This window comes from Zootoca vivipara, chromosome 11 (genome assembly GCF_965207765.1).
Source record: "Zootoca vivipara chromosome 11, rZooViv2.hap1.1, whole genome shotgun sequence".
NCBI lineage: Eukaryota > Metazoa > Chordata > Lepidosauria > Squamata > Lacertidae > Zootoca > Zootoca vivipara.
In genome coordinates, this window is record NC_142594.1 from 13,868,124 (window position 1) to 14,012,302 (window position 144,179).

At 45.7% G+C, this 144,179-nt stretch overlaps 2 protein-coding genes across 9 annotated transcripts; one reads left to right on the forward strand and one right to left on the reverse strand.

Moving 5' to 3' along the window:
- Positions 1–4,428: 4,428 nt before the first annotated feature.
- Positions 4,429–28,124, forward strand: GASK1A (golgi associated kinase 1A). The gene is made up of 5 exons (XM_035129483.3): positions 4,429–4,908; positions 17,979–19,391; positions 24,916–25,038; positions 26,676–26,779; positions 27,722–28,124. The coding sequence occupies exons 1-5, from the start codon at positions 4,906–4,908 to the stop codon at positions 27,930–27,932; spliced, it is 1,854 nt and encodes a 617-aa protein (XP_034985374.1). The 5' UTR covers positions 4,429–4,905; the 3' UTR covers positions 27,933–28,124.
- A 4,287-nt stretch (positions 28,125–32,411) lies between these two features.
- POMGNT2 (protein O-linked mannose N-acetylglucosaminyltransferase 2 (beta 1,4-)) lies at positions 32,412–50,642 on the reverse strand. 8 transcript variants are annotated; one of them, XM_088653840.1, is made up of 4 exons: positions 50,156–50,424; positions 42,600–42,723; positions 39,620–39,711; positions 35,377–37,674 (listed from the first exon to the last, which is right to left on the reverse strand). In XM_088653840.1, the coding sequence occupies exon 4, from the start codon at positions 37,582–37,584 to the stop codon at positions 35,848–35,850; it is 1,737 nt and encodes a 578-aa protein (XP_088509966.1). In that variant the 5' UTR covers positions 37,585–37,674; positions 39,620–39,711; positions 42,600–42,723; positions 50,156–50,424; the 3' UTR covers positions 35,377–35,847. The 8 variants fall into 8 exon arrangements, 7 of the variants coding, with proteins under 7 accessions (XP_088509966.1, XP_088509964.1, XP_088509965.1 ...); XR_015946327.1 differs by lacking the exons at positions 35,377–37,674; positions 39,620–39,711 and adding an exon at positions 32,412–33,385 and having other exon boundaries at positions 50,156–50,642; XM_088653838.1 differs by lacking the exon at positions 39,620–39,711 and having other exon boundaries at positions 42,604–42,723; positions 50,156–50,437.
- Positions 50,643–144,179: the final 93,537 nt, after the last annotated feature.

A 144,179-nucleotide genomic window follows, 5' to 3' on the forward strand; every position in this document is an offset into this window, starting at 1 on the left:
TTACGTATCATACATTCCTGCATATTTCACTATAGGCATTCAAGCACATGCCTGCCCAAATTTTGGTGAGAAGCCATTGGTCACCCACCACTGTCTGCCTACACAAATCTAGACTGTGGCCGCACACTTATGGAATGTGCCATTCTTATGTCATACAATGGATCAGTCCTGTGGATAGACGACTGAAGTGTAGGCCAGCGCTTTCTTCCTTTGCATAACATCCTAGAATTTTCCAGTTGAGATGGGACCCCAAGGGATATCTAGCCCAACCCTCTGCCAACACAGTTACAGTTTTGTGTGATTGTGCTTCCTTCCGGTGGAAGCGTGGCTTTTCTTTTCTTTCCCATCGTGCTCATTCGGCACATTGCTTTGCAAAGGTACCGTCTCCCTGGATACAAATACATTTCCTGTCCCCCTTTTCCTGGTTAATTCATACACTAGTGGCCAAAATTGTTGAAACCTTTTGGAAAAAGTATTTCTGAGGTTGGATGGCTCATGACACCACTTTTTTATTTTTATTTTTGGAGTAATACCATAAAATTATATATCAATGGAAAGGTAATTGAATGAGGAATGTAATGCAACACAGTTTGTTCAACTATCTGTAGTGCTTTTTTTTTCTTTCTAAAAAAATGTTTAGGGGTACTTTCATTTTGACTCAAGAAAATTTGAAATAGTTCAAATTGGGGAAAATAAATACAGCAAGTGGACAAAAGTACAAAGATTCACAAAATGTTTAGGGGTATGTGTACCCCTGCGTACCACCAGAAAAAAGCGCTGATTATCTGTATTCTATCAAAAGTTATAGACAAATAACCAGAAAAAGGAAGCACAACTTGCTTAGGTTGATATGCAGTAGCTTACCTTCATTTGAATGTAGCCAATGAGCATGAGATTTCCACAATTCTTGCTACTAGTGTACACTTTGTCCTGGTAGAGGGCAGAAATTCAGGGGTGCATGAACCCACATCGATTTCTCCCTGATTCCTTAATGCTGTAAAGCAAAACGAACAAATAAATAACCAGCGTGCCCTCAACTTGCTGCCCCACTGATTACAACTGACCCTCATTGATTAAACGATTAATGCTTCACATCATTAAACTGGCTAAAGCTCACAGTCCGTGGCGAGGAGAATAATGGAACGGGCGCAGAAATGAAATAGGCAGCTCTGTTTTCTGTCTTTCTTTGGCACACCTGGAAAGGCGGCCGAGGCCTGAGACCTTGGGGAGGTGAGGCGGGCAAAGCCAGCCTGTTTTCTGGGACAAGACTGATGCGCCGTATTGTATCGAGGACAGGAGCAAGGATGGGAGGAAGGAACAAGAGTGCTTTCAGCTTGACTCGCCCAGTTGCACCTCTTTGTCCAGGCCTCCCCAAACTGTGGCCCTCCAGATGTTTTGGCCTACAACTCCCATGATCCCTAGCTAACAGGACCAGTGGCCGGGGAAGATGGGAATTGTAGTCCAAAACATCTGGAGGGCCGAAGTTTGGGGATGCCTGTGTTTGTCCATCCTGCCTGACCATCAAGGGACCGATGGGATTCGTGGCGGACAGGAGGGAGCTGTTTAGTGTAAGAACAGCCCAACATTTCCTCTTTAAAAAAATTCATTTTCACTTTTAAAAGTTATCATCATGCATAAATCATAATCATTTTACAAATAGAATTCTCAGAATCCCTGAACTTCCCTCCACCCTTCCATGGTTTCCATAGTTATTCTTTTCAAACTGCATCATATCGTAGTCTCCATATTTTCTTAAAACTCAGTTCTCACCATAGTTCTCGCTTCATTGCAAGTGGTTTTTTAAAATCATGCCAATGTTTTCAATTGTTTACAGTGTTCTTTTAAGTAACTTATAAAATTTTCCCTTTCTTTATTAAATTTATTGTCCTCTTGATCTCCAATTTCCCCGGTCATTTTCACCAATTCGACATAGTCCATCATCTTTATCAGCCATTCTTCTTTTGTAGGTAGTTTGTCCTCCTTCCATCTTTGGGCAAATAGCATCTGCACAGCTGTTGTAGCATACATAAACAGTCCCATCTGATCCTTGGGTATTTCTGAACCTAAAATTCCTAGTAAGAAAGCTTCCGTTTTTTCCACAAAAGTAATTCTAAACATATTTTCAACTCTTTATAAATCATTTCCCAATATACTTTTGTTTTCTAGCACGTCCACCACATGTGGACAACATATATCTGTAGCAGTTCTATACATTTTTGCTAATTTAGTAGGAGTTCGGTACCAGCGACACATCATTTTCATATAATTTTCTTTCAACATACAATAGGTTGTAAATTTTAGATCTTCCCTCCATAGTTTTTCCAATGGTGCCAATTGTATATTATATCCATTATCCCTTGCCCATTGTATCATTACTGATTTCAAACCGCCCAACATTTCCAGTTCCCAGTTTGCATATCGGTGTGCCTAATTTCTACCAGGGGGGTTGGCATGTTTGCAGCAACAGTTTCCAGGGAACATTGACACTGAAAAAATCTGTTGCCAGAAAAGATTTAGGACATGAGAGCTATCCCCAAGAAGCAATGTTACTTTGTATTTGCGAGCTGGACCATACAGAAGGCGGATCGCCGAAGAATTGATGCTTTTGAATTATGGTGATGGAGGAGACTCTTGAGAGTCCCATGGACTGCAAGAAGATCAAACCTATCCATTCTGAAGGAAATCAGCCCTGAGTGCTCACTGGAAGGACAGATCCCGAAGCTGAGGCTCCAATACTTTGGCCACCTCATGAGAAGAGAAGAATCCCTGGAAAAGACCCTGATGTTGGGAAAGATTGAGGGCACAAGGAGAAGGGGACGACAGAGGACGAGATGGTTGGACAGTGTTCTCGAAGCTACCAACATGAGTTTGACAAGTGGAAGACAAGAGTGCCTGGTGTGCTCTGGTCCATGGGGTCACGAAGAGTCGGACACGACTAAACGATGACAAATACTTTGAGGGATGGGATCCCTCTTAAGACTGTGGGTCGATTTTGTTGTGAATTTTATCAACGAAACCTACTCATAGCCTTAAATAAAGGGAAAACACTGCTCCTACAAAATAATGTTACGTGCCACCCCAATTTCTGTGTTGTGGGAGAGTACAGGGGTCCAAGGCAGGATTGGAAATGAGGCACGGCATAGACTGTAGTGTCTTTATTATATATGGTTTATTTACACATATACACCACCTGAGCTGGAGGGGCTTCCAGCATTACACTCCAAGAGGGTCCAGCTTCTCCCACGGCCACAGTCCCGGGTTCAAATTGTCAACCCACACAGTGCTCTGACCCCACTTTCCCAAGTCTGCTAGCCCTTGTAAACTGACCCCTCCCAGCTCAGATCAGGAACACTGAGATCCTAGACACATCTCACCTAACTAACACAGAACTTGGTTGAATTCGAACCCTTTCCCGGATCCCAGAATTTAGGGGAGCCTTGAACCCCCACCCCTCCCAAGCTTATAGCAATAATAAAGATAATAGGAATAATTATGACGAGGGTGAAAACGAACAGAAGCTCGCTAGCGGCAGCTGTAAGAAATCGTGGGCTTGCGGGTGTACAAATATTATATGCTTGCATAGCAACCTGAAATGCTGGGAGGCACAACAGAAATAATGAACTGGACAGGGACGTGGGTGGCACTGTGGGTTAAACCACAGAGCCTAGGGATTGCCAATCAGAAGGTCAGCGGTTCGAATCCCTGCGACGGGGTGAGCTCCCGTTGCTCGGCCCTTGCCCACCTAGCAGTTCGAAAGCACATCAAAGTGCAAGTAGATAAATAGGTACTGCTCCAGCTGGAAGGTAAACGGCATTTCCGTGCACTGCTCTGGTTTGCCAGAAGCAGCTTAGTCATGCTGGTCACATGACCCGGAAGCTGTACGCCGGCTCCCTCGGCCAGTAAAGCGAGATGAGCGCCGCAACCCCAGAGCCATCTGCGACTGGACCTAATGGTCAGGGGTCCCTTTATTAGACACGGCAACTGGAAAACAAAACAAAACAAACAAAGAAACAAACGATACTGCGCATAAGATAACTGCACAATGAGATAACTGTTGATCTCCTTGCTTCTTAGCACCCACCCAAGTCATCTGGGGGCAATGCCACCAACGCTGGGAACCGCTGCTTTGACCACTGCGCCATACTGCCTCCCTCCTCGACCCTCTTCTGCGTTCTGTCCAACCTAGTATTCATTGGCTAACTGTTTGGCCACAAACAACTCAGTGTACTTCTCTACTCTGCGCAAGAGGAGCACCTGGCCGGCTTCCCCCTAGGACTAAGGCTCGCGGCTCAGGCTTTTAGTGTTTCAAGAGAAATCCGAGAAGGCTTTTATTGTGAAAAGAGCTTCTGCAATGTGAGCAGGCCTTCCCCCTTCCTCTGATCCCCCTCCCACAAGTCTGCCAGTCCTGGCACACTTTGAACACTCAGCAACTAAGTTGGCTGGCTGCTCAGCCAGCATTTCGTCCTATGGCTCAGAACCATCTTTTCCCTATTTGCACAGGGTCCCCCTGAACACGTCTACGAGCCACAGCAGCACCTGGAAAGTTTAGCAAGAGATTCACAGGCTGCATTTTTTGAAAATCCAACTCCCTCCTCTTTTTTCTTTCTTTCTTTTTTTTGGTTGAAAGAGGAGTAAGAGGCTCAGCCTGCAAACCAAACTCTCCCAACAAAGTGTGGCGGCTGGGAAAGCACCTTGAAGTAACTGCAAGAGAGAGCGAGAAATGAAGAGAGACCACAGATATTGACGGCTGATGCTCTGGGCTCTTGGGAAGTTCAACATATGGGGTCCTCCAGCTGAGTGATGAGAAATTAATGGGCAAACAAAAGAGGCAACCGAGCCCGGGGTCTTCTGCCGGAGGTAAAGACAGGAGGTGGGAGTCAAAGGAAGGAAACCGTCCATCTGAGCATGGTAAGAGTTTTGTTTCTAGAAGTGCAGTCCTAGGAAGTCCATGGTGTTCAGTGTTGCTTACTCCCAAATACAGTCATACCTCGGTTGAAGTACGCGTTGGTTTGAGTACTTTCAGTTTAAGTACTCCGTGGACCCATCTGTTGTTGTTTAGTCGTTTAGTCGTTTCCGACTCTTCGTGACCCCATGGACCAGAGCACGCCAGGCACTCCTGTCTTGCACTGCCTCCCGCAGTTTGGTCAAACTCATGTTCGTAGTTTCGATAACACTGTCCAACCATCTCATCCTCTGTCGTCCCCTTCTCCCTGTGCCCTCAATCTTTCCCAACATCAGGGTCTTTTCCAGGGTGTCTTCTCTTCTCATGAGGTGGCCAAAGTATTGGAGCCTCAGCTTCAGGATCTGTCCTTCCAGTGAGCACTCGGGGCTGATTTCCTTCAGAATGGATAAGTTTGATCTTCTTGCAGTCCATGGGACTCTCAAGAGTCTCCTCCAGCACCATAATTCAAAAGCATCAATTCATTGGCGATCAGCCTTCTTTATGGTCCAGCTCTCACTTCCATACATCACTACTAGGAAAACCATAGCTTTAACTATACGGACCTTTGTTGGTAAGGTGATGTCTCTGCTTTTTAAGATGTTGTCTAGGTTTGTCATCTAAATCACTTTCCATTAATTTCAATGGGAAAGTTCGCTTCAGGTTAAGTACGCTTCAGGTTAAGTACAGACTTCCGGAACCAATTGTGTACTTAAACCGAGGTACCACTCTACAGTGGTACCTCAGTTTAAGAACAGTCCTGTTTACGAATGATTTGGTTTACAAACTCTGTAGTGTCCCGCTTTGCAAACTTTACCTCGGTCTAAGAACGGAATCCGAACGGTGGAAGGGCACCGGCGGCAGGAGGCCTCATTAGGGAAAGTGCGCCCCAGTTGAATAACGTTTTCTGTTTAAGAACGGACATTTGGAAAGGATTAAGTTCGTAAACTGAGGTACCACTGAACAGGATTTAGGGCCAGCTCAAGGAATTTTGCTGCCTGAGGCAAAGGAGGAACCTGCTACCCCAGGCCATAGAGAGAATTCCACCATCCTGGCAGAGGAATCTTACTGACAATGGGATGGTATACCTGAGGCAGGGCCGTCTTAAGCGCCCCTGGCGCCGTGGTGCGACGGATCCCTCCGGCGCCCCCCCGCCCCGTTTCCCAGCGCGGTGGGCGGGCGCAGCGCGGCTGCCACAGGCGCTGCTGTGCGGCGGGTGGGCCGGCACAGCACAGTTGCCGTGGGGGCAGCTGCGCGGCGGACCGGCCGGCCAGCGCCGTGGTGCCCTGCGCCACCCAGCCTGGCCATAGGGCCGGCCCTGACCTGAGGGCAACAGGGAAATCGGGAGGAATGGAGGGCTGTTGCCATTCGCTCAGTGTCTGTCACCTGAGGCAGCCCCCCCCCGACTCTGTCCGACAGCAGGGCTGGCCCCAATAGAGCTGTAGCTTCAGTCTACAAAATGCCTTCACGCGAGAGAAATCCTTTCCACTTTTACGAGCTCAGGCAGCATTCATGGTATGCCCACTCTTGTTTTTTTCTCCCAACAACCCTGCGAGGTAGGCTAGTCTGAGAAATGGACTGTCCCAAGGCTGGTCAGTGTGCTCCAGGAGTGAGCTGGGTTTTGAACCCGCCCAAGACTTGCTCTCTGCCAACACAGGAAGCAAGACTGTGCCTTTTCCAAGATTCTGCCCATGTGCAAATATTTCCACCCTTTTTCAGTGATTTTCAGTGTCGAGTGCTGCAATGCAAGCATCGGTTAACCATCCTTCTCCCTTCCACAAAACTTCATAAAGTTGATTTACTTTTAAGGAAAGATGGAAGTCTCCTTCAGAGAGAGTATTTGTGACTATTTCCTTAAGCCAACTGACGTTCTTGGCATTACTATGTGAGCTAGTTCCAGTATAGCTTCTAGGAATCCTCGTCCAGGAAGTCAATCAGAGAGCCAATTCTTTCCCTCCACACCTACTGGCCAGGATCTCAACTTTCCAAGTAATCCTCAGCACAACACAGGGTGGCACTCGCGGCAAGGATCCCTACCGATTCCCGACTCTAGGTGTTAGCAAGACAGCGAAAAGGGAATTGTTTTAGCAGTAGAGGCTCTTGGAGGACAAGAATGCTGAGCCTGCCCCCCCTCCCCTTTTGTCTGAGAGAGCTGTAGTGGTTTCAAAAATATGTGCAAGGTTGCACATTTGAGCACAGATGCAGACATGCCGCCTGCATATTAAAGGGAGCCTGGCACTCTTGGATGGAGCTGGCCCAGAGTTGTCAATTGTGTGATGGATGGCTCTTTCTCCTTTAAAAATAATAATAATTTTTTTATTTGATTTAACAAGCGTAGAGTTACCTATAACAATACCAAATAAATATCCACATTTAGAGATTTCTCTGAATCTCTAGACTTCCCCCATCTCCTCCATGGGTCTTATTGCCAACATTTTCAACTGCATATTATTTCATAATCCGTATTTTTTATCTATTCATGTTGCCCATAGTATTTGTTACATTACAAGTGTTATTAAAATCCTGCTGATGTTTTCATCTGCTTACAGTGGTCTCTTAAATATATTATCAGATTTCCCCATTATTTCTTAAAGTTTTTGTCCCCTTGGTTCCTGAGCTTTCTGGTCAGTTTTGCCATTTCAGCATAGTCCATCAGCTCGGTTTGCCATTCCTCTTTGGTCGGGACTTTGTCTTCTTTCCATCTCTGGGCTCAAAGCATCCGTGCAGCTGTTGTTGCATATATAAAAAGTATTTTCTGCTCCTTTGGGGTGCTGGTACCTACAATTCCTAATAAAAAAGCTTCTGGTTATTTTAAACATTCCCCCCCCATTTCATTATATATCATTTCCCAGAATGCTTTTATTACCTTACACAACCACCACATATGATGAAAGGTGCCTTCTTTTTCTTTTCATTTCCAGCAGGTAGTTGTACTTGTCTTACACATTTTTGCTAACTTACTATGAGCCAAATACGAATGGTACATCCTTTTCATATAGTTTTCTTTCAGCGTGCAACATGCCGACTTTCTCCGTTGCTTAAAGAAGCAACTAACCAGTGTGGTGTAGTGGTTAAGAGTGGTAGACTCCTAATCTGGGGAACCGGGTTCGCATCTCCGCTCCTCCACATACAGCTGCTGGGTGACCTTGGGCTAGTCACACTTCTCTGAAGTCTCTCAGCCTCACTCACCTCACAGAGTGTTTGTTGTGGGGGAGGAAGGGAAAGGAGATTGTTAGCCGCTTTAAGACTCCTTCGGGTAGTGATTAAGCGGGATATCAAATCCAAACTCTTCTTCTTCTTCTTCTTCTTCTTCTTCTTCTTCTTCTTCTTCTTCTTCTTCTTCTTCTTCTTCTTCTTCTTCTTCTTCTTCTAACCTAAGTCTTTTCAGGCAAACCTGCACCACACCTATTTAGGCAGCTGGATGTGCTATTTTGGCACATCTGATCTTTGTAGTACAGTATATGTGCGCAGTCATTCATTCATTCATTCATTGTGTATTTGGGTCAGCCACCCACCCATTGGGCCACATGGCTGGCAAGACCCACTGCTGAGTGGGGTAGGACTTACCTTGCTCATTCTTGTGGCATTGTGGGTGTTACCCAGAAAGTGGGGTGCCTCTCCTTCTATCTCTATGATGTCCCCCTAACCATGAGCCATTCGTTTCCCATAGGATGGTGCTCGTCTTCACTCCTTGTTGTTCGGTCAGCGGCAGAAAAATCTTGGCTGCTCAAAATATTCTGTTACAATTACGATTGCCCACAGTCTCAAATGATAGGGCTGGTTCTGCTCATGCTTTGTGCCTGCGGCCGAAAAAACCCTGCTGATGTCATGCGGAAATGGCGGCAGCAGAGATCTCTAGTCTGCCTGTGGACTCGGGCCTTTCTCTCATGTTTCCGCAGCGGCAGCGACTCCCAATTCAGTTCACTTCAAGAAACTGGCAAACCCACAACCCACTTTTTAACCTCTTGAGTGTCCGGAAAAGTGGGCTTGTTGACTCATGGGAGCAAGCCAAGCCAGGCCAGGAACTGGGTCAGGGATGACCTTGGAGGAAACCTGCGTTTGCGTAGACTTTGGGATCGTGGCCAATGTACACAGCCACATTGGAGAGGTGACTCTCCTTTTCATGAGTGGTGATTTGGGGTATATGTGTGTTGGCTTTTTGCTGTTATTTTCTCTCGACGGCAGCAGCAATGGGGTATCAGAACAAGTGGAAATTATTTTCCTTTTTTTTTAAGGGGGGAAGTCTCCTTTAAAGATGATGATTTATTATAGTTGCTTCCCCCCCCTTTCATTTTTGTGCAAAAAGTAAACTCCAAGCGACTTGCAGGGATCCCCACTCTTAATTCCACTCCTTTCATCTGGCGTATCTCGGAATCTAAAGAATGCACATTATGCATTCCTTGGGGGAAAGAAAATGGAGACCATATCTGCTGACTTGCATGCCTTCGAGGGAACACGATGCTGTCCCCTGTGAGGAACAAACTAGCACACTGCAAATCTTGAAGAAACTGAATATCTGTGTTTTGCGGTTTTGTATGCGGTGTGAAAATAAGAGGTTTCTCTTAAATATGTAAAGCATTTTTTTTCCTTCAGAAAAACAAATGACAAAGTACGACTTTGCAAAATCTTAGGAGGCACACGACAGCTTTTGAAGCCGTTTGGAGTCAGAGCTGGTAATCCCATTAAGAAAGAAAAATATAAAACAAGACTGTGGTTCCTTCCGTGCGGGATCTTCGGCCTAGAATTGTTCCGACTTCATTCAGCCTCTGCTGATGGAGAATCCAGACAAGATGATTGCCAGCTCATTGCATTCTGACTTCTTTCTCAAGGCCTAATTCATGGCAACGCCCCCCAAAAGAAAAGCAACTACAGTGTCAGTCTGGGTGCAAATAACTGTGGACTGTTTTCTGGGCTACCGTGCTTTTAAAGAACAGCTTCCTTCTCTGGAAGGAATGGTTGCCTCTGCTTCTCCCACCCTCTCTCCCACCCCACATTTGCTTTTCTCTTTCCTTAGCTAAGTAGCGTAATTGTGCCAACATTTGACAAGGGACAACTTGGAGCCAGTGGCATAGTGTGGGTTGCCAATGTCCGGGGCCATGGAAGTGGGGAAAGGGATGGAAGGACCTATACACATTCAACTGCCTAGTGGCAGTTCTTCTTCTCCTCCGTGCTGAATTCCTAGAATCTCACCAAAGTCTTTTTTGTATCTTCTCACAAAGGCACAAGCTTTCATTGGTTCTACACACCTCTGTTTTTTACTTTTATAAGCAAAGGAAATTCCTTCAGGGAATTCCCATCTGACGGGCACCAGATCTCTGAGGCACCGGGTAAGGTCTTTCCCATCGCCTCCCACCTCAGGATCAGCAACAGATTAGAAGCAGTCCTCATTTAAAGGCAAATTTACACTTTCTGAATCAATACACAAAGCAAAACTTGGCCACTCTTCAAAAATCACACTTCCCCAAGTTTTGCAATGCTGTTTTCCAGACAAGCAATGTGTATATAGCACTTGGGAAGACAGGCAAACTAATGCCAGTGTACTGGAAGAAGCAAAGATCACCAGTGTCGAAGCAATGATTCTTCAACTTCAACTTCGTTGGACTGGTCATGTTGTGCGGATGCCTGATGATCGTCTTCCAAAGCAACTACTCCGAACTTAAAAATGGAAAGCGTAACGCTGGTGGTCAACAAAAGAGGTTTAAAGACTCTCTCAAGGCAAATCTTAAAAAATGTAGTATAAACACCGACAACTGTGAAACACTGGTCTGCAAGTGCTCCAGTTGAAGAATAGCCTTTTCCAAAGGTGTCGTGGGCTTTGAAGATGCTCAAACTCAGGACAAAAGGGAGAAATGTGCTAAGAGGAAGGCACGCTTGGCAAACCCTCACCGTGGTCAACTCCTACCTGGAAACCAATGTCCCCACTGTGGAAGGACGTGTGGATCCAGAATTGGCCTCCACAGTCACTTATGGACTCACTGTTAAGACCATGTTCATGGAAGACAATTTTACTCGGCTACAAGTGATCGCCAAAGAAGAAGAATATAGTATGGTAAAATGGGCTTCAGGATGCATAAATTAGTGAAAACAGCATGCAACCCCCCCACCCCCCCCACAAAAACCACTTTCTGTCCAAATTGCATGCAAACATGTATATGAGGGGAGATTTGTGCTGAAGTGCTGGTGAATTTTCACGAAGTCTTAAAAAGAACACCCTGCAAATTGATGTGGAAATGTGTGGAACTGGACCTAAGTCTGGGGAAACCAGCAACTGAGAGAAACTGATATTGATGGATTTGCCCATCTCCTGCTTCAACCGGATCCTTTTAAGTGGAGATGCCAGGAACTGAAACTGCAAGCAACACATGCAGCGCTATGCTCCCTTTCCAAGGGATGTTCCAAACTTCCGGGGTGTGTGTGTGTGTTGTTGTCCCACCTCTCTTGTATTCACGCCAGCAATCAAAACCATATGTATGGGTTTGGCACAGGGCTGAATTTCACCCATAAAATAAAAACATCTCTCTCCTTTGTCAGTGTGGAGTTGATGCAGGCAGGCGTTTTAGAGGGGAAATGTTTAGCATGTGCTTGCAGAACAAGACAGTTGTGGGTTGTTTTCCCCCCCCCCACAATCTCCACACCATCTTCTTCACAACCGCTAAGCCGCTTTAGCCTTTTGATATTGGGTGCCAGAATCAACACAAGGCATTTACTTCTAAGATATAATCTTTCATTTGTGAAAGGGGAGAAAGAACAGCGGATTGCATTTTGTTGAGGGTGGTCGGCCTAGAGAAGAAGGGATTCAAGCCAAAACTCACCAAAGCCAGAGGATACAAACCAGAAAGCAGTATTTTTGTGCTTGGAAACTGCAAACTGTTTTCTTTCTTTTTATTTTCTTTTTTAAAAAAATATTTTTATTAAAGATTTTCTTGGTTTACAAAATTACATGCCTTGTCCTTTTTTTCTGGTTGCACAGTACAGTCGTACCTTGGAAGTTGAATGGAATCTGTTCTGAAAGTTCGTTCGACTTCTAAAACGTTTGGAAACCAAAGCCCGGCTTCCGATTGGCTGCAGGAAGCTCCTGCAGCAAGCCCCGTCAGGCATTCAGCTTCCAAAAATAGTCCACAAACTGGAACAGTCACTTCTGGGTTTGCAGCATTTGGGAGCCAAAATGTTCGAGAACTAAGCTGTTTGAAAACCAAGGTACGACTGTATTTCTTACAAATCAGTTACATTTGTTGTGAGACCTTGGTGTTGAGTACAGTATAAGGTTGGGGAGCTGGAGTCTGTAGCATAAAGCAGCAGGCTGGAAACATTTGCTCCTAGTAGATCTGCTAAAGCAGGGGTCAGCAGCAACCTTTTCCAGCCGTGGGCCATGTGGTGGGCTGGACTATATTTTGAAGGAAAAAAAAGAACAAATTCCTATGCCCCACAAATAACCCAGAGCTGCATTTTAAATAAAAGCACACATTCTATGCTGATTCCCGGACCGTCCGTGGGCCGGATTGAGAAGGCGATTGGGCCGCATCCGGCCCACGGGCCTTAGGTTGACTACGCCTGTGCTAAAGCATAGTTGTTCCAGCAATTTGGGGTGACCATGTGCCTTACTTTACAGAGGACAGACTTCTGTTTGAAGGCATCCTCTGTTGGAAGGGATGTCTGCTCTGAGATTGAAAAACCCACCTCATGAGAAGAGAAGACTCCCTGGAAAAGACCCTGATGTTGGGAAAGATGGAGGGCACAAGGAGAAGGGGACGACAGAGTGAAGGGAGAGATTTGCCAATAATGTTATTGAGCTAGATCTGATCCTATAGTTTGCATTGCCTGCATTGTATAATTCTGAGTGTATGGCTTAGCCCCCTCCCCCCCCCATATTCCGTGGATGCTCTCAGTGCCTCTGTACCAAAGTAGGCCGAAGTGTAATGAAAACATTCGACAGCTAGCTACCAAGGCCGGATGACTGTCTAGTCTGATGCTAGCAGTCTGACGCACAGAGCAGGCAAGATAGATAGGAACTCAAGCCCCCACTCAAGGCTGCTTGAGGATGCTACCGGGGTAAGCATGAGTCAGCATGTGTTTATGAGAAGAACCGGACACAGGAAGATCCTTATATGTATTTGTAACTTATGACCCCCTTGTGTGCGCACATTTACAGAGGAGGGGGAAAGGAGCCCAAGAAGTGTATAAGAATCTTTGCAAATTTGTGTTTCTTTACTCTTGTCGTGAAATATGGATCACCAAGAGTCTCTCTAATTAGAGATTAAAGTCTTCCTCTGGATTCAACCCTCGGTGTCGTTATTGGCTGTCCCTGTCCCTGCCTGGGCGCAACTTAAGGATCCTTATGAGCTAATAAGGCTACAAGAGGATGAGATGGTTGGACAGTGTTCTCGAAGCTACGAATAGGAGTTTGACCAAACTGCGGGAGGCAGTGGAAGACAGGAGTGCCTGGCGTGCTAAGAGTCAGACACGACTAAACGACTAAACAACAACAACAACAAAAGATAAAAGATTAGAAAAAAAACTGTAAGAAGGGAGACCAGAAGCCTTGATGTTGCCCACCAATAGTCAACACCTGGACAGTAACCTACTCTGCATAAATAAGTAAGTCTGCACCCTCTTTTAAAATTTATTTAAAGTGATGCATTTCCCCCCCCCCCCCCGGCAAAGCATTAAGTGGCCACCCTACAGTAAATTTCTTTGCTGTACTTTTCTGCATTTGCAGCCTATATGAAAACACACACACACACACACACAAGGAATAATATATTTATTTATTTATTTATTTATTTTATTCCATCGTCATGGCATTTAACCAGGACAGGGAGCGATCTTGTCAATCACTGTCTTTGGAAGGGGGAGAGAGAGAGAGAGAGAGAGGTGCTGGAATACATCAAGAAGAGGATGTTCGCTGCCTCTGAAGAGATCGGAGCAGGAGCCGACAAGGAAATTAATAGCAGATTTCTGGCATCTCCTCGCAATTTATGTTGGTTCTGTTTTTCGCGATGCGAGACCAAGCTTGCAGCAAAGGTCCTGGAGAGAATGTATTATAATAATAAGGAAGGGACTTTGAGGAGCAAGAGGTACAGATGGAGAAAAGGCCTCATTTGGAGTTTGTTCAGGTACCATAGCGTTGCTGGATTCAGAGTCCCCCAATGTGGACACTTTGCTTTAATTTTATTCAGGTTTGATGCAGAGACTTCTGTCATGTCCCTTTGCTCAGCTATTATATTGCTTAGGGGTTATTTTCGGGGCAGGAAATTCTATCCAGTCTTTCAGCCAGGAGGCTGGGGAGCCCACAAGAAGCTTTGCGATGCGCAAGAACGAGGCTGGGAGTTTGCTCGCTTGCGAAGGCTCAGTTCCTGGAGCCTAGCCGTGCTGGTGTCTGCTTAAAGGTGTTATAGGAAAATCTTTGGGCTCACTTGGATTTCCAAACAAAGACACCAGACAAGAATATCGGAGCAAAACAGCAGCCTGTAGGCCTGATCTTTATTCAAAAGACTATTGCAACAGGACTTCCACCCACCAGATGGAAGAAGCAGGAAGAATCCCTGAACAAAAGGATGCTCTTACTTTTATAAGTTTTCCCTTGTACCTACAACACCCTTAGTGAAGCATCATGGATACATCATAGATATGTCACAAACAGGGAGGGGTTTTTTCCTGGCAGAAACCGGCTAATCAGGTTTGCCCCATCTATCCCTTGCCCTCTACCTCACACCCATTGAAATGTAGGTGGGTTCCCATGAGGCAGCAAGAACCTATATTGAACTACCTAACTCGGAAACAGGGGCAAAGCAGCTGCTTTTATACATTCCTGAAGGCCTGGGTCACTCCCACTCCCAACGTGATTCGCTGTCTAAACTTCCAAGCTGCGAATCACAACTCAGAGTCTAAGGGCCAATGGCAGAGGCCCAAATCCTGAAATGCTCTGTGATTGGACATCATGTATCGAATCAGAACACAGGAGCTCAGAATCCTTAGTCTAGTCCAGACTCAAGCTCAGGCAAACACAGAGCACTGAATACATAACAACACCCATCAAGTGATACAATGGAAATACATTGTAGAGGTTTTGTAGAGAAGGCTGATCTTTCAGCAGATTTGTGAAGGCTCAAACAAATGAATATTAAAAAGGGAATATTAAAAAGGGAAAGTATGGATACAGGTATATACAGTATATGAATAAAGAACATAATTGTGCAATATAAGAAGGGCTGGAAAGCACTATGGGGTGGGTGGTGGTGGTGATTGTAGGGGTAGAAATTATTGGGGAGGAACAAATTGTTTTTTGTTCTTTCTTTTGGGTATTTGATTCTTTTCATGTATATTAATTAATATGTATTTATTATTTATTATTCATTGATTTTTTATTTTTTTATTTTTGTATCTTTGTAATTATGAAATTCAAATTAAAAAATTAAATTAAAGAAAAGAAAGGAAAGTACTAAGTACATTTTCTCCAATAAGTAAAACACTTTCCATAAATTCAACCAAAGCTAATGTGAGATTAAACAATGCTCGTCATTATTTTTTTAAAAAAGTGATACAATGGAAATATTTACAAATTCCTGGTTTCCCCTGTCAGGTAATCAAACTTCTTTGTCCTGACCGAGAGCACAAGCCATTCTTGGATGGTCTCAGATGTGCTCATTAGCATGATAAACTACTCTGGAAACACAAGCTGGTATGAATTACAGGTCCCCTCCAAGTGTCCCTCTTTTCCATGGACCATCCCAGAATTACAGAAGCTGTGCCGGTTTCTGATTTGATCCTGGAATGTCCCTGTTTCCTCCCCTCCCCTTGTGGAGAACAATTAAAAGTGGTGCAAAAACTGAAAATACAATTCCTGAAATACAATTCCTGCCCCAAACGGAGGAACTGGTGAAGTCGGAGTCCAAAGCCCTTCCTATTATTTTGAAGGGAAAAGTCACCAATCCGCTTTAAATTCTTTAGTCGCAATGCTTCGGCAGCCAGCTATTTCTTAGGAAATGCATGTATTCCTTTACTGTAAATGGAGCCTCACGCTGTCTACTGAGAAGCAAGTCCCACTGTATTCAATGGACCATACTCCCAGGTAACTGGGTAAAGATTGTGCAGGCTTACACTGCGATCCTAAGCAGTTTTACTCAGAACTAAGTCCCACTGAGTTCAATAGAATTTACTCTCTGGTATGTTCCTGATCCTTCTCAGTGTTACCATTATTATTATTATTATTAACACGGGTGTCGCTGTGGTCTGAACCACTGAGCCTCTTGGGCTTGCTGATCAGAAGGTCAGCGGTTTGAATCCCTGCGATGGGGTACGCTCCCGTTGCTCTGTCCCAGCTCCTGCCAACTAGCAGTTCGAAAGCACACCAGTGCAAGTAGATAAGTAGGTACCGCTGCGGCGGGAAGGTAAATGGCGTTTCCATGCGCTCTGGTTTCCATCACAGTGCAACCCCATAGTCGCCTTTGACTGGACTTAACCGTCCAGGGGTCCTTTACCTTTTTACCTATTATTATTATTATTATTATTATTATTATTATTATTATTATTATTTTCATCAGAGAAAAGTTGGAGGATACATCGCTACACTTGTACAGAAATATGAAGCGGGAATCATTCTCCTTAGATTCCTGCTTCCATCTATTCACCTAAGTAATCACAATGTTACAAGATAACACAGTCAGGGTTCAGTGGTTTAGAACACAGCGCCACCTGTGTCCTTATGCTCAGTATATATATGACATCACAAGATGCTATGCTACAGCATTAACCCTTTGCATAGTATTTTAGATGCACCTACCCCGCAAGAAGATAGGGGGCAGCAGAAGGGGAGGGGGAAAGCATGGTAAAAAAAAGTCGACAAGAATAAGAGAAAAGATGAAATTGTGTTATGACTGTATATGTTAAAAATGTTGAAACTTAATAAAAGATAGCTGGAAAAAAGATAGTAAGTTACATTCACCACTCTGCCCACTTTTGCCTTTGTGACAAATCCTTCTTTTTCTTTCTTTTTCTAAAATTTTATTTATACTTTTCAGATATATACATTTCATTGTCTTTACAGTCATTTTGACATTTTAAAACTTGACTTCCTTCCCCCTCTTTCTGCGGTTCCTTAAATTTATTTTTAATATCTTCTGCATATCCAAATAAACTTAACTTATTTTTTTATCTTCTTTAAATATATACTCTTATGTAGCTGCAGGTTATTACAGTAATTCTGCCAGTGTTTTTATCTGCTTACAATTTGTCCATAAATATTTAATAAACCATTTCCATTCTTTTATAAAAAGCTTGTTCTCTTGATTTCTGATTCTTCTGGTAAGTTTCACCATTTTTGCATATTCCATAAGCTTTTGTATCCAGTCTTCCTTTGCTGGGACTTCTTCTTTTCAATTTTGGGCAAGTAACATTCTTGCTGCTGTAGTTGCATGCATGAATAAATTTCTATACAATTTAGGTAGTTCTATACCTATAATTCCCAAGAGAAAAACTTCTGGGTTTTTTTAACAAACATTATTTTAAACATCCTTTTCATTTCATTATATATCATTTCCCAGGAACCTTACTACAAGACCAACACATATGATAAAAAGACCCTTCTTTCTCATTACATTTCCAGCACTTATTTGATTTAGTTTTATACATTTTTGCCAATTTACTCAATGTTAGATACCATTGATATATCATTTTCATATACAGTCATATCTTGGAAGTTGAACAGAATCTGTTCCGGAAGTCCGTTTGACTTCCAAAACCTTCAGAAACCAAAGTGCGGCTTCTGATTGGCTACAGGAAGCTCCTGCAGCCAATCAGAAGCTGAGGAAGCTGCATCGGGCATTCCAAAGAACATTCACAAACCGGAACACTCACTTCCGGGTTTGCTGCGTTCGGAAGCCAAAACGTCTGAGTACCAAGGCATTCAGGATCTGAGGCATGACTGTAATTTTATCTTAGACCGTACCATGCTGTAAATTTTATATCTCTCTTCCGCAATCGTTCCCATGCTTCCATGTCTATATTACAAAAAATCCCTCTTTTTCTTATTCAAATTCCACAGGCCCAGAGAACATGGTATCGAATGAGGCTAAAGAAATCTCCTGTGACTGGTTTCTGCTTCTTGCTCGCCTTGTCTGTGGTGGCTCTTACTAGTTTCTCGTCGACATCCCTGAACAGCTACAAGAAGTCCGATTTTCGATACCTGCCTGGGAATGAGCCTCGAGGGAAAGCTGCCCGTCCCAAGCGTTTGTGGGCACCCTCCACTGCCCCCATTGCCTGGCAGGCTTGGCGTCAAAGCCGCTGGGAATGGCCCAGCCATCAGGGAAGACAAACTCTGCCAAACCCCAGCTCAGCCCGCAAGCAGAAGAGCCAGGCTGGGCGAAATCTTAGGGGTTTAAAATCAAAGGGGCAGGTTAAGAAACACAACATCGCAGCAAAAATCTCCGAATGCAGCAGAGAACTCCGGCTCCAAGCCTATCCCTCTATGACTGACCATAAAAATGTGAGACAGTTTGATGTCCCTTTTGCCAGCAAAGATCTGAGCTCCTCTCTTGGCGCTAAGAAAGTGGTGGGTCGGAAACCGCAGAGGGAGTTGGCTCCGTCCTCTCATCCTTTCCGAGATGCAGAGTTTGGAGCGCCTTTATATCTCAAGAGTGCATCCACAGGCCAGCGAACTTCTTCACAGGAACAATGTAACTCAGATGCGCAGGCAGCTGGAGCCGAACATCAACGCTCAGGTATAATCAAAGCCATCACCTCAGGCAGAAAGTCGTTCCGCAGCACGACAGGCATTGGGGGACCGATGGAAAACTCTCAGAACCCAGAACCATCTCCGTTTTGGGCCAGAGACACGGAGGAGCTGCAGAAATCACAGTGGTGCAAGGAGCCCCAACCCAACGGCTTTTCTGGAAGACGAGAGAGCAGTCTGAGGTTGGGCGAGAATGCCCTACCGTGGTTTACCCTGGACGATGTGGAGAAGATGAAACTCCTTGCCAATGGCACAGTTGTGAGCAAACATCGAATCCCTGCCCACGGGCAAATACTCCAGGTCGTCCTTTCGCCCAGCCAAGATGGCATTCCCCATGATGCCAAAAGACTCTGTTCCAATGGGCTGTGTGGGGTAATCAAAAGGCCCACCGACCTCTATGAGGTTCTGGCTTTCCACTTGGACAGAGTCTTGGGGCTACACCGGAGCCTGCCTGCAGTGGCCAGGAAGTTCAGCAGTCCCCTGTTACCTTACAAATACACCGACGGTGCCGCCAGACCCATCGTATGGTGGGCCCCTGACATACAACATCTGAATGATCCCGGGAACGACCAGAACTCTTTTGCTCTAGGGTGGAAGCAGTACCAGGAGCTGCTGAGGCAACGGTGTGGCATGGAAGATTCCAGAACATCTCTTGGGAAGGGACAATGTTTGACCGTCCTGCATTCGGAATGGGCCAAACTGGCCCTCTTTGACTTTCTCTTGCAGGTAAACCTTGTGGTGGAGCAAACTTCCTTCTTTCCTTCCTTCCTTCCTTTTCCTGAACAGTGCAGCTGCCAACAGGGCCAGTGCGTCCATTTAGGCCAACTAGGCAGTTGCCTAGGGCGTGAAATGGAGGGGGCGCTGGCCAGCCTGCCCCGCAAAAACCCCGCGCCACCGCCGCCCTCCCACAGCGCGCGCTCGCACTCCTCCCGCCTATGGAGGGGACGTTGTGAGCTCCTCAGCGGCTGCAGCGAGTGAGCGGTGGCGGCGGCAGCGCCCGTAGCTGAAGCCTTCAGCTATGGGCACTGCTGCTGCTGCCTCTGCTGCCTCCGCCACTCGCTCGCTGCAGCCACTGAGGAGCTCACAGCGTCCCCTCCATAGGCGGGAGGAGCGCGAGCCAAAAGGAGAGCTCAGCGCCCTCCCGCCTATGGAGGGGACGCTGTGAGCTCCTCAGTGGCTGTAGCGAGCGAACGGCGGCAGCGCCCGTAGCTCGCTCGCTGCACTTTTGGCTTGCGCTCCTCCCGCCTATGGAGGGGACGCAGGGGGCGTCAGCGGCGTTGTGCGTGCGTCATGACGCATGTGCCCGGGGGGGCGCCAGAAGGTGATTTTGCCTAGGGCGCATAAGCCCTAGCACCGGCCCTGGCTGCCAAGTCATGATAAGAGGCCGAATTGTGCTCCTTATGAGTACAGCCATAAATTCATTCACATGTTTTGAAAACTCCGTTTTAGAGTTCATTTTAAGCCTTGGAATATCACATGTCAATTCTCTACGAGAACACTTCTTGATGCTTCCATACAAACGCTCCAAATCACTTAAAATTTGCGCTGCATGGTCTTTAGAATCAATTTGCGACAAATGAACATCTTTAAGTCCGCCAAAATTGCTTTGGCTTGGCTTGGCTGTTTTGCTCACAAATTTATTGACAGCTGCACAAATTATGATAGCTAGGAAGTGGAAGGGACAAGCAGAATATAAAATGGTAGAATGGTATAAAGAGGTGTGGAATATAGCTATTAATGATAAATTAACACGTGACATTAAGATAAGATGGGGAATAAGATGAGAAGATATGGAGGGTGTTTGTAGAATTTGTACTGTTAAAACGGACAGGGGTCAAACCATCACAAGAGGTGTTTAAATTTTGGGAAGTTGGATAGTTACAATGGAGTGGTCTTGGTGGTGGGTTGCACATTTTTATTCTTATTTATTTATGATTATTACTTCGTAAAAAAAAATGAAAGAAGAATCAATGGCCTGGCTTAGTATAAGGCACCTTCTGCTGTTCCTATGCCATGCTGGGCCGAGATTTTGATTTAAGTGCACTGACCTGTAGAGATTTGCTCATGCAGAGAACCAAGCCACATTCTCTTGATGGCTTGTGTTCCTAATAACTCTTTGCAGAGCCGTTTAGAAATCCCACCAAGATGAGAGAGCTTTTCCATTATTAAATGTGAGCACAAGACTTTCCCATAATCTTATTATTTGCCGCTCTCTTAATATATGGCTCCTTCACATGTTTTCCCAAAGACCAGCTGCGCTCGTTGGAAATCCATCCTAAACTGCACAGAGAGAGACTATTACTGTTGGTTGTGGTTTTGAATTTTTTTTTTAACACCTTGAGTCGCTGATATAATTCCAATTGCTCTGTGAACAGCTCTCCACAGGAATAAGGGTTCCTTGCCAAGAAAAATCTCCTGGAGAGAGAGAGAGAGAGAGAGAGAGAGAGAGAGAGAGAGAGAGAGAGAGAGAGAGAGAGAGAGAGAGAGAGAGAGAGAGAGAGAGAGAGTGCTGTGGGTGATTTTTTTAAAAAAACGACAACAAAGCAGATGCTATTTTCAGGACTTGATTTGAAATACCTGGCAGTTCTCACAGCCCCAGTTTCCATATGAGATTGTGCTACAGGTAGCACAGGTGCACACACGCTTCGACAAACCTATCCTCCAAAAACTGCAGCACAAAAAACACCAATAGACTTATTTTTCATTTGCGCCCCCAAATTATCCCTTTCTGCTTTTCTCTGTAGCTTTGTGGCTGGGGAAAGGGGTGCGAGGTTTCGAGCTGAAAAGCAGACAGAAGGGAAAGAGCAGGGCTGCCTTAAGGGTATCCAGCAGTGTGGTGGAAAATTCCTCCGACACCCCCCCCCCGCTTGCTATGCACCGTTGGAACGGCAGCTAGCAAGCCTGCTGTTGCGAGGGGCGTGGCGGGAACAGCGCACGGCGGAGAATACAGTCAACCGCCCCCTGCAAGTGCGGAGGAGAGGCAGTGGCAGAGCTAGGCTGCTTCAGCAGCAGCGCCTCGCTCACCGCCTTGAACATGAGGAATGCGCGGGGCTGCTGGGGCTCCCCAGCAGATGGGGAGGCGCCCTGGCGCACCACGCCACTAAGCCAAATGGAAAGGACGGCCCTGGGAAAGTGTTAAGTATCTCCCCATGACTTCCAACCAGCAGCAGCATAACACTAGGAATGCTTTTAAATGCAACTTCTATGTTGACATCTAGTTTGGACCCCAAACCCCATTGAACCTGTCAAGTTTTGTTGAAGTAAACAGGGATAGCCAGGCTATCTGGGCAGTTAATATGCAGCAATTGGGGTTTGGCATCATTGCAAAATTTCTTTGCTTCTTCCAGGTACAAACTTTTTTTTTTTTTTTTTGCTCGGTGTGTGTATTTTAATACTTATTTTGGCAGGTACTAAGGGTTGTAGAGATAAAGAGTTGCGTGAAGTGTGGAATGCAAGGGAGAACAAGGTTTTATTCTTTGAAGAAGAAGAAAAACCTTACAGAGGCATTGCAAAAGAGATTGGCCACAAGCATAGATTTACACTCGTGGTTTTTAATGTTAAGGAATGGTTTTGATAACATACAGGTGAAACTCGGAAAATTAGAATATCACCGAAAAGTGCATTTATTTCAGTAACGCAACTTAAAAGGTGAAACCAATATATGAGATAGATGCATGACATGCAAAGCAAGATATGTCAAGCCTTTATTTGTTGTAATTATTTGTCGTTAGGCGGGTCAATTATAAATGTAATGTAATTGATTAATTAATGAAATGTAATAGCAATGTTTATTTTTGTATTATTGAAACTATTTGTTTTATTACTGTGCATTTGCAAAAAAATAAAATAAAAATAAAAATAAAAAGTTGCTTTACTGAAATAAATGCACTTTTTGACAATATTCTAATTTTCCGAGTTTCACCTGTATATGGACACATGACATCCTATTTTTAATGTTCACAATGTGTTATTAAAATATGACACTAGAGGACGCTGCTGAGCAACCAGCAACAGGGAGACAGCGTTTAGACAGGGGGGAAGCTAAGGTAAAAAATGCATAAGGAATTGGGAATATGTTTGAAAGTACTTTCTCCCAAAAAACCCAGAGTCCTTTATGTTGGGGATAATTCAGGCTGAAATTCCCAGGTGTCAGCTTCCTATGTTCCCGATAGAGCCATAAAATACACATTACCTTCGCCTGCTCCCCGCCCTGTCCAAACTTAAGAACAATATACTGTACAGATCCATGGAGGGATGGATGCAAGAGCGTTAATTTCAATGCCACCAACTGTGTAATGGTGGCTCTCGGATAATTTTTGGAAGGTGTCAGTATTTCCCTTGGCAACCCCAGAATGCGAGAAATCTGAACCATCATTAAACGGCTGCCAACTCTCACACTTTCAGATGTTCCGCTAACGTGCCATCTGCTGAAATGGCGAGACTTATCGGTACAGTGAAAAAGAGAACAAACGGTGCTTTCTCATGTTACGAAATCGCCCCAGAAACCAACGCCTCATTTAAACTGCACAGGTTGGAGCATGCGGTTCAAACCATGCTCGAGGCGACTTGCAACATGAAGCAAATGCAGAACTGCCCCATCGCAACAGGACTCACAAACAATAAATGAAGCATTTTTTATTAAAAAAATACGCAACCAAACGGAACCGTTTCTGCACGAGTCGCAGCAAAATCTGAAATAAAGATGGAGAAAACCGAGAGCAACGACAGCAACAACCCTCACCGAAGGGTGCCAACTTGAGTAAAATATTGGGGGGTGGTAGGAAAGCCCAGCCCAGCCCAGCCCAATCGCAAGATGTGGTACCCACCCACTCTTTGAATGGCAATGCCCATCAACTTGTGTGGGGGGGGAGCCCCCTGAAATACTTTATTGGGGGCCAAAGGGACCTCAGCCCCTAGGAGTTGGCTCCTGACCCCCACTTCACGTAACCCACAAAACAACCCCCCCACCCCCAAGAGTCTTTTCATCAGCTTCCGTTTTTGTAGTTGGAGTCAGTCAGAGACTCCAGATGAGGTCTTCCAGCACTCACAGCCAAGATGGTCTGGCCTATTCAGCAGCCTCCAACCTTACCAGACAATTGCTTTTTCAGAATGGGTGGTGGCCGAGCCCCCTCAATTCCTACTGGTATTTCTAAGCTGGGCAACGCTTCTTCCTTGCCATCAAGGTTTGAACTCAGCTGGGTTGCAAGGGGGGGGGTGGAGTTGCTTAGTAACCCTGACTTGAATTCAGCGGGGTGGGGAGGAAGAACCGGGAGCTCGCTCCAATGCACTCCTGAGTTTTCCTTGGCATCGGAAGCTTGGCATTTGATGCCTTTTTCTGTTGCTTTGCAGGGTGACTGAAATACGTGGCCCATTTCACAAAGCACAGGCTTCAGTGTGTCCTCCCTGCACTTACTTTTAGCCAACATCTCCCATCATATATGACACCAGGCCTGGGAAAGGTGGATGCGCTATGCTCTAAACAGCCTGGTAGGCCAACCTCTCACGGTCTGGCGTGCCCTCAAGAGGTGCCCGTCGCCAGGGTCGTAGCGTGGGTTGCCGGCTCCAGGCAAGTGTTGCGCTTCCCTGGTGGACTGGGCAATGTCCAGTCCTTTCGTCGGCCAGCATCTAATCAAGGGAGTCTCTCCTTGCAAACTAGCCCCAACCTGGGAGCAGAGATAAGGCGGAGAAAAGCAAAGCCAGGAGGGCTGCTGTGTCGCCTTGGCCCCCTGTCCTTGCAGCAAGGAGCTCTGGGCAACGCATGTGGCTCCAGCAATGCTTTCTCGCTTTCTTCTTCTTCCTCCCTCCCTCCTCGGTGGGCGGCAGAAGCGCCCTCCCTCTCGGCCAGCCCAAGGTCGGGTTGTGCGTGGGCATCCCTTCTCAGGCCACGAGGAGGAGGTGCCCCCGTCCCAGCCCCAAAGGCCCGTCCCATTCGCTGCTTGCCTCCCTGTGGCTCCGACCTCAATTGGGAGGCAGTACTGAGAAGGCCCTCTGCCTGGTTCCCATCGACATTCTTGTTTAATAGATGGGGCTGAAAGTGTGATTAACTGGGCAGTTACGATTGATGGGGAATTTGGCTGCAGAGCATAGGTTACTCTGCAGTCCACTAGACCACACAGTCTCCAAGGACAAACAACCTAGAGATTGTCTGCCAGCCACCAGCAAATATTTGTCTTCCGTACAAGGAAAGGTCTCTGTCCGACATTACAGATACAGAATTCTAACGCCTCTGAACCCTCCGCATCTCCCGCAGGTCCACGACCGCCTGGATCGATATTGCTGTGGCTTTCAGCCAGATCCTTCTGAGCCCTGTGTTCAGGAAATGCTCCACGAGAAGTGCCAAAACCCTGCCGAGCTGGTCTTGGTTCATATCTTGGTATGCCACTTCACTGTGAATTGAGTTTGTTTCTCTTCTAACACGTTTTTAATATATAAAAATATTTTTATTCATATTTAGCTCTGACAGTTAACGTCACAAATAAATCATGATCATATACACATAGGATTCTCTGAATCCCTGGACTTCCCTCCACCCCTCCATGGTTTCCAGTGTTATTCTTTTCCAACTGCATCATATAATGTTCTCCATATTTTCTTAACACTCAATTCTCAACATAGTTCTCGTTACATTGCAAGTGTTTTTTTTAAATCCTGCCAATGTTTTTAATTGTTTACAGTGTTCTTTTAAAATATATATAAAAATAAAAAAAAAGTCCAGTAGCACCTTAGAGGCCAACTAAGTTTGTTCTTGGTATAAGCTTTTGTGTGCATGCACACTTCTTCAGATAAGAAAGCTTATACCTAGAACAAACTTCATTGGTCTCTAAGGTGCTATATATATATTGACTGTGTCAGACCAACACGGTTACCTACCTGAATCTAGTGTTCTTTTAAGTAACTTATACATTTTCACCATTCTTTATTAAATTTATTATCCTCTTGATCTCTGATCTTCCTGGCCATTTTTGCCATTTTGCCATAGTCCATCATCTTCACCAGCTATTCTTCTCTTGTAGGTATTTTATCTTCCTTCCATCTTTGGGGCAATAACATCCTCACAGCTGTTGTAGTGTACATAAACAGTCTTTTCTGTTCCTTTGGTGTTTTTGGACCTAGAATTCCTAATAGAAAAGCTTCTGGTTTTTCCACAAAAGTTATTTTAAACATTTTTTTCCAATTACAGGTAGGTAGCCGTGTTGGTCTGAGTCAAAGCAAAAAATAAAAAAAAATCCTTCAGTAGCACCTTAAAGACCAACTAAGTTTTTATTTTGGTATTCTGAGGAAGTGTGCATGCACATGAAAGCTCATACCAAAATAAAAGCTTAGTTGGTCTTTAAGGTGCTACTGAAGGAATTTTTTATATTTTTTTCCCAACTCATTGTAAATCATTTCCCAATATGCTTTTGTCATCTTCAACGTCCACCACATGTGGTAGAGTGTGCCTTCCTTCTCTTTACACTTCCAACATATATTTGTAGCAGTTCTATACATTTTTGCTAGTCTAGTAGGAGCCAGTTACCAATGTTACATCATTTTCATATAATTTTCTTTCAATGTGCAGCATGCTGTGAATTTTAAATCCTCCCTCCATAATTTCTCCCATGATGAAAGTTGTATATTATGTCCACAATCCTTTGCCCTTTTTAACACTACTGAGTTTCTGTTCTAACACTTGGTGATTTGTGGACTAGCCTGGCGATGCATTATTGCTTCTTACTAAAACTTCTCCCCTGGCCCTAAATGTCAAAGTAAACATTTTGGATTAAAGAAAATAGGAATGAAAGAAGATGAAGTACGAAGTCTCTTGGGGGAAGCGGGAGACTTCTGCGGCTACGGACCACTTTGCATTTAGTAATGTAAGCATAATTGCTTTGTGGAGGATATTACTGCACACATAAAAATGGCCATAAAGCACCGAGCTGTAGGGCAAACATGCCAACATTTCCCAAAATGTTCTGTAACAGACTGTTCACATTCATGCACCCGTGTCCTCAGTTGATTCTTCTTTTCCAGATCCGGAGGAGCAAGCCTTCACACTTAGTATTTATTGACAACGCAGGCAGACTGCACCACCCAGACACAAAACTGAACTTCAGGCTGCTGCAAGGCATAGACGGGTAAGATGGGCATTGGCAAATATTACCTGTGGGCTGTATAAGCTCAATAACACTTCCTCCCCACGGTACCCAAAATATTGATGATACAACTAGGACAGCCTGTTCCTTTTGAGGAGGAGATGGTTTAGCAAATATCCTTTCCTATCTAATAAATAATAATAATCTGAAGGTCAGAAATGAGAAACAAGTTGCTTTAATGTTTATAGATGCAGAAAAGGTATTTGATAATATTTCATGGGCCTTTATGAAGAAAATGATAGAAATGATGAATTTTGGAGAGGTTTTTGGTAAAGTTATTGAGGCAATTTATTCAGCACAACAAGCTATGCTGATTGTGAACAATGGGATCACGGAAAAATGTAAAATAATGAAGGGGACAAGGCAAGGGTGTCTCCTGTCATCATTATTATTTATATTAGTATTAGAGACCCTGGCAAAAAAAGATACAAGCAGATGATACAATAAAAGGAATAATGGTAGGAAATAAAGCATATAAATTAAAAGCTTTTGCAGATGACCTTGTGATTATGGTAGAAGATCCTAAGAACAGTTTACCAAAAGTGTTGGAGAGGATCCAGGAATTTGGACAGATAGCAGGTATCAAATTAAATAAAAATAAAACTAAGTTCTTGGTGGAAAATATGACAAAACAACATAAAAAGGATCTACAACAAGTTTCCGACTTGTGTCTATATAAAAAAGTTAAATACTTGGGGGTATGGCTAACAGCTAAGAATATTAACGTATTTAAAGATAATTATATAAATATCTAGAAATAAAAAAAAAGAAATTTAGAGATTTGGATGAAATTAATCCTTCGATAAATATTGGGCGGAAAATAAATAGATCCCAGGGAGCAGATTGGATTGCTTCGTATGCTGCCTTCATGCACATATGGGATTCTGTCTATAAAAAACACAACTTTCAATTTTTTTTGGTCAGGTTTCCTGAGACAGCTGTGACTGTGCTCAAGTCAGGATGCTTGCAAAACCTGCTTTTGCAATCTCTGTATCTCGATGAGGAATTCTGGGGAAACCAGGGGGGACGTGAAGGAATGAAGCATTGGCTCCAAACCATCGACAGGAGAGGACAGATTCTGCTTCGGTATATTCAGGAGCACAACTTAACCGTCACAAAAGAACCCTCGCTTTAGTCTTTCTTGACAAGGGTGACACGCTCACCTGCAACAAAAAGGAGTCTTCGAGCTTTGTCTGTGAAAATACCTCTGTGCCCAGATCTGCCAGCAGACACACAGGCCTTTGACTGGCTATGTAACTTCTGTCATATGTGAATTCTGAAAATAAAGCTACGGTAAATTTTTTTTTATAAAAAATGTGTGACAAAATGGGTCTGTTGTATTTAGATTTGAGGAATCATCCCACATCACCTTTTCTGTTTTATAGTGTATGGTTCTTGCACATACAGTCATACCTCGGGTTACGGCCGCTTCAGGTTGCGTTTTTTCATGTTAAGAATGTGGCAAACCCGGAAGTGTCTACTTCCGGGTTTCACCACGTGCGCATGCGCAGAAGCACTCTAGTTACGGACTTTTCGGGGTGTGAATGGCACCCCGAAACGGATTGAGTCCGTAACCAGAGGTACCACTGTACCACTGCTAAATTGTTTGTGGAAAGGCCAATCTCTGGACCCGATGCCAACCCAGTTGTGCCTTCTGACATGCAATGAGATGAAGATGAATATTGCCATCCCTATGAGATCCACCTAGTAGGGTCAGTGGGTATCACACGAGCATCAGAAGACGCATTTGCACCTTGCTAGATGGGTGTGAAACAGACAGAATTACAGGCAATGTGGCACATTTCATAGAATCATAGAATTGTAGAGTTGGAAGGGACCCAAGGGTCATCTAGTCCAACCCCCTCCAATGCAGGAATCTGGGCTAAAGCATCCATGGCAGATGGTCATCCAACCTCTGTTTAAAAACCTCCAAAGAGAGGGAGTCCACCACCTCTCGTGGGAGATTGTTCCACTGCCGATCAGCTCTTCCTGTCAGAAAGTTTTTCCGAATGTTTAGTCGGAATCCCCTTTCTTGCAACTTGAAGCCATTGGCCATTGTTGCTCTCTAAGGGACAGGGCCCATGCTGCAGCTCTGCAGATGGTTGCCTTAACCCACCTGAAGCTTCAGGGAACTGCAAGGAGCAACATGGAAAGCCTTGCCCTGGGTTTGCTCCCCCTTGGAGTTGGGATGAAGAAAAGGAGCGAGGATAAAAAAAAGGAAAGGAAAGAAGTGAGAGGCACATGCATGCAGCAGGAGAGCAGAAACAGGGGAAACTGTGTCCTATATTGAATCAATACAGGACATAGTGTTTTACATTGAAATAAGGGACAATCCTGTATTATAAAAAAGGTAAACGGCAAAGGACTCCTGGACGGTTAAGCCCAGTCAAAGGCAACTATGGGGTTCAGGCCGAGGGAGCCGGCATTTGTCCACAGACAGCTTTCCGGGTCATGGGGCCAGCAGGACTAAACTGCTTTTGGAGCAACAGGACACCATGACGGAAACCAGAGCACATGGAAGCGCCGTTTCTCTCCCCGCTCCATCGGTATCTACTTGCGCTGGCGTTGCTTTCCAACTGCAATGGGAGCTCACTCCATCACAGGTATTCGAACCGCCGACCTTCTGATCGGCAAGCCCAAGAGGTTCAGTGGTTTAGACCACAGCGCCACCTGCGTCCCTAATCCAACAGGTCGATCGCGATCTACTGGTAGATCGCCGCGAGGTTTTGGTAGATCGCGGTTGATCTCTGGTTCCCTTTCCTTAGCTTCGCTAAAACGGACTCCTTCCCCACCCCCTCGCTCCGCCCCCAATTGTTGTTTGATCTCTGGGACAACGGAGCTTTCTCTGTGCTGTTTTCATCCATAGCGATCTTTATGTGAGTGACTTTACCCCTTCGTCCCTTGCCTTTAACCCTCCCAAAAATGCTTTTTTAAACCCCCCAAAAGGTTTTTTTCCCTCCCTAAAAAACAACTTTGAGTTGAACCCCCCCAAAATGGGGGTAGACCACTGCCAGTTTTTAATTCTGAAAGTAGGTCGCAGTCTCTTGAGAGTTGGCCACCCCTGATGTTATATAGGACAGGTGGCAACCCTAACCTAAACATTACCATATGCAAACTCATTACCAGCAAGCGTTTGCACAACTGGTAAAATCTTTCTAGAAATTCCATTTCTTTCACAATCACATGGCTAGTGGAGCATTGTTAAAAGGGGGGGGGTGCGGAAAGGCTGGATTTTAGAGATGCCTAAGTAGCGACAGTAAAAATGGACTTGGCAACTCAAACTGATCTGCTTTGGTCACTCTGTTCTGCGCTTGAACCCTCTCTCTTTCTGTGCTCCTGGGTGTAGCAAATCACATTGGCATCCGGTCAACTCAAACACCATCTCCTCTGTCTGCCATCTCCGGATTGAAAGAGTAGGCGAGGACAACTTTGAAAAGCCCCAATTTTTTGGGATTGCATCTTTTTGTAGTATAATGTTTTTATTACGTTTTCCAAACGTGTTCCTGCCTTTTTGTCGGGCTGCAGCCAGTTGCCATGGAGATGATTAAGATGACTTATCAGGGGAGGCAGGCGGAAGAACCCGTCACAAAATAAATATCCTATTTTCATGTAAATCATCTCTGGTCATGATAATGAGACAGGGGAGAAGGTGAGAAAGGGAGAACTTGACGCCGTCAACACTGTCATTGCTGCGGCAAATGACAGCCAACGTTCACCATTAAGGTGTTGACGTTCCATTAAAAGTCTGAAGGCTATTCAGGCGGTGGGTGAATATTATCTCCCCAGCATCAATACCCTATTAAAGGAAAGGTGATTAAAGCTCTGCCCAAGGCATGATGGATAACAGCAGCAACCTGGGGAAAGAAAGACATAACGTCTTACAAGGACAGGAAGAAACACCATGGACAGAATAATTGCCACACACAGGAACAACAATGATATCGTTTTGAGTTCCTCACTTGCAGTTTTATAAATCATTAAATGTGTCAACACGAATAAAAGCTATTAATATTGCAGTTTTTGTATAGGGGATTATTACGATGACCGGAATGTAATGGAATTTAATAGGATTTTGGAACGCAGAAATAAAGAAAATAATCAAATCTAGCACATGGTGGCCCCCACTTTATCTAAATGATATAATTCCGTATTTGAACGATTGGTATTGATATTTGTATTATTAATTGGTATTGTTATAACGAGGCTATCATTGGACTGTAATGGAAAACTAATAAAAATTATTATTTAAAAAGGTATTTAAAAAAAATGCCAAAAAAAGGAGAGGGAAAGCCAAACCAATTTACCTAGTCATTCTGAGTTCTTTTAACATTTGCTCAACTGCTTCAATTTCTCCGTGAGGGAATTTGACCCTTTGAGAGCAACATCACATTCAAATGACTTCAGGCAAAAGAAAGAATAAATTGATTCCGGTTTCCCTTCATGCTAGCCTCCCGAGTGTTCATTCAAGCAGAAAAGAAGCTATACAGTCTGGAAGGAAATATTAGTTATTCATTAAAGGGTACTTTATGAGTCAAATCATTAAAGGGCCTGGGAAGTTAAAGGGTGAATCATTGACCCCCATCCAACTATTACTGTATAAACTTAACTCATATCTACATATGCACTCGTAGAAATATCTACCCAGAAGTAAGTTCGACACTGAGTTTAATGGGATATACTCCCAGGGAGAGGCGTATAGAATTGAAGCCTTAAATGGCAAGGTACTGGAAATAATGTACCACACCACAATATTTGAGCATCATATTTCCTAATTCTAAGTGTCAAAAAAAGAAGGTTATTTCTGTATGCCACTACTGCAGCCTGTGTTTTGTTAGCCCCAAAATGGAAAATGATTGAGGTCCCAACTAAAGAAGAATGGCAACTTAAACTGATGGGATATGCACAGCTTGTGTACCTAACATCTAGAATAAGACAAGCATGTTCAACAGGTAGATCGTGATCTACCAGTAGATCACTGGACGTCTGTGGTAGATCACTGGCTCGCTCCAAAGAAGCTCAACAACTTTGGCTCCGCTAAAAAAACTCAACAATTTTTCCCTGCCCTCCTAAAAAACGGGGCTTTCCTCCTCCCTAAGAAAGCTCAGCAACTTTGACCTGAACCCCCCAAAATGGGCCTTCCTCCTCCCTAAAAAAAAGCTTAACAACTTACCCCCCCAAAAGGGGGTAGATCACTGCCAGTTTTTAACTCAATGAGTAGATCACAGACTATTGGGAGTTGGCCACCCCTGCCATATGTGGTGGGATTGTAAAAATGTAAAGGGAAATGATATATAATGAATTGAAGAAAATGTTGAAAATGACATTTGTTAAACAACCAGAAGCCTTCCTGTTAGGTATTTTAGGGCAAGATCTGCCGAAAGAGAAGAGGACATTATTTATGTATGCTACTACGACGGCGAGAATTCTGATAGCACAAAAGTGGAAGACTGGAGAAATTCCAACCAAACAACAATGGCAAGAGAAATTGATGAATTATGCAGAACTGGCAAAATTGACGGATAGACTTTGAGAAAAGGAGAACAGTGACTTGAAAAAAGAGTGGGAACCATTTATAATATATTTGCAGAAAAAAAGAAGACTAATGACTTGATGGCAGGATTTAAATATACACATCTTTATTAGCAAATAACATTTAAAGCAACAAGGAAATGATATAGTGGATTTTTAAGAAACAGCAGTATGTAATAAGGGGGAAACAAACCAGAAGTGGAAGCTGGGGGAAGCCCGGGAGGGAAGGGAAGAGGTCATGTAATATAAATGTTATTGATATGAGATGTATGTAATGATAGAAAAAGAAAAGTGAATAAAAATGTAATTAAAAACAAAACAAAACATTTTTTAAATGGTCTTTTCTCATTTATTATCTCATACAGTGGTACCTCGGTTTTCGAACGTAATCCATTCTGGAAGACCGTTTGAGTTCCGAAACATTTGAAAACCCTAAAACTCAAAATGGAAATCTCAATACGGAAAACTCCATACAGAAGCTGCGTTTCCGGTTTGACTTCCGAGGCATGTTCGAAAACTGAAGCATTTACTTCCGGGTTTATGGTGTTTGAGTTCCAAAACGTTCATCAATGGAGATGTTCGAAAACCGAAGTATCACTGTATATATTTTTTAAACCGCAGGTTTTTACAATAATCCTGCCAGTGTCTAGATCTGTTTACAGCCTGTTTGCAAATACTCAACGAACCACTTCCATTCCTTTCTAAAAAGTTTGTCGTCTTGATTTCTTATTCTTCCGGTAAGTTTTGCAAACGTGAGACCCATCCTGTCCGTCTAAGAGCGAGTCAAAGATCCCGAAACTTGCAACGGAAAGAAGCAATGGCCCACGGGGGTCTCATCGGATCTCATTAATCCCAATATAAATATATGGCTTGAAGCAGTTGACAGATGCTAATGGATAAATGAAAGCCCAAAGGGTGTCATTATTTTCCAGCGAACCTTCTCCTTGCGGAGGCTTGCCGATTTGATGGCAACTAAAATCAATTTGCACAGATTCCTCTCCGTCAAGCCGTTACGATGACTGCAGAATGGGCGGCCCAATAAATGGCTCGGCATCACATCTGAAAAATGAGGGTGTGCACATGAGCGGCCCAGCTAATGCACATTCACGTTTGCACAATTGCCGTGCGCACACTTCCATGATGTTACTTAAAACAGTTTATCGCTGAGGCAAAAGGTTTCCTGAGCTTTTCAACAGTAAACCTGGATCTGGGAAGCTGGAAAATGCTGTTTCCACCAAACAGCTGGAAAATGATGAAGGGTGCGCCCCACAAAGAGGAAATGTGCACATGAATGCTTAACCTTCCCCAAACCCATTCCCCCTCCAGACACTTTAAAAATGATCATTAAGCAATAATCCTGGGAACTGTGGTTTGCTGAGGGCTGTTAGGGCAGCTAGACTGGTGACTGGGAGTGGCCATGACCATAGGACCAGGTGCGCAGCCTGGGAGTCATTTTGGACTCACAGCTGTCCATGGAGGCGCAAGTCAGTTCTGTGTCTAGGGCAGCTGTCTACCAGCTCCATCTGGTACTCCGGCTGAGAGCCTACCTGCCCGTGGACTGTCTCGCCAGAGTGGTGCATGCTCTAGCTATCTCCCGCTTGGACTACTGCAATGCCCTCTACGTGGGGCTACCTTTGAAGGTGACCCGGAAACTACAACTAATCCAGAATGTGGCAGCTAGACTGGTGACTGGGAATGGCTGCCAAGACCACATAACACTGGTCCTGAAAAACCTTCATTGGCTCCCAGTATGTTTCCAAGCACAATTTTTGGTCCTGACCTTTAAAGCCCTAAACGGCCTCGGTCCTGTATACCTGAAGGAGCGTCTCCACCCCCATCGTTCAGCCCGGACACTGAGGTCCAGCTCTGAGGGCCTTCTGGTGGTTCTCTCCCTGTGAGAAGTGAGGTTACAGGGAACCAGGCAGAGGGCCTTCTCGGTCGTGGCACCCGCTCTGTGTATTACTAAACGCACCCTGAAAATAATATGCTGAATTCCAAGTCTGCTTGTTGTCCCTTTTGTTTGTCATTGTATTGGGGGGGGCGGGTATCAAAAAAGGGAATCAGGTTACTCTCAGCCACTCCAACTTACAGCACTGAAATTGACCTTGGAACGCTGATGCCTGCTTATCCTTTTCACTCAATTTCAAACAATATTTCTCATAATTCAACAATTATCTGAGCACCAAACGGCATGGCATGTTGCTATCAATTGAACGTAAATCTGATTTTGAGCACTTTTATAAATCTCCTAGTCAAAACTGGAAAGTGGTACATATCACAATACTTGTGTACATGGGATGCAGGTGGCGCTGTGGTCTAAACCACCCAGCCTCTTGGGCTTGCCGATCAGAAGGTTGGCGGTTTGAATCCGCTCAGCGGGATGAGCTCCCATTGCTCTGTCAGTTGGAAAGTGCGCCAGTACAAGTAGATAAATAGGTACTGCTGCAGCGGGAAGGTAAACGGTGTTTCCGTGCACTCTGGCTTCCGTCAAGGAGTCCTGTTGCGCCAGAAGCGGTTTAGTCCTGCTGGCCACATGACCCAGAAAGCTGTCTGTGGACAAACGCCAGCTCCCTCAGCCTGAAAGCGAGATGAGCGCCCCAACCCCATAGTCACCCTCGATTGGACTTAACTGTCCATAGGTCCTTTACCTTTACATACCTTTGCTTGTGTACATGCTCGTCCTCTGTGATGACTTTTCCTGCCTTTTAAAATCACAGTTTTAACATTTAAACAGTTTTTTATTTCAACAAAAAGGACAGGCAGTTAGATGATACAAGGTGCGAAATCGAATGGTTAAACCAATCATAATACACAGTGCTTTTTTCTGGGGGGACGTAGGGGTACACATACCCCTAAACATTTTGTGAATCTAAGTTTGGCCTCATTGAGGGGCAGTATTTCAATATGAGTAGGAAAATGAGAGTACCCCTAAACATTTTTCCAGAAAAAAAGCACTGATAATTCAAATCAAAACACACGCGAGCTTTATCATATAATAACCCTCCAGAAAATTTCAAGCATAAATATCAAAGAAAGAGAAATTGCCTGGGTAGGTTTTCAACCATTTAATGAAGAACTCTGGTACCAAATATTTTGCTTTGGGATACAGATATTTGGGGGGGGGGAGCATAAAAATAAACAGTGGAGAATACGAAAGAGATTGCCCAGCCAGAGACGTCATTAAATCCCGGTAGAAAGCTGAGCTTGAAATATCCACTACACAAAAGAGAGATTTTGAAAGTTACTGTGAAGGTACAATGGCTGCTTTCTGTTCCGATTTCATTTTTGTCACCTCCTTGCCTGTAGGCTTCTTTCAAGGACCAAGAGAGCTCAGCCAGCGACGGAAAATAATGCCACGCAGAGAATACTCACGGAACACCATAAAATGGAGACTGAGGCACTAGCATGGTCTTCAAAGTCCTGGTCAACCCCATGAGAAATGAGAGGTCGACGGGACCAGACTGCTTTATTTGAAAGCCCCTTGGTGGAATCAAATCCCCCCACCCTAAACTGGCTGGCGATTACGTGCTGCACAACAGCACATCTGCAAAGGGTCCGAGGAGATTCTTGTTGAAAATGCAACGGATCCAGACCAGGTAGTTTGCGAAGGGCTTGATGTTGTCGGAAAAGGTGTGGTTCTGATGGGACAAGATAAAAGGCATGTACGTGTTCTCCCCTTGCTCCTGTATCCACACTTCGTATTTCACTTCCCTGACCTTCAGGTACTTCAGGTTCCAAGGGATCTGCCAGGACACAGAGAGTTTCGCTTCGCTGGTGCCCTGGACGGAGGTTTGGCACTTGGCATCTCTGACTTTGCCCGGGTAGAGGCCGCTCGTCCCCTTCTGCCTCTTGGGCCCAGGCTTCGTTTTCACCGTTTGCCTGATCGCCTGGATCAGGGAAGCGACGTTGACTTTTGTGTCCTGGTAGATGCGGAAAAGCCACTCAGGGTTGCGGCAGCAGAGGTGGCGCGGAACTTCGCCGCTTTTCACAATACGGTCTTGCTCCGCCTTGTCCAAGTGGGCAATTCCTCCTTGATCCCAAGGCCGGTCCGGATAAGTCACCGTGTTCTCCTTCTCGGTGTTCGTCCAGGCAATGTACTGGAGGTCCATGCCAGGGAGAGTAGACAGTGTTTTGTAAGGGGTGTAATGCTCAGGGTTGATGGCATAAGGGAAGAGTTCCACAACAGTGGCTCCTCTGGGCAGGAAGAGGGACATCGCCAGCTGCGCTCCGTGCATGCTGACCAGCATAGATGCATTGCTGATCAGGCGCACGATATCTGAAAAAGTGTGGTCTTCTATGGAAACGGTGATGGTTTTCATCTGGAATTCCTGGGCCAGTGCCAGAATAAGTTCTGCCTCATTGACAATTAGCCTGTTGATGGTCCGGCTGAAAACGACAATATATTCTTCGCCGGGCATCCCTTCCGAGCTCACGTTCAGCTTCTCCGCCATGAATTTGGTGAACTGTCGGATCTCGTTCCCGGAGACCAGGATGTTAGCCTTGGGCCCCTGGGGCTGGACGAACCCATACTGGTACCACGTGGTGATTTTGGACAGGCCCACGTACGACTTGGTAAAGCAAAGGAGCCGCCCCAGAGTCTTCAGCTGCTCTTTCAAAAGCGGTTGCTTCGTGCTCAGCAGCTTGTACAGCTCAAAGTGCAGGCCTTCGCCCCAGCCTTCCATGAAAAACAACCGGGCATCCAGGTCCAAATCTGGGAACTGCTGCATGGTGTAGAAGATCGGGAGGAGATCGTCGTGGAAAACATGCATCAGGTTGTCCGGGTTGAATCGATTCACAATCAGGGCCACGTCGGGGACAAACACCGGCTTGGGCATGTATTTGAGCGATGCGGAAGGCAGTTCCACGAAGTTGAAATACTGTGTGTTGTGGTCGTCCACCGAGGAGAGATCAAGGAGGGCAGGCTGGAATCTTCTGGAGCCCAGGTTGGGGAGCATGACCGAAGAGTTGCTGTGGAAGAAGATGAACTCCTCCGCCTCCGTGGAGTAGCAGAGGGATTCGAAACGGCAGATCCGGTCCGTGTGCATTCTCCCAGTGCACACCATCCTGGTGCCATCTTGGACCAAGGCTTGAAGAGCAGCATGGTAGTCGATGCGGACCTGAGAGAGCTCCTGCGTCTGGCGAGTGAGGACCAGCTCCTCTTCCAACACGAAGGCGTGATCTCGCAGCTTGATGTATTTCCACAGCACGGCTGCGAGGAGAGACACCAGCAAGGCATTAAACACAGCTGCTATGTTCATTCTGGATGCAAACCCTAGCAGGGGGGCAGGTGGCAAAGACAGAGGAAGAGGGAGGCATCCTGAGTCCTCTTTAACATTGTGGAACGAGGTCTAAAATAAGAAGGAGAGACAGAAACCCGGAGGAAAATTAATTATCATCTTGGTAATGTTCCTGTAAAGTTTCTTTTTTATATATATAAAAAGTAAGTTCAAACATTTTTCAGCTTTCATGCAAAGAGGAAGACATGCTGATAAAATTCAAAAATACTTTTCGAAGCAGCTGCACCAAACAGATTCCTCTCTAATTTTAGCAGTGCAAAAATGCGCGTCTCGCCGCAGACGGAGGCACAGATGGTACCAAATGGCTACCAAATAGAAAATGGTTTGCTCAACTATGCCTTATAAAAATTCATTGCTGGAGGAGTGTATGGGGAGGAAAATAAAGTACAATCGTACTTTGGATCCCAAACACCTTGGTACTTGGACATTTTGGCTCCCGAACGCCGCAAACCTGGAAGTGGCTGTTCCGGTTTGCGAACATTCTTTGGAACCTGAATGTCTGACGGGGCTTCCGTGGCTTCTGATTGGCTGCAGGAGCTTCCTGAAGCCAATCAGAAGCCGTGTTTGGTTTCTGAACATTTTGGAAGTCGAACGGACTTCTGGAACGGATTCCGTTCAACTTCCAAGGTACGACTGTATACAATGTTGTTCCTCTGGCTCAGACCGGGCAGGACTTTTGGATGTAATACCGGTAGAAATGTTCTCATCAGCGAGGAGAACAACAACCTAAAAAAAACCCAAATAGCAGCTTGTCCAGAAAGGCTGGGCAAGGATGGCAACAAGAGGGAAATGGTCAAGAGCCTTTCCATGGCAATATATAGGCATTGAATCCATCGACATAAAGCTCCGAGGGCCAAGTTAAACTCTGGTGTGGAGGGGGCGGGAATCAAAACTTTTTAAAAAGTTATCCCAACCCAGTCATGATTACATTATTACATGACATGAACATTATTCCTCAACCTACAGTACAAGCTTAGAAGACATTTGAAGGCAGCCCTGTTTAGGGAAGTTTTTAATGTTTTATGTTGCTTTAAATATTCTGTTGGGAGCCGCCCAGTGTGGCTGGGAAAACCATGCCAGATGGGCGGGGTATAAATAAGAATAATGATGATATGTTGTTGTTGTTGTTGTTGTTGTTAGATGGTGGAGAAAAAGAGATGTGTTCATTTAAATACTGCACGGCCCATCTCTTGACCAAAAGAAGGGAAAACAATGAGTCTGAAGGGTAGTCTTTTTATAAAAGCAGAATGAGCAACTGAGTATCTGTATGTGTAACCAGCACACCTAATAAAGCATGACTGCAATTAACACTCACCAAGCAAACTTAATAATTTCAAGAAACTGCCACCTCTTTTTACTATGCAGAAGTGTCGTCAAGGGCAGATTAAGGGTTCAGGACATGTAGGAATGCACACCTGAGCCCACTTTAGCGAAGAAAAAGTAAGAAAGTGAAACCCCACCCCCACTAAGATGGAGGAAGGCATACCCTCCAACATTTCTCCGATGAAAATAGGGACGCCAATAATAATAATAATAATAATAATAATAATAATAATAATGTTACTGTTTATACCCCAACCATCTGACTGAGTGGCCTCAGCCACTCTGGGCAGCTTCCAACATATATAAAAACATAATAAAACATTAAACATTTAAAAAACCTCCCTCTACAGGGCTGCCTTCAGATGTCTTCTAAAGGTTGTATACTGTATTGGCTTGAATATAAGCCAAAATTCACCAAATTCCGACCATGAATTAAACTGCGGCTTAAATTTGCGACCTTACAAAAATGGGCTTTTACGATATCGCTGCTGAAACAGACATACGGTAAAACGGAACAGGTGAGAGTGCCTGCAGAATTTTAAGGGAGCGGCTTGTATTCGGGTGCGGCTTATATTTGGGCCAATACGGTAGTTATCTTCTTAGCTCGGGGGCTCACATAACTCCATACCCGCCAACATTACTCCAACGAAAATAGGGACGCCCTATTCCATACCCTCCAACATTGCTCTGATGAAAATAGGGACGTCCTAGGGAAAAGCGGGACATTCGGGAATCAAATCAGAACCGGTACATCCAAGACTGACCCTGGAAAAGAGCGATACTTATAAGGTCTGCACTGAGTTAAGCACTAACGCTTCCTACAAACGCTTCCTCTTACCGGGAGCTAGATGATACACAGGGACATCAAATCAGAAACTGGGACGGCTTCTGTAAATCCCTGGAAAATAGGGACACTTGGAGGGTCTGGGTAGGAGGAAACCCTGAAGAAGCTTTCTTGCAAGGAAACAAGCTCTGTAGCTTTCCTGCCCACTCTCTGCCTTCTGCCAAAGTCCTGTAACAGCTGCAAGAGCAGGCGTTTTGTGTTTCATTTGCAAACCCAAAGTGCCGTCTCTCGACTCCTCCTGCAGAGGCAGTCTGAGCATGCTCCAGCCGTCAAGTTAGCGGTTTCCTATTGCTCCAGCTGGCTCACCTCAATTTACCAGCCGCCCTGTGGTCAGCCTTCCACTCGGGATTATCTGCTGCCGTTCCTGAAAATCCACAAATGACCCTGAAGGAGCGTCTCCACCCCCCATCGTTCAGCCCGGACACTGAGGTCCAGCACTGAGGGCCTTCTGGCGGTTCCCTCACTGCGAGAAGCCAAGTTGCAGGGAACCAGGCAGAGGGCCTTCTCGGTGGTGGCGCCCGCCCTGTGGAATGCTCTCCCATCAGATGTCAAAGAGGAAAACAGCTACCAGATTTTTAGAAGACATCTGAAGGCAGCCCTGTTTAGGGAGGCTTTTAATGTTTAATAGATTATTTTATTTCGTTTTTCTGTTGGAAGCCGCCCAGAGTGGCTGGGGAAACCCAGCCAGATGGGCGGGGTATAAATAATAAATTATTATTATTATTATTATCCACATCATTGAGACCTGGTGCCATTTGGTAAAGCTCAAGTGTTTGCCTGGGAGGCAGACAGGAAGCCTGTTGTGCTTTTAAGGCAATTAAACATCCAAAGAAGAGGCCAAGCATACAGTATACATACATGAAGAAGACTGGGGGAGAAAAATAATTTTCAACCACGAGGAAAAGAGAAGGCAGCTGAATTACCTCCCCCCCCCCCCGGTTCCTATCAAACTAGTCCTACTTATGATGGTTGGGGATACGGTTCAGTGCCGACAAACTACCGTACATTTTCTCCAAGCATGCTATATCTAAGCGATAGGCTATTTCTTGGCAGAAAATCCATTTTCCTAGGCTGCAATCTCCTGTACGGTTTAGGAGTGAGCTATTTTGATTCCACACAAGAGTAGCAGAAGATAGCAGCTTTAGACGGGAGATTAGGAAGAAAACCGAAAAATGCACCTCATCGATTCATTGGACTAGTTGAGTGTTTTCCAAACTTGAGTCTCTGGCTGTTTTTTGGGACTACAACTCCCATCATTCCTAGGTACCAGGACCAGTGGTCAGGGATGGTGGGAGTTGTAGTCCAAAAAAGCACCCAGAGCATCACTGGGTGTTCAGTTCTTACTGGTGGCAAGTGAACAGGCATGATGGTGCCGATGGAAAGCAGCTAAGCACAACATGCGCGAATGCTTCAGCACAAAATCAAATCCTGATTTTAAGTGGAACCCACAGATACACAGCATTTAAAACTCTGAGCATAGTATCTTGATTGGTGATTGAGTGGAATAGGGAGGGCAGGAATAGAGCATGGCCACATATTTCACAGCAGCAAAATACACCCGGGGGCAAGGCAGGGGCGTCGCAATGGGGGGCGATGCGCCCCAGGTTCCACTCTGGGGGGGGTGCCACTTGGCGCCCCACCCCCGCGACTCCCAAGCCGAGCCTCCAGTCTCCCAGCAAAAAGTCCGCTCGGCGCACACCAGGGGGGTGGGGGTGGCAAGTGGAATTCCCCGCCGCCGCGCCGAGCGGGCTTTCTACCTGAAGCTGGAGGCACGTGGCTTTGGAGTCACTGGGGGGTGCGGCAATACCCCGCTACGTAACACGCATACGCAGCATCGCACTGTGCATGCGTGTTATGTAGCAACACATGCATCGTTACGTAGCGATGCCGCGCGCCCCCCAGGTGCACGGCAATTTGCCGTCCTGGGTGTCGGAGCGGCTTGCTACGCCACTGGGGCAAGGAATTCTTGAATTGGTGAACTCACACGCACAAAATATGTGGAGGGAACATTCTTTCATATGTGGTGGACCTGTAAAAGGGTAAAAGAGTACTGGGAAATGATCCATAATGAATAGGAAAAAATGTTTTAAAATACTCCCCCCCCCAAAAAAAACAGAGTCCTTTCTGCTGGGGATAATTCAGACTGAAATTCCCAGGTGTCAAAAAAGGTTATTTATGTATGCTACTACTGCGGCCTGTGTTTTGTTAGCCCAAAAATGGAAAACGAGCAAGGTCCCAACTAAAGAAGAATGGCAACTTAAGTTGACAGAACATGCACAACTCGCAGACTTAACATATAGAATAAGAGAACAAGAAGAACATAGGTTTAAAGAAGATTGGAAAACATTTATTGAATGTATGGGAAATAACTGAAAACGTTGGCAGCATTAAGATAAAGTCAACAGTGTAAACAAGTTTGGATGGATGCAATAAAGGAATACTGAATGATATAGTTTTTGTAAAATATGCAGGGATTTATTATACGCAAAAAGGAACCATGGAAAGAGAAGAAGGGAAATCTTTGATAACTTACAGATGCAAAATGAGTATTTTAAATTGTAAAACAGAAAACTTAATAAAAATTATATATATATATAAAAAAACAAAACAAAACCCTCCATTACTCGCATTTTGAATGACAGAGTCCTAGGAAGTCAGGGCCACATGAATTTTTCTGAATGCTTTGGTTGTCTCCAGTAAAAACTTTCCTCCCACATGAAGGTAGGAGCTTCTTATGTATATAAGATCTCCCAGAACAGGAAACCATGCCATGCAATGAAATCCTAAACATTCATAGATTTGAACATACCTACCAGCACCTGAAGATTCAAAGCAAGTTGATTTTCTGATTCCTCTTCAGGGCTTGAATATCCAGGCCGGACGTCATACTCCTTGACGTTTGCAGCTGTAAAAAAATCACCGGCTGGACTGTGCTGAAAAACAAACCAAGGGAGATAAATCAGACACTCGCAATATCTGCATTTTTTTTCAATCACATTGCTAAACTGTATGCCAAAAGCCCATGTCACAGCATTTTGCAATAATGCTAGAGTCCTTTAGCGGCTGCTTTATTTTTTTATCAGTAACGGACTCGCGGCAGACCGATGGCGAGTGCAATGTGTAATGAAATGCGGTGCAGCAAAAATTAGTATACAGCGAGGCACATTGGGGCAAAATATATTCTGTACCGCAGCTTCTGATGGGGACTGAGCCGGCGGTGACTTAACAGGAAAGAGCTCTTGGGATCATAGTGGATTGCGCCAGAAAATGTCAACCCGGCAGCTGTGAGAAAGGTGAATTCCATGTTTGGGATAGCCAGGAAAGGGATCCAAAATAAAATGGCCACTCTCGTGATGCCTAGGGTGAATAATTTTGTCTGTTTCTAAACCTGGGGAGGAGGTAAGTGGCCATAAATTTCTAACATCTCACATTTGCAGTCTGTGCAGCAAAGCACCTCCCATCTTTTAAAAGATGCAGTCGCTCTGTAAGAAAGCACCAGGGATGATTTATTTATTAGATGGACCATTAATGAGCTCGACTCACCATTTCTGGAACACGCTGCATTTCAAAGCGCAAACTTTTCCTCTGTATGTACCTGCTTGCAAGTGGCAGTAAGGCTCTCACAATTGCTCACTCACTCAGGGACCCTTATATCAACAGGGGGTGATCAGAAGGCAAGGCAACCATGAGCTAAGCTACCAGGCTGCTGCATAACTCCTACGCTACCATATAAATATCCATTCATTATATTCATTTCACCCTTCTCCCCAAAGGAGTCCAGGATGGCAAACACAAAAAAGGAACGAAACAATACAGCTAAAATTAAAACATACTGTACTGAGACCCCACCTGCCTGCAGACTGTCTCGCCAGAGTGGTGCATGCTCTAGTTATCTCCCGCTTGGACTACTGCAATGCGCTCTACGTGGGGCTACCTTTGAAGGTGACTCGGAAACTACAACTCATCCAGAATACGGCAGCTAGACTGGTGACTGGGAGCGGCCGCTGAGACCACATAACACCGGTCTTGAAAGATCTACATTGGCTCCCAGTATGTTTCCGAGCACAGTTCAAAGTGTTGGTGCTGACCTTTAAAGCCCTAAATGGCCTCGGTCCAGTATACCTGAAGGAGCGTCTCCACCTCCATCATTCTGCTCAGACACTGAGGTCCAGCACCGAGGGCCTTCTGGCAGTTCCCTCGTTGCGAGAAGCCAAGTTGCAGGGAACTAGGCAGAGGGCCTTCTCGGTGGTGGCGCCTGCCCTGTGGAACGCCCTCCCAACAGATGTCAAAAAGGAAAACAACTACCAGACTTTTAGAAGACATCTGAAGGCAGCCCTGTTCAGGGAGGCTTTTAATGTTTAATAGATTATTGTGTTTTATTCTTCTGTTGGAAGCCTCCCAGAGTGGCTGGGGAGACCCGGCCAGATGGGTGGGGTATAAATAATAAATTATTATTATTATTATTATTATTATTATTATTAATTTTCTGAAAGCCATCAAGAACACGGCACGGGACAAAGTTGGCTAGGCTGTGGCAAAATCTGCAAAATTGCCCCCCGTCTGTCTTGCTTGATGCCGTTAGGGGTATACAAAGGGCATCACTTCCAATTCCACCCAGTAGGCATCATACACAGTGCTGTTTCTGTTCCACTGCAGCCTTCTGCCAATAGCTATGTTCTTTGTCTTGCTGTCTGCTGTTGTCATGACATTACTCCAGTCCATTCACTTCAACGCAAGGAGAGCGCAGTACAGATGCGTCGGGAAGCGGAATCAATTGCATTATCGCTTGTTCGACTGAAAGCAACAGCGGCAGCAAATAGCAATCTTGAGCATCGACTGACTTCCATTTGAGACATAGGATGAATAAGCAAAACAAACAGCCAGCAACTTCCTCTCCTGTTTTCGTCAGACTTCTCCGGCATCCTTGGATGTCCTAGATGTGGCCTGGGAATCGTTTGGCCAAAAAGGACGTAGACCTATTGCAAATTGCAAGACCTAAGGCAGGGGCAGGCGACCTAAAGCCCAGGGGCCAGATGCGGCCCAATCGCCTTTTCAATCCGGCCCGTGGACAGTCTGAGAATCAGCATGCTTTTACATGAGTAGAATGTGTCCTTTTATTTAAAATGCATCTCTGGGTTATTTGTGGGGCATAGGAATTCGTTCATTTCCCCCCAAAAAATATAGTCCGGTCCCACACAAGGTCTGAGGGACAGTGGACCAGCCCCCTGCTGAAAAAGTTTGCTGACTCCTGCCCTAAGGCACTTCAAGTATCTGTTACACCGTATCCCTTACAACTCACCAGGAATGCCATGTATTTTTCATAACTGACTGATGCTGTATTTCAAACCAGAGACGTAAGGTGTTTGGGGTTGTTTTCACACCAACAGAAGCAAATCCACATTAGGTACCAAGACATCCTTTGAAGTAACTGCATTTAGTACCTGCATTCAGGGCAGAGCTGCAGTGCGGTGGATACATACGAAGTTGGATCCACATTTGGGCTGCTCCTTCACATCAGATAGCCACAACGTTAAGTCTCTGGTTAGCATGTTGTGCTAAGCTTTGGCTCGGTGTGTTGTCCAAACCCAAATTTGTGGCTTAGCTCTCGTAGACAAACCACAAGCCATAACCCATAGGGCAGACCTTGGTCACAGCTCATAGTTCATCTGCAAAGAGCTAAACCATGGGCCCAGGTTCAGAGGAAACACTAAGGCAAACCATGGTTTTTTAGATCAACGCAGAAGCAGAAAGAATGGGGAGGAGCCACATGGTTGCACATTCTCTCCTAAACCATGGCTTGGCTTGGCATGGCATGGCATAAAAGCAACTTCAATGGGGAGTATGTGCAATGTATTGTACATTAATTGGAGAAACACGAATACCTGCTTAATTCTCCCACTGAAGACACAAAAAGAAAAGACTCAGATGTGCTAATGTTCTTCTAAGCAGAATCAATTGTGTGACGATTATGGGTTACTCAAACAGCGCTATGCTGTCAGATTTTGAACACCCGTTTCAAAAACAAAGATAGATGTGCCTGGCCAAAAAAGTAACTCCCTATTTTTTTATTAATAACCCATAGCCCTCGGGACCGCAATGTGAACTTCAGTATTCAAAGCTGTAGGACTACTATGCATTTTTGCCCGGGTTAAGACGAGATCAGCTGTCACCAACAATCTACTTCCCCGGTGAAATATTATGCAACAGAGAGAGAGAGAGAGAGAGAGAGAGAGAGAGAGAGAGAGAGAGAGAGAGAGAGAGAGAGAGCGAGAGAGAGAGAGAGCAAAGGGAAAGATGTTTGTAAGGATCTTTTGAAAGGGAGAGTCAAAATATTTGCAAAGCATGATGAACAGAACAGAGAACGAGAGCACTCCGGGAGAGTGGTTTGGGAAAAGTCTCAAAGGCTAAACAGAGAGGTCTGTACTTGGTCCCTGGGCCTGAGGTTCCTCACCCCTACAGCAGAGGATGGAAGGGGAGAGCTTGGGGATTCAGCAATCTCATGCTTCCACTCCACCACCCAAAACAAAAATCTGGCACAAGAAGATTGGTCTTCTTCATTCTGCCTGCACATAGCGGAAAGCTCTAGACTGAAACTGTTCAGCAGTATCTGAAACAGGCACCCCATCTCCAAATACCCCGAAGAAAATGCCAATCACGCAAGCAACCATTTTGACCTCTCAGACATCTCTTGTGGTGGCCTAGTTTGCATGGCACACCAAGTCAAACCATGGTTTAGCATGAATGTGCAGGAAGGCTCCCGGAGATCCCTTTGCTCCTCCTTGGTCGTTCTGCTGCCGCACCATGTAAGCTAAACCATAAAGCCAGGTTTAGATGACTTGCTAGGACAAACCATGGCTTAGCTCAGCAGCAGAATGATTTCAAGAGGAGCAAAGAAGCCACAATCTTCTCTCCAGGAGCTCACGTGTTCACGCTAAGCTATGGTTTGGCTTCAAACAACATGGAAACCATGTTTCCAGACAACAATTGTGGTTCCCAACTTTTCCCCACATGTACCACTGCTATAGCAATTGTACTCAATGCTGTCATATAATTTCTACTGCTTCTTTTCTTCCTTATGTTGCTTTTTCTCGTATCCATAGAACGAAAAAATGCCAGATGAAATAATAAAATAAAATGAAAACAAAAATAAAACAATACAATTAAAAACAAGTCTGATATTTAATGTATGACGCACAGGGATCAGTGGTGGTCTATGGACCACAGTTTGGGAACCACTGTGCTATACAAGTGTTTTCTAAGCTTTGGTCTGCAGGTGTTGTTGGACTACAACTCCCATCATCCCTAGCTAGCAGGATCAGTGGTTAGGGATGATGGGAACTGTAGTTCAAAAACAGTGGGAGCCCCCAGTTTGGAAACACAGTGCTGTACTGTTGAGGTACAACTCTTCCTAAGCAGCCCAAAGTAACACAGGATAATAAACACACTTCACAGCAACATTATGAAATATTTTCTTATCTCTCACCAGCTTTTTGCTCCCTTTATTGTTCATGGCTTTCTGACCTTGGCTGGTGAAGAGAAATCAATAAAATCAATGTTAACATCTGTTGTTTAGGCTACTGCATATGATAATTAATTCTTCTTCTTTTAAAGCAGTTATTTGTATTGGGGATATTCCCCCCACCCAGTTGAGTATTTTACAGTGCATCCATATGCATGTTTATTCAGAAATAAGTCCCATGGATTTCAGAGGGGCTTACTCCCAGGTAAGTGAGATTGAAGGCTTGTGAAGGGTAACTAGACAGAGGGAGGTCTGTAAAATATAGAGGAGCAATCCATTGCCCCCCAGATAACTTACTGTACCCAGATATACCCCCACAATAAATTAGAAAAGGTGAGTGAGCCCTCTGCCTCTATCCTGGTCATGAGACACACAAGAAGAAGCCCGGGGGGCCTTGACCTTAATCACATCTCACAATGTCGTCCAAGGTTGTGATGTACGCTTTGAAAAGAATAGCTTTAGAGTACAATAGCTCTGGCATAGCTTACTTCTGAAAAAGCGCTTGGAAACAAATGTGAATCTTTGGGCCCTTGCAGACTGGTGTTTTACTTGTGGGTAGGGCTGGTTTTCAACTGATATATCACAATGTCTGAAATAAGGATGGAGCTATGAAGAGGCCTTGGCCAGCTTCACAGTCCCGTCCCCCCCAATTGTGTGTGTGTGTGTGTGTGTGTGTGTGTGTGTTTTTCCATAACGCACAGACATCATGATTCGCAATACTGTATAATGCCAGATCAAAAATTATGAAACCAACATTGTGGTATGGACTTCAAACCAGTTTTGGATGGTATGTCGATCAAAGCACAGAGCGAGCATTCAGAGCATCATAGGCTGCAGGGATGTTGCACGACAAAGTCATAAAGGGCGCTGTCCTATGTACACTTAATGCAGCGGGACTTACTTCTGCGTAGAAGCACAGAAGAGTGTGCTTTAAGTGACGAATACCCACGTATACCTTCAGAGCCGTCTTTCTCATACGGCGTAGTGGTTCCTTGCGCCAGGGCGCAGGCCTCTCGGGGGAGCAGGCCACTCAGCGAGTGGGGGAGCTGCGTGGCTTTGCCGGCGGTCTCCCCTTTCCCTGCACGCCCACCAGATGCTCCCCGTCAAACATATGGCTGGCGGGCGCGCAGCTTCCCTCCCAAACCTCTGCGGGGACTGCTCTCCCGCAGCGGCATGGGGAGAGCTGTGCATGCACACACACCCATGGCTGGCAGTGCGCAGCTTCCCCCCCACTATCCGCGGTAATTTAGGGGTGCTGAGCGGATATTTGCACCCCGGCGCCACATCTGCTAAAGACGGCGCTGCATACCTTATATAAGTCTATCTGAGTTGTATGGAGACGCGCCACAATTATGAATGGCAGCACATAGGAACCCCACGATCAGGCACAAATACTACACCCAAACATAGGCACATGCCCATCTTTGCCAGTCTATGGGCTTTGGACGTTCAGAGGACGCAATGGGTTGGGGTTTTTTAAGAGGAGGAAAACCCAAGAAGCAGTGCTCCCTAATGGCTCGCTACAGGGCATATAACTCTTAAGTAGATACTTGGTATAGTTGAACTCCTATTTGCTCCTTGTGTCCTCCACTTGTAAAATACGACAAAAGATTTAAAGACCTTATCCCCCCCCCTCCCCGAAAGGACAGGAGTTTACACTCAAGTCAAATTTCAGATCCAACGAAGTACGGAAGGAATGCCGCGGGGGATAAGAGATCCACACTAATATTCCTTCCCCGGTTCACAAGCAGCACTGGGTTGCTAACATTTCCTAAATGTCATAAAGCACCATTAAAAACTATCTATCCATCGTTGGCAGCATTAAGGTAAATTCAACAGGGTAAATAAGTTTTGATTAATGTAATAACGGAATACCAAATGGTTTGGTTTGTGTTAAAATAGGCAGGGATATGTGGTATGCCAAATGAACCATGAAAAGAGAAGAAGGGAAGTCACTGATATTTTAGGGATGTTTAAATGAGTATTCAAAATTGTGAAACAGAAAATTTTATACAATTTATAAAAAATAAAGATTAAATAAAAATCTACCTACCTACCCAGTGCTTTTTTTCTTAAAAAATGTTTAAGGGGTACTCTCATTTTCCTACTCATATTGAAATATAAGGCCAAACTTAGATTCACAAAATGTTTAGGGGTATACGTACCCCTGCGTGCCCCCAGAAAAAAAGCACTCTATCTTTCTATCTATCTATCCAGTGCTTTCCCCCCTTTAAAATGTTTAGGGGTGCTCTCATTTTCACTCAAGAAAATTACAATTTTATAGCTCAAATTGGGAAAAATGAATACAGTAAATGGAGAAAAGTACAAAGATTCACAAAATGATTAGAGGTATGTGTACCACTTCGTCCCGCCCCGCCCCCCCCAAAAGCACTGTCTGCCCATCCATCCATCTACCACGGCGAAATAAAGCCCTTATCATTCATCAGCCATCTAAAACTTACCCCGATCCCGCACTTGGCCTGATCAACTGGGCATTTCTCCGCTTCGTGTGCGTACTAAGAGCCTGCGCCGGAGCATCTCTAGCACCAAAATCTCACGCACACAAACACACACAAGCACGCGAAATAAATGAATAAATCGGAATATTCTGCCCTCAAATCAGGATCTTGCAGTCAGAACGCCATCGAAACAACGGAGGGTGTCTAACAGGAGCGGGGGAGGATTTCTCTGCGCGTTCTATGGAACGTCCAGAGATGATCAACGTTCCATTCTGGAACTCCGGCGCGCGGGTGGGCATTGATCCTGCAAATCATCCATTTGCAGCCTCTGCCACCCCCCCCCAAATGCCCTGCAGCCCCCTCTACCGGCCAGGTGCCAAACCTCACCCCCTGCCGACGCTGCTGCTGCCGCTGCTTTTCCTTCCTAGGACACTGCAGCAGTTCTTGCGGCGGCGGCGGCTTCTCCTTCTCTCTCTCCCGATTCGGGAGCGCGATGCCGGCTGAGCAATCCGCCTTGGCACCGAATTAGCCCCCCGGCGCCGAGCAGGAGCGACGGGACGGTTCGCGCGAAGGAGGGAGGAGCGGAAACTTGGAAAGGGAGAGAAAGAAGGAGGGAAGGGTGGAAGGAGGGAGGGAAGGGAGGGGAGCAGGAGCCTCTAGCCCCGCCCTTTTCTGTGATAGACAGGCCGCTCCTCCCTTGATCATCGCTGGGGGAGGGGACCTGGGGAGGCGGGCCGTGGGCCGCCCTTTCTCTCTTTAATGCGGGGGGGGGGGGTATTTCGGGAGGGAGGAAGCTGGGAAAAGGCTGAATCATTAAAGCCAGTTGGCTTCTTCTAAGGAAGGGAGTGCGGGGGGGGGGATCTGTTTGCAAGAGGGAATCCTGTAGAGCGCGTGCACAAGGCAGAGAGTGGGTCACACATTGCATGGGGTCCACACGTCTCTTTCTTCCCGGAGTAATGCATGACGCAAGCAGACTTGAGCCAGAACGTCTGGCTTCAGTCGCAGGTTCTTAAACTCAGGGTCGTGGGTTCGAGTTCCGCGTTGGGGGGAAAAACAAACCCTGCATTGTTGGACTGGATAACCCCTTGGGGTCCCTTCCATGTCTACAATTCAAGGATTTTATGAAACCCCCACCTTCACCAGGAAGTTCTGTGTGTGACCACTTTAGAGGGATGTTAGGATGTGGGGTGGAGAGAGAGGTCTAACACAAAGAGGATATAAGATGCACTTTTAAAGACACGGGAGAGATCCAGGCCTAGTTGTGAAGCTGTAATAACAGATGCTTTTGCACAGAACTCAAGGTGAGTTTGTTATCCCAGGAAACATGCATCTGAAGGCTGTGGGTATGAGTCTTTGAGCAGAAGTAAGGGTCCGGAGATGGGACGCGGATGGTGCTGTGGTCTAAACCACAGAGCCTAGGGCTTGCCGATCCGGCAGTTCGAATCCCTGTGATGGGGTGAGCTCCCGTTGCTCGGTCCCAGCTCCTGCCAACCAACCTAGCAGTTCGAAAACACGTCAAGTGCAAGTACTGTAGATAAATAGGTACTGCTCCGGAGGGAAGGTAAACGGTGTTTCCGTGCGCTGCTCTGGTTCGCCAGAAGCAGCTTAGTCATGCTGGCCACATGACCCAGAAGCTGTACGCCGGCTCCCACAGCCAGTAAAGCTAGATGAGCATCGCAACCCCAGAGTCGTCTGTGACTGGACCTAACAGTCAGGGGTACCTTTACCTTTAAGGGTGCGGAGAGCCTGTTTATGTCGACTCGTTATCAAACGCCTCATAGTTGGTATATCGTTTAAAATAATATAAAGTTGAATTCTGGACATAACATTTTTCGGAAGCTGAATGTGCTCCATTTTGAGTGTTATGCTTCTGTTTTGAGTGTTACACTGACAATGCTACCATTCAGTGGATTTGTAACTGGCTGACTGACCGAACCCAAAGGGTGCTCATCAATGGCTCCTCCTCATCCTGGAGAGTAGTGACTAGTGGGGTGCCGCAGTGTTCTGTCTTGGGCCCAGTCTTATTCAACATCTTTATCAATCACTTGGATGATGGGCTTGAGAGCATCCTGAGCAAGTTTGCAGATGACACCAAATTGGGAGGGGTGGCTAATACTCCAGAGCAGTGTTTCTCAACCTTTTTTGGGCCACGGCACACTTGTTCCGTCAAAAAAATCACGCGGCACACCACCATTAAAAGACAGGGCAAATCCTGGGGGTTGGGAATGGGTGGGGGACTGAGGAATAGGGAGGATGAGGTTGGTGTACTTGCTGAGAGAGCCCTCGAGCACCGCCTCCGTCGTCCTGCCTGCCGCCAGCCCCCCGCTCCCTCCTGGGCTGGCCGCGGCTGAGCTGGGGCTGCTGCTGCTGCCGCTGCCGCCGCCTCCCTCCGGCCTCCCCGCTGGTGTAGCCGCCGCCGCCGCCGCTGTTCCTTGGCAGCCCGAGAGCCCTCCCTGGCTGGCGGAGGAGGATGGCGAGGAGCCCGCCGAGGTGGGGCGGCTGCTGCTGCGGCTGCGGCTGTTACTGCCGCCGCTGGACGGGGCTGCTGCTGCTCCAGAGTCCCCGCCGCCCTGCGCCGCTGCCTTCTCCATTGAGCGCGCGGGGAGAGCGCGAGGAGGCGGCCTCAGCCATGAAGCGCTGCCTCGCTCAGGGAGCGAGCGCGAGGAGATGACGGAGGAACACCCTTCGCGCCCTCGCGCCCTCCAGACTGACCCGGCCGGTTTCCTTTCCGGCGGGTCAGCGCTGCCTATTGGCCGCAAATCACCCTTCTCGTTGCCTCACGTTGCGGCACAGCAGCCACTGTCTCGCGGCACAGTAGTGTGCCGCGGAACAGTGGTTGAGAAACGCTGCCCCAGAGGACAGAATCACATTTCAAAATGACCTTAACAGATTAGACAACTGGGCCAAAGCAAACAAGATGAATTTTAACAAGGAGAAATGTAAAGTACTACACTTGGGCAAAAAAATAATAATGAAAGGCACAAATACAGGATGGGAGACACCTGGCTTGAGAGCAGTACATGTGAAAAGGATCTAGGAGTCCTGGTAGACCACAAACTTGACATGAGTCAACAGTGTGATGCAGCAGCTAAAAAAGCCAATGCAATTCTGGGCTGCATCAATAGGAGTATAGCGTCTAGATCAAGGGAAGTAATAGTACCACTGTATTCTGCTCTGGTCAGACCTCACCTGGAGTACTGTGTCCAGTTCTGGGCACCACAGTTCAAGAAGGATACTGACAAGCTGGAACGTGTCCAGAGGAGGGCAACCAAAATGGTCAAAGGCTTGGAAACAATGCCTTATGAGGAACGGCTTAGGGAGCTGGGTATGTTTAGCCTGGAGAAGAGAAGGTTAAGGGGTGATATGATAGCCATGTTCAAATATATAAAAGGATGTCATATAGAGGAAGGGTGAAAGGTTGTTTTCTGCTGCTCCAGAGAAGCAGACACGGAGCAATGGATTCAAACTACAAGAAAGAAGATTCCACCTAAACATTAGGAAGAACTTCCTGACAGTAAGAGTTGTTCGACAATGGAATTTGCTGCCAAGAAGTGTGGTGGAGTCTCCTTCTTTGGAGGTCTTTAAGCAGAGGCTTGACAGGCATATGTCAAGAGTGCTTTGAAGGTGTTTCCTGCTTGGCAGGGGGTTGGACTGGATGGCCCTTTTGGTCTCTTCCAACTCTATGATTCTATGATTTGAGTGCCATGCTTCCATTTTGAATGTTGTTTCCGATTTGAGTGCCACACTTCCGTTTTGAGTGTTACACTGAGGTCTGTCTGTTTTTGCTATTTATTTTGCGTTTTTGTTTTTGCGGCTCTTTTTTCATTTGTTTTTGTGACTGTGTGGAACCCAGTTCAGCTACTGATTGATTGATTGTGTGACTGCAGCACATTGTTTATTGCTTTCATTTTATGGAACAACAGTCTCGTTACATAGTAAAATTCATATTAAATTCCTGTTTTAGGGGTTGTTTTTAAAAGTCTGGAACGGGTTAATCCATTTTGCATTACTTTCTATGGGAAAGCTCGCCTTGGTTTTGGAACGCTTTGGTTTGGGAAGGGACTTCTGGAACGGATTAAGTTTGAGAACCAAGGTACCACTGTAAGAAAGATGACCAAAGTTTTCCCCTGGTCACGCCAGGGAGATTCTCTCCCAAGCCACAGGCTCCTTTGGTCTGTGCCCGACCTGACAGTACTGGGAACAGGCCCCATTCGGACCATCTCCAAATCCCTCTGTCCTGATGTTCAGATTTCATCTGGCAAATCTTGTGAGTCAACATCAGTCTGATAGCAAGGAGGAATTTTGCACATCATCATTTAATCGAAGAGAACTCCGCCTGCTGCTCCATAACGGTATAAGAATAAGAATCAGAGAGGGCTTGCGACGTCGTCTCATATTAGCTGGTGTTTGTCTGCATAATGAGATCGTCCCAAGGTGATACGATTGTTAAGCATCCTTCCAGCAAATTAATGTCAGGTTTTAACTGCTGAAGTCTTTGGCCCTGATCAGTTGATGTGCATCTGGGGAAAACTAAGTTTTTAATAGCTGTGCATTACTCCCCTGCCCCCACCCGACTGCACATCACAGGTGCTTTGATAGAATATATTCATGTCGGGATCTAAGCTAATACAGACTAAGGCTGGAAGCCCCCCAAGTGAAATCGCCCTCCTGCATCGACAGGCTAATGCTGGGTGGATTTTTGTGAAAGGTCTGATAATTAGCAAAGCCCATTGTTCTAACCATTTCCGCAGGGGGGGGGCTGTGTCTCTATGTTAGCACATTGCATCAAAAACTCACAGTCTTCCGTGTTAGTCTTTGAAGTGCAACAAGACATTTCCTCTCCCCCTCCTGCAATAATCAAACAGCTCTAGGTTTCATCAGACAATTGCTTTTAAGGATTTCTCATGAGCAATAAACTGACAGCAGTCCTTCACCGTTACATAACCCTAGAGCAGGCATCCCCAAACTGCAGCCCTCCAGATGTTTTGGCCTACAACTCCCATGATCCTTAGCTAACAGGACCAGTGGCTGGGGAAGATGGGAATTGTAGTCCAAAACATATGGAGGGCCGAAGTTTGGGGATGCCTGCCCTAGAGAAATAGAGGGCGGTATATCCGTGTTGCCTCCCACCCCCCAGATTGGCACTGACAAGGTACCGGTACCTAGGCCAGAGACAAGGAATGTGTGGCCCTTAAACTCCAGTTCCTATCATTGGCCAGCATGCCCTATGGTCAGAGATGATTAGGGTTACAGTCCAACAACATGTTGCAGCATTTTGAAATTCAGATCTTAAAAGTGACCATTAAATCACTTTTGAAACAACAGCACTCTTCAAATATCTCAAGGGCTGTCCCATGGAAGATGGAGCAAGCTTGTTTTCTCCTGCTCTGGAGGGCAGGAAGATTCGAACCAATGGCTTCAAGTTGCAAGAAAGGGGATTCTGACTAAACATCAGGAAGAGCTTTCTGACAGTAAGGTAAAGGTAAAGGACACCTGGACAGTTCAGTCAAAGGCAACTATGGAGTTGCGGCTCTCATCTCGCTTTCAGGCCGAGTGAGTCAGCGTTTGTCCACAGACAGCTTTCCAGGTCATGTGGCCAGCATGACTAAACTGCTTCTGGCACAATGGAACACTGTTTACCTTCCCACTGCAGTGGTACCTATTTATCTACTTGCACTGGTGTGCTTTCAAACTGCTAGGTTGGCAGGAGCTGGTACCGAGCAACGGGAGCTCACCCCGTCGTGGGGATTCAAACTGCCCACCTTCTGATTGGCAAGCCCAAGAGGCTCAGTGGTTTAGACCACAACATCACCCACGTCCCTGACAGTAAGATCTGTTGGACAGTGGTATGGACTCCTTCAGGAGTCGGGAGTTTCCCAGGAGTGTGTTTGGGGTTGTTGAGCTCCAATATTCTTTTTCCACCCTATGATTTAAAAATATGTGTGTATATATTATTTGGTTTTACAAATTATTATTTCCATTCATAATCAAAAACAGAAACAAATAGGCAAAGATTCGCCTGAATCTTTTGACTTCCCTCCACCCCTCCATGGGTTCCGTTGCTAATCCCTTTCCCATGCATATTTTAAGTCTCTCCAATTTTTCTTTCCCCAAAGTGTCCATAGTTCTTGTTACATTACAAGTGTTATTACAGTCCTGCTAATGAGTTCAATTGTTTACAGTGGTCTCCCAAATACACTATAAATTCCCCCCATTCTTTATTAAATTTTTGATCTTCCGGTCATTTTCGCCACCTCTGCAAACTCCATCAGTTTGGTCTGCCATTCTTCTCTGGTAGGGACTTCCATCTCTAGGGTAGAAGCATCCCCGCGGCTGTCGTTGAGCTCCAGTATTCAGTGGGGCACTTAAATGATGTGCAGAGTCAGGCCATCCCTATTTGTGGGTTAATTTCAGGACCGTCTAAAGTAGGCATCCCCAAACTGCGGCCCTCCTGATGTTTTGGCCTACAATTCCCATGATCCCTAGCTAAGAGGACCAGTGGTCAGGGATGATGGGAATTGTAGTCCAAAACATCTGGAGGGCCGAAGTTTGGGGATGCCTCGTCTAAAGGGGCAGCTGAGGCATAGGGCCAAGGAGAACTGGAGGAATTTGAGTACGGCACTCGCCTCGAGCTCATTTTGCCAAAGGGACAGATGGTAGAAATCCAAAACAAAAATCCAAACAAAGCCATATAAACATCACCATTTGAGGACTTCAAGATCTGGGAGCAATGGCAATGAATAATAGAACAATGGTATTTGTTATTTGTTACTGTTATGTATAATATATGTTTGTATGTATAATATGTGTTTGTATGTAATGTGTTTGCTTTAAAAAAATTAAATAATAAAGATATATACTAAGGAAAAAAAGACAATGAATAATCTCCTCTTGTTGACATTAATTCCCCCCTTAGCCAGACCAGAGATGATGGATTTGAATAGGCACATGATGCTAATGTAGCCTCGTTGTCAGGATTAGTCCTCGTCTCCTCCTTACAGCACAGTCTGTAACTGACACAAACGCTGCCGATAATTTATGTAGCGACCAGATTTTCACACTTTTCTGATTCCGCACAGTTGCTCATGTTTCAAAAGCCACTCTGGCAAGCCAGCTACTCTGCTTAGCTCATCTGTTACTATCTATCGCAGGATTACGAGCATTTTAGGAGCAGTCTGTTAGTCTCTTCAGCGCCTTCCTAGATGATTGACATTACAGCAACAACCTCCTTTTCCTCCCCCCCCCTTGTTACGGAAAAATAAATAAAATAAAATTTAATGCAGTCTCTCGAGAAAAAGAATGAATAAACATAGCATTGAAATCATTGCATCGTTTTGCATGATCTTAAGACTTGAACGGTCAATGTAAGGCTCTCCGCAGACATGTTTGCAAAATTGGTGGGAGAAATTTGCTACCTACATCCCTTAAATAAAAACAAAAACAAAAACAGGTTTCATCAAAGGTGTCTCTCCTTATAACACTTTCTGCGAGCCTTCGAAGTCCAGTTAGTTGCTCTGAAATAGCCACGTCCCAGATATTGTCGAGCCATGTCTCAAGGGGTAGCTCAGTCTGGGATTTCCAAAATCCTTATTCTTTTGGGTTACAGAATTATCCTTTAAAAAATAAAAGGTGGCATTACATCAGTATACATCTCTATCTGCTCAGGAGATGTATACTGTGATCTTTGTGGTCTTTTCTGTGAACAGCCCTGAGACCTCTGTGTATAGGTATAGAAATTCAATAAATAAAATGAAATAAAATAGAGTAGCAGATAGTGGAACTATCTTCTGAGCAGGCATGCATAGGCTCACACTGTAAATGTATTATTTTGAATCATGGGAAGTGTAGTTAGTTTACCCTCTGCAAACAGCTACAATTCCCAGCACCTTTAACAAACTACAATTCCCAGGAATCTTGGACAGGTGCATGCTTTAAATAAACAGTATGTTTGGAGTTTCCTTTCCAGGTCCTTTCAGCTTCTGTCCAATATTATTCCAGTGACTAATAACCTACAGATAAAAGGATTAAGAGTTTTCTTAATACACTTGTACCTTGGATCCAAAACGCCTTGCGAGTCGAACGTTTTGGCTCCTGAAAGCCACAAACCCGGAGTGACTGTTCTTGTTTTGCGAACATTCTTTGGAACCCAAATGTCCGACGCGGCTTCTGCAGCATCCGATTGGCTGCAGGAGCTTCCTGCAGCCAATCAGAAGCCACGCCTTGGTTTCTGAACGTTTTGGAAGTAGAACGGACTTCTGGAACAGATTCCGTTCGACTTCCAAGGTACATAAAAAGCTGCTCACATTAAAAAGAAAACGTATTGTCTCCCTTGGTTTCCATGCAAGAACTGTATGTACTGCTTAGCATTTTTTATTCCTTAACCGTGTTTTTCTTTTTAAAAATAATAAAAATAGGAAGACATACCTATGATATTGTCATAATGAGGAAGGCAGACGGCGTGAAACACTCTTTAAAGTACCAGCTGAGACTATTTTTATTTTTCATCGAAAATATCCATAGCACCCCACTGAGCACAACAATTTCTCTCTGATTTCTACATGCACAGTAAATAAGCCGCTTTAAAAGGGCATACCTCAAGCAGAATCCAAGAAAATCTGTGCTTCCCGAGACGTATGGATCTATGAAGAGAAGATGTTTCTTTTCCCTGCTCATTTCTTCCAGATGCAAGTATGAAAAGGAGAACTCAAAGCAGATCAACTTTGAAGAGGAGCGACCATATATATCAGGGATGTCCAACAACAGGACATGGTTGTTGTCTTTTTAAAATCATTTTTTATTGAATTTTCCATTTTAACAATCCAATCAAATATTCCACATTATACATATTCATATCAAATAGTCCAAATATTCTGCCAAATTATACTTTTGGTAGGACTCCCCATGCTTCAAAACTTTGGAGAGCTCTAATCAACATCGTAATCAAGCTGCATTTCATATCTTCCAATAGTTCTTATTTCTCTGTCTCTTTCTGTTATCATCCTTCTTCATTCACAGCCTCTGAGTTTTCCCCACAAGCGAGTTAAGACAAACAATAATGTGCTTCTGTGTGGATTTTATATCTTTGGTTCCCCAATTAGTTCACAGTATCTCATCACATGCTGGTATTCTGCCAAATCGTTCCAAGGGTCTTTTCACAACAAGCAGATGCTCCTGTCTAACGCCATCTCACACCGATGAATCTAGGCGTCCGCTCAATAATTTTCCAAACCTGTTGCAACAATATAGTTTTTCCAGGGGGGGGGATTTACCACATTAGACTGGAGGTACAAATATTAAAGCATATTAAGTGTTCCCCCCCATAACTTTCACTTTTGCAACTCGGTTGGTTTCCAAGATGGTGAATTTCCAATTTCAGCTGCGTCATTGTTAATAAGATATGATTTCTGTCAATCCGTCGAGGAGTTTTTATCCCAAGTCCAGCAATTAAGAGAGATCTGTATCTGACTATGATTAGCGAAATAGGGAAGCCTTTGATCCTAATTCCAAGCGAGCCGCAAATCAAAGTCTTAATTATGTTGTATTTTCATTTCCGCACAGTATATACTTTTAAAGCCATAATATTTCAATGGATGTCAAAAATTCCCTTCTCACTTGCTATAGATATTAAAACGGATCTTCTGATGGGGTTTTGTTAGATAGATATCAAGGCATGGTAATAATAATAATAATAATAATAATAATAATAATAATAATAATGATAAGTCTCACCTCACCATCGGTTCTGTTCACATACCAGTCTGTCTTTGATGTTCCAGTAATCTTTCCTCAACTGTCTTCCTCAGTGGCTGGGCTGTTTAGCAGATTAAATCCTCCCTCCTTTCGTCCGAAGCATGTCCAAAACTTAAATCTAATTGTTCATCTTAAGTAATGGAACTTGATGCGCTGGGGGGGGGGTGGCGGCATCCAGGAGTGTGACCATCTCGGGTGCTTTCCATCTAGTGCTCCCCAACCCCTCCTTCGTTCCGAATTTGGGACCGGGTTGAGTGGACATCTGCGGATGAGACTGCATCTTCCCTCCTCCAGGAAGAATTTGGGAGGCTGCTTTACTCCCATAACAGCCTCTAATTAGCCCTTGATAGTCGGAGTGATGGAATGTTTGGCCATCTTCCGTCATGCCTCAAGCAAAAGTGCTAGGTCGACCCCTGGTTGTTATAAGGATTTGCTGTTCTCCCCTAAGAAAAGCTCCACAATTTTGACTTTGCTCCTTAAAAAGCTCAAGAACTTTGACCTGCACCCCCCCCCCAAATGGGTAGATCACTGCCAGTTTTTTATTCTGTGAGTAGATCGCAGCCTCTTGGGAGTTGGACGTCCCGGATATATCGGGTCCTCCCCAACCAGGGGCGTACCCAGGATCAAAAGTGGGGGGGGGCAAGCCATGGTCATTCAGGTTGTGACATTTCAGCACGGAAAAAGCGAATGAAACCAAAATTTTAAGAAAATTATATATAATTATAGCAGTGCTTTATTACAGTAGTTATTACAATTATTTGCTTGAAAATTTTTTTTATTCTAGTTACATGTCTTATACTAATATCATTTTTCTTGGCTTTGAAGAAAACTTGTTCAAAACTTTCGTTTCAATCCAGTCCTGATTTTCCTTGAAGAATTTCCGATGGACGCTCATCAAACACAACCCAGTCAGTCTGTCCTCCCCCATTGTACTTCTGAGCCAGGTCTTTACCCTTTAAAATTTAATTTTCTTCAGAAATTACTTAACTTACCTTTTTGGAACCAGTTTCTTATATCCATTTAGGCAGCCTCGATGTCTTCTAAATGTAAATGAGAAGGTAAACTAATAGCGGGCGGCTCAGTTTAGCAGCGGGTGGCTCAGTTTAGTGACGCGGAACTCACTAGACCCCTCCAGAAGATTCCCTCTTCTCTCTGCTAGAGCCCGCTAGAGACCTCTCCCTCCCTTGAATCCCAATGGCTGGCTTAAAATAGATTCCTCTACCAGTCGCTAGGTGGCTCTAAATACTTCTCGGTTTTTATACCATTTCAGTGTGGTAAACAACTACCTAATTTTGTTTCATTTCATCACTTTATAACCTTTTTTTTGTTTCGGGGGGGGGCAGCTGCCCCCCGCCCCTCGCTGGGTACTCCCATGTCCCCAACCAGAGGGCACATGTTGCAGTGTGACCTGGCAACCAGACCCTGTGTTGTGGGTGGAGTTGTGGTATGGAGTTGTGTGACGCCCAAGCCAAGGAGATAAGTAACTCTATAACTTTTAGAAGACATCTGAAGGTACAGGGAATTTTTTAAAAAAATGTTCTGTATTTTATTATGTTTTTGTATAAGCTGGAAGCCACCCAGAGTGGCTGGGGCATATTATTATGGAATAAGACATCCCTATTTTCATTGGAAAAATGTTGGAGGGGACAGGGGTATTGGGCTGGGGAAGGCATAGCTGGAGGGGGAGAGCTGACCCCAAACTTGCTGTCGGCTCCTTCTTGTGGGTAGATGGTGCCATTTTGGAACCAATGGCACTCACCTCTCCACACGGAGATAGAGAAAGAGAGATTTATGGTACATTAAAGACAATTCATTGTTGAATAATATTTATAGCCTGCCCATTTGGCTTGGTTTCCCCAGCCACTCTGGGTGGCTTCCAACAAAATATTAAAAATACAATAAAACAGCAAACATTAAAAAACTTTCCTAAACAGGGCTGCCTTCAAATGTCAATCTCAGATTTTCTCAATTACTTCTTTTGCCACTCATAAGTTCCATTTGCCACATCAGTTTGTGATTTAGTCTTCTTAAATCCTCATGAAAATGCATCAGTATTTTCGCACAAATTTCTCCTGACGTGTAGACATATGTGTGCAATTTCCCGAAATAGAATGCATTTCTGTTTATTACTTTTCACTAATATGTTCCTTTGTATGCCCATTTCACTCCAGCATATTCCTTTTCCCCCTGCACATTAAAAATGCAAAAGTGCATGGCAATATTTGGAGGAGTGTGAATTTCAAAGGGGGGGGCTATAGCGTTTTGGAAAGTGCAAATTGAGGAATTTCACTTTTAAATGTGAGCTGAATTTCTCCTCTCCCCCCACCCTCCACCTGCCCCTGTCTACACAACTGAGATTAGGGTTAGACTAGAGGCTTTTAGGGCAGAGGTGACTGATGCCTTGTGCTTGACTTTAGCACAAGTTGTTTTAGAAATAAGAAACATCTAGATAACTTTGAAACAATGCATTTTTTCCAATACACATATTTTTGTATGTAAACAAACATTTTTGGCTCTTTCCAATACAAATTTTGCTAAACCATTATACTTAGAGCGCCACAAGGTCACTGTGCAATGAGACTCATCACAGCTTTTCTTGTTCCCTGCATCTGTAACCATGGCAACACTGGAGATGCCATTTGCTTGGAATCAGGGATAGGGGGGAAAAATCAGCACAACGCCTGGTGGGGGTGTCACGTATCGGGTATCTTGGGAAACATTTTTAATTACTGTGCTCACTTAATTATGGCTGCCGGTTTTCTCTGGCGATTTGCTTTTCTGTAATTGGAGTGGCTCGTTGGATATTGAAATAAATCAGTTACTTCTTTAGCCACGTTTTTTCCTAATGGCAGAAATTAAACTCATTTGAGGATTCATGCGTCCCTTTCAGCACCATTTGCTCTGCAATCATATCCTGAAACTAAAACAGCTAAAGGTTTTTGTTTTTTTAAAAAACTGTGTCCCTGGAGTGGCTCCACATTCAACGGACCAGACTTAGTCCCTGTTCCCTTCACCTCAAAGCTGCTTTGCAAGACCCATGTGAAAAGTCAATTTACCCTCCTCATAGATCAGCTTTCACCATCCTGCTCCCATGCAGATGTTTTGGGCGACAACTGCCATTTTTCTCTCCTACCTCTTTTGCAGAGCACAGTATCCTCACCAGGGAGAGAGTAGGGATGTTAACCAGGGAGGAGGAGGAGGAGGAGGAGGAGGAGGAGGAGGAGGAGGAGGAGGAGGAGGAGGAGGAGCTGGAGTCAGAAGGGCAGGAGACAGTCTTGTCAAGACGAACCAGGTACTGCCTTTGTAGATAGAATCAGATGCCCCCATCACAGTGGAACATGTGGAACAGCAGACTCGTAGGGCAAAAGAGTCCCATGGGTGAGCCTCTCCCACATCATCTTTAAATGCTTGGTGGAAGGCAGGGGCGTCTTGCCCATAGAGGCTAGTGGCGCAGGGCGCCAGGGCGCCAAGTTCTGGAGGGTGCATGGAAAAAGGTGGAGGCTGGACGTGGCACTTCCTGGCATCAGCTCACTGCCCTCGCCCGCCTCCACCATGCCGCGCCGAAGCAGCGCCGTGCCCGGAGCTTCCGCCTGCCGTGGCCACCGCAGCACGGGTGCCAGGGAAGAGGCGGAGGCTGGGCGCAGCGCCTCCCTGCATCAGGTCGCTGAAGCAGCACCACGCCCAGAGCCTCCACCTCTTCCCGGACAGAGGAGCTGCCCTCCAGCCGCTGCCCACCTCCTCCAGCCTCACAAAGCTGCCTGCAGTGCCGTAAAAATGTTGGCAACTCTGGGAAATGGGGAGGTGGGGGCACAGGAGGGATCTTTGCACCATGGTGCCGGATATACTTAAGACGGCCCTGGTGGACGGGTTAGGTCAACTTGTTGGGACAGCTTCCTAGCTTCCATAAGAGGCTCAAAGACTCTCTCAAGGCAAATCTTTAAAAATGTAGTATAAACACCAACAATTGAGAAACACCGGCGTCTGAGCGCTCCAATTGGAGAACAGCCTTTACCAAAAGTGTCGTGGACTTTGAAGATGCTCGAACTCATGACAAAAGGAAGAAACACGCTAAGCGGAAGGCACGTTTGGCAAACCCTCACCGTGATCAACTCCTACCAGGAAACCTATGTCCCCACTGTGGAAGGACGTGTGGATCCAGAATTGGCCTACACAGTCATTTACGGTCTCACTGTTAAAACGGTGTTCATGAAAGACAATCTCACTCGGCTATGAGTGATTGCCGAAGAAGAAAATAAGAAGTTATTACCCCGAATAAAGGTCTCTTCCCTACTTGCAAGCAAGAGTCTCTGTTGCGTTTTGGGATGGGAACCTAACACCCACAGGGGGTCTGCATCCCGGTGGGGCCAGGTACAGGTTCAAGAGGTATGGGCCTATGCAAAAGGGGTGCAGATCCAACAGAAGATGGACTCAAATAGGCAGGGTCGTCTTAAGCACCTTTGGCGCCCTGGCGCCCTGGTGCGACGGATCTCTCCGCCGCCCCGTTTTCCAGCGCGACGGGCAGGCGGGTGGCCGGGCTCAGTGTGCAGCGCGGTCGCCGAGCGTGCTGCTGCACAACGGGCGGGCGGGCTTGCTGCGCGACGGAGCGGGCGGTGGGCGGGCAGGCGCGGCTGTGTGGCGCCCCCCCTGGCCATACAGCCGGCCCGGCAAATAGGGGTTGATTGGTTTCTAAATTGGGTTCAGAATGAATTAAATTATTTTTCCAGTTTTGGGACAGCGTGGTGTTTCTTTGCCTAGCACTAGTTTTGTTTCTCAAGGGAAGGGAAGGAAAAGTGAAACAGTACACATACACACACACACAGAGAGAGAGAGAGAGAGAGAGAGAGAGAGAGAGAGAGAGAGAGAGAGAGAGAGAAGAGTATCTTCAGTTTTGTTCTACACAGCAGCCCAGTACACAGGAGATGAGGTGGTTGAATGATAATAGCTCGTTTCCTTTAAATGACCAGGAGAAGTAAGCAAGGAGAGAGAAAGTCATTAGCTATTAGTACGAGTCACCCTTGTGATGATGCTAAATGTGAAGTCAGAGGCCAGGAGTAAGGAACCAGCGATTTGCAGTAGTGACAGTCAATGAAAGGGAAATGGATAGTTCCTGGTGTTATTAGCTGTGTTCATTGACTTAATGAGGTGGAAGAAGTTTTTTTTTTAAAAAAAAAAACAGAGTCCTTTTCGTTGGGGATAATTCAGACTGAAATTACCAGGTGTCAAAAAAGGTTATTTATGTATGCCACTACTGCAGCCTATGTTTTGTTAACCCCCAAATTGGAAAACAAGCAAGGTCTCAACCAAAGAAGAGTGGCAACTTAAGTTGACAGAATATGCACAAACTCGCAGACTTAACATATAGAATAAGAGAACAAGAAGAACATACGTTTAGAGAAGATTGGAAAACGTTTATTGAATATACAGTGGTGCCTCGCAAGACAAAATTAATTCATTCCGCGAGTCATTTTGTATTGCAAAAATTTCGTCTTGCGGTTTTCCAATGTAAACAAAGCAAAGCAAAAAAATTTGTGTTGCGAAGCACGGCCATAGAAAAATTTGTCTTGCGAGTCAACAAAAAGATCGCAAAATGCTTTCATCTTGCAAGTTTTTCGTTGCGTGAGCTATTCGTCTTGCGAGGTACCACTGTATGGGAAATAATTGTGTACAGCTGAGAACACTTCGGGATAATTTTTTTACTGGTTTTAATGTATGGTTTTATGCTTTCATTGCTGTAAGCAGCATATTATTTATCTATCTCTGATCTAGCAGTATAAAAATATTTTTGCAAGTACAGTACAGTAAATTTCTACTGGAATGCTGATGAATTGCTGTGATGCAGAAATGTGGGGAACCGAACTTGCAAGTGGAAGATTGAGCAGTGGAGAGAAACCAAAAGTGACAGATTCATCCATCTCTAGCTGACAGTATTTAAGCTAGAAGTGAAATTGAGAGAGCGTCCTTGACTCATGATAGCTCAGGATCAAACATTGCTTTAACCATGGTTTGGTTTGGTTTTAAGCATGCTTAAGTTGGCTGTGTTTATTTTGAAGGAAAAGCAGCTAAAGGGAACCCCAATCTGGATTTATCTCCATCGCTGGGCTGCTATTCTGCTGAATATCCACCTCACTGCTGTTTGCCCTCGGAAGATGCTCTAAACTGCAGCCAGCCCTTTTAGGACTAATAATAATAATTTATACCCTGCCTATCTGCCTGCAGTGGCAGAGCTTCATGTTCCGGCACCGGGGGGCGTAGAGCAGACGGGGCGGTGCTGGCGTGTGTGCTGGGGGTATGGCGCGCCGCCCTCAGGGGTGTGCCGCATGTCCTGAGGGCGTGGCATGCCACCTGTGGGGGTGTGGTGCCCAGCACAGGCGGGGGCAGCCACGATGGAACCCCACTGGAATCGCACTGGCGGGAGAGGTGCGCTCTCCCCACAGTCCTCTTTCTCCGCCAGTGTCTGTCTGGGCCTCCCAGCCACCCTGGGCAGCTCCCAACAGAACACCAAAAAGATGACAAAACATCAAACATTAAAAATTTCCCTAAACAGGGCTGCCTTCAGATGTCTTTTAAAAGTCAGATAGTTGTTTGACATCTGATGGAAGGGCATTTCACAGGATGGGTGCCACCACCGAGAAGGCCCTCTGCCTGGTTCCCTGTAACATCACTTCTTGCAGGGAGGGAACCGCCAGAAGGCCCTTGGTGCTGGACCTCAGTGTCGGAGTTGAACGATGGGGGTGGAGAAGCTCCTTCATGTATACTGGGCCGAGGCCGTTTAGGGCTTTAAAGCTCAGCACCAACACTTTGAATTGTGCTCGTAAATGTACTGGGAGCCAGTGTACTGTAGATCTTTCAGGACCTTTGTTATATGCTCTCAGCGGCCACTCCCTGTCATCAGTCTAGCTGCCACATTCAGGATTAGTTGTAGTTTCTGGGTGCCCTTCAAAAGTTGCCCCACGTAGAGCGCATTGCAGTAGTCCAAGCGGGAGATAACCAGAGCATGCACCACTCTGGCGAGACAGTCCGCGGGCAGGTAGGGTCTCAGCCTGCGTACCAGATGGAGCTGGTAGACAGCTGCCCTGGACACAGAAGTGAAGGTGGGAGGAAGAAGAGGGAGATATCTGGCCAGAAACTGGGATAGGGCCTGATCCAGACTGGGCCATGATGTTGTCCAGGAGCCCAGGCCACCCTGCATACTGAAGCCATTTTCTGTGTTTAGTGTAATGTGTAGCTTGGCGTTGAGTCTGCCTATCTGGCTGAGGCAGAAAACCAGGACTAGGGGGGGTTGGTGGTGTGAGAGGTAAACTGCAAAGAATCCTGGGAACTGTAATTTGTTAAGGGTGCAGAGAATAGCTCTGTGAAGGGAATAGGAGGTTCTACATTATGGGGTGCTGCAGGGGTCAATCTTATCGCTGGTGCTATTTAATATCTACCTGAAGCCATTGGGGGGTGGCAGGGCTTTTTTTCAGCCAGAACTGTTCCAAAATAAACATTACAGTGGAACCTCGGTTTATGAACACCTCGGTTTATGAATTTTCGGTTTATGAACACCGCGGACCCATCTGGAACGGATTAATTCACTTTCCATTACTTTCAATGGGAAAGTTCGCTTCAGTTTATGAACGTTTCAGTTTATGAACAGACTTCCGGAACCAATTGTGTTCATAAACCGAGGTACCACTGTATATAAATGTTTAGGGAAGTTTTTAATGTTTGATGTTTTATCGTGTTTTTAATATTCTGTTGGGAACCGCTCAGGTTTCCTCAGCCAGATGGGTGGGGTATAAATTATTATTATTATTATTATTATTATTATTATTATTATTATTATTATTATTAAACAAGGGAGACGTTCATGGTGAGTTCCAGCACCTTTTTTCCCCTAGAAAAATAGCACTGTGCTCCGTAATGTTGCAAAAGAGACTGGTTGACTTGGCAACTGTATCAACTGTACATGCCCTTGACCCAAAAGAACGGGTGACAACATTCGTCTGAAATTTAAGAGACTTGTTTAGGGAAGCTTTTAATGTTTGATGGATTTCTGTATTTTAATATTTTGTTGGAAGCCGCCCAGAGTGGCTGGGGGAACCCGGCCAGATGGGCAGGGTATAAATAATAAATTATTATTATTATTATTATTATTATTAAATTTGTGCAAAAACATTTCCTTTTGCATTTGAAAATGACTGTCGCCTTAGAATGGTCTGCTTTCTGTGCTGATATCAGATCAATGTCCGTTAAAATCCTTGTGGGTGAAAGAGTGAAAAAAAATATTACTCATCAACTGGCTTTGAAGGCCTTATTATAAATTTAAGGGGAAAGAGTCACCTGAACAGTTCCACTCAGATTCTGACAGGGGGCAGTATTTAGTTTATTTTCACCACAAGAAATTTTCCCCGAGCTCTTTAACTTAATACTGTACAGTAGTGCTATTTAGGAACAGAGCGAGAGCGCAAGAGTAACTGAGGCAAAGTTGTTAATCAGGATCAGCCCTTATGAATGTGAGTCATTAATTAAACCGTTATCCACCATGGCCAAAATGTCCTAGGTATTCAAAGGAACAGAGAGAGCTGCCTTTCCTATTTATTCATTTTTTTAAAATAAATAAACCACACACGCAAAAAGAATCAGGAGGTAATTTTGAGGAAAGCTTTGCTTGTACAAAGAACCCATTACTCAGCTGTAAAAAAAATTCATTTCTATTAAATGGCAACCTCTAAAGAGCTTGACCCGGTTACAATTTAGTCAATGAGGTTTGGCCTTAAAAGGGCATGGAATAAAACCAAAGCCTTCATTCTGCCAGGCAGGCTTACACCGAGGAAGCATAAGCAGGAGCTGAGCTCTGGTCTGACGTGGTGGTGGGAACATTTGCCAGGGCGATTTTGTCCTTCCCGTTAGTCCAAGAAATGGTCCACACCCGCTAATCCAAGTCCTCCTCTGCGCTATGCACCCAAAGCGGTATTGTAGCACTTTAAAAAGTCATGGCTTGCCCCAAGGAATCCTGGGAACTCTGCCCCTCCCAGAGCTACAATTCCCAGAGTTCCCTGGAAAGAGGGATTTTAAAAATAAATAAATTGTATTCTATTCTATTAAGGTGGGCAGCTCCCAACAGAATATTAAAAACACGATAAAACACCACACTTCAAAAACTTCCCTTAAAAGGGCCGCCTTCAGATGTCTTCTAAAAGTCTGGTAGTTGTTTTCCTCATTGACATCTGTTGGGAGGGTGTTCCACAGGGGGTGGGTGCCACTACCAAGAAGGCTCTCTGCCTGGTTCCCTGCAACTTGGCTTCTTGCAACGAGGGAACCGCCAGAAGGCCCTTGGAGCTGGACCTCAGTGTCCGGGCGGAACGATGGGGGTAGAGACGCTCCTTCAGGTACACAACACAAAAGACAACAACACATGGTGGGGAATGCGCAGTCAGCATGGCTGATGGCCAGGGACGGTGGAAGTTGCAGTCCAACAACATATGGAGGTCTACACATTCCACACAACCATAATGCAGAGGCTGTTGGACTTCAGCAGAGATGGGGATGTTGTTCCTTAAATGTTGTTGGACTCCAGTTCCCATCATCCCTCCCCATTGATCATGATGGCTGGGGTTGATGGAGTTTAACAACATTTGGAAAACCCAAGTTCTGCTTCCTTGAACTTAAAGGGAGGGAGGGCAGGCGGGAGGGAGGGAGGAAGTTCCCCATCCCTGAATTCGAAGGAAGGAAGGAAGGAAGGAAGGAAGGAAGGAAGGAAGGAAGGAAGGAAGGAAGGAAGGAAGGAAGGAAGTTCCCCATATCTGAATTTAAAGGAAGGAAGGAAGGATGGAAGTTCCCCATCCCTGAATTTAAAGGAAGGAAGGAAGGAAGGAAGGAAGGAAGGAAGGAAGGAAGGAAGGAAGGAAGGAAGGAAGGAAGGAAGGAAGGAAGGAAGGAAGGAAGCTCCCCATCTCTGAATTTAAAAGAAGGAAGTGCCCCATCCCTGAATTTAATTGGAGGGAGCGAGGGAGGGACTAAGGTCCACTCTTGGTCAGGCTCTCCTAAGAGTAGATCTGCACTGGAAAAAATAACGCAATGTTTTCACACCAAATGAGGGTTAAATGACCCGTTCTTGGGTGAGCTGCACTGCCCATCCCAGCCTGGGGAATAAATAGCTAAGAATGCTTTAAAGCTGTTGTTTTTATACCGATCTTGTTTGGTCAGCTGTTGATCTGCAGTCTGAAATTGACATTAGAACCAAATCCTTTATTCCCCAGCTGTGAGATGCCACTGAGTGGGGATGAGGTCGCTGCCCGGGGGGTTGGGGGTGGGCGGAGGGGCAGAGAGCTCTTTGCATCATCCGGAAAGTGATATCCCCCCTGGCCATTTCGGAAACATAACTGGTGGCCTCCGGAGATTACTTGATCCAGCATTACATAATCAGAGCAATGGAAAAATTGATGCACCATAAAGATCTAAAGGGACAAAGCCAGGAATAAAAGCTTTGGGTGGGGGTGGAGTGGAAACACTGTGTGTGTAAGGAAAGTGGCATTGTGGGAGGGAGAGATTGGACAAGGGATGCTAAGAGGAATAGGTGCTCTCTCAGGCTCTCATTAAGCACCAAGCTAGACCATTAGCATGGGCCCAAACTGCATCCGATTTGTCATCATTGATCATGTTTGCATGATGTCTTCCTATATTTCAGCAGTCAGAGTGGGTATTTTTTAAACACACACCACACACACACACACACACACACACACACACACACACACACACAGATGTCTGTTCAATATATAAGCTCCAGCAAAAGTCAATGGAAAAATCGATGCGCATATGACGGACCGTCGCACTTCCTAAAAAAGGAACCTCTCTCTGATTTCCCATCGCACTGAAAATCCCGAGAGGATTCAGACTCACAAGGAGAAGTGACGGAACTGTAAAAGGGGCTGTGTGTAAGCAAAACATCTCCTCTTCTTTTTCACTCAGGCCCTAAAGCACACAGGAGCCCACTGCGATCCGAAAACTTGCCATTTGGCCTTCATCTCATTGTTTTCAATAGGGACTCTACTCCCAAGTCAGTGCATATAGGATCATCACCTTAGTCTATTAAGGGACTATTCTGCCAAGTTCTTAGGTAGATTATTTCACCCCGTTTTCTGAATGGCTTCGATTTTAATCCAATGCTATTCACTCTCAAGAGCTTTGCCCCTGCTCAACTGTGCAATTCTCTGCATGAATATTCAAAAGTGAATTCCGTTGAGTTCAATGGGTGCTTCTTCATGCAGTTAAACTTACTGGCCCAGGAGGCAGTGATGATCAACAACTTGGATGGCTTTAAAAGAGGATGAGACAAATTCATGGAACATGCCCTTCTTTATTGCAAGTATTATATAGACATTCGAGCCAGGTTTATCCAGCCCATCCTATATAAGTTCCCTGGGCGTTCAGAACAACACAACATCTCCCTATTACTACAGGACGAAAGCTCAGAAGTCACATATTCAGTCGCCAGATTCTGCGCTGCCATGATAGATATTCGTCGAAGGATGGTCTATGTTACAAATCGGTCCTAAAACGAAGACCCATATTGTTAGATCTGTATCATTGAAGCTTCATCCCCTATAGCTGTTTAACGAGTCCTTTTTAATCCCTCTTATTAGTTCTATCCACCAATTATTTATGCTTAACCAAGTATTTCAGGCACGTCCAACAGGTAGATCGTGATCTACCAGTAGATCGCTGGACGTCTGTGGTAGATCACTGGTAGATCACTGGCTCCCCTCAAAGCAGCTCAACAACTTTAGCTCCCCTAAAAAAAAAGCTCAACATTTTTGCCCTGCATCCCCCAAAAATGTGGCTTTCCTCCTCCCTAAAAGAAGCTCAACAACTTTGACCTGAACCCCAAAAAACAGGGCTTTCCTCCTCCCTAAAAAGTTCAGCAACTTTGACCTGAACCCCAAAAAACAGGGCTTTCCTTCATAGAAAAAGTTCACCAACCTTGACCTGAACCCCCCAAAAAGGGGTAGATCACTGCCAGTTTTTAACTCTGTGAGTAGATCACAGTCTCTTGGGAGTTGGCCACGCCTGAAGTATTTTATGTATATGTTTTAATCTGTGGTTGGTTTTTGCCCCATTTATTTAATAATTATTTGCTTAGATTCATCTTGTTATGCTATTTATTTAAATGTTTCGCTTATGCTGGCCTGTGACCGAATAAAGTAAATCCATTCATTCATGGAGGAGAGAGCTTTCGATGGCTACTAGCCGGGAGAACAGAATTCTGGACATGATGGGTCAATGGCCTGACCCGGCAGGCTTTTCTTATGTTCTTTTGTGTGGTCAGTGTTTGAGACTACAATCCTATACCTGCTTACCTGAGAGCAGGTCCCACTGAACGTAATGAGGCTTACCACTGGATAGACATGTATGGGAACACATTTTTTATTTGCTGTTTTTTAAGGATTGGAGACCACCTTGAATATTCCTTGAATGAAAAGGAAATCTGTAAATGTTTCATTTGTCATTACTGCAACATCTTGATTTGTTCTCTAGTCTGCTTGAACGGACTACGTAGCAGCAGACAGTATAATAATAGGTAAAAGAGAGCAATTGCTTTTGATTTTTTGGGGGGTGGGGGTGTTAAGGGTAAACGTTTGCTCAGCTAGTCATTGATAAGAACAATTTGCTCTTCCTCTCGCAGGTTAACTGGACGGAAGAATTCTGAAAATATTCCTACAAATCCTGACACCGCTGTGCCCCTTTAAGCATCTTAATGTATTGGGGGGGGGGCAGAGATTCCTGCCAAAACCTCAGGCAAATTGAGAGAAATCCTGACAGTATCACAGCAAATAATACTCTCAGACTGATTACTGACATGAAGTTGGCATCTCTGACAGGCAATGATTGTGTTTTTCCTATCCTGCATTCAAAATACGTTGGAAGAGCCCTTTACTGTACAAAGTACGCCCTTCAGAGCAACAGGCTTAAAAAAAAACCTGGACGAAGGTTCCTATCCGGCAAGACGGGGAACCGGAGGTCCCCATGTATTGTTGGACTACAACTCGCATCAGGACCAGGCAGCAGCACATCCAATGGTCAGTGTGATGCTAGCTGGAAGTCCGACCACATTTGGAGAGTCAGATATTTCCCATCACTCCTGTCTAGTTTCTCTTCCTACTGCAAGGAAATCGATACCCCAGAGATCTCAGAGAATGGTGTTTCGTGGATATTTTGCAAACCAGTGTTCAGATTGGCTTGGAATTTTCATAGTACGCTGAGATCCACACACCATGATCAATGTGCTCCTTGCAGCTGTTATAGGAAAATCTTCCGGGCTCACTCGGATTGCCAAACAAAGACACCAGCCAAGAATATAGGAGCAAAACAGCAGCCTGTAGGCCTGATCTTTATTGTTGCAACAAGGCTTCCAACCATCACATGGAAGAAGCAGGAAGAAGCCCAGAACATAGGATGGCTCCTTTTTTAATAACTTTCCCTTTTTACCCACCCTTAGTGAAGCATCACATATACATCATATATACCGGCAGGGCCGGTGCGTCCATTAAGGCGAACTAGGCAGTTGCCTAGGGCGCCAAAATGGAGGGGGCGCTGGTGTGTCTCCCCGCTTGCAAACGCTCTCTCTGCCACCACCGCCACCGCCGCTTTCGCTCCTGCTCCTGCTTGCTGCTGCAGAGGCACTTCCCTGCAATGCCCTGCAGGGGGCGCAGGGCCAAGCCACACTACGGAGCCAGAAATTGGTGTGTGTGTGTGTGTGTGTGTGCTCAAACCAATCAATCGAAGCAGGCGGGGAGACGGGGGAACCTGAGCGTGTGCACGCCCAGTTGTTAGGCAGACGGGTTTTAAAAAAAGAAAAGGAAAAAAGAGAGTGCGGCCTTCGGGCGGGGCGGGGCAGGGGAGGACACGCTCCACACTCTAGGCTCCTCCCCTCGCGCGCCTCCTTGACCAATCACTGAGCGGGAAGGCGGGGGGGGCGCCAGAAGGTGATCTCGCCTAGGGTGCAAAAAACCCTAGCACTGGCCCTTTACATCACAGTTGTGTCATAATCTGGGAGGGGTCTCCTGGCAGAAACCTGAGCATTTGTGTTTTCCCCCATCCCTCCCTTGACCTTCACCTCGTACCCATTAAGTAAAACAAAAGGTGAGTATGTACATGTTCCTGTTCTCCCGGTCAAGTTAATCACACCAAGACAATACAGTGGTACCTCTGGTTGCGGACACGATCCATTTTGGGGTGCCATTTGCACCCCAAAAAGTCAGCAAGCAGAGCGGCGCTTCTGCACATGCACTAAGCGTGATAGAGCGCTTCTGCACATGCATGCGCAGCGAAACCTGGAAGTAAACACTTCCGGGTTTGCCGCGTTCGCAAGTTGAAAAGACGCAACATGAAGCGAATGCAACATGAAGTATGACTGTACTACTACTACTACTACTACTACTAATAATAATAATAATGGACAGATCAAAAATTGGGTCGGTCTGTAGTTGGGACCTTGCTCGTCCCAACCAAAGAAGAATGGCAACTTAGGTTGGCAATATATGCACAACTCGCAGACTTAACATATAGAATAAGAGAACAAAGAAGAACATACATTTAGAGAAGATTGGAAAACATTTATTGAATACAGTATACGGGAAATATATGGCTGAAAACGCTGGCGGCATTCAGATAAATTCAGCAGTGTAAATAAGTTTTGATGGATGCAATAATGGAAAACTGAATGGTTTAGTTTTTGTAAAATATGCAGGGATCTGTAAAACGAACCATGGAAAGAGAAGAAGGGAAGTCATTGATATCTTAAGGATGTAAAATGAGTATTTGAAATTGTAAAACGGAATATATATGTGAATGAAAGAAAATACGGGCAGTCTGGAAGTGCCTTGAGTCACATTTGTCAAGAAATGAAGAAAAGATGAAGAGAAACACTTTCAGCCCACCTCCATGGGTCCCTACACTAGTGGTGTGATCCCTGAAAGTTGATCACTGCTTCAGCTATTGTCGGTATCAAACACACACACACACTTCTAGAATTATTTTATAAAATTGATTAGCAATAAAAAGTGGATGAGAAAAGGTGTGTGTGTGTGTGTGTGTGCACCAGCCCATTGGTGTTCTCCACAGCCATCTTTGCTCTGATTCTAGCTGGAATTTTTGCAGAACTGTTTCTTGCAAGTTCACGTTGGGACAGTAAAATATACGGAATGGGACCAAAGCTCTTTTGCCAGTCCTTTTTCTCTTCAAACGTTACATCTCCACCCCCAATTCTTGCTGGAGTTTGTATTGCTCAGCACCCCACCTTGGCCAACCAGTTAGTTAACCCAGCGTTTCTCAACCGCTGTTCCGCGGCACACTACTGTGCCGCGAGACGCTGGCTGGTGTGCCGCGACGTGCGGCAACGAGAAGGGCGATTTGCAGAACTACCGTACCTATGTGTGGAGAACCTTCTCAGCATGGCTGCGTTTGAGCGCGCCCTTCACAAGATGGCGGTGATTCCTGTCATAACCCGCCTGCCTGCCCCGCCCGCACCACCACCACTCTCCGCTCTCTCTTTTATCTCTATGGTTCTTCCTCGAGCGTCCCTTTGACTTAGTTGTCTATGGTCTTCCGCACCCAATCAAAAGCCGCCGAGCGCTCCCCCTCCCCTACTCACCATCTCTGCAGCCGCAACCTCAGCCCAGACCCCCCAGAGAGGAAAAAGCAGCAGAAACCCCAGTATCCCAACATACACCGCAACCTCGGGACGGCCCAGCCGGGTTCGACGGGAGGAGCGGAGCCACGTGGAAATGAAACGATGCATTTTGTAACGCATAAAAATCGCACAGGGACTCCATAGGTGCAAAGAGAAGAGCCTCTTTTGTCCAGCCAGCATCCAAACTGTCACTCTGTCAGGGAGTGAGCGACCTCTTCGCCGAGGAGCACGTGCTGGCAGAGAAATCAGCGGCTTGTGAAGCCTTATTACAGGAGATTGCAACCAACACAGCAATTGGCAAGTGTTTCTTACAGTCATAATTATAGTCAATATAGGGCGGCACAGAGTTATATTTTTTAACTTTTTTAATGGTGGTGTGCCGCGTGATTTTTTTCACGGAACAAGTGTGCCGTGGCCCAAAAAAGGTTGAGAAACACTGAGTTAACCATTCAGGGTGAGCCATTGCAAAGGTTCACAGAAAAAACGAACACCAATAAAACTCCTTGTTTATGTTATCTAACCTCTGGGCCTGTCATGGGTAGTGTTCTCTGATAAATTGTGTGCATTGCATAAAAGGAATCTCTTTAAAGTTAGCAAATATTTTAATCCCCTGTTGCTAGCGTCCTCCTCTGTCCTTTCCTGACCTAGTGAATTCCAATGTGAGAGCTGTCAAATTCCAGGCTGACTCATTTTAATAACCTGCTCTTACGAGTGCTTGGCTAAGACAAATAGCAGCGATGTTGTGTCACAGTGCAAATAAAAGCAGGACAAAACAAGGAGGTTCAGCGTGAAGCATCACATTCGGAGTTGTTCATAGGTTAAATATTCAGTAGATGCAATAACCAAGACCCCCTTTTTAAAAAAAGTCTTCCTCCAAGATGACCTCTCTGGCTGCCAGAGGCCGGCATGATCCAAGCTAGCAATCAGTTGGGCATCAGCCACGATCTTAACAGACCAGATTCCACTCGCTTTAAGTCGTAGCTAATGACACAGGAAAAGACCAAAGCGATTTGGTCATATGCTATGATTCAAAAAGCGGGGAGGATGTTGTGACTGCAGGCATTGCGAAATGTCCTGGGCTGGGAAAAAGAGAGCCGAATTGTTTGTAACAACCCAGCCGGAGTTATTTGCTACTTTCCATCTACAAAAGGTAAAGGGCCCCTGGGCAGTTAAGTCCAGTCGAAGCTGACTATGGGGTTGCGGCACTCATCTCACTTTCAGGCCGAGGGAGCCGGTGTTTGTCCACAGACAGCTTTCCGGGTCATGTGGCCAGCATGACTAAACCGCTTCTGGCACAACGGGACACCGTGATGGAAACCAGAGCGTACGGAAGCGCTGTTTACCTTCCTGCCGCAGTGGTACCTATTTATCTATTTGCACTGGCATGCTTTCAAACTGCTAGGTTGGCAGGAGCTGGGACAGAGCAACGGGAGCTCACCCCGTCACGGGGATTCAAACTGCCGACCTTCTGATTGGCAAGCCCAAGAGGCTTGGTAGTTTAGACCACAGTGGCCCTCTCTGTCTGGTCTAGGCTACCCCCCCCTCACTTGCCTTGCTCCACACTCTCCTCGAGAGTTTTTGCCAGCCTGGAATGTGGTCTTGCAGGCCTGGATGGAGCTGTTTGTCGATAGGAGTGTGTAGAAATGAGCCCTGCAGAATATTTGGGGGCAAGCTAAGAAGCTGCCTTATACCAAGTCCCTCTAGCTCAGTGCTGTCTATGCCGACTCCAGGATGTGTCCTGAAAGGGATCACCAAAGGATAGGAAATATATATGGAGTTTATCATTCTGCGTAATCGCAGACCCTCCAAGTGTCTCTATTTTCCAGGGAGTCTCGGATTTACAGAAGTTGAAAGGTCCCCCTTTTCCTTAGGCTGTTTTCTCTTCCCAAACAGTCACTGGAGCTGGTTGTTGTTGTTGTTGTTGTTGTTGTTTACACACACACACAGTGGTACCTTGGAAGTCGAATGGAATCCATTCCGGAGGTCTGTTTAACTTCCAAAACGTTCGGAAACTAAAGCTCAGCTTCCGATTGGCTGCAGTAAGCTCCTGCAGCCAATCAGAAGCCATGGAAACCCTGTCGGACATTCGGCTTCCAAAAATAGTTCGCAAACCAGAACAGTCACTTCCCTGTTTACGGCGTTCGGAAACCAAAACATTCAAAAAATAAGCTGTTCGAAAACCAAGGTACGACTGTATTTCCATCGGAGAAATGTTGTAGGGTATGGAATCAGGTGTCCCTATTTTCATCGGAAGCATGTTGGAGGGGACGTAAATGAAAGAAACAGCGAGAAAGGAAGGAAGGCAGTCTACATAAACAGCAAGAGGGGTGGGATAATGGTCATCACCAAGGATTTGTTTTTTGTTCTTTTTAAATGACTACGTGGGACTTTTTCTAATTATTAAGATGGTGCCCTTGGCACACGACACCGAAAGGATTGACTTTGTAATCATCTATAAAGCGCTCGAGTAGCCAGAGCAGACTCCCAAGCAGTCATTTTCTCCCTGGACAGAGGGAGAAATAAACTCTCCCTGTATTTATTAGTATTATGAGCTGTCAGGTTAGGAAGATTTATTCCAGAGTCACTGCAAGGCTTTATCGTTTTGCTGCCTCCACCAGAACAGCACTACAGGTGAAAATATCGAGCCCAACCAGGCCTACTTTTGGGTCCGTGAAGCATTTTTTAATTCTAAGTAATGGCAATCTGGAGCTGTTAAGCTACGGCAGTATTAATAAAAGGGCACTCGTGCCTCGCCAAACAAGAGGAGCTGCTTCACGAGAGGGCAAAATAGGACACCGATTTGCATGAAATCTGCATGCTCTAATCTATCTTTAACAGTTAGAAAAAATGTAATATAAATAGAAATGCCATACATCTTAGCTTAGTGGAGAAGACTGTGGTCACATGTCTTTTGTGCCCACTCAGTCTTCTGTCCCAGTGCTAACTGTGGATGGAAAATAAAATAAAATAAAATAAAAAGTTCCCATGATTCTTTGACAAACACCACATGAGCCCAAAAATGGAAAGAAGCAGAAGTCCCAGCAAAAGAAGAATGGATACAAAAACTTATGGAATATGCATAAATGGCTAAACTTACTGGAAGAACAAGAAATCAAGATAACAAACTTTTTTAAAAAATAAAAGAATGGAAATGGTTTATTGAATATTTGCAGATAAATTATAAACAGATAAAAACATTGGCAGAATTATTGTAAGAACCTGCAGTTTCATAAGAGTAAATAATTAAATGAGCAAATAAAATGAATTTAGATATGCAGAAGATATTAAAAAATGAATTTAAGGAACCGCAGAAAGAAGGAGAAGGAAGTCAAACTTTGAAATGTTGAAATGATTGTAAAATTAATGAAATGGACGTATAAATTTGAAAAGTATAAAGAAAAAAGAGAAAAAAGAGAATTATGCCATGTGCTTTAAGTGTATGTTGTGGATGTGACGGACCATACCACTTCTTGGGACACAAGTGCCGGTTCCCTGGGGCGCTGGGTGCCCGAGCACCCACAAAATTCACCATGAAGGGGCCGGGCAGCCACAAATTTCGGCGCCAGGGCCATGCACGCTGCATGGCACCCTGGGCACCCACAGTTGCGGGGCCAAGCTGGCTCTCCTGTCCTGGAACTTGCCTCTCAGTAAACAGGCGTGTGATTTTGTTGCATATCTGGGCTGTGGACGATCATTTGTCAGGCTCCTTTGCTTCAGAATATGATGATCTCCTAGTCTAGTCCCACAGATATCCTTTTAGAACCGCAGCAGCAACAAAGCACTGCCACAAGCCATTTGCACCCCTCTAAAGGGGTAACTGGGAAGGAATCCTGTGATCTGGTCTTTGGCGGGATTTCTTCCTCAGCTATTTCCCTTTGTGAATGCGATCTCCCTCCTGTAGGTGCGATCGGCAGGTTGCTCAGAATAGCTCCACCAGGCAAAGTTCAGAATGTCTCGCATCTGCTGCTGACCAGTGATAGATTGCCGAGTGGAAAAAGAACAGTGTGAGAACCGTTGCCAGAGAAAGTTCCGGAGGTAAGGGCTCCGTTTTTCAGTGGAGGAGGAGGAGGAGGAGGAGGAGGAGGAGGAGGAGGAGGAGGAGGAGGAGGAGGAGGAGGAGGAGGAGAAGAAGAAGAAGAAGAAGAAGAAGAAGAAGAAGAAGAAGAAGAAGAAGAAGAAGAAGAAGAAGAAGAAGAAGAAGAAGAAGAAGAAGAAGAAGAAGAAGAAGAAGAAGAAGAAGAAGAATCCAGCCCCACTCAGGGCCGTTTTAAGCATATCTGGCACCGTGGTACAAAGATCCCTCCGGCGCCTCCCCCCCCCCAATTTCCCAGAGTTGCTGATCTTTTTTAGGGTGGATGGCACTACGACGACACACCCAGCTTTGCAGGGCTGGAGGAGGTGGGCAGTGGCTGGAGGGCAGCTCCTCCGGCGGGGAAGACACGGAAGCTGGACGCAGCGGCTCCCAGCTCAGCTGGCCATTTCGTGCCATGGCGGCCACGGCAGGCGGAGGCTATGGGCGCAGCACTGCTTTGGCACGGCAGGGCGGAGGCGGGCGAGGGTGGCGAGCTAATGCCGGGAGGCACCGCGTCCAGCCTCCACCTTTTCCCTGGCGACCTCCAGAACTTGGCGCCCTGGCGCCCTGCGCCACTAGCCTCTATGGGTAAGACACCCCTGGCCCCACTGCCACTGTCTCCTAATGGTCAATCAATCAACCAATCAATCAATCGTCTTTCTGCAGAAGGTGAACTCAGATAGCATACCCTCCAACATTTCTCCTATGAAAGCAGGGGTGTCCTAAGGAAAAGCGGGACATTCCAGGATCAAATCAGAAACTGGGATGGCTTCTGTAAATCAGGGACTGTCCCTGGAAAATAGGGACACCTGGAGGGTCTGCGCTCAGCAGCTGCCCGAGGATTCCACCTTGTGATGCCATCTCTGCTTGGACTAGACTTGCCATACGTCAGGAAAATTCCTGACATGTCCTGGTTTTCAGGTATAAAAATGGCACCGGGGGGGGGGGATTTGGCCGAATCAGCAAAATGTCAGGGAAAACGCGGTGGAAACAGCTCAAAAAACTGTTTTTGGATTAGGTTCCCCCCCCAAAATGTCAACAAAGCTCAACAATTTTGGGGTCTTCCTAAAAAAAAAAAAAACTCAACAGCATTGCGGGTTTCAGGAATTGAAAGATGGCAACCTTAGCTTTGACTATATCAGTTGGAAGAAAGCAGAACCTAAAATGTGTGTTATACCTGTTCAGACCATTGGTTAATCTACATGAGCATCGTTTATAGTGACCGGCAGTGGCTTTCGGTGGGTTTTAGACAGGGGTCGTTACCAGCCCTTCCAGGCAGTACCAGATTTACGTATAAGCTATACAAGCCAAAGCTTAGGGCCCCACTCTCTCGGGGGCCCCCCAAAAAAATTAAAGTGGAAAAAACACTGGATGTACATTTCCAAAATATAAGATAGAAAACAAATAAAATAAAACCAGTGTTTTGTGTTGTGCAGGCTCCTGTGATGTAAGTAATGGGCCCCGCCTGCTAGCCTGCTCCCTAAAATATCACTGGTTTGCTCATTTATATATATAGGGTGCCTACATTCTGCATGTGCAAATGGCTGTAGATACCTAGAGTATTAGGTCCATAAATTACCATATAGCATATATTCAACACAAAAAACAGTGACAATTTGTTGCTGACAAAGGACAGCGGGACATATAAAGGGGCCCATTACCTTCAGTAGCTTACAGTTGGGTAGCCAACTTCTAAGAGACTGCGATCTACTCACAGAGTTAAAAACTGGCAGTGATCTACCCCTTTTTGGGGGGTTCAGGTCAAAGTTGTTGAGTTTTTTCAGGGAAAATGTAAAATGTTGAGCTTTTTTTTTAGGGGAGCCACAGTTGTCCAGCTTCTTTTTTGGGGGGGGAGCCAATGATCTACCAGTGATCTACTGCAGACGTCCAGTGATCTACTGGTAGATCACAATCTACCTGTTGGACATGCCTGGCTTAGGGCATCATCAAACCTAAATCCGGCCCTGCTTCCAGGAGATCCTGCCTCTCTGTCTAAGACCTTAGGGAGCTGCTCTCTAAGTAATTATAATACGAACAACAGCTTTTGAGCGTGCTGAATAGAGGACTGACTCAGGGTAAGCCAGGGACATCCATTCATCCTGCTAAATGGCTGTTGTGAGTATTATAATTTGTAAAGGGCAAGTATAAATAAAAGCAAAATGACAGTATCTGGTAGCCCTGAGTATTATTTTGGAGAGGGTGTTGTCCCATGACTCTATCTTCAAATTACGCCTCTTTTTTTTCTGACGGCTGGCAGCCAGGAAAAGCATAGCAAGAGAAGAAGGGAAAGCCATTGATATCTTAAGGATGTAAAATGAGTACAGTATTTTAAATTGTAAAACAGAACATTTATTAAAAATAGATACCATAGTTTTCCATGTATAAGACTAAAACTAAAGGTAAAGGGACCCCTCACCATTAGGTCTAGTCGCAAACGACTCTGGGGTTGTGGCGCTCATATCGCGTTATTGGCCGAGGGAGCCGGCGTACAGCTTCCAGGTCATGTGGCCAGCATGAGTATGCCACTTCTGGCGAACCAGAGCAGCACACAGAAACCCCGTTTACCTTCCCGCCGGAGCGGTACCTATTTATCTACTTGCACTTCGTGCTTTCGAACTGCTAGGTGGGCAGGAGCTGGGACAAAGCAATGGGAGCTAACCCTGTCGCGGGAATTCGAACCGCTGACCTTCTGATTGGCAAGCCCTAGGTTCTGTGGTTTAACCCACAGTGCCACTTGCATCCTGTGTATAAGACTAGGGTTTTTTAAAACTAAAAAATAAGGTTTTAATTTGGGGCTCATTTTATACACGGATAGTGCTGCGTGCGGTCGGGCGATTGGTTGCAGCCACGAGCGGGTGATTAGTGGCTGTGTGAAGGGTTGTTGATGATTGGCTGCCGCTGCAGCAAGAGGGCGGTCTTTTTTGCGGCAATCCCCCCCCAAAATGCTCAAAAACTCTGGGCAATCCTCCCCCCATTTTCTTAATTTGGAGTCCCCAAAAATAGGGAGCGTCTTATACATGGGGCGTGTTATACACAGAAAAATACGGTACATAAAAAACTTCCGTAAAGTAAATCAAGATAGCTAACAATGCATGCAACAAGCGAGCAAAAAAATCTGGATTCACCCCTGTGATTTTTCTCAGCTGGAATCAAACATGGGCGCAGCAGAAGGGCTTTGAGGTCTCCCCACCTCACTGCTATGAGGGCAAATTGCAACTGCTGCCAGGCTGAAAAACCATGACATTAAATAAGCTGGCAGAGAACTCTTCTCTGGTTCTAGTGTTTCCGTGGCACGCTTCATGGAAAATATGAGCCTGCAGAGAAAATAAACATTATGGGGATGTGATCCAGAGCTACCGAAGCATTCGGGGAACTCTTGATAGGGAAGTATGCTCGATATGGGGGAAAGGTATGCAAGCAATGGGCTGGGTGTCTAAAGAGAAACACGCTGCGAATAGCTTTTGCAGCTCCAGCAGGTCAACTGGTCACATTGGAAGTATAGGACAAAGACCTTGACCCTCTGCTACAGCAGGATTCAGTGCCACAAAAGCATTCCTAAATAGATATATTTTCCTTACAGTGTTTTGCTAAAGCAAAAGAAATCAAGGTCGTACTGAGAGGCTATCCAAGCATCTGGTTCAAAATAATACGTCCCCTTGGTATCTGACTCCTAGTAAGTTAGCAAAAAGGTATAAGACAAGTACAAAAATCAGTTGGAAATGTAAAGAAAAATAAGGCACCTTTCATCATATGTGGTGGTCTTGTAAGGGAATGAAAGCATTCTGGATCGCCTGAGCTCTGCGAGTGCGGCTCTATCCCGATTGAAGTGCAGAGTGTTTGAGGACTGGGACATTCGCAGGGAAAACAAAGTGCTTGTTTACAAAGCTATTGTACTACTAACCTTACTATATGCTTGTGAAACATGGACCACTTATAAACGCCATCTTCAACTCCTCAAAAGATTCCATCAACGGTGTCTCCGAAAAATTTTACACATCACTTGGGAAGACAGGCGAACTAATATCAGTGTACTGGAAGAAGCAAAGATCACCAGTGTTGAAGCAATGATTCTTCAACATCAACTTCGTTGGACTGGTCATGTTGTGCGGATGCCTGATGATCGTCTTCCAAAGCAACTACTCTATTCCGAACTTAAAAATGGAAAGTGTAATGCTGGTGGTCAACAAAAGAGGTTTAAAGACTGTCTCAAGGCAAATCTTTTAAAATGTAGTTTAAACACTGACAACTGGGAAACACTGGCCTGTGAGTGCTCCAGTTGGAGAACAGCCTTTACCAAAGGTGTCATGGGCTTTGAAGAAACTCGATCTCAGGACACAAGGGAGAACCGTGCTAAGAAGAAGGCATGCTTGGCAAATCCACACCGTGATCAACTCCCGCCTGGAAACCTATGTCCCCACTGTGGAAGGACATGTGGATCCAGAATTGGCCTCCACAGTCACTTACGGACCCATTGCTAAAATTGTGTTTATGGAAGACAATCTTACTCGGCTACGAGTGATCACCAAAGAAGAAGAAGAAAAGCATTCTGGAAAATGATATACAATGAGATGAAAAATATGTTCAAATTAACTTGAACGCTATATATATATATATATATATATATATATATATATATATATATATACACACACACACACACATACAGCCAGAGGAGCAGAAAATACTTTTTATGTATGTGGTGACAGCTGCACGGATGCTATTAGCCCCAAAATGGAAAGAAGATAAAATCTCTACCAGAGAAGAATGGCAAATTAAACTGTTGGACTATGCCAAAATGGCTAAACTGACCGGAAGGTTCAGGAACCAAGAAGACCAAAACTTTAACAAAAATGGAGAAAATTTATAATTTATCTTGAAGACCACTGTAAGCAGATGAAAACATTAGCAGGATTGTAATAACACTTGTAAGGTAGCAAGTATACTATGGAGATAATGGAGTTATATAAAGTATGGACTATTGAAAAAGAAGCGGTAGAAAAAGTTTAATAATAGGACCCATGGGAGGGAGGGTGGGAAGTCCAGAGATTCAGAGGAATCTTTAAATGTGTATGTGTAAGGTGGCATTGTTATAATTTTATATCTGTAAAAATCAAAGAAAATTATTTTTTAAAAAACAAAACAAAATAATACGTCCCCTGGCGGTTTGTCTGTCCCAGGACTAGGAGCTGGGAGACCAGGGTACAGGTCCTCCAGTCAGCCATGAAGCTCACTCGGTGACCTGGGGACAGTCCCTAAGTCTCAGCCAAATGCCTACATCGCAGGGCTGTTGTGCGGGGAATATGGAATGGGGGAAATTGGTGCATGCTGCCTTGGAGACTAGGCTGTTTCAATATCCCATAACCCTACACAAATCCAGAGCGGAGTCCCTAAGATGGTCGGATGGCACCTTGTATGCCTCCTTCCGGAAACTCCTGCAGCCAAGCTGGTGCCAACGTCTTGCTCTGCTTTCCTCAGCGAAGCCGAAAGGAGGTCTCGTTGTCTGTGCAGCCTGAGACTTCCATATGAACTTCCCTAGATTATGTCACACAGAAGTCCCTTCAGTGCCGCTGGTATATGAAATAAAGGTCAGCAGAAAGGATTCCGAGTCGAATCCTTTGCCACGCCAAAAGGGTTCAGGGAAATGGGTCCAAACCCTTCTGTCCCAAGTGTGATTTCTTTCTAAGGACAGCCTCTCTGGTTAAGGATAAAGGTAAAGGGACCCCTGACCATTAGCTCCAGTCGCGGCTCATCTCGCTCTATAGGCCGAGGGAGCCAGTGCACAGCTTCCGGGTCACGTGGCCAGCATGACTAAGCCGCTTCTGGCGAACCAGAGCAGCACACGGAAACGCCGTTTACCTTCCTATTTATCTACTTGCACTTTGACGTGCTTTCCAACTGCTAGGTTGGTACCGGTAGGAGCTAGGACCGAGCAACGGGAGCTCACCCCGTCACGGGGATCCGAACCGCCGACCTTCTGATCTGCAAGCCCTAGGCTCAGTGGTTTAACCCACAGCGCCACCCACATTAAGTTAAGCATAATGGGTTTAAATTCCCTGAAATGCGAATGTTTGCTTATGTTAGGGGGTTGCCATATTTCACAAAGTGAAAATCCAGACACAAAAGTTGTTGAACTTCTTTTGGCAAAGCTGTTGTGTTGAACTTTTCTCGATTTTTTGCCAAATTTGGTGCTGTTTTTTTTTTTAAGCTTTCCTCAAAGTTGTTGAGTTTTTGTTGTTTTTTTCTAAATCTCAACAACAACAACAACAAAGATTTTTTAGGGCTACTAAATTCGCCAAAATCTACCTTTCCAATATGGGTTGCCATATGTCCAGATTTTCACAGGCACAAAGGTTGCTGAGCTTTTTTTTATATAGCTATTTTTAAGGAAATCTAAAGTTCCCCGGAAATTTCACCCCTGGAGACACACTCAAAACAGACAGATGCCAACAGCATTTAGAATCAGAATAATCTTTATTCTTCTAGCCATAGCAATAAAATAAAAAGTACTGAAGATAGAGGTAAAAACTTAGGTATAGAAAAGACAATTTGGGAGCTTGCCTCAATAATCAAATAATAGATGTTATTCTAATCGCCCCTGCTAAAAAACCTTGCCGTTTTTGCTGTCACCTGATCATCCTGATCTGCTAACAGAAAGGACACAGTGGCGATGGTTGAGCGACCCGGCATGGACAATAATAGAGGGGTAATAACCTCACTCTTTAAGTCTTTATAAAGAGTGCTAGCCAGAAGCACATGAGCCATATATGTATCACATGCATGAAATCAAATTCAAGGTGTTCTATTCACAAGGCAAAGTCAGAGAGCTTGCTGTCATTGCTCTTTAGCTAATTTGAGCCATCCTGGATATTTTTGTAAATGAAGAGCAGCCTATAAAAGCCATGCAAATGCCATTAGTTAAAATGATCTTACTATTATGGGTGCTAAAATTGTTTGTTACGGTTGGCTTTTGGTATATTTTAGCTGAGGTTACTTAAGAAGCCATATCCGTTCCATGAACGTGGCAAAGAATTAACTATGATAACTCTTCAGTTATTCTCTTCTCTCTTTATTTACTTCTGAACCGTCATCCCTGACAGACGATAAACTAATTGCAGGATCAAAGCAGAACAAACAAACAAATCAAAAGTGTAACCAACCAACAGGGCTGCTTCAGATTATTTCCTGCAGCTTAACAACACTACAGGGAATGATTTAAAGGATTACTCTCAATTTTATTGTATTTTTTTTAAAAAATCTTTCTTACAGAGAGAAGCACTATAAAAGGAAGGAGAGAGAAAAACTAGTTTCCTTTCATTGGTTGGTGGTATTTTAAGACAGCATTCTGTTCTGTTTGTTGCCGACCTCAGGTCTGAAATTATCTCCGTATGGTTGATTGAACCATGAACTCTCTGTCTGTACGTGGAATTTGGGGTTTGATTACGATGTCATGGCTTCTCTCTCAAAACTCTAAGAATGTTAATCTTGTCGCTGTGAATTCTCCGTTAGACATCCTTAATCCCTCTGAGAACAATTCCCATAGTTTCTCGCTTGGAAACGACATGATGGTTAAAATGGTATGGAGTAGATTTAAATTTATATTGTAGGCATGTTTGGAGAGAGGGCCGTGTTGTCTTTAAGCTACAGTGAGTTTTTAACACCATGTAGCTGCCTGAACTTATATCTTAACCCTAAGGAAAAAATCAAGGCTTGGGTTTTAACTTGGCAAAGGCAAAGGCTTCGAAAGAAAGAAAGAAAGAAAGAAAGAAAGAAAGAAAGAAAGAAAGAAAGAAAGAAAGAAAGAAAGAAAGAAAGAAAGTCATCATTCTGGGATCAACATCTCATCGGTTTTCCGAAGACTATTTTGACCAGTGAAGTTGATGATCATTGTTATTCCCATTTGGTCAAATGCACAGGTGATTATTTTTTTTAAAGGCTATCTTCTCAAAGGCTGTTTTCACCAGTGAAGACGATGACAACAATTTGGCCTTTCCCGAATCTGCCATTTGGTAGAATGCGCAGGTGATTTTTAAAAAGGCAACATTCAAGTGATACATTCCGTGCATGAAAATGACAGCAATTTCTCTCCTAGCTGTAAGACTCGTTTTTCTTCCCGAAAGCAGGAAAAGTTAAATCACGCAGCCCTGATTAGCAGGCCATCTTCATGGCGTGGAAGCTATTGTGGGGGATCTGAATGCTCTTCTGTTTTTTCATTATTCGCAGAGGAAAGCAGAATATTATCTCTTGGCATTTCCATCTCTCAGCATTCCGCTCTAAATATTTTTTTTGTTCTAAAGCAAACATCCTCCTTCTTGCTGGCAGGTGGTAGCTAAGGCCCAGAAGGCATAACTCGCAAGTAGCTAAGGACTTAATCTCGGCTGGTGATAAATATAGTGCCGGAGACTGAGCAGAGACTAATTTGACAGATCACATTGGTGCTGAAAGAAAACACAGGCAGCCAAAGCTTCCCCAACTTGCCATTTCCCATCTTTCATTTCATATATATCGATCAAATAAGCTTGATGCCTGCTCATTCAAATCTTTAGCTAGGTTTTATCCTCTGCTGGAAAGGCAATTATGAAATATAGCAGTATGTAAGTTTAAAGTGAATGTCCAGTGTGAGTGTCGGGAGGCGGTTGGAGGATGGATGGCAGCTAACAGATTGAGGTTGAATCCTGACAAGGCAGAAGTACTGTTTTGGGGGTACAGGGGGCGGGCAGGTGGCTCTGATTGGAGGGGGGATTTTAAATTGTTTATATAAGGGCGGGCAGGTTTTTGTTCGGGGTTCTTCTTCTCCTTTGTCCTGCCATGAGGGAAGACCCTGTTGCAACAGTCAATATAAAGATCAAGCTTACTAGCTGCTTTGCTTCTCAATATTCTCTGCTTGGCTCTGTCATTTCCTCTTACCGATGGAGAACTCTGTAAGGCTCTTATGTACCCCATAAGGGAATAAGGCCAGATTTTATTCATAACAGTACCCAAAATAGTGCCACCCCATGCACAAGAGAGCGGCATTAGCTAGGAATGAGCGATTGCATCCCTTTCAGTTTCATTCAGTTCCTCATTTTTTCTGGTCTTTCTTACGTTCCTTCCCCCACCATTTTGTGAGTTTTCTTTTTCAAATCATGAAAATTCATCTGCATTAGAGTGTGAATTTCTCCTTCTGTTTGTATGCAATTTTCCTAGTTAAAAAAAGGTAAAGGTAAAGGACCCCTGGACGGTTAAGTCCAATCAAAGGCGATTATGGGGTGCGGAGCTCATCTCGCTTTCAGGCGGAGGGAGCCAGCTTGTATTTCTCCCTTCACATCCCAAATAATCAAAATCCCACCATTTATTAAAGTCTGCAAATCTATGACAGTATGCTAAGTGGCATAGCTGCCAAGTCTCCCATTTTCCCCGGGAAATCCCCGTTTTTCCAGCTGTTCCTAGCTGAAAAAACGGATTTTTTTGTTTTTTCCTGGTTTATTCTGGCACGGCGGCCATTTTGGAACTGGGCGGAGCATGCTCAGCAGCGACTTTTGATGCTGCTCTGCCCAGTTCCAAAATGGCTGCAGTGCGACTTCCGGTCTGCTATTTCTGGCCCGGTCCCTTATTTCTCTGACAGCAACTTGGCAGGTATGCTAAGTGGGCAGACTGGTTGTGTATCCCACTTGCGCAAAAAATTGTGCAGTTTATCAGGAAGGATGTCAAAAAGGGCGTCTAATGTCTCCTGTGCCTGGCAAAAGGCCGATTCAGAAGTGCTACCCCCAGCATCTAGTGTGAATTGCCAAAGGTCTTGTGCCCTTTCAAGAGCAATCAGCAGTTCAAAGATCACAAGTGACAAATGAAATTGGACACCCGGGAATTCTTGAATCGGTCCCAGCTTTACTCAGCAGCGCAGGATTAGATATAAGCTTTACCAGCACAACAACAACAACACCCTATGAGACACTGCTCTCTCTGTTTATTGCCCACCTGGGGTGCCAAGTTCTGCCTCTTATCCGTCTCAGCTCTTTCTGCAATCAGCACAAACCTGGAACAAATGTCGGCGAGGAATGCGGCACCTAAAGCACAACGCAGACCTAATCCAGGACCTGCTTCGCATTGCCAAAAACAGCACATGCCTCTCCAGCTATGGTAAGAAGCCACGTTGCCCCAGCCTTCTGAAACAGGTTGACATCTCCCCTGGTTAAAGCTGTTGGGGGGAGGGATTCTGCAGTTTTCACAGCTGCAAGTCTTTTTCTTTCAGTTTTTTATTTATACTTCTCAAATTTATACATTTCATTAGCTTTACAATCCATTTCACATTTCAAAATTTGACTTCCTTCCCCCTCTTTCTGCGGCTCCTTCAATTTATTTTTTCACATCTTCTGCATATCCAAATTCATTTGACTTGTTCATTTAATTATCTACTTTAAATATCTGGTTAAATATATACTGCGGGTTATTACAATAATGCTGCCAATGTTTTTATCTGTTTGCAATTTATCTGTAAATATTCAATAAACAATTTCCATTCTTTTATCAAAAGTTTGTTATCTTGATTTCTTATTCTTCCTGTAAGTTTCGCCCTTTCTGCATATTCCATAAGTTTTTGTGTCCATTCTTCCTTTACTGGGACCTCTGCTTCTTTCTACTTTGGGGCTGCTGTAGTCACATATAAAATTTAGGTAGCTCTGTCCCGATAATTCCCAAAAGAAAAGCTTCTGAGTTTTTTATAAAAAAATTATTTTGAACTTCCTTTTCAATTCATTATATATCAAGTGTTTTTCAGCAGTCGGATCTGGGTAGCTGCGGACTGTATGCATTAGTCCATTGGGAAACTTTCAGAAAGGGGATTCCGTTTCCAATTTCGTCTTCTCAGACCCAAGAAGGACAATTATTCAGGAATTCCTCAAGAAGGGCCAGGACCTGGTGGTAGAGCATGCAAAAGATCCCGGGTTCAGGGGCATAGGAAGATAGGGGTGGTGGGGGTGGAGTGCCCCGGGCAGCGTGATCCCAGGGGCGCCATCGTGGCTGCCCGCCCTACCCCCAAAATGCGTGCCCCGCCCCTGTGCACGGCGCACCCTGCACCCGCCCCCAAATCACACGTCCCGCCCCAAATCACGTGTCCCACCCCTGCACGCGACGTGCCCCGCCCCAAATGTGCACGCTGCCCCTGTGCGCAACGCGCCCCCCCCAGAAAGCGTGCCATGTCCCTGGGGGCAGCGCGCCCGCTCTCTGCCCCTGCCCGGGTTCAATCACTGGTTTCTCCAGGTTGCCTTGGGAGACACCCCAGTCAAAATCCTGGAGAGCTGCTCCCTGCCAGTTTAGGCAACAAATCACAAAGAGTAAGCAAAGTTAACTCTTTATTAGAAGGAACAGCATTATTTATTTATTTATTTATTTATTTATTTATTTATTTATTTATTTATTTATATAACCTGTCCATCTGGCTGGGTTTCCCCAGCCACAATGGGCGGCTCCCAACAGAATGTTAGAAACACAATAAAACATCAAACATTAAAAACTTCCCTAAACAGGGCTGCCTTCGGATGTCTTCTAAAAGTCAGATAGTTGCTTATTTCCTTGACATCTGATGGCAGGGTGTTCCACAGGATGGGCGCCACTACCGAGAAGGTCCTCTGCCTGCTTCCCTGTAACCTCACTTCTCGCACGGAGGGAACCGCCAGAAGGCCATTGGTGCTGGATCTCAGTGTCCGGGCTGAACGATGGGGGTGGAGATGCTCCTTCAGTTATCCTGGGCCGAGGCCGTTTAGGGCTTTAAAGCTCAGCACCAACACTTTGAATTGTGCTCGTAAATGTACTGGGAGCCAACATAGGTCTTTCAGCACTGGTGTTATATGGTCTCAGCAGCCACTCCCAGTCACTAGTCTAGCTGCCACATTCTGGATTAGTTGTAGTTTCTGGGGGACCTTCAAAGGTTGCCCCATGTAGAGCGCATTGCAGTAGTCCAAGCGGGAGATAACCAGAGCATGCAGCACCTGTGAAACAGTCCACAGACAGGTAGGGTCTCAGCCTGCATACCAGATGGAGCTGGTAAAAGCTGCCCTGGACGCAGAATTGACCTGGGCCTCCATGGACAGCTGTGAGTCAAAAAGGACTCTCCTTCGGTCATTCTTGTCTGCAAGAGCCTGTGTGAAGCAGTTGTGGAGAATGAAGCTCCCCTCCCTCCCACAGCTGCCTGTCTCCTCCTCTCCCAGGCCTTTCCCAAGCAATCTGAGACTATGCCTGCGCCCCTGCCTTTTCTCCTCCCACTTCATACCACTCCTAGTCCTGGGAAACCAGGCAGAGGAGAGCTTGTCATAGTAGGAGAGGAAGCCCCCCGGCTTCTTCACCAGCCTGACTAATCTCTGACTCTTGGGCTCCCTCATCTCCTGCTTCCACAGGCCCCAAACACAAGAGCCATAATAGCTAAAAGCTTCATCTTCCATCATTGGCTCCTGCAGGAGCGAGTTCCATAGTTTAACTATGCACTATGTGAAAACTTACTTTCTTTTGTCTGTCCCGAATCTTCCAAGATTTGGCTTCATTGAATGCCTCTGAGCTCTAGCATTATGAGAGAAGGAGCAAAAAACTTTTCTTTATCTACTTCCTCCTTGCGTAATTTTTAAAGCTTCTATCTTTGTCTATACACTCGGTTTGCACAGAGACAAATGACGGAACAGAGCTAATAGAGGAGTTCCTCGTGCACAACATGTTAAATATAGACGGGACTTCTGAATAAGACATAGGGATCATTCTTCATCGTCTTTTTAATTTCCAGCTTTCTGCAGACGATGTCTCGTTTCTTCCAAAGTTCTTCTTCTTTTTAATTATCGGGATGCTAAATCTAGCTTCGTTATTAAGTAGGGGCAGCAGAAGAGACATTATCCAAATCTCTTCCGACGTTCTCTTCTTAAATTAGGTTGCCTCAGAGTTTCTGAGCTGGAATAAGGTACTTCGTTGAGGAACTGTCAGGGACTGGGCAGAGGAGGAATGGGGGAGACCGTCTCCCCAGCCTGACCGTTCCAGAGGAGAAGAAGAAAGTTTAGATTTACAACAGGGATTTGAGGGAGGTCAAAGTTCAGAGGCAGATGAGGGGGGAAAGTTTGGAAATATTGGGAGAGGAGAAGGAAGAGGAAGCACCAGGGGGGTGACAGCTGATGGACACAGTGTCTTTAGAAATCATTCCAGACCCTCCGTCTCCCAAAACCCGGTGAGCCTTGAAAGTAGGAGAGCAAAGAGCTCAAAGACACAGGGCACGTAGCAACACCCATAGGAGAGACGATAAGATTGACAAATGAGGTCCGAACTAAAGAAGAATGGCAACTTAAACTGATGGGATATGCGCAGCTTGTGGATCTAACATATAGAACAGGCATAGGCATAGTTGGGACTACAACTCCCATCATCCCTAGCTAACAGGACCAGTGGTCAGGGATGATGGGAATTGTAGTCTCAAAACATCTGGAGGGCCGAGTTTGCCTATGCCTGATATAGAATAAGAGAACAAGAAGAACATACGTTTGAAGAAGATTGGAAAATGTTTATTGAATATATGGGGGGGGAATTGTGTACACTTGAAAACGTTGGCAGCATTAAGATAAATTCAACAGTGTAAACAAGTTTTGGTGGATGTACTGAATGGTTTGGTTTATGTAAAATATGCAGGAATTTATGATATGCAAATTGAACCATGGAAAGAGAAGAAGGGAAGTCATTGACATTTTAAGGTTGTTTAAATGAATATTCTCAATTGCAAAACAGAATATTTCCCCAGAGCATTTTCATAGCATTTTTCATAGCTGTGTAGAAGCAGCCTTGGTTGTGAAACTCACTGGGCGTCCTTGGGCCAGTCCCTCTCTCTCTCAGTTTGACTTACCTCCCAGGCTTGTGGTGAAGACAAAACAGAGGAGGGAGACCCCACATTTGCCGCCTTGAGGTCCTCGGAGGAAAGGCGGGATAAATAATGAATAAAAAGATAATTCAAAATGCTGGTTCTGAAAGACCTCTACATCTTGAGAGCAGGGTACCAGATGAATCGCCTGTCTCCACATGGCCCTTTTCTGGGAAAGATGATCTGCAAACGTGCCCCCCAAAAGCCCATCTCTGGGGTCACTACCTGTCTCATCATTGAGGATGTGGCATCTTAGAGGTTTGGATTGCCACAACTCCAACAGGATTTCATTTTATGGCGAAGATCCACTTGTTCATAGGACCACTCCGAAGCTGCTGTTGTTTACTGTCTGCCTTAACGGTTCGAACCGTTGTGTTTCCTTTTTAAAAATGCTGCCATTTTAAACTTTAGTTCATATATGTTATTCGTACTGTTTGGTTTGCTAGATGGAAACTGCTTTGGGGCCATTTACAACGGAAAGCAGCGAATATAAATAAAGTAAGTAAGTAAAGGAATACCTGTAAAAACTGGTGCTGAATGCTCTTTATTTCGCACTCATTCACCAGCTGAAACTTATTGTGCTGTTTTAATCATTTTAGGAGGCCTCCAACCATAATATACCACAGCAAAAACAAAAACAAAGCAGGAGTGCGGCGGTCTGTCCTTTTTCTCAAAGTGCAACAAACTGGCATCAAAGCACAACCTTCCCTTATATTGGTGCGTCCAGATGCTGCCGCTTTTAACCCAAGTTTGAATTTAATTTAATTTAATTATAAATATTTTTATTGGATTTTACAAAACAAAAAATTATAACAAGACCAAATAGATAACCATATTTTGAGATTTCTCTGAATCTCGCGACTTCCCCCTACCCCGGCCTAATGTCCTAATGTCAACATTTTCAACTGCATATTCTATCATAGTCTATATATTATATTTATCCGTATCATCTATCGTATTTGTTACATTACAAGTGTGATTAAAATCCTGCTAAAGTTGTCATCTGCTTACAGTGGTCTCCTAAATAAATTATAACCCTACCCCACCCATTCTTTCTTGAAGTTTTTGTATTCTTGGTTCCTGAACTTTCCGGACAGCTTTGCCAATTCGGCGTAGTCCATCAGCTTAGCCATGTTTTGATTTTAAAGGCGGGGGGTGGGGGGGGAGATATGGAGAGGGAAATAGTTCCTTGCCATCTAAAGCCCCAGATCAAGATATTTTTATCTTGGAATGTTCAAGGCCCTGTGAAGATTGAATAAATTCTCCACTGCCTTCTTGGCACAGTTAGAGAGTCAACAGTTCCATTCTCAGAAAAGCACCGGCTTTGAATTTTGCCAACCAGCAAACAGAATGCAGCAGCCCAGTTGCTCCAGCCCAGCTCTCATTACAAAATGAGCCACATTAATTCCACCCAGGCCACTTGCCAAAGCACCACCGACTTCAAAGGGTTCCCCCTTTTCACCTTTCTTATTTTTTTTTGAATGTTAACATCTGTTATCAGTGCTGGATCTACATATAAGCTAAACAAGCTATAGCTTAGGGCCCCACTCTCTTGCGCCCCCCCTCCCCAAATTTAAAGAAAAGAATCCAGGATGTACATTTCCAAAATATAAGATAAAAAAACAAATAAAATAAAGCCTACATACAGCAACAGTGTTTTGTGTTGCGTAGGCTCTTATGATGTACTGTATCTTGTCCTCCCAGTCTTCTTAGCCTTCTTCCTTTGGTGGTTCCCCAACTGGTTCCTCCCACCTTTCCTCTGTGTCCAACCAGCCCATGACAGTTCAGCATTCCTTGCCTCCCTGTCCCTTCTCCAAAGCAAACTGGCCTGTTCAGATGGGTCCATTGTAAAGGAAAAGAGGCTTCAGGTGGGGCAGAGACGTCTTAAGGGTATCCAGCGCCGTGGTTCAAGAATCCTCCGGCGCCCCCCCCCCTCACACAGCGGCAGTAGCGTGCGGCTGAGGGGCGGAGATGGAGGATGGCGGAGCCTGGATGGCGCGCACCACCTTGCAGGGGGCTGGCCTGGGCGCAGAGCCCACCTACCGCAGAAGGGGCTGCTCAGCCTCCCGCCCTGGACCGGCCTCTCCTTGGCGTCTCCCTCCAGCGGCCGCTCCAGGACGTGGCAGTAGCATGCGGCCATTGAGCTTCCTCCATGAAGCAGAACCAGTGAGACTCCCGCCTATAGTGGCAGCAGGCGCATGGTGCCACTCTAGGCAGGAGTCTCGCTGATTCTGCTTCATGGAGGAAGCTCAATGGCCGGGCACTACTGCCGCCGTGGGGGGTGGGGGCGCCAGCAGCAGCTGCTCCCAGACACCAGCCGTTAGGCGCCCCTTCCTCGCCCCGGTGGCCAGGCGCCCTGGCGCCTTGCACCACCCAGCCCGGGCCTAGAGACGGCCCTGAGGTGCTTGTGTGCAGCATGTGTAAAGTTTGTTTGCTGCTATTAAACCATTGTTGGTGTGAAGAGAATACCCTAAGTTAGAACCACTAAGTCCCCATCTTTCTTTTGCATGCCATCCCTCAATCTTCCCACAACATTCTGCCACCCATTTCAGTTCCTTCCAATCTTCTTCTCCCTTAACTGCCAGCTGAGTGTCATTTCTCTACATTCTGTTGACAGGGACATGTACGAAACTGACAAAAACAACAGACCGCAGCAAAGCAAAGCAAAGAAATCGCGCAGACATCTGCCGGCGGATCCTTCCATTCGGAGAAGTCGGATGCAAAATGTTTGAGATGTTCCGTCAGGGAAAGATCACTTTTGGCAGTCTTTATCCTCAGCTCCTTCCTGCAAATTCACCTTGAAAAGCTACACATCTCCCGAGACACGCACACACATGCAAATATTCAAGTGATGATGTGGTAAACACACAAACAAGATTAAAGAACAGAGGCCGTACGTGAACTTTGCAGAATTAAGGAAGCTTCGGAGGCCTCCCTCGTGGAATTATTATTGAAATGTTAGTATGAGTTTTGTATGCCATAAAGCTAGATCTTCTCATTTTTTGTGGTACTGACACTAAGTCATTCTGACTAGACATGCAGCTGTGTCTCTTAGCTGGATCAGACTGTGATTAATAGGGTGTGCTGAGTTGCTGCAGAAAAACTAAGTCAGCCACAGACATGGAAAATCCAATTGCACTGAAGGAGACAGTAATTTTGCCCTCAATATCAATCGTTCCCAATTTAATTCAAAGCCAACCAATTTCCTTCCTTCTTTAAAAGAAAATGGAATTAGAAGTTTGCCTACAATGGAAAGAAGCAGAAGTCCCAGTAAAGGAAGAATGGCTACAAACTCTTACGGAATATGCAGAAATGGCGAAACTTACCAGAAGAATAAGAAATCAAAATAACAATCGTTTAAAATAAAAGAATGGAAATGGTTTATTGAATATTTACAGATAAATTATGAACAGGTAAAAACATTGGCAGGATTACTGCAACAACCTGCAGTTTTATAAGAGTATATATTTAAAGAAGATGAATAAATGAGCAAATTAATGTTAATTTGGGTATGCAGAAGGTATTGAAAATAAATTTAAGGAACCGCAGAAAGAAGGGGAAGGGAGTCAAATTATGGAATGGCAAAATGAATGTAAAATTAGCGAAATGTTTAGAACTAGTGAAATGTATAAACTTGAAAAGTATAAATAAAATAAATAAATTCAAAAGGAGAAGGAGAAGAAATTTGCCTACATTTTGGTGAACACCAGGTTGTTCTGCAACCACTGAACACCCCTAGAATGAAAAGATGATGATCTTGGGCATGAGGCAATTTTTACTCTGCAGAAATCTAGGGCATCTCTCCTTACTACATGTTGTTGTTTTTAAAGGGCTCAAAATATATTCCACGATCCCTTTGAAATGTTGGAAACACCAAAAAGAAGATAAAAACTACATCCATACGTGGTGAATGAGAAAGGGCACATTGGCTAAGATAGATTCTCCTTTCGTTAAGCTAATCAAAAAATGTAGCTGTTATAGATTGGGGGGGGGGCTAAACCGTAGAAATTAATAAATGGTAGGATTTTGTTTAATTGGGATGCGGCTGAAAGTACAAGCTGCAGAGTTGTGCCAGATAGGGAATCACTGGGCTGGCTTATGCAAACTAGCCTGCCTGGCCTAATGAAGAGCAACACTGTTAACATGACAAAAGGTGCCACTGGGCCACCCGAGAGGAATTCTTTGGCCTGGCCTGGGGAGACAGATGTTAGTTACCAAGGGGATGGGGTGTGCGTTTGAAGTGACAGGGAAAGAGTTTTGAGCAAGGTGTTCTGGGAAGAAGAAAGAGAAAAGACTGGGATCCATCTTGGGCAGGCTGGCTGAAGGCTGGCTTGGACATCAGGGCTGCACTGCTGTGGAGAGAACAAACTCCTCTTGAAATGACCATGCTGCAAGATCAGGGCTCCCTCCATGCAGACTGAAGGTGTAAACAGGTGAATAAACCATATTTCTTAAAGTCACGGCAGTCTCTGCTGTGTTTTAAAGTCCAAATCTGTGCCTGGAAAGCGTGGCACCAAACAAAGTTTGGGTGAGCCCTACGTCCCATCAAACTACTGGCTAACCCAATGTGCTTGGGCTGCCCATTTGCTGTGCATGACAAAAATCTCAACTCCTGTTGTTTGTCTCCATCGTCTACCAATGGGAGTGTTCCTACCGGTACCTGTGAACATGGGGAGGTTATTTTTAGCTATTGTTTTATCATAGCAGGACTGCTTCTGAAGATGAGTAATTGTGAAGTCAGAACCCCATAGCATATACAGGGCTGCGTTGTCGGACATTTCCCAGACCTTCCTTATTAACCAAGATGCTGTCTTACTGATACTCTTCTGTTTTGAATAACGTTGCAGCGGCGGGAGGGAGGAGAGGAACCGACCAAAGAAGCATCTTTCTACCTCCTTGTTAATGTCAACCGTGCATTTCAGTGTCACTGATGGAGGAAAAGCTTTCAATCATTTCCATTTCACCTAGAACAGTTTTTTATTTAGCAAGTCTAATATTTCAGTTGTTTTATGCAGATAAATTTGGACATGAACCAATAAAGAGGTTTTTGATATCAGCTGGCAGGGTCTTTAAAAAAAGTTTGCAATGATTGAAGACTTGAATACAAAGGAAGAACAGGAAATGGCTGCCGAGGTGTCCGGCAATATTCGGAGGGCCATACAGCCCTCTAAATCCAGGTACATCTTTCAAAATGTTGTGTCTTAAAATAAATAATCTGCACAACTGAGAGGAAATGGAAAGGGAGAAAGTGTGGACTTCAGTTACCCAGGAGATTTGCTGGCTCTGACCGTCGGATGATAGAACTTCAAACTCATCTTTCTCCTTCTTTTGCTTTTTCTATACAGTGCTACCTCTGGTTGCGGACACGATCCGTTCCGGGGTGCCGTTTGCACCCCGAAAAGTCTGCAACCAGAGCGGCACTTCAGCGCACACGTAAAGTGCAATAGAGCGCTTCTGCGCATGTTCAAACCGCGCAGAATGTTTTTGTGCATGCGCGCGCAGCGAAACCTGGAAGTAACTTAACCTGAAAAGCGTTCTTAACCTGAAAAGACTCAACCTGAAGCAGACGCAACATGAGTTATGACTGTATTATACATCAAGACATATACAACAGGCATCAACATAAACCACCACCAACCCAGGGAAAAGAGGAGAAGCAAAAACAACAACTCATGTCCTCTCCAGTTACACTTAGTAAACATTGTGCAGGACAAAACCAAAGTATTAACTCTTATCAAAGTGCTCACCCAAGACTGTCGCTGGGCAAGGACCAGGTTCAAAAAAGAAGCATTTAAGAGCCCAGGAAAATGGGAGGTATGATGAACCAGTGCACTTCCCAAAGGAATGAAGAGCTCCAGTCCTTAATAATGGCATGACGATGGCAGGTTAAGGCAGTGGCATAGCGTGAATTGCCAGCACCCGGGGCCACGGGTAGGAGGAAGGGAAATGGATGACGTATTCATGCACATTCAACTGCCTAACAGCATCTGCGTCACCCAGGAGATTGCAGCTGCAGAGATGAGAAAAGAAGAGTTGTTCGGTTGTCTGGGGAGGTCACTTCCTGGTTGGCATAGAGAAGTCGTTTTCAACGGAGCCCAGCAATGGAAGCACACAGCTGTATCAAGGCAGCACCGGGTGCTGAAATTTTGCACCCCTAACAATTTTGTGCCCAGACCAACCACCTCTGTGCCTCCTCCCACGTTACACCACTGGGTTAAGGGATGTAAAAATCTACCCATTTCGGTTCCTCTTGGTTTCAAATCGATGGCCATGAGGGCTCCACGCTGAGTAAAAGTTAGCTGACAGCAACCCTTTGCTCCTGTGTGAACACAAAGCCATCTCCCACAAACCCAGACTGCTTTCGGAAAGAGCCCTTGCCGACCCTCGCTTTACAGGAAGAGTTCAACCTCAGGTTAATAGGCTGCTGAGAAGACAGGCCGCTTTAAATTAAACGTATCAAAATAAATTAGACCAAGCCAAGGCACCCAATTGATCCGTTAACATCTAACAGTTTGTTGGGAGATTTACTATTGTTATTTTCAGACACGATATTCGAAAAACATAGAATTCTATTTCACAAGTCGACACGATCTCATAAATTAGGTAAGGAACCAAATGCTATATAATGCTATGTGATACTACTATAAAACTTAAGCCATGCCAATTGAGAATTTTTTATGTAATCTATGTATTATTTGTTATTATTTAATATTTTTGATATTACCAGCTGACGAAGATGTCCATATCGAAACAGGGCCCTGTCTGTCCTGGGTTCTTTTACTGAATCGACTCGGCATTCCGGCTCTATATAAAAGGACCCTTTCGAACACTTTTGGAATCGGACTGACATTTACGGATATTATTAGTTGACAGCTTTTGTGTCTTTACACTGTAATGTACTATTATTTTCTAAGTTGTAACACTTTAAACTATATATACTCTAGTGAATTTGAAGCTCATTTCTTGTTTGTATTCATCTGTTCTATTCAAGACTGTTAGTCTTACCAGAATACAGTACATACCTTATTTGACTGTAACTCGCGAGTAGGATTTATTCCTAACATTGAAATTTCTGGCCAGAGTTCTTGGTGCAAAAAAAACTTCTTTTCGGTGTATCTACAATTAGAACTCCAATTTATTTATTGTTCTGGTAAGTAGCTTCCCTCACTTGTAAATTGTAAACCCCCTCACGACGGAAGACCTGGCTTCTTGAGGTCATCTCCACACCGATGCAGGAAAACAATGGGTGGTATAAAATAGATGTTCATTAAGACAGATATACTGGCTATCATAAGCAGGCGGATTTTCCTCAGCCCCATGTAAATTATTCATCCTTATGGTGCACAGGTCGGAGAGGATTTCCCAAGTATACAGGGTGGAGTGTGTATACACTACGGGACCGCCTCTCCTGGTAAGCCCCGCGGAGGACCTTAAGGTCCACAAACAACAATATTTTGGAGATCCCGAGCCATAAGGTGGGTAGATTGGCCTCTACTAGGGCCAGGGCCTTTTCAGTATTGGCCCCAACTTGGTGGAACGCTCTTTCCCAGGAGACCAGGGCCCTGCGGGATTTGTCATCTTTCCGCAGGGCCTGCAAGACAGAGCTGTTCCGCCTGGCCTTTGGGTCGGACTTAGTCTGACCCCTGTGTTTTTCCTCCCTCATGGCTTGGATTTATGGACTACTTAAAATGAGGCTGCATTTTAAATTTTAATACTGTATTTTAATCTGTATTTTAATTAATTGCTTTTTACGTTTTATTGTAATTTTATTGGTGTGAGCCGCCCTGAGCCCGGTTTTGACTGGGGAGGACGGGGTATAAATAAAATTATTATTATTATTATTATTATTATTATTATTATTATCATTATTATTATTATTATTATCATCTGGAATTCAAAGTGTGTGTGAGAGAGAGTTTAATACTCCACATCTCGTCCTATTTGTTACTGAAGAATTTCAAGCAACACAAAGTAAAAGGTACAAAGGGTCGAAATTTTTACCTAATGCAAAAATCCTTTATTTTTCCTCGCCTTTTCTTTTTGGTCTGAATGCCATCTTGTGTGTGTCTGTGGTTAGATTCTTCCATGTCCCTTTCAACAGAAAATGAAAAGCAGTATTGGAATGACACACAAAAGCACAGGTGTCCGTCCGTCCCCCCATAATTTTTTTATTGATTTTCATACAATTAAACAAATTCTATTCAGCTTCCATGCTTAACATTTTGATTCCCATCCTTACTTCCATGTTTCTGTTCAAGTCCTTTTTCTACTGCCTTAAATGTAATAATTATTCCTATAACATATATCCCACATTCCATTCCCTTCTCGTTCTCATTCCTTTGCTTATATTCCCAGTCCTGCCTGCGATTTCATTTGAGTATAATATTTTCTCAGATAGTCCGAAAAGGGTCTCTACTCTTTTACAAACGTTTCGTCTTCTTGCTCTCTTATTTTTGCCATCTCCGTATAGTCCAATATATCTAAAGTCCACTAAGCTCTGGTGTTTAAAATATTTCAGATTCAGCATCAACCAGCCAACCTTTATTGGCCTACAGATTCAGCATCATAAAAAGTAAACTGTACATTTTAAGAAATTAGAGCCACATCAAGTGGTTGTAGTTTTTCAAGATATTCCTTTGGAAACTAAAAGAGAAACCCATTGAGTTTTGGTCATACAGACCCAGCTCTCTAGTAACATGCAATAAATAGTCTGCAGTCTTGACCACCTACTTACCTGGGAGTAAAACTCATTGAACTCAGTTGAGCTCACTTCTGGGTTTATAAAAGGGTGCTGTCAGTTACGGAGGTGAGATGCTAATGCGTACATTTGGGTGTATTAATCTCTGCCTAGATGTGCTGATGTAGATAAGACTGAATATACATCTGTCATATCTTATTGTTTAATTAAGTCGCCCACAGCTGAAAGAAAATAGCTTTCTTTAATTGCAGCATTTTTCATCCAGCAGGGGTACATTTCCAAAGTGAGACGCAGAAGGGCCTCTCTCTGTAAATGTACCACTCTGCAAACATAAATCATGTTCATTTTCGCCCATTATCATCAGCACTAATGCACACTGGGTTTGGTCTGCATTTTTAGTATTGTGTAACCTGGACCATAGGGACCCAGGTGGCGCTGTGGGCTAAACCACTGAGCCTAGGGCTTGCTGACCAGAAGGTCGGCGGTTCGAATCCCTGTGACAGGGTGAGCTCCCGTTGCTTGGTCCCAGCTCCTGCCAACCTAGCAGTTCGAAAGCACATCAAAATGCAAGTAGATAAATAGGAACCGCTATAGCGGGAAGGTAAACAGCGTTTCCATGTGCTGCTCTGGTTTGCCAGAAGCAGCTTTGTCATGCTGGCCACATGACCTGGAAGCTATACGCCAGCTCCCTCGGCCAATAATGCGAGATGAGCGCACAACCCCAGAGTCAGTTACGACTGGACCTAATGGTCAGGGGTCCCTTTACCTTTACCTTAACCTGGACCATATACCGCCCCTACCTAGCCATCCTTTGCAAACGTGACTTTCGGAGCAGACAGATTTCAAGAGTTTTCTGCTTTTTTAAAAAAATATGTAGTGGCTGAGGGTTCATCTTCCCATCCTTTAGCAAAAAAAGTCTTGCTGCCATTTCAGATTGTAGGTTGTTATCAGCAACCAGGCTATGCTCCTGGGACAGAATGCACCAACCACCCTGATTTAAGCATGGCATCCCAGAATTACAGAAGCCATCCTGGCTACTGATTGGATCCTGGGATGTCCCGCCTTTTGGTGCAAGTCAGCTAGCTCACGCCAGATCAGCTAACCCAAAACTACGTGTCTCAATTTGGATCCCTTGGATGTTGGAGCCGGGCATGTTGTTGTGTCACAATACGGCTTTATCCCAGGGCTGCATTCTTGAGGAGAAAGTATGGCTGCCCCGTTTTGAATCAGGCCTGCAATTGCAAATAGTCTTAACCATATATGAAATAAATGTCAGCAAAAAGGATTCCGAGTCTAATTGCATGCCTCTCCAAAAGGGTTCAGGGAAATGGGACCAAACCCTTCTGTCCCAAGTGTGATTTCTTTTCTAAAGACAGCCTCTCTGGTTAAGGATAATGGATTTAAATTTCCTGAAATGGGAATGTTTCCTTATGTTTGGGTTGCCATATTTCAAAAAGTGAAAATCTGGACACAAAAGTTGCTGAGCTTCTTTTGGCAAAGTTGTTGAACTGTGTGTGTGTGTGTGTGTGTGTGTGTGTGTGTATGTGTCGTCGTCCCCCCGCAAAATCTCAATGAATGAATTTTTAGAGATACTATTTAGCAAATTTGCCAAAATCTACACTTCCAATATGGGTTACCATATGTCTGGATTTTCATGGACATTGCATTGATTTCCACCCAGACACTGCTTCCAGTGGCTGAATCCCGGCAATGTCCAGGAGATTCCGGACCTATGGCCATTGTTGAATTGCTGTGTATTCTTACCATGGGATTTTCTTTGGCAGTAGCTCTCTCATGGGATTGGCTGACTGTGAGTCACATTCCATTCTGTTGTGACTGTTATTCCAATAACTGCCATTTTTAACTGTTTTCTGTTCTACTCTGTGTGTGAGAGAGAGAATGGCTGCTGAGAGAGGTTTCTCTGAATGCAGCTGAGGACAAGGTTGTGTCAGTGTGGCTGGTCTGGTTTGATAACAGGGGTGCTAATGGGGAGAAACTTGTGCTCTCTATAAGGAACAAAGTGAATAAGCATGAGATTGTAGATCTGTTCTCAGTTATCTGTTTATGAAAGTCAAGTTCTTTTGAATATAAAGAGTGTGGAACTTGCATATTGTCAAATATATATACAGTATATGAGAAATCATATATGTGTGTGTGTGTGTGTGTGTGTGTGTGAGAGAGAGAGAGAGAGAGAGAGAGAGAGAGAGAGAGAGAGATCGTTTTTATTTGATTTTATAAATATAAATTTATAACAATACATATGAAGATATTTCTCTGAATCTCAAGACTTCCCCCCATTCCCGCCATGGGTCCTATTGTCAACATTTTCAACTGCATATTATTTCTTAATCTATATTTTGCATCTATCTGTGTTATCCATAGTGTTTGTTATGTTACAAGCGAGATTAAAATCCTGCTAATGTTTTGATCTGCTTACAATGGTCTCCAAAAATGAATAATAAATTTCCCCATTCTTTCTTGAAGTTTTTGTCTTCTTGGTTTCTGAACTTTCCAGTCAGTTTTGCCATTTCTGCATAATCCAACAGCTTGGTTTGCCATTCCTCTCTGGTAAGGGGCTCTTTCTTCTTTCCATCTCTGGGCTAGTAGCATCTGTGCTGCTATTGTCGCATACATAAAAAGTATTTTCTGTACACACACACACACACACACACACACACACACACACGTACGTACCTTGGATCCCGAACGCCTTGCGAGTCGAACGTTTTGACTCCCGAATGCTGCAAACCCAGAAGTGAGTGTTCTGGTTTGCGAACGTTCCTTGGAACCTGCAGAAGCTTCTTGCAGCCAATCAGAAGTCGCACCTTGGTTTCTGAATGTTTTGGAAGTTGAACGGACTTCCAGAACGGATTCCTTTCAACTTCCAAGGTACCACTCTGTGTGTGTGTGTGTGTGTGTGTGTGTACACAAAAGCAACAACAACAACAACAACAACAACAACAACAACAAGCTCTAGTGACTGCTGTTTGGGAAGAGAAAACAGCCTGTTCAGCCCCTGGCAGTGGAGAAGCCTTTCACATTGCTCTCTAATGAGCCTCTTTGGTTGATGACAAGCCTAACACTGACAGGCTCCAGATGCTGTAATCGTCAGCCCTCCACATCTCCGGGCAGCTCTTGCTCTGCCTGAAGTTAAAGGGAGCCCTGCTGTTGTCATGGACGGAGGTGGGATCGAGACCTCTGAGAGCTTCTGATGAAGCTGGAAGAAGACTTTGGTGAGTTGACAGAGTCACTGAAAAACCTCCAAGTTCTTCCTTTCCTCTGTGGCTCAGATCATGGAGACAGATATGGGACCAGGGCTTTCCCCGCCCCCTTTCAACTGGAGCTCGAAGGAGCTCAGTTCTGGCCCCTCTCAGGCGGGTACCACTGCCATTCTAAGAGAACAAGGGAGGGAGAAGTTCTAGACCTCTTTGTCTAGAAAAATAGCTCTGCATGGGACTAAAGACTAGTAGCTTGCCGTGCCTTGGGGAGTACTGGTTGCGAGCCAAGACCCCCCAGAAATTCCCAACCAATAACTCAGACGGACACATTATTTTAGGTTTTGTTTTGGCATAATTTTGGCCACAACTTTATTTAAAATTACAATTAATTTTTTGAGTGTTGGCCTTAGGCTTTGGTTAATCTTCTGCCCCACGGTGGGACAGGACCAGCTCTGACTTCCTGCAATAGGAAAGTCAAGTAAACACTGCATGGAGGAGGAGATAACTGTGCAACAGGCAATCTCCCCCTCCAGAAATGTTCCCCAAGGCTCGTGCTCTGTATAGGCCCCAGCCCCGCACCGTGCGGGGGTGTAAAGACTAGAGCCCCGGAGCCCCAGGATTCCTTTAACGGAATACTTCTATAAGAGCAACCACTGAGGGGCATGCACCTCCATGCGATGCCCCTCTCAAACTCATCAACCAAAGCCTAACCTGCCACAAAGCCGCAGGCTCCCGCCAACACTCATAAACCTAACCAACTTTTTAAACCCCAAGCTACAGCCCCCAACCAAAAATCACTCCCAGCCGGGGACAAGTGGACACCATCATCGCGGTATAGGGAGGTGGCGGTAGATTTAATCGCAGGGTGCAAAATAAGCGACCCTCCTAAGCCTACAACCTTTTTAGAAACCGCACTATTGATACGCTTCCTCATGCGTTCAAATGCAGCGTGACTGACCGGGCCAGTGCTGCCACGCCAAGCTCTGCGCTGTAGCAATTGAGACCAGAAAAGGTGCACCCCAGGCAACCAGGTCTGCAATTCCACCAAATCAGTCTGCATGGCCGTGCGAAGGGACAGGCAATCTCTCTCGTGAAAATCATTTCCCCCCAAATGGATAACTATAGTGTGAGGGGGACCCTCCCTGGATACCCTGTCCCGCAACAACGGCAACAATCCCCCCCAGCGCATTCCCCGATGGCCCATCCATGAAACCTGCACGTGCTGGGGAAGACCAAGATGACGCCCGAAGTCAGTTTCAGTGGCCCTGACGCCGGCCCAGTAAACAATAGAATGTCCAACCAACCACACGCGGACAGGTGCAGGTCCTGGATGAAAACAGTAAGAACAAAACATATAAATCAGCGACGCTGTCGCACATACAGTTTGTAAGCCTCAGACTTCCAGCGACCCAAATTCTGAATCCTGTCTGCAGATAAGCCCCAGTGAGCAGCCGTGGTGGCTGCCCCAATCCTAAAGGAATGAGGAGCGTAATCTGCAGCCGTACAACCGCAAGCTGCAATTGCCTTCCTCATAACCCTAGCAAATTGCTGCCTAGTCATAGGCAACCCGTCCAGATGCTTCAAGAACGGACCATCCCCTGCGGGCCTGTCAGCTAAGTACCTAGCTACATCCTTGACAGGACAAGGGCCCTTCTTACCGGTGGCAGGAAGGCGCATGACGGCACCCCTGCCAGACTGATCAGTTTTTGAGCTCCTAATTGTAAGCTGCAATTCGGATGACGAGATGCGCACATCCTGCAAAAGTAAACCCTTAGACAGCCCAGTACGCGCTTCCTCATAGACAACCTCACCAACCCTCAGGGCCCCGAAAAAAGCCACTGCAAAAGCTGCAGAGAAAAGCCTTGCTTCGTACTTTGACCAGCACACAGCCCGCAATTGCCGGCGCATGTTGGACAAAAGGTCAAAAGAGATGGGAAGCCTCCTGAGGCCGCGAGGGGGGCAAAGGCGGCCCCAACCTTCCATGGCCTTTCGGACAATAAATTTTGCACATGGGTCTTTATTATAAAATGATTTACTGAAAAAGGAAATGGCAGCGGCCTGGAGTTTTATTGTCTTGGCCGCCCTGCCCAATTGAAAGAGGTGCGCCAGATACTGCAACACCTGCGCTGTAGTGGGACGAGCCGACCCAACCACTGCAGAGGACTGACTTCTAAAGGCCAAAAAATCAGTCCAGGCCTTCTGATATGCACGTAAAGTAGAGGGAGACACAGACGCGGCTACTCCCTGCAACACTAGGAGCTCCCAAGGTTCCATAGCCGATCCGGGAAATACTCCGGCTGCGTCTGTGCGTCCGGAACCAGGGACCAGAATCGCTCCATCTGGAAACGGGACAAAGCATCAGCGATATCATTAGACAGTCCCGGAATAAAACGCGCTGAGAAGGCTATATTAAATTTTAAACATTGCAAAATGAAGGCCCTCAGGAGGGCAGATACCCGAGGGGACCTTGAAGACTGTTTGGCAAGGACGTCGACAACCGCGTGATTGTCAGACCAAAAGCAAACGCGATGGTCTCTGAAGTCATCGACCCACAGGTGAACGGCTACAACTATAGGAAAGAACTCAAGGAAGGTTAAATCCCGCGTGATGGCCGTCCCCTGCCAAGCAGGCGGCCAGCGCTGAGCGCACCACCTGCCATTCCAAAATAAACCGAAGCCCAGGGAGCCCGCAGCGTCAGAATTGACTTGAAAGTCGTTGTGCAGGATTAACACATCCTGCCACAAGGACACCCCATTGAAACTGTTCAAAAACTCAAGCCACATCCGCAGATCGGCCCTTTCACCTTGATGCAAACGCACATGATGATGGGGAGAACGGAGGCCCACCGTGCGTTTATTCAGGCGTGCACAAAAGGGGCGACCAGGCGCCACCACCCTGCACGCAAAGTTAAGATGGCCAATCAAGGACTGCAATTGACGAAGGGTCACTTTCTCCTTTAACAAGACCTCTTCGATAATGCCTTTTAATTTCGAGATTTTGTCTAATGGAAGCGAAGAAGTCTGAGCCACGGTATCCAATTGGATACCTAAGTAAGTCAACCTAATTGAAGGGCCCTCCGTCTTACCGGGAGCCAAGGGGACGCCCAATTCCCGTGTAAGGGCGGCGAATGCCCGCAATAAGGCAGCGCATTCGCCTGTATCCGACGCCCCTGCGACCAGAAAATCATCCAGATAATGACAGACCCCCTCAGAACCAGTCTTAAAACGAAGGGCCCACTCCAAAAAGGTGCTAAAACTTTCGAAGGCAGCGCAGGCTACAGAGCAGCCCATTGGCATAGCCTTATCAAAATAAAATGCGCCTTCAAATTGAAAGCCCAAAAGCCAAAAATCCGCAGGATGAATAGGCAGCAGCCGAAAAGCTGACTCAATATCGCATTTCGCAAGAAGGGCCCCAGGGCCAAACTTCCGAACTATTTCTACAGCATGATCCAGGGAGGCATACTTTACAGAACAAAGCTCCGGGGGAATCATATCATTGACAGAGGTCCCTTTAGGGTGGGACAAATTATGAATTAAACGAAATTCTCCCGGAGCTTTCTTGGGAACGATTCCCAAGGGAGAAAGATGCAGGTCGGGGAAAGGAGGGGCCACAAAGGGGCCAGCTATACGATTTAAGGAAATTTCTTTGTCGATTTTCTTCCTTGCCACGGCCGGCATCTCCCTCACCGACTTCTGATTTGCTGGATTCCGGGCAGCGGGCCGCGAAGTCACCGGAATCCGAAATCCAAAAGAGAAACCGTCCCGCAAGTAAGACGCCGCCCCTGTATTGGGATACAAACTCAACCATTCTAACAAAACAGGAACTTTGATAGGTGAAAAGGCCATAGAGAAGGAATTATCTGGGGGCTGCGGCAGCGGGAGGGGCGGGGGGCGGGGCGGGGAGGGCCAGGTGAGCCCCCCTTGTGGCAGACCTGGAACCTCCCCTGCCACCGCGAAAGGGGCGACGGCCCCCAAAACAGGACGTCGCGGGGTGATTGCCCCCACATCGCTCACACTGGTGAGCAAACCGGCAAGCCTGCCTCTGACACGCCCCTTTGTTGAAATCCCAGCACAGGAGCCTGGGAACCTGCTTTTGCATGGCAGCTTTTGGCTTTGGGACCTCGGCTGACTTTTTCTCGACGAGCGGGGCTACATATGTCGTCCAAACATCAAGGTCTTTTCTGTCCCACCGGGCCGAAGAGATTCTTGCGGCCCTGCGGCGGAACCGCTCGTCATACGCTATGGCCGCGGCCTCCCCGGCCATAGAATACGCCGAGCGAACTATGGACAGGTACACAAAGAGGTGCACCGCTCGCCGAGGGTAAGCCGCCGAGACAACTCCCGCAAAAACCTGAAAACAATCAAGCCAACGCTCGAAAGTCCTCTCCACCTTGCGTGGTTGACTTTTCTTTTTGGGGACAGGCGCCTGCTTTTCTTTTGTTGGCACCTCCTCCTCTGGTGGGGCCAACTCAAATATATCCACGAACCGACCATCTAGAATGCGAGACCGCAGCCTCGAGGACAGGTGACTCCCTGGGATAATGTCCTTAGCCCGATTCGTGGATACCGTAACTTCAGGGAGTAACTGGCCATTCAGACAGTCCTGCACCGCGCCATAACGTGCGCGGTGAGAATTGGCTCGTCTCTTCCAAATCCAAACCGGGAAGCCCCCAGCCTGTTCGCCAAACCCCCAATAAAGGCCAAGAGGGGACTCTGAATCGGTATCAGAAGACGACGAACCTGTTGTCGAGGACGCAGAAGAATCATCTTTGCGTTGCTTGGCCCGCTTTTTGGACTTTTTGGACCGGCGACGTTTTCCGCCCATCGAGGTCTTAGCTGGCAGAGGTAAAGCGTTCTCCGAGGACGATGACGACTGGGCCTGCCCCAGCATAGTGACCGCAGCCTGGGAAGAGACAACAGATACAGAAGCGGGAACAGGCGTCGAAATAACCTGGGCAACCCCCCCCCACCCCGGTGGCGCCCTGGGACTTGGCCCGCTTCTTTGCCGGCTTCAGCCCTGGCTTAACCTTCTGCCGCACCGCTGGTGTGGCAGCGGGATGAATAATCGAAGCAGCCAACTGAGTTGGAACAGCCACCCTCCCCGAAGGGGCCACAATGTCTTCCTCATCTAAGGAAGACTGCTCCGAAGGGGACTCCTGGATAACCGCAGGCGACAATGCTGCAGACTGGGGAGGGGTGGCCTCCATCTGGGCCGGGGCATGAACCTGCGCCACCACCGTAATGGGGGCTGGAGCAGGGCCTGCAGCAGAAGCAGAAGCGGCCCCGGACGTAGAGGCTGAAGCTGCAGCCGAACGCTGCATCAGCGCGTCCAGGCCGGAGCCAAAACTGGCCAAGGCCTCAGGATCCCCCACAAGGCTGGCCAAAAAGGCCTGCACACGACCAGTCGCCGACTCCATAGGAGGGGAGCGAAGAGCCTGCGAAGGGCCCCTGATGAGCCTCTTCGAGCACGGCCCAGAGGGTTGCTGAATGTGCTTCCGTCCATCGGCCATGGTGTAAGTATTCCTGCAGTGATTAGACTCACAAACGATTACTGGCAATAACTTTAAACAGTTCGACAACTAAACGATCGAAATTAAATCGCAAGGTTATCCAATAGGGAATACAAAATGGCGTCGGCTCAAATGAAAAACAAAATGGCCGCCACTCCTGAGAGTGACTCAGTAAACTCTCAGGCCCACCTAAGGCTCCCTGGAAACTGGGCTTTAAAGCACCGGAAAGCCGCCAACTATCCACCCCTAGCCCAAATAACAATAAAAGAAATTAAAATTAGGAATGAACCACCCTTTTCAAGCCGGGGGGGGGAACGGTGGACAGAGGAATACAAAATGGCGGCCGCCTACCAAAGGTGGAGCCCAGACAAAATGGCGCCCGCCCCAGGGGTGACTCCACACAAAAATGAGGCCCACCCGCGGGGGCCCAGCAACTCAGCCCAGGTACTAGAGGAATGAGCAGCTAGTAAGCTGCAGCCAGCGATCCCCTAATGGAATGACTGACCAGGAAGGGGGGGTGCGCTAGCAATAGGCGGCCACTAGATGGAGCAGGCCGCACCGAAGCCCGAATAGGCCGAAGCCTGTAGGCCGGCTGGAGGTGGGCCCACGCCAAACAAGCCCGGGGATGAGGAAAAAAGAGGGCAAACTAGGCCGCAAGGCCAGCGGGTCACCGCCCACCCCACACCCACGGGCCTCCGCAGCACCGGGCCACCGTCAAGTTTCCGGGCTCAGCGGCCTCTCCCCCCACCCCCGCGGCTGCCCGCCCACGAAGAGACAAGCCTCGCCGCCGGTTCCTGGGCAACGGCGCCCCACCAGCCGCGCGAAGAAAAATCCGCCGATCAGCTGGTGAGCGCGCCGCCCACGGGGGGGGAAGGAGAGGAGGGCGCGAAAGGACCGCGAGGCGACGCGGCAGCCCCCCCCCCCGGCCAATTCCGGCCCAAGGACGAGGGCCGAATCAGGCGCAGATCAAGCCTCTTCTAAAGGGGAAAAAACAAACGCCGCCCCACGCAGCCAGCCGAGGCGCGCTAACAACGGCGCACAGAGGCGCGTTCCGCGGCCTCCGCGAGGCTGGATGGGGGGGGGCACCAGCTCAAGAGCCTGCAGCCGGCAGCTGCCGGGGGAGCCTCCCGATAAACAAACTGCTGAGCCTCAGCAGCCGAGAACGGGCTGCTAGCCGAGGGAACAGGGAGGGGGGGAGGGGGAGAGGGGAGGGGACGGGAAAGGGAGAAGAATTATAAAATAAAATTAGAGAAAGAAAGGACGAAACCAGCACAACAAAATAATGTAAAGGGAGGCTAACAGATATGATTCAGACAGACAAGAAAGCAGATAAATGAGGGATACAACCGTATACCAATCGCAGCACAGTGAACCAACGCTCAGATCAAATTCACTAGCAGGAATGGAGCTGAACCCCTGGGACGCTGACTACTTAACAGATCCCCTTGTCAATCAAAATTGGATACATGCCATTCTCCCCAGAGACAGCCAGCCCCTCCAATCAGGTTCTCCCAATTAGCTTAAACCCACCCCACAACCACACCGTCATTTCTGATAGGCCTGTTCGCAACTCTCACTAAATCCCTATGCGGGTTAATGAGTTGTGCCACTCGGATATTGGCAAGATGGGGCGTGGACAGAGGAGGGTGACCGAGATGATCAAGGGTCTGGAAACCAAGCCCTGATATGACATCCCGGGACATAGAATGCCACGCCATGTACGTGACTTCGCCCCCCCCCCCAATCTCCCTCACAAGTTGGTGCCTCTGTTGGGCAGCACCATTGAAGTTCCTGTGCCTTTAATGCCCAAGGCAAAGTCCGAGATTTGAGGCAGATGGGACAGAAATGGTGATCTCGTCTATAAGGAATACGGTACTTCGCCATTCATTTTAGGGGTAACCTGCCCTCGTGAAGATCACCCGTATCTGTCGTGATTAGATCCTGTATTAGTAGTAGTAGTAGTAGTAATATTTATACCCCGCCCATCTGGCTCGGTTTCCCCAGCCACTCTGGGTGGCTCCCAACAGAATATTAAAAACACAATGAAACATCAAACATTAAAAACTTCCCTAAACAGGGCTGCCTTCATATGTCTTCTAAAAGTCAGATAGTTGTTTGTTTCCTTGACATCTGATGGGGTGGGCGCCACCACCGAGAAAGCCTGGTTCCCTGCAACCTCACTTCTCGCAGGGAGGGAACTGCCAGAAGGCCCTCGGCACTGGATCTCAGTGTCTGGGCAGAACGATGGGGGTGGAGATGCTCCTTCAGGTATACTGTGTCTCATTGTTTTCTTTCCCCCCAATACCATCCTTGGTGTGAAATGGCATACAGTGGTACCTCTACTTACGAATAACTCTACTTATGAATGTTTCTACTTACAAATGGAGCTCGGTCCGCCATCTTGAATGCAGTTTAGATAGGATTTTTTCTACTTATGAATTTTTAGATAGGGTTGCTTCTACTTACGATTTTTTTCTCCCAATGCATTCCTATGGGATTTGACTTACAAGTTTTTTCGACTTACGAATGTGTGTTCGGAACGCATTAAATTCGTAAGTAGAGGTACCACTGTACATTTTGTTTTGACCACAGAATCCATGATTCTGTCCGTTCGTTTCTTGCTGGAGATTCGTAACTGGGGGAAAGAGTTGAGGAACAGGTGGCAAGGGATGAGTGGGGAGATACCACTGGTGAGGAGCATCGCCAGCATGAACGGTCACCCCTGTTGTCCCACCAAAACCGCAAAATTCTGGGATAATGTAACTGGGCATGGGGTGGGGGGGAGACTGAGAAAAGCAGATGGCTTGCTTCAGATTCACTGTAAACACTGTACACTGACACCACACAACAGTGGGCTACATCAATGTTCAGCACACATGGCTCTCATCCTACTTCGTGCATGGGATCCTGGCTACAGAAGGGGGTTCCAATTTTTAAAAAAGAAAAATGACCAAAAGCTTAGCTGTTGGCCCAGAGTACAGCTCCTAACAACTGAAGGCTGAATAATTAAATTAAAAGAGAATTATATCCTGCAGGCAAACAGAATAATGTCGCCTGCAGGTCTTGGCAAGGCGGCAATGTTTCCACCTCCCCACCCCCCACCCCCCCCACCCCGCTGCTGAACTCAGCAGCATGGGGGTATGGAAATACCACTCTCCTCCCCCCCCCCCGGTCTTAATAGTTATTTTTAAAATATTCATAGGCAAGGGTAAAATGGTCGGCAATAATACGCCTTGCCTTCATTATAAATAACACTTGTTTCTAGTGCAAGGAGAGTAATAACAAGCAGGACTGGGCTGCAACAAAATGTGGCAGTCTTGTGTACTCCACTTTAGGGTGCTTGCTAGCCAGCCAGCAAGCCAAGCCCTTTCCCAAGAGGCTCCATTCCGTTACCACTTCCCTGTGGTTTTCTACTCCCTCCTTGCCTCAACATGACATCAACCTTCCATAGCCACTGAGCATGCTCAGTCGTCCTCACGGGGATGTTTTTGTAGAGTCCCCCCCCCTTAGGGTTCCTTTCCACCCCTAAATATATTTTGGTTTACTTTTGCAGTTTCCCCACAACCTTTTCTTTCCCCCTCTCATGTGCACATAATGTCATGTTGGTCCCTCGGAGAATGTGTTTGTTATTAGGGCATTCCATCTGGGACAGGGGTCTGCAACCTGTGGCTCCGGAGCCGCATGTGGCTCTTTTACACCTTTGCTGCGGCTCCGGAGCGGATATGAGGGGAGGAGGCGCCCCGCACGACGCCCGCCGGAGTCTACAACTCCGCTGTGCGCGTGCGCTGTGCAAAAAGGATGCAAGGTGACGTTAGCAGCCCAGGGAGCGTGGTCGGCCCCCTCCCTGAATCAGCCCCTCCCCGCCGCATTTCTGCAACCAATAGGCTCACGGGGGGCGGGGGCGGAGTTATTTATTTTTTAAAACGGGCGCGCTTCTTCCCACCCAGCAGCAGAAAAAGCTTGCGGGCTCGGAGCGCGTGTTTGCTACTGCTGCTCCTGCCTGCGGCCTGCCTGTGGCCTCCTGCCGGCCTGGTCAGGAGATTGAGGTAGATGTATTAATCAATGGGTTGATTCAATATGAGGAAATTTTATAAGTTCACTTGATGAGAGCAACACACATGAAACCATACAGGTGTCCTAATAAGGGAGTCAGAGTTTTGCCCATTCCCAGTAATCAAGGCAGCCCAAACTCATAAGGCAGTGGTTGCTGGTGCCCATTCCCAGTCATAGCTGCCAAGTTTTCCCTTTTCTCACGAGGAAGCCTATTCAGCATAAGGGAATTTCCCTTTACTGGGAACATAGCAGCCAAGTTCTCCCTTTTTTAAAGGGAAATTCCCTTATGCTGAATAGGCTTCCTCGTGAGAAAAGGGGAAACTTGGCAGCTATGACTGGGAATGGGCACCAGCAACCACTGCCTTATGAGTTTGGGCTGCCTTGATTACTGGGAATATAGCAGCCAAGTTCTCCCTTTTTTAATCAAGGCAGCCCAAACTCATAAGGCAGTGGTTGCTGGTGCCCATTCCCAGTAATCAAGGCAGCCCAAACTAAAAGTTATTTTTATAATGACGAGGATGACATTGGGCCCTCATTATTAATTATTATTTACATCAGGCACTGAATATGATTTATGGTACACTGGGGCCCTGATTAATTTTCTATGGCATTTTGGGGCATTGATTATTGGGCATAGCAAATTTTGCTATGGGGCCCTCTAATTTCTAATTACGTCCCTGTTTTGTGGCTCCCAATTTATTATTTTTCTTCGGAAACGGGTCCAAGTGGCTCTTTTTGTCTTAAAGGTTGCAGACCCCTGATCTGGGACGATGTTTCTGTTCTGTTTCTGAACTCCCAGGACAAGACCAATTCCTGCATCTCTCTCTCTCTCTCTCTCTCAAGCTGCCACTTCTTCAGCCTCCAATCATTCTGCTCCCCCTTCATCCTCTGACCTGTCCCCCGTGTAGTACCGCCAATCCCCTGGCTCTGAGCCTTCCGCCTCTGGGACTTCCCTAGGCTGGAGTCTCCCAGCATTCCTCTTAATTCAGCCAGCCCTTGACAGGTTTGGGGTCTATGACCACCATATATACAGGGTGATTCATAATGAAGTATGTGGATTCCAGATGCTGTAAGACATTAGCGTTATCAGGCCAAAGTTATAGACCCTGAAACTGCATCCTGCACGCTTCGTGCCGGCGAGCGCCTCAAAATCAAGGACAGAAATAATCACGAGTTCAAGACAAAGGTAAGTTGGGCAAGCTAGATTGGAAGCAATCACACTCATCCATGATGAAGAGACAAGCAAATCGATATACGTGGTCCTGGGATTCTGAATCTTGTAAAAACAGAATGCGATTGCATCAGACTCCAGTATCAACCTATCAATATAACGAAGGGCACCAGTGGTCCAGCTCAGGAACTTTCCTATGTTCCTATCTGGCTGGCCAAAGTGGGAAATGTGAGGCTGTGCACAGGAGTCAAAAACCATTCAAAGTGTTGGTGCTGACCTTTAAAGCCCTAAACGGCCTCGGCCCAGTATACCTGAAGGAGCGTCCCCACCTCCATCGCTCAGCCCAAACACTGAAGTTCAGCTCCGAGGGCCTTCTGGCAGTTTCCTCACTGTGAAAAGTGAGGTTACAGGGAACCAGGCAGAGGGCCTTCTCGGTAGCAGCGCCCGCCCTGTGGAATGCCCTCCCATCAGATGTAAAGGAAACGAACAGCTACCGTATCTGCCTTTTAGAAGACATCTGAAGGCAGCCTTGTTTAGGGAAGTTTTTAATGTTTGATGTTTGACTGCTCCTGCTAAACCAGAATGAACCATTGGTCTGATTCAACAGGGCTCTGGATTTTGACAGAGACACTGGCACCAATGAATGAGCACCCGCTCACTTGCACAAAAAGATCAGTTTCTGATATTACCACATTCTTCCACATTTGTGATGTTGGGGCTGTCTTGTTCGGGGTTATATTCTGCCCGTTTTGTTGGGAAAGAAAATTGCACCCTGATTGCTGGTTTTTCAAAGGTGTGTCAGCACTGTTGCCGTGATTTAATCAGTCAACGATGGCCTTAAAAGCAGCACATTCATTTGTTTGTTTGTTTCTTTTATCGGCAAAGCTCTTTATCAGGAGGCCAAGGCCAAAGTCTACTGTGCTTTCCAGCTACCTAATCAAATTCAACAAACAGAAAAAGAAATAAAGGAAACGGGGCGAATTGAACTCACAGGTAACCGGGATTTTTTAAACCGCAAGGCCAATTTAAGGAGGTGCTTCTGTGAAGGTGTCTCTCTGTGTGTATGTCTGCATCCTACCTCCAGCCTCAAGTGCACAAGCAGAAGCTCTCACTCATAAGTAAGCAAGATGCCTTTGTTTGGGCATGTAATGCTACAGGCTCAGCAGCAGACGCTGGGCTCAGGAGTCACAGCTCAGGTGTTCAAGAGCAGAGGAAGGAGTTCAGGACAGGACAGAAGTGGCAAGGATGTCCCAACAAGTTTCCACACCCAAACTGCCAAGCTTTTTAAAGATGAGGTGTGGCATGCTCACTCCCAAGACATGCTGACCTTGCAAGAAGCCTCCTCCAACCTTCACTCTGCAGGAAGTTTGGGGAAAGGGTTGACATCCATTGTTCCCCCTTCCAAAGTGGCTGCAGTCAGGGCAGAACAAGGAGATCCCCTCCTCCAACCAAGGGCGTACCCACCATGGGGCAAGTTAGGGCAGCTGCCCTACTCTAGAAGCCAGCTGGCAGCTGCCCCTCTCTAGAAGCAAAAGGACGCAGCGAGGGAGAGGAGGGGAGAGAGCGCAACACCCTCCTGCTGGAGCTCGCCCGGGCTGCCTCCCCACAGCCTTCGCTCGTTCAGCTCATTCTGCTGCTGCTCTTACTAGAGCAAACAAGGAGGGGGGAATGGAGAACCAGAATTGGAAGAGCTGGGGTGTGGATTAAAACACTGTACATAAAACACCGCACTCACTCTGATGTTCCTCCCAGGGATCGCGGTGGGAGGGAGGGGGAGAGAGAGAGAGAGAGAGAGAGAGAGAGAGAGAGAGAACTTGAAGCTGGCTGCTGAAGGATTGAAGTCTCTCTCTCTCTCTCTCTCTCTCTCTCTCTCTCTCTCTCTCTCTCTCTCTCTCGCAAAGAGAGGAGGCTGGACAGGGCGAGCCTTCCAAAGCTCCTGTGCCAGTATTTAAGATACAATTTGTTTCCTTGTTTCAGGTAGCAAATGGTCGGCACCACAGCTTTTACTCTTGTCCTTGGGGAGGGGGGATCTTTATCAGTTTAATGAAACCTCCAGCGATAATGAGGTGTGAAAGGAGTTCCGTTTTAACTGGGTGGTTTTGCATAAGGAGGCTTGGAAGGCATGGGAATGCAATGGTGTTATATCTTTCCTAATTGTCCTCCCTCCTTTGTGTCTTTTATCATCCAAGCTGTTTGGGCAGCCACTGTGTGATGTGATCTTAAAAGATGTGTGTTAGAAAGGGTGGGCATGGATGTCTCAGTTTTCTCTTTCAGCCTTAAAGGGCCAGCACCCCTTTATTGCTATAAAGCAGGCATGTCCAACAGGTAGATCATGATCTACTAATAGATCACTGGACATCTGTGGTAGATCACTGGCTCCCCCCAAAGAAGCTCAGCAACTTTGGCTCCCCTAAAAAAAGCTCTACATCTTTGCCCTGAAGCCCCCAAAACAGGGCTTTCCTTCCTAAATAAAGCTAAACTTTGACCTGAACCCCCTAAAACATGGATGGCTTTCCTTCCTAAAAAAAGCTCAACAACCTCAACCTGAACCCCAAAAAGGGGGTAGATCAATCACTGCCAGTTTTTAACTCTTGGAAGTTGGCCACCCCTGCTATAAAGAGTCTGCATGTAGCTTCATTGGAAGCGATGGTATGTTGGCATTGACAACAGATATTTTTTATGTTGTTATGTATTACGGTTTTTAGTTTCTTTGCTGTCTCACCAATAGAAAAACCTGGGTGTTCACTGTTAGGGAATTTTATAGGGGGGGGCACCCAAACGAGGCTTCATTTGGGAATCAAGATTGGCACAAATGCCCTCAAGGGGACCCCATTTGATCCTACAACACCACTCTAGTATCGCACCAACACGAACCCCCTCAAGATCAAGCCCTGTGTAATAAAGGCTCCCTTTCCTACCCTTTCTCTGTTGCCTGAGACTCTATGTAACAATATTTCTTTATGAATGAATACCATGTATCTTTATTTCTAAATGAAACCCCCTTTTGCTACTCTGGCCAAGGGCTCTCAGGGATGCAGGGAACAGCCATAATCCTTTAAGCAAGAGGTCAGGTAGGTCAGGTAGGTGGTGCTCCTCTGCATATCCATAATCCATTCAGGTACCATCTCCTGCCATTCCCAACCCTCCGAAGCCAGAGGCAATACTCACACCTGGACCCATTCTCCCCCCCCCCCCCGCCAGGTACTCAAGGATCCCCTCCCAGATACTTACTGGTACTTGCTTAACAATGTCCTGGGACATCATGCATTGTTACCGTATGTTAATCCTGTTTACCTCCTGTTTACCTGTATGCTAATGCCCCTTGCCCCTTCCCCTTTTCTGACGTTTTACCCTGTCACAAGTGATGTATGTATGATGCTTTCGATGTACATTATGGGATGGTGGTGGGAACTTTTAAAAGTTCTTGCAGCCCTGTTCATGGTATTCAGTCTGGCATTGAACCTGCTGCGCAGTAATAAACCTTGCTGTTTGCTCCGGATCGTGGCTGGACTCCTTCCTTTTATACTCTGCAACGACCACAGGCCCTTGCCTGATGAGCTGGGTGGCTGAGCATTCTCGCACCCAGAATTTTGCCCTAACAGTCGCTTTTTATCTTTGGGCGATGCTCAGAACAAAACAGGAAGAAAGCAGGTGGTGGACTTTTGGGGGAATTGGAGTCCTTTTACTTCTTCTCTCCTTTAGGAGGAATATAACTTTCCATCTCCCTCTCATAACGAACTTTGCCACTGTTTGCCATGTCTTCAAACTTGCCTATTTGTTTTGCTGACATTGTCCACCATTCAGACGATTGGGTTGCATTTCGCAGGGCAGAAGAGTCCGGACCTTGGTGTATTCAGCTTGCTAGGCTTACAGGAATCCGGACGTATGAAAGGGGTCGGTCTTGCTGTGGGCAGGATTCCTGCATTACCGGGGGGTTGGACTAGATGACCCTGGGGTCCCTTTCAGGCCAGCTCTACAGGATTTCTGTGAGGGGTTCAAGTGAAAGGAGCGACTGTAGATAGTTTCTGTGCTCCAGGCTGCTATCCTATACAGGCTTACCTAGGCATAGATTAATTTCTTAAGATGGTTGTGTGAAAATTATTATGGACAAAGTATAATTATGTAGCGCCTGTATTGTAGGCTCAGCTTATAAATATGTGTAAATAAGCAATACATCATAAAGACACCACTATCTCCACTGTGGAAATATGAACCCTGGGTAAGTGCCTGGGCCCCTGGAATCTCACTGTTGTGGATATTGGGGTGGCATGGAACAATATTAAAACTTGCAGTTTGCCCCCCCTCCTCCATTCCCTCAATACTTTTCATATAATCATAGAATCACAGTACTCCAGGTGAGGTCTGACCAGGGCAGAATACAGTGGTACTATTACTTCCCTTGATCTAGATGCTATACTCCTATTGATGCAGCCCAGAATGGGATAAGGCAAAAGATGGGATAAGGCAAAAGCAGGCAAACTTTAATTTATTTCTGTACAGCAGGCTTTGCTAAGCTGATTCCCCTCCGTGTGCTTTGGACTACAACTCCCATCTGCCTCTGGCAGCGCAGTTGTGGTCCAAAGCACGTGGAAGGTGCCAGGCTGGCAAAGGATGCTGTTCATTCATAATATGAGTGCCCATGTGCGTAGTATGGGATATGCCTTGTCCTTGCTCTTGCGTAACCACAGCTGGTCCTCAGCAGGCTCATTGAGAATGTCCCTTTTTATAGCTGCTTGTCCTGACCTTTCTCTGATCCTCCTTATTATTTCCCTGGATTTCCCCCCTTTTGGTGTTATTAGGCTGGAGTCAGTTTCACCTGGGCTCTGTAGCCCCACCCACGTCCCCACTTTGTGACACCTCCCCTCCTGTGCCTTGGCCCCGCCCCTTGCCCCTCCCCTCCCATGCCTTGGGCCCACCCCTTGCCCCCCCCTAGTTTTGATCCTGGGTACGCCCCTGCCTCCAACCCAAGGTCTCCGCCATTCACCCCCCCTCCGCATTTCTTTCTCCTCCTGGATTAGAGTCTGCCGATCCAAACCTGATCCTAACAGCCCTGTGGGAGTCATCATGCCATGTGTGTGTGTCGAGGGTGATGGAAGGGCTTGTGTTTGTTTCTGTTTGTGAGAGGGAGGAAGATGGCGAGGAAGAATGTCATCTGTGAATGTCATTGTTCGTGAGAAAGGAAGGGAGGGAAAGGGATGCCATCTGGCCCCTCCCAGTCCCGCTCCCATTGGCCCACAGCCCCAGACCAACTGCCAATCACTGCACAGGGCCTTCAGGGGAAAAGATGCTCGATTTTGGGAACCACAGGGCATGGATATTTACACAGAAAATCTCCCTCTCTCCAGATTTTCCCTCTTTAAGCCACGATCAATTAAGGACAGATCAGGAAAAGTGATATCATCTGCAAACTATTAGAATATATCAAATGCCAAAAATGTTTGCCACCCTTTTTACAGACTAAATATTGTTTTCAGAAATCCAAAAGCAGTTCCCCGGTCTGAGCCGTTCCGTAAGAGTGCCACTTCTCTAACGCTACCTGCTTGTCATTTAAACCAGGCTTTTGTAGGAGTTCTTCCCAGTAGATTCTACGGTACCTCTCATCTGTAATAGCCTGTCTTATGTCAATGAAAGATAATGCGTTTAAGCCATGATATAAGCTACTAAAGTATGTGGATGCCTTTCAATGGGCTTTACTTCATGTCCATAGGGAGGGCATTATCCGCAGCAAGATTTATCGTATGGATCAGAGGAGCGTTTTGGCTTGAGACTTTGAGGCAGGGCTTTCGGAGCGGCGACTGGAAACAAATATGATCCTTACGCTATCGATTTTTCATTACAGATGGCAAAGCTGTTATAGCATCACATTGCATAACCTCCTTAACGGTGGTGCCTGTGGAATAAGGGGTATCTCAGCACGGAAGAGCATTGGATTTTTAATTTTTTCTTTTTGGAAAAAAGGGTGGGGGGGGGAGCCGTGCCAAACAAGAGCTTACCAGTGCATTAAAATCGATCCCGTTTAAAGAGTTATTTTCTGCTGTACCTCGTGATAAAGCGTCTTGAGTGGCTGATGAATTTGACAGATGATTTTCATCAGGGCCTCTGGACGCTGCCTCAGCAGATCTCAGAGTCAAGCCACACATCTGTCACTTCCTCCCGTCAAGCTCCGGGATATTTAATTATATTAAAACCTTCTATCTGCATGTTTGAAGGTTTCCCATCCACCCACCCAACCTAGATCTTGGGCAGGGTTTAAGCAAACTGTGTATACTGTTCTAATCCTTTTATTTTGTTTCTGAAGAAAGCAGATCCAAAATAGATGTTCAGGTCAATCGGGCAATACTGCATGCGTGTCTTTTTCTGCCTCCAACATTTGGATTCCTGAGTACGACAATGGTGATTTTGGCCAGGGTTAAGTAGCAGAAGGGGAGGAAAGGGGAGTGGAAAGGATAAAAAAGGATAGGGCATATTAATAGAGACAATTCATAGAGAAATGTTTTCATAGAGAAATGTTTTCTACTGGGAAAATAAGTGTTTCAATGCATTAAGGAAACTCCACTCATGTGTAAGACCCTCCCAGGCTATGAAACAAGGAAAATTCAATAGTATACAAAGGTCACACCAATGGGTGATTGTAGCAATTCTTGGCTCACAATGGGGAAGTGGCAAAGAACGCATGGAAAATCCACTCATATGAAACTATCTGGTATTTGGTTTCTTGATATGACTCTTCCCCTGTGGTTGTATTATGGCTAGCTTTATTTCACTTGGAGGAGGGGGGTGTCATGGTTTTTAAAATGTTGCTTATTTTTCTCTTTCTACCACACCACACCTAACGGGAGAAAGCTTAAGGAAAACACTGAGGAAGGACCATAAAGGTAAAAGGTAAAGGACTCCTGGATGGTTAAGTCCAGTCAAAGGCAACTACGGGGTTGCAGTGCTCATCACGCTTTCAGGCTGAGGGAGCCGGTGTTTGTCCACAGAGACGTTTCTGGGTCATGTGACTACAGTGGTCCCTCGACTTACAAATGACTCGACATCCGTAGGTTTCGACTTACAAACGGGACAAATGGCCGCACGCTTACGAATTTTCTACATCTGAACGGAAACCGTTGGCGGTTTTTGATGCCGTTTCCTCGACTTACGAATTTTTAAATGCGGTTTCATCGACTTACGAATTTTTCCGAATATTTTTTTCCCTATGGGAAGCCGCGCTTCGACTTACGAACTTTTCGACCTACGAATGTGCATTCGGAACGGATTACGTTTGTAAGTCGAGGGACCACTGTTAACTGCTTCCGATGCAATGGGACACTGTGACGGAAACCAGAGTGCACGGAAACGCCATTTACCTTCCCGCCGCAGCAGTACCTATTCATCTACTCGCACTGTTGTGCTTTCGAACAACTAGGTTGGCAGGAGCTGGGGCAGCACCACGGAGCTCATCCTGTTGTGGGGATTCAAACCACTGACCTTCTGATTGGCAAGCCCAAGAGGCTTAGTGGTTTAGACCAGTGGTCCTCAACCTTGGGCCTCCAGATGTTTTTGGCCTACAACTCCCATGATCCCTAGCTAGTAGGACCAGTGGTCAGGGATGATGGGAATGGTAGTCTCAAAACATCTGGAGGCCCAAGGTTGAGGACCACTGGTTTAGACCACAGTGCCACCCGCCTCCCGGAAGGACCATAGCATTTAGGTCCCAGTATCAATCCCAGGTGCCTCCAGGTACAGTTTAGAGACCCTGTCTTGATACCCAGGAAAGCCACTGCCAGTCAGAGTTAGATGCATAGGAGCCAATTCCTAGGGGCCCAGGTGCCTTCGCCTCCCACCCAATAAAATATTTGATGGGCGTTGTCTTAGAGATGAGAAGGCTTGGGGGGAAACCCAGAAAAATTGGGGGGAAACAGTCCGCCCCCCGTTTCCCCCCAAAGTCGGCGGGAAAAATGGGAGAACTGGGTTCCCCCCCCATTTCCCCCCATTTTTTCTCAAGCCTTCCCATCTCTAGTTGTCATTCAAATAATGTGTGTGCACCCCATCATGTGATTGATTATGCAGGGTGAGGCTTACTTCCCCCCCCCAATATTTTATTCAAGTTAGCACCCCTGGTTAGATGTGTCTCTGCATAGATTGTGCTGACTTTATTCACCGTTCATTACCACAAAATTAAAAAAAACCCTGATGACCAGCTTACGTGTAATTATTAGCTTTGGTCATCAAAGGGTTCCGCAATCTAGGATTAAAATCGCACAGGGATCTTTGAAATGAACATGGGCTTATTTAAAGGACAATAGAGCTCGCCTTTGTGGAAAAAAAGAAAACCGGGAAATAGAAGAAACACACCAAAGGGCTCAGCCAAGTCCAGATTAAGCAGATTTCAGCGGGAGAGTGAAACACATGCTCAAATCTCCTCCCATTGTCATCAAAAGGCCTGGAAAGGTGATTAATTTTGGCTGCTTTGTACTGGTTTGAAGGCAGCCCTCTATAGAGAAGGTTTTGATGTTAGATGTCTTACTGTGTTTTAATTTATTGGAAGCCTTCCAGAGTGGCTGGGATAACCCAGTCAGGTGGGCGGCATTATTATTATTATTATTATTATTATTATTATTATTATTACCGGTATTATTATTACCCTCCTTCTGCTTCCAGCAACTGGTATTCAGAAGAATTACTTCTTGTGACCATAGGCTTCCCTTGAAACTACAACTAATCCAGAATGCGGCAGCTAGACTGGTGGCTGGGAGCGGACGCCGAGACCACATAACACCGGTCTTGAAAGATCTACATTGGCTCCCAGTACGTTTCTGAGCACAATTCAAAGTGTTGGTGCTGGGCTTTAAAGCCCTAAATGGCCTCAGTCCAGTATACCTGAAGGAGCGTCTCCACCTCCATCATTCTGCCCAGACACTGAGGTCCAGCACTGAGGGCCTTCTGGCGGTTCCCTCGTTGCAAGATGCCAAGTTGCAGGGAACTAGGCAGAGGGCCTTCTCGGTGGTGGTGCCTGCCCTGTGGAACGCCCTCCCAACAGATGTCAAAGAGGAAGACAACAACCAGACTTTTAGAAGACATCTGAAGGCAGCCCTGTTCAGGGAGGCTTTTAATGTTTAATAGATTATTGTGTTTTATTTTTCTGTTGGAAGCCGCCCAGAGTGGCTGGGGAAACCCAGCCAGATGGGCGGGGTATAAATAATATATTATTATTATTATTATTATTATTATTATTATTATTATTATTATTATTATTATTGGAGCAGAGCACAGCCATCATGGCTAGTAGCCATTGAAAGCCTTATCCTCCATGAATTTATCTAATCTTTTAAAAACATCCAAGTTACTAGCCATCAGTGATCAGTGCCTCCTGTTGGAGGGAGTTCCATAGTATAGCTATGCACTGCATGAAGAAGCACTTTCTTTTATCTGCCCTGAATCTTCCTTGAATAGCCATGAGTTTCAATGTGATGAAAGAGGACGGGGGGGGGGGAGAACCTTTCTGTGTCTGTTTTCTCCATAATTTTGTGAACTTCTATTCTCCCATGCTTATATAAAACCGTTTCGGAACCATGGCATATAAGAACAACTATCTATATACATTTCAAATCCAACGGAAGTACTGAGTGGGGTTAAAATCTCCCCTTAGAAAGCTGCTTGAAAGAGGCACGTCTTATACGGGCTCCCTGTCACTTTTGTGTGTAACAAGATGAATTACAATTACGCAGAGCTAACTGGGCAAGATGGGAAACGAGAAAGAAGGGAAATTCTCGCCGATGAGATCTTGAAGATGCCAATATCCGGAATTGCTCGCTCTGTGCTTTTGCCCATTACCAGGAGCAATGAAGGACTTTTGCTCTGCTGCATTAGGAAGCGTACAGTCGACATAACATTAAGCCGGCATATGTCTTACTCAAATTATTGTCTTGCTCTGCTTCTTGTGCAATGATTCCTTCAGGGCGAGGTATGCCACAGATCCAATTAACTGAATTAAATTATAATTAATTGACACAACCGCTCTCCTTTTTATTAACGTTGTTGATCTGCAAACCTACCATGGTCTCACATGAGCATTGAAATCCGCCTTATGCCGACTCAGCCGATTGGTCCTTCCCCCCTGAGTGGCAGCTGCTCCAGTGCTCCAGGGTTTCATTTCCTGTATTTCCTAGTTAACCTGGGCAGATAGCCCACCTGGGAGAAGGAAAACTCTGGTCCTAAACCTCTGCTGCTTGGCGAGACATCTTCAGGAGAAGAAAAGGCTAAGGAATAAACCCTGCACATATCTAGAGTAGACAGTTGGATGTGCATCCGTATTCCATCCGTTTCCCTAACACCCTCCCACCCGCATGGCCCCGGGCACTGGCAACCCACACTATGCCACCAATCCCAGGCGTTTCCAGGTAGAGCTGGAAAAGACTACCGTCTGAAATCCTGGAGAGCAGCCAGCAGGCCATGCCTACACTACAGAGCTAGATGAACCAGTCCTCTGACTCAGCGTAAGTAAGCTTCCCTCGTTCCTTAGATGCTCCTCTGCCTGCAAGGCCTGCACATTTCCGCTGAGCTACGGCTCTATACTAGGGACAGGGAGCGATCCAGGTCATTTAAAGACCAAAATGTAACTAAGTGATTGTGGGAGCTTTGTGCTCAGGGGGGGGGGCAGGGGGGAACCATGCTTTTGCAAATTCTCAGAGACTGACTTCATCTTCCAGCAACCACAGAAGCATCATTTCAGGCATGTCAAATCTTGCAACTCATGGTTGCAAGAAACAACACATCCTCGCCAGCTCGGTTATTTCCATTACACAACACATTGTACTGACACATTTCTTTAATGTGTGGTTGTTGGGGTTTTTTTTTCTTTTTCTTTTTCGTCAATTGCTGCCCCAGCTTTGCATTAATAAAGGAAGGAAGGGAGTTATGCAGAAGAGGCTCAAAGCAGGATAAAAGCCTTGCTCTTTGACAACATTCTTGCAATATTCTTTGGTCTTTGTTTCCAAGGGCAGCTCTCAGGCAGGATCCCACCCCTCCAGCTTTCCAGAGATCGTTGCATAATTATTGCGGAATTACACAAAGGAAGGCCATTTGACGAAAACAAATGCATGGCACTCTTGGGGGCTCTGTGAATCCTGCAGTTACAAAGCCATAGACACTTTTTTAAAAACACAAAATCACATCAGTTTCTGAATTTCATCAGGTAACATTTATAGTAGGATTATCTTTTCCCCTGATGGGCAGATGTACAGCTGGTAAAGCTTTTCTCCAGTAAAAGATGGAGTGATAAAAGCATCGTAAAGGTGGCACTTCAAATACCTGTAGCCTTAAAATAATTTTGGGGAACCTGTACCCTTCCAGACACTGCGCCATGAACAGGATGTAAGATGTACAACACTTTAAAATTCACAGATTACCTATCCTTCTGAATAATTTTCTCATTCACTTTATTCTGAAATTACCATGTCATATTAATTTGGAAATTAGTGGTTTCCTCTGGGGTTTTTTTTGGGGGGGGGCTTGATTGAGACATTTATTTGTGAGTTCAGTGCTTTATCTTTTGTTTCTCGAGCAACAATTTGAACTTTCATACAATCTTATATATTCAGCACTGCGTCTGCACACGCACGTGATGCGATTTGGTGCTTCTGCGCATGCGCAAAGCACGATTTAGCACTTCTGCGCATCTGCAAGCGGCAAAACCCAGAAGTAACCCTTTCTGGTACTGCCGGGTTTCCCGCGGTCCGCAACCTGAAAACACGTAACCTGAAGCGTTTGTAACCCGAGGTACCACTGTAATGTTTGTACTGTAATGTACGAAGAACTATGGATTATTTATTTTTAAAAATGGAGAAAATAAGGGAAGCAGTTGGGGGGGATTGATAATGGTAACTATGGAAGGGTGGAGGGAAGTCAATGGATTCAGAGAGCCACTGTGGTGTAGTGGTTAAGAGCAGTAGACTCCTAATCTGGGGAACCGGGTTCACGTCTCCGCTCCTCCACATGCAGCTGCTGGGTGACCTTGGGCTAGTCACACTTCTCTGAAGTCTTTCAGCCCCACCCACCTTAAAGAGTGTTTGTTGTGGGGGAGGAAGGGAAAGGAGAATGTTAGCCACTTTGAGACTCCTTCGGATAGTGTTAAAGCGGGATATCAAATCCAAACTCCTCCTCTTCTTCTTCTTCTTCTTCTTCTTCTTCTTCTTCTTCTTCTTCTTCTTCTTCTTCTTCTTCTTCTTCTTCTTCTTCTTCTTCTTCTTATCCTAAATGATGATGTTTATGTATAAAGTTTGAATTCAAATTTGTTATGTAAAATAAGGTTACCAGACGTCCCCGTTTCCCGGAGACAGTCCCCGGATTTACAAATCAGTCCCCATACAAAATCCATTGAAGTTGAAAAGTTCATTGAAAAAAATCTGGTAACCTTAATGTAAAACTCAATTAAAATATATTGAAAAAAAAGAAAATAGGGATGTTTTACCATACCCTCCAATATTTCTCTAATGAAACTGGGGACGTCCTAAGGAAAAGCGGGACATTCCGGGATCAAATCAGAAACCGGGACGGCTTCTGTAACTCCAGGACTGTCCCTCGGGGGATCTGTTGCTCAATGGCAGAGCACATACATTGCACGTGAAAGGGCCTAGGTTCAATTCTTGACACCTCCAAAACAGTCAAAATAGACACTGCCATCAACCCAATGCCCTCCAGGTGTTGTAGGATGCTGAAGTCCCATGCTGGCTGGGGCTGAACAGAGTTGCAATCCCACAACTGCAGCATGCCAGATTCAGGAAGTTTGATGGACCACAGCGAAATAATGCTTTATTAATTTGATGCTACACACATGGCTACAGTCTGACATTAAAGGAAGAAGAAGAAGAAGAAGAAGAAGAAGAAGAAGAAGAAGAAGAAGAAGAAGAAGAAGAAGAAGAAGAAGAAGAAGAAGAAGAAGAAGAAGACCCCACCCATCTGGCTGGGTCTCCCCAGCCACTCTGGGCGGCTTACAACAGAATATTAAAATACAATAATCTATTAAACATTAAAAGCTTCCCTAAACAGGGCTACCTTCAGGTGTCTTCTAAAAGTCTGGTAGTTGTTTATCTCTCTGACCTCTGATGGAAGGGTGTTCCACAGGGCGGGTGCCACTACCGAGAAGGCCCTCTGCCTGGTTCCCTGCAACTTGGCTTCTCGCAACGAGGGAACCACCAGAAGGCCCTCGGCGCTAGACCTCAGTGTCCAGGCAGAACGATGGGGGTGGAGACGCTCCTCTAGGTATACTGGACCGAGGCCGTTTAGGGCTTTAAAGGTCAGCACCAACACTTTGAATCGTGCTCAGAAACGTACTGGGAGCCAATGTAGGTATTTCAAGACTGGTTAACAATATTGGTGGAATATCAGGGACCATCCACAAATGATCTGGCTGGTAGGCCAGCCGTAAGCCAGGGTTGTCCTAAGACAGCAAAATTAGAAAGAGCTAGGACCCAGGTGGCACTGTGGGCTAAACCACCGAGCCTAGGGCTTGCTGATCAGAAGGTCGACGGTTCGAATCCCTCCCGTTGCTTGGTCCCAGCTCCTGCCAACCTAGCAGTTCGAAAGCATGTCAAAATGCAAGTAGATAAATAGGAACCGCTACAGCGGGAAGGTAAACGGCGTTTCTGTGTGCTGCTCTGGTTTGCCAGAAGCGGCTTTGTCATGCTGGCCACATGACCTGGAAGCTATACGCCGGCTCCCTCGGCCAATAATGCGAGATGAGCACGCAACCCCAGAGTTGGTCATGACTGGACCTAATGATCAGGGGTCCCTTTACCTTTACCTTTAGGTGCAATTCCAGAGCAAGGTGCCTTAAAATTGCAGAAACCACGTGGTCACAATAGGGTGGTCAGATGAAGAAGAGGATGGGGCTACTACAACTTTAATTGTGTGGAAGATTAAAGTACACCAGGTGTGAGGAAACCTGGTGGGACGCCCTGCGTCTACCTAGTGACTAAAAGTCTAGGAACCCTGTCCATATTTCGCCTGGCCGCAGGGAACCAGTATATTGAGGCTGTAAATACTGATGCAATCAAACCTAGCCCTTGCTTGGGCGGTTGAGAGTGTGTCGCATAATTGGTCATTCTAGGAAACAAAGTACTCTGGAAGTCCAGAGGGTATTTATTATCATTTGTGCACAGATCTGCAGGGTTCAGCTGCTGAATGTGTTTGTTATGGGGTGTTGTTGTTCCAGTCTAGCTCCGTGCTATTTTTCTAGGAAAAGAAGTGCCGGAACTCACCCTTGTTCTCTTAGAATGGCAATGACACTCACCTGAGAGGTGCCAAAACTCAGTTCCGGAGAGTTCCAGCTAAAACCTGCCCCCTGCTCCAGTCTAGCTACATTTTATATACCGTATTGACCTGAATATAAGCCACATTTTTTTTTCAAATTCTGACTGTGAAAAGTTAAAGTGCAGCTTATATTTGGAACCAAGCGCTTCGCGCCTGCCTCCAGCGACTACCGCCCTGAATGGGGGGGGCAGCTGGCGGGAGGTACTGCCGGGAGGTGGTAGTGCCAGGAGGTGGGGGAGCAGCGTGGTCGGAACTGGGCACCAGCACCGGCCTCCCCCTGTTGAGGGCGGTAGTGCCGGGAGGCGGGCCGCACCCACAAATAAGCCTTGAATTTTAAAGGTGTGGCTTATTTGCGGGTGCGTCTTATATTGTGCCTCCTGCCAACCTAGCAGTTCGAAAGCACATCAAAACACAAGTAGATAAATAGGAACCACTAGAGCGGGAAGGTAAACGGCGTTTCTGTGTGCTGCTCTGGTTTGCCAGAAGCGGCTTTGTCATGCTGGCCACATGACCTGGAAGCTATACGGCGGCTCCCTCGGCCAATAATGCGAGATGAGCGTGCAACCCCAGAGTCGGTCACGACTGGACCTAATGGTCAGGGGTCCCTTTACCTTTACCTTTACCTTATATTCAGGCCAATACAGTATTGTATTTTATATATTGTATTTCAATATAAAATTGACAACATAAAATGAACCTCAGAAATGATAGATAGATGATAGATAGTTAGATAGATAGATAGATGATAGATAGATAGATAGATAGATAGATAGATAGATAGATAGATAGATAGATAGATAGTCGTAAGCTGCTTTGAGACCCAGGTGGCAAAAAGTAGGGTATAAATTTTTAAAATAAATAAGAGGTCAGGCTGGGACCCAGGTGGCGCTGTGGTTAAACCACTGAGCCTAGGGCTTGCTGATCAGAAGGTCGGCGGTTCGAATCCCTGTGACGGGGTGAGCTCCCGTTGCTTGGTCCCAGCTCCTGCCAACCTAGCAGTTCGAAAGCACGTCAAAATGCAAGTAGATAAATAGGAACCGCTACAGCGGGAAGGTAAACGGCATTTCCATGTGCTGCTCTGGTTTGCCAGAAGCGGCTTTGTCATGCTGGCCACATGACCTGGAAGCTATATGCCGGCTCCCTCGGCCAATAATGCGAGATGAGCGCGCAACCCCAGAGTCGGTCACGACTGGACCTAATGGTCAGGGGTCCCTTTACCTTTACCTTTAAGAGGTCAGGCATAGTGTAACCACCACATAAGCTTCGTTCCAGGAAACCAGGGCAAATGCTGAATAAACAGGTCACCTGGGAGAGCCCTTAGAATTGATTCTGCTCTTTACAACTGAGGCATTCATGTGCCTTACGTGTGAACACGCTCCCAAAGACAGCACATTATTCACTTTGCTAATCATGACTGGGGCGCTAAGTCTTATAAATACTCATGATAACAGGAGTTAATAACATCCGTTTCCACATTTTCACCAGCCAGCAGGATATTAGAATAGCAAACATCGCTTCCCCCCCCAAAAAAAAATGTTTTGAGGATATGAGGCTCAAGGGTTCTTTTTCCTGTCTGCTGTGAAACATCCCAAATATATACCCCATATACAGCTGACTGTATCTTGCTCAGTGTTCTCTGGTCTGTATGAGAGTTTGGGTATCATTTTGGTTGTTTGAGTGCCCATCACCTGCCTCTCCCTTGTTTGCAACCTCAGGAGATAACGGTTCAGGCGCCTGCATCTAGACCTTCGGCCTGCTGCTCATTGGTTCTACACAATGAATGGCCAATGCATACCTGCCAAGTTATCCCTTTTTTAAAGGGATTTTCCCTTATGCTGAATAGGCTTCCTCGCGAGAAAAGGGAAAACTTGGCAGCTATGGGCCAATGTGTCATAGAGATTTGGGTGTCGGGCTGTAATAGGGGTTCTCAAACATTTCTCTGTTTCGGAACAAACATTTGCTTGCGCCACACCGATTGTTTTCATTGCTAAGACATTAGAAAACAAAAAGAAACAACTCCTAGGTGGTCACATGGCAGCCTTCGATTTTCTGTACCCAAGCCCCAATGGCCGATTGCTTGGTGGCGCTGTGGTCTAAACCACAGAGCCTCTTGGGCTTGCCGATCTGAAGGTTGGCGGTTCAAATCCCCGGGATGGGGTGAGCTACCGTGGCTCTGTCCCAGCTCCTGCAAAACTAGCAGTTCGAAAGCACGTGAGTGCAAGTGGATAAATAAGTACCGCTGTGGCGGGAAGGTAAATGGCGTTTCCACGTGCTCTGGTTTCCATCATGGTGTCCTGTCGCGCCAGAAGTGGTTTAGTCATGCTGGCCACACGACCTGGAAAGCTGTCTGTGGACAAACGCTGGCTCCCTCGGGCTCCCTCGGCCTGAAAGCGAGATGAGCGTTGCAACCCTAGTCGCCTTTGACTAGACTTAACCATCCAGGGGTCCTTTACCTTTACCTTTTTTTATAGTGCTGCAATAGGCGAGATCCAGTGCCTCAGATGCTCGGACACACTGGTCACTTCCAGAAAATGTGTCTCTTGAGCATTCATCCTGGTTTGTTTTCAGGGAGCTAAGATAAGGTGGCACTTCTCATTGTGGAGGTCACTGCTGGTAACCAAGGATGGGGCAAGGCGGTTGGCACTGCGTGGGTGCAGGCCGCAGACATCAAATTGCAGCCTCGCCATGCTAACCCCCCTGCTGCCTCAACCCTCTCCTCTCCCTCTCGGTCACTGCCAGTTGCCTCTGCACTGGAAACCCCAGAAAGTAAAACTGCCTCTTTCATCTTCATTGGCTGAAATATACTCGGAGTCGAGAGTGAATTTCATGCTCTTTATTCAGCTCGTAGTCATCAAGGAGAAGAAGAGAAGAATGCCCTTTCCCCAAAACCATCTGCTTATATACGTTATTTACACAATGGGCTTTGCGTGATTGGCTACTTCAGGGCTACACATGTGGGCCAATCAGTTTGTGGATGACTTCTGCCAGCAGCCTGATTGGCTGCTCCTGCAGGCCAATCAGGTTGTGGATTCACTTCCACCTGGAGTTGGATTGGGTGGCTCCTGCGGACCAATCAGACTGTTGATTCTGGATCCTATTGTTCAATGATTCAGCTCAGTACATAACACTGGCAGCTACTGTTCTGATTTGCTAGTGGAGAAATTAGCTTACATTGTACCAAGCGTTATCCCACATTTTCAGGTTCATTTCCCCCACACACCTCGCTTTAGCCCCCCAAAATCTGATATTTGAGGGGAGCAGGCTCATCGCAACGCACCTCCTAATCCGCTTTCACTGAGCAGCTTCCATTTATTATCAGATCCCATCTGAAAGCAACAAGAGTCTGGAAACGTCTCTTGTCTCTGCCTTAGGACTTCGTAGAAGCGGCGCTATCAGCCACATAAGCTAAAGTGATAGCCACTAGAACTGGTTGCGCAACCTTGTGATGGGAATGGGAAGAATACTTAGGAGGAAATCTCCAGTCTCTATTTCAGCATGGATTACAGATGGAGAAATCTCATTGTTCTTTCTAAACTGGAAAAGAACAAAGCAAACAACAAAACAGCCAGGGCATACGGGAAAGGAGGATTCACAATCTCTTAGCCATATACATCTATTTTAAAAGAACTTCCTAGAAACTGTTGTTATCGGGGGGGGGTGTCATTTTGCTTCTGGATAGCTATTCGCCTTCCAACAACTCATTACCTTATGATGGCAGCAAAAAAAAGTTTCAGCTGCAGTTTTTGCTGCATGTTTTTACCTCTCCGCAGCATTGACCAGGGGAGAAATGACCGCTGGGAGGAGTGTAGAGAGAAGAAACACCAAGGGACATCTGCAGCAGCACAATCAGACACCTTCGTCTGCCCCAGCTGCAACAAAACATGTCTCTTTCATATCAGTCTCTACAGACATAGCAGGCACTATGACTCTCCAATGGTTTAACTTCACCCCCAAAGACACACTCCTCCATTGTCATCCGAGGCAGACGGATGCCAACAAGTTATTCTTCTTATTCTTCAGTTGTATAGTCGACGACTCCACCACTCCTGAAAATATTTGGTACTGTGTTAGCACTCCTCAAACCATCACTTTTGAAACCACAGAAAGTCTCACTATTATTTTTAAGTGTGTTCGTCAACAGAGCCCTTGAATCCACTGTTAACTATGGAAACCTAAAATTCTAGGCCTGAATCCAATTTAACTGCAGAGACTTAAAGTTTTGGTACGTACTTGCATCCCTTCCACGAAATAGTGACTGTCTGGAGACACCCCAAGGGCACAGGTTTAACAGACCGAAAAAAACTGGTTAACGTTATTTGTTGTATTTATCTCCCGCCTTTTTCTCTCAGGAGAGCAAGTCTTATTTTTATCATTATTTATTGAATTTATATACCACCCTATACCCGGATGTCTCAGGGCGGTTTACAGAATAAAATCAAAATATAAAACCACAAAATACATAATCAAAATAAAAACAACCCAATAACCCCCTACCCCAACCCCCCACATTTTAAAAGGGCATAGGATCCTCACAACATTTAAAGTAAGACAATTAACAAACCTGGACAAAAGCTACTTGACGGAAAGACCATGATCTCAGAAATATCTGCAGCAATATTTGTGGCAACCCAATTGGCAGGGTGCCTTGGCGGGGTGCGTCCCCACAACAGCCCTGTGAGGTAGGTTAGGCTGAGAGGCAATGACTGGCCCAAGCTCACCCAGTGGGCTTCATGGCTGAGTGGAGATTTGAACCCGGGCCTCCCGGGTCCTAGTCTGTCACTCTACCTGCTTTCCTACATGGACAGTTATATTTGAAATCCATCTTTCGTAAAAATGTGTCCTTAAATATTTATGTAAGCGTGTGACCCCTTGGTGTGAAATCCATCATTCGTAAATATGTGTCCTTAAATATTTATGTAAGCGTGTGACCCCAACGTTCGGCAGATGGAGTTAAAAACTTGAGCCTACACCTGTAAATCAGATTGTGTATCCATGTCAGGCCAATAAAGAGCTGTATTAGGGCTAAACTTGCACAATGCGAAAGGTATAAAGAGGAGATTAAGTTGTCAACTAAGTGATGTGTGCGCACACAGATGAATAAGAGAGGAAGATTGTTCTTGCATTACTCGTGTCTACTCCCATATGTGCATAATCACTCATATAATGCATTAGGGACCTAACGAAATCAATGGCAAGTCAGCACCATGTTGGATACTTGCCTGTAGACTATTTCAGATGCTTGAAAGCACTTAGTGATGTCCCTAACAGGTCTTTAAAAATGGATGTTAAAAACAAGAATGCATGGCATAGCAACCTCCCTTTTCAAGCCTGGTCGCACTTAAAGGTCCATCAATGGCTCCAAATTGAGCCGATAATAATTCAGAGGAGTGGGGAAGGGTTGGGGTGGGGTTAGTTGTTTTCAATGGAGTTTTCGAACATAATCCGTTCCGGACGACCAGACGACTTCCGAAACGTTCGAAAACCGAGGGGCAAAGGGCTATCAGCAATTTCCATTGAGAAAATCGAAAAACATGCAACAGAAGCCGTTTGACTTCCGAGGCATGTTTGAAAATGGAAGCATTTACTTCCAGGTTTTCGGGTTCCAAAATGTTCTGCTTCCAAGATGCTCGAAAACCGAGGTTCCACTGTAATTGGTTTCACCTGTAAGGTACAACTCTTAAGTCCAGTTCTCCATTTTGACTAATCATCGTCATCGTCATCATTTATTATTTATATCCCACCCATCTGACTGGGTTTCCCCAGCCACTCTGGGCGGCTTCCAACATATATAAAAACATAATAAAACATTAAACATTAAAAAACTTCCCTATACAGGGCTGCCTTCAGATGTCTTCTAAAGGTTGTAGAGTGTCAGGGACCGTGCTAAGGAGGGCTGCACTGAGGAGGAATGGTGGGAAGCCACCCCTCCCCCTGATCCTGAATCTTCCCAGGAACAGGAGGACAAGCATAGATTTGGAACAGTGGTTTGCAGAGGGGCATAGTTCAGAAGGCAGAAGCTGGGAAATACTGGATGGAGAACAGCTAGATGAAGAAGTAACACTGGAAGAGAGAGGGCTAACAGATTCACAGTCATTGGACAGCATTCGTCAGCTCTCCCCAAGGTCGAGAAGAGCTCAGAAAGTCTCAGAACAGAAAGCGCAGAGGGTACAAACTCAGGTTGCAATATGTAGGAGTGATGTAGATTAACAGGGATGGGGGGGAGTGAGCCTTAATTGGAAGCACCCCCATTTCTAGGGAGATTTGTTCTTTTGTCTCTCACTGTGATTATTAAAGATTCTAACCGGTAAGACGTTCCTTTTGTTTGATCTTCTTATCTACTGCCACGGGGGAGGAAGTCGATTCCCTGAAGCCTGACATAGAGTTACTTATCTCCTTGGCTTGGAGGTCACATAACTCCATACCCTCCAACATTTCTCCAGTGAAAATAGGGACATTGTAAGAAAAAGAGGGACATTGCGGGATCAAATCAGAAACGCCTGTCCCTGGAAAATAGGGACCCTTGGAGGGTCTGAGGATAGAGGGTGAGTGACTGAGTGTGAAGAAAATAACAAAGGTAAAATGCAAATGAGTTGCTCCTCCCAGTTTGCCTCCAGCTCCACGCCTGCTGGCATGTGAAAGGAAGATGCAGCCCTCGGGCGAATAAGATTCCCCACACCTGATGCATTGTATTGTTCCACCTGGTGCCTCTTTTGTGTGTGTGTTTGCTGCAACAAAGTAATGTCATTTACCTTCTCGTATCCGTCTCCATTTTCAGATTGATATTTCCGTTCCTGGAGCTCCTTAAATACACATGTTGCCCTGTTAATAATAAGCTGTGACGGCTCACACAGAAGTACGCATCTTGCGCTAGAGCCACGGAAGAAAAACAATCCTTTCGGCACCAAATAAATAAAGGGGGGGAAATGAAAGGGAACGAATCGGCGACCTGCAAACTCTAATCGATTGGTGGTCTATAGATCTTGCAAAGCCATAGATGGCTTCAAAAAGTAGTGACAAATTATTGTGGAAAAATAATAGGCCACAGGGTGCATGTTTGAGAACCAATATAATGATGTTCTAAATGGTTATAAAGGGACATTAAATATGGATCCAGAGAAAGAAATAAAATGGGCAGCGGAGAAACATACCTGTTTGCACTTTGTTGCACAATACAGAAGAAAGCATTGTCAGTTTTCCCAAATCAGTTGGGGAAATGCTTTCTTTTTTAAAAAAAGGAATGGAATTGGGTGTCTGTCACACTTTTGTGCAACCAGTGGTTGTGCAGCGATGGCCAGTCACACACTCTGCTGGCAAAGATACATATTTTTTTTTCATACTCATTCTTGTTGAAACATGAATATTTAAAAACAAAAAAAGTTTAATTTTTGTGTCTGCCAAAGCTGGCAAGCACGGTTTGGAACTCTGATGCACCAGCTTGTAGATGTCGTAATTTTATTTTATTTTGACAAAGTAATAATCGTAGGCAAATAAGAATAAAAATGTGCACCCCACCACCGAGACCATTCCATTGTAACTATCCAACCTCCCAAAATTTCAACACCTCTTGCGATGGTTTGACCCCTTTCTGTTTTAACAGTACAAATTTATCCTCAAAATAATTTCCCTTGCATATTCCCCCATCTTACCTTAATGGCGCATGTTAATTTGTCATTAATAGCCATATCCCACACCTCTTTATATCATTCTATCATTTTAGATTCTGCTTGCCCCTTCCACTTCCTAGCTAGCATAATTCGTGCAGCTGTCAATAAATTTGTGAGCAAGTCTTTCAAAGCCTGTGAACCTTCCACCCCAGTGGGTGTCGTTTTTGAACGCTACCCTGTAAAATACTCCCTGTTAGCCGGGGGGTGGGGCGGGGTGGCCTTGTGTCTGTCTGTAGGTGTTGTCTGTCCAGCCCAAGTCCGATGTAAAGACGATGTAAGAAGGAAGAGAAGAGGCTTTGAAGTTGCCAATCGACAGCACTTGGAGAGGAAACTTTCCGCTTACGGTGAGACAAGCCGTATTTTCGTTTAAATTCTAGCAATTATTTCCAAATTTGCACTTCTGCATGTAAATCATAGCATGCAAAATGTAAAAGAGGAGTGGGCTTTAAAACTATTGGACTACACGGAGGTGGTGAAATTGATGGCAAAAATACGAGACCAACATGCCAGAACATTTGTGGAAGAGTGGAGACTCTTTTTGGATTATCTGAGAAAATATTATAGTCAAATGAAATCGCAGGCAGGACCAGAAAAATAAGCCATGGAATGAGAATGATAAAGGAATGCAATGAGGGATATATGGTATGTTATAGAAATAAGTATTACATTTACGGCAGCAGATAAGGGATATGAACAGAAACACCATGGAAGTAAGAATGGGAAGCCAAAACGTTAAGGGGATTTTGTATGTAAACCGAATTGAATTTGTTAAATTGTATGAAAATCAATTTTTAAAAATGTTGGGGGAAATGTGCAAAATTTAAGCAAATGTGTGTCCTGTCCTTTTCTTGTGGTGTAAAAGTCGCAATCTAACTGCAAGAAGCAAACTGAGTTAGAACAGCTCTTTCTGATGTTCTAGCTTCATACTTGTAGGCAGTTCATGCCCCACATGGGGGAGAATTAAAAAATCGTATATATTCTGCCCTGCCCTTTTCTGATGTGGCATAGTTCATTCTGCCACTTCACTTCCTTTGGTTAACAACGAATTTTCAACAGAAGCCACACTTTTCGCAGAACATGAGCCACAACCTGCCAACAGTATTGGATTTATGTACAGGTTAAGGAAGTGGCAATTTAGGGCCTCGGATTATGAGGAGCCTCTAAATGCAAAGCAATTAACAAATTTCAAGATTTACTTAATTGCTTTTAAAAAATACCTAAAGGAAACAGGGGAAGCAGACTTGGAAACAGATATTATCGTCCTGATGTGACAAAAATACACATAATGACTCCACACAATTGTTTGTCATTTGTGTTTATCAATCAATGCAGAAATAACTATGTCCTTTTAATATATGCTAAGTAAGAAATCATATGGTATTTTCATTTGAAGGTATTTCAGATGCAAATAGGCTTATTCTGAGATAAATGGTTTAGTGAGATGGTTGGTTTTCAGATGCACAGATTCTCCTAATAAATTGATGGGGTGTGTGTCTGTGTGTGTGTGTCTGTGTATGCATTTTTTGTGGAGAACCACACTGCAAAATTCAAGTTTTTGAAGAACGGCTGTGTCTTGGTTCACATGTTTTTTTGGAAATGGCAAATTTGATGGCTTTCTCCTTCTTTAAGGACGGCAAAGGGTTGGGTGTGAGGATCGGAGACGGGAAAGGAATTGCCTGTCCTAGAAATAAAGGAGTTTAAATTTAACAGGGGAAGATGGAAGGAATGCAAATCTGTTTGGTACGATCCATAATTGGAGTTCTACATCAAGAACCTCTCCGGTTAGTGGGGTGGGAGGAGCCAGTTCAACTTTTATGCCCTGATTGCCTTTGGATGCAAAGTAATTATCATGAAACGTCCCCTGGGTACCTTGAAAAAACCCCTTAAGGCAGAGAAGTTCCCTAGGAAACAAGATGTGTTTCCAAGCATTTTAAACTTTGGACAGCTGACAGCCTGTCACTTGAGCAGCAAGCATCATCGACTTGAGCAAATGTGCTGCAGCTTCGAAGCGACTCTTTTGCTTGCATGGAAGCAAAGACGGTCAGACAGCAACTTAAGCAAAGCAATGAGTTTAAGGCTGTGTTGTGACATCAAAGGCTTGTCAGCACCAAGGCGTTATCACGGCTAAGCTCGAGCTTGTGCAATGCTGGCTCATTGGGTTTCTACCATACAGATATCTATCATCTGCTTCTTTCATGGCTGCTGAATGAGAAGCAAACTTTGGATTCACACAGAAGTGTCTTTCGAATGCCAAGAAGGCTATGTCCCCGGAGACCATTTTCTTTCTGGAGTTGTCCCTGGGAATGAGAGAACAGAGTTTCCTTGTCTGCTGTTCTCCTAAAATGGACCTTGGCTTGGACACGATCGAGGAAAGAAGAAATGGCAACTGGGAGAAAGTATTTGATTGCTAATTCCCACCACGCCAAAGGAAGCTTCCTGTTGATTTAAGCTGTTGTGCAACAAACAGCCCAAACCAAATGCATCCATGTGGCTCCAGTGTTAGAAATTTGGATCTACAAGCTAGGCACCAAATGGCTCCTCAGACCAGGGTTACAGTCACCAAAATGGAAGGTCTAGTTGCCATTTTGGGGCCAGGTGGCTCGAAAGTCGTATTTTTCAACCTGGCTTTTTGGTTCCGGAAATTCGTTCTGATTGTGCAGATAAAATATAATGGGTAGAATTGTACAGGATGTGGTGTTAGTGTGTGAAAACAGGTAAGATCCAAGGATCTCCAGGCATGCCACCTCCTGGCACCTGGGCATCTTCACTTGGTCGCAAGTGGGCAATAGCGCCTGGTGCCTGGCAAATTTCAAACGCTGCGTGGCTCCCTCCCCATGTGTGAAAAAGCTATATAAGCCATCAGCCACCATCTTATTATCCCAGATGAATGAAGCCAGATCATGATACTCAAGTGATGGACGTGGGCGAAGGCTGGTCCTTGGGGTTGTTCCTCCACGCATGTACTTGAGCAGTACCCTTTGCTCAAGCCACAGTTAACAACTGCATTTAACAGCTAGCTTACCTGATCCGCTAGTGCACAAACCAGCACTGTAGGAGTCTCATTACTGTACATGCTTGTTTCCTCAAGATGTTCAATAAAAAATAAGTTGCTGATGACAAGGTAATAATATTCAAGCAAGCTACAAAGTGGCAAGCAGGCATGACCAGTAATGTAAAACAAATGCTGGGCTATTGGACATGATTTGAAAACTTTTCCAATCTGAGTGCTAAATTATAGATTACAGATGTGCTGGAAGAAATAAGGGGTTTTCCCTCTTCTGTACTGAGGGATGTTAACTTATACAGGACCTTTGGCTTCTTAAATCTCCTTGGTACTTTCCACATAAAGGTGTTTTCCCCCCCAAAGGAGTTATCCTCATTAAGCTCACCCGGGTATAAGTGGAAACTATTATTTTGTTCTTTCAAATATTTGTGTTTGACTTTCCTTGGTTGAGGAATAAATGCCAAACTAGGGCCATTATGAATGTACTTAGGGCTGTCCCTCCTTCCTCCTTTAATCTGATTTGGTTCTTTCCCTCCCTGAGCTGCGTCCTCATTTCTATTCATTGTGTTTCCAAGCTGGGTTTTTAGTCCACAAGACATTATCCATAATGCATATGCATCCTCCATGCTATCTGGAACTCACAATCAACACCTCCCTCTTATAATGGTGTCCACCTTAGAGGTGCTGGAACTGAGTTCCAATGAGTTCTGGCTTTTAAAAAGCCCCAGCCCCAGGCACCCTTCCTTTTGTCTGATGTGGTGTTTCTCCAGCCAGTTTCATACCACTTGAAGTCCTTAAGTCATTCCTAATTCATCTCCAGCCATGGTATGAACCCATGGTATGAACCCCATGGCATGGGGTCTTCTTCTTCTTCTTTGGCGATCACTCATAGCCGAGTAAAATTTTCTTCCATAAACACGGTCTTAACAGTAAGTCCGTAAGTGACTGTGGGGCTAATTCTGGAGCCACACGTTCTTCCACAGTGGAGACATAGCTTTCCAGGCAGGAGTTGATCATGGTGAGGGTTTGCCAAACGTGCCTTCCTCTTAGCACGTTTCTCCCTTTTGTTTGAGCGTCTTCAAATTCCATGACATCTTGGGTAAAGGCTGTTCTCCAATTGGAGCGCTTGCAGCCAGTGTTTCCCAGTTGTTGGTGTTTATACTACATTTCTAAAGATTTGCCTTGAGGGAGTCTTTAAACCTCTTTTGTTGACCACCAGCATTACTCTTTCCATTTTTAAGTTTGGAATAGAGTAGTTGCTTTGGAAGACGATCATCAGGCATTCGCACAGCATGACTAGTCCAACAAACTTGATGTTGAAGAATCATTGCTTCGACATTGGTGTTCTTTGCTTCTTCCAGTACACTGGCATTAGTTTGCCTGTCTTCCCAGTGATGTGTAAAATTTTTGGAGACACTGTTGATGGAATCTTTCGAGGAGTTGCATGGGGTGAAGACATGCCCTGCCCATTGACACCCCTTGGTGTGTACTGAAGCAGAAATGGATCTGAAACTAATTAAGTTGTGTTGATATCAACAGCTAGGGAGAAGCCCTCTGAAACTCACCAGAAAAAAACCAACAACTTCACTATACTCCAAGGAGTTAATGTGAACACACTCCTAGTTTGGGCAAGTCATGCTTTACTATGACATCTGAATCAGATAAACTATGGCTCACATAAGCTAGGAAAGGAGGAGTTTTCATGAGGCTGAGGTCAGGGTGACCAAACCATTATTTCATTGTTACGTCTAAACTAGGCCATTGTCTCATAATGGTTGACTTATCTTATATATTAAAACAGGCTAAGAGAAAGCTACAAGAAGTAAAATTAAAGGCTCGACCACACTTCTATTTGTCCTGCCAATTTCCCCTGGGAAAACCCATGGTTTAGTGCTGAATCAGAACAAACAACAATTGGGTTTCCCACATATTGTTGTTTGTTCTGATTTAGCGCTAAAGAGCAAGTTTTTTTGGTGAGGGAGGCAAAACCAGTCGGACCTGTGCCTCGGAACCAAGGGACAAGCAGAAATCCACTCAGACTGTGCTTTCTAGGCATGGAACAAGCAAAAGTATGGCTGAGCCCTAAGTCTGCAGTCCTGTGTACACTTTTCACAAAGAAACTCGGCGAGGTTTGCTTCTGAGAAGACATGCATGGGGATTGTGCTGTAAAATGCTGAAAACTGTATTCAAACTAAAAGCAAAAAGTTACAGGCGCAATTAAAATGTAAGGGGGATATGAAAAACTGTCCCCGCACTGTAATATAGGTTTTGATATGTGCTTTGCAGCAAGTCCAGTAGATAAGGGGGAGCCAGCATTCGTATTTCTTAAAAGAAACCTGGGATTCTGCCTGGAAAGGAAGCCGCATTTTCTGCCCTGATAAGCCTAAGAGGAAAACATGTGTATCGCCATGTATGAAAACCAGGGCCATCTTAAGCATATCTGGCGCCCGCCCCTGGTGCCATGGTGCGAAGATCCCTCCGGTGCCTCCCCCGCCCCGTTCCCCAGTGCGGCTGTCTGGTGGGCACCACGCCCCCTGGCGGCCCGGCAGCCTGGCGCATTGCACCACCCAGCCTTGCCTTAGGGCCGGCCCTGATGAAAACTGGATAAGTCAGTGTCTGATTTGCTGTCCTACAACTAATGGACAGCATAAACCAGACAAGAATGCTGGTTTTCAGTCTAGGGAACAGCACTGCCACACAAAAAAAGGCCCATTCAGCAATGTATGGCCAGTAAGTCACTATTTCTCAGTCTTGTCTACATCAAGGCAAAATACAGTCCCGGGATCCTTGCAAGAAGGAGTTGGGTACGTGCAGGAAACTTTCCAGTGTGAGGAACAAGTATCTCTCCAGATATTGACAAACTACAGTTCCTATCATCCTTGACCACGCTGGCAGGGGCTGATGGGAGTCGGAGTCCTGCAACGCTCGGAGGGACACAGTTTTCCCCTCGCCTGCTTTGGATCACCCCTCTAGTTTCTATACCCTCTCGCAACCGAGCCAAAGGACAAGGCATCCAAACCATTGCACATTCTTCCCTCTGCCCACCCATGCTTCCAATTCTCTCTTTCCTTGGTTGCTTCCCATGCCAGCTTTAGCCGAGAAGCCCCTCAGGATTAGGTAAAGTCCAGTCAAATGTGACTATGGGGTTGAGACGCTCATCTCGCTTTCAGGCCGAGGGAGCCGGCGTTTGTCCACTGACAGCTTTCTGGGTCATGTGGCCAGCAGGACTAAACTGCTTCTGGCGCAACGGGACACCGTGACGGAAACCAGAGCGCACGGAAACGCCGTTTACCCTCCCACTGCAGCGGTACCTATTTATCTACTTGCGCTGGTGTGCTTTCGAACTGCTAGGTTGGCAGGAGCTGGGACAGAGCAATGGGAACTCACTCCGTCGCTGAGAAGCCCCTCAGGGTTAGAGCCCACCATACCTGCTCTTTAGCAAAATGCCACAT

Coding starts and splice junctions, on each gene's coding strand:
- GASK1A (XM_035129483.3), top strand. Junction 25,039..26,675: donor TGGTCTTGGTTCATATCTTG/GTATGCCACTTC, acceptor CTTCTTTTCCAG/ATCCGGAGGAGCAAGCCTTC. Junction 26,780..27,721: donor CTGCTGCAAGGCATAGACGG/GTAAGATGGGCA, acceptor TTTTTTGGTCAG/GTTTCCTGAGACAGCTGTGA.
- POMGNT2 (XM_088653838.1), bottom strand. CDS start 37,584: ATGAACATAGCAGCTGTGTTTAATGCCTTGCTGGTGTCTCTCCTCGCA.